The sequence below is a fragment of the Chelonia mydas genome, chromosome 7 (assembly GCF_015237465.2).
Source record: "Chelonia mydas isolate rCheMyd1 chromosome 7, rCheMyd1.pri.v2, whole genome shotgun sequence".
In the NCBI taxonomy this organism is placed as follows: domain Eukaryota; kingdom Metazoa; phylum Chordata; order Testudines; family Cheloniidae; genus Chelonia; species Chelonia mydas.
Window position 1 is genome coordinate 19,058,197 of NC_057853.1, and position 121,896 is coordinate 19,180,092.

A 121,896-nucleotide genomic window follows, 5' to 3' on the forward strand; every position below is an offset into this window, starting at 1 on the left:
ATTGTCCACAACATAAAAAACAAAACAAAACATAGGACACACCAAGTAACCACTTGACTAACTTATGAAGCTGATGTTGATTTGTGAGATTATTGCCAAAGCTACTGTAAGAAGGGAAGATGACGAAAGAGAAAGATCAAAGAGAAATGAAAGTTATAATCATACTTTTATGAAAGCTCTCAAAGTAGACACAGTCAAGGCAAAATGTAAGCACATCACTTGAACAAGCTCTTTGAATGAGGGGATTGTGCTGAAAGTGACAGCAATAATGGTCTGTGAGAAATATAAATTGATCACTGTCAAGCAGGTAGCTCCTTTTGTCTAGCAGTAAGTTGATAACCAAGGTGCAATCTGCATATTGTTTTTAGATATGTTGCTTTCAAGATTTGAGTTGGTCGCTGCGCTAATCGGTACGGAAAAGATGACAAGTAGGGCTAATGGAGACAGAGCTGAACCAAAAACCCAGGTCCCAAGACTCTCAAATGTAGGTTTGTTTGACATTTGAACAGGGGTCCGGTGCTGGAACTGAATTTTGTTCCTTTGTCTCCCCTCTAATTATTACTTTATATTTATCATTATATTTTATCTAGTCAAATGATAACATTTGTGGATTCTGAATCTTCCTCTGCTCCCCTTCTTCACATACATCTCAGCCTCTTTTAAAGTACCAACATTCCATGCAACATTGGTACATCAGTGAGGGCAGGGAGAGCCAGGGTACATCTACACTGCAATAAAACACCTGTGGCAGGCCCGGGTCAGCTGACTTGGGCTCACAGGCTTCGGAATGTAGGGCTATAAAAATTGCAGGGTCGATATTTGGGCTCAGGCTGAAGCATAAGCTCTGGGACCCTGTGAGTAGGGAGGGTCCCAGAGTCCAGGCTCTAGCCCGAGCCCAAACATCTACATTGCAATTTTATAGCCCTGAAGCCCAATCCCTGTGAGCCAGTCAGCAGACACAGGCCAGTGGCGGGTGTTTTACTGCAGCGTAGACATACTCCCCTCTCCCCCCAATTCTTCTAGCAGCACTGGAAGGGTCAGCTAGCACAAAGATGCAGGCCAGGTAAGTTATGTTAGACAGGAATGTTAGATAACACTGAAGCAGTTAATGGGCAAATGATTCGAACGATGTTTGACAAGTTTTTAGTTGCAGCTCCTACAAACCCATCATGCTGTCACTTTTGAGAGATGACTCTTCAAACAACAGAAGAATTATGGAGTCCTTCCCATACCGAGAGATCAAACACTTTTGCTTTTTATAAAAGTGTTTAGAACAAACAGCTCCAGTTTATTGAGCATGTGTTAAAAGGAACTTGCAAGCTAGACAGATGATCATCAAGGAGCATCTTCACTTTGTATCTTAACTCTTTTTTAATGGGATTAGATTCTGTGTAATTTGACATCCTAAATGCCTTAGAGAATATTAAAACAAGGCAAATAACATGACTCAACGTAGGTGGGATATATTTCTAGCATGTTTGTGTCACAATTACCAGACTAACTGCACCTCTGACCCCTCAGTCTCAATCCTCTCTAGCAGTCCCCTGTCTCTTGGTGGAATCACATGGTTCTCTGTCTCCCCTGGTGTATCAACTAGGATTACGGATTTATGTGCAGACACTGCTATTCTGTTCCCTCTGAAAGTAATGACAATGATAATTACTGACCAAACAGCCTCCTGGAAGCCCAGTGTTAGCTATTTAGAACAAAAGTATTCCAGAGAAAACAGATGATAAACAATAAAACAGCCTATTAGCACACCCGATTGCCAGGTATCTACCCATCTTCCACACGGGGACAGTGCAATGACTAATTCCCTTTCAGAAAGTTTCTTGTTGCTGACACCACCTTCGACAGCTCCTGGCAACTCACTCCCATCACAAGAATTTAGACAGCTTATAGCCCCCTGATTGCCAACTTCTCAGCCTGGCAAAACAAGCTTGCATCAGCCTTGGAGACAGGATGCAAGATCCTGGAGGCTGATACTTGAAAGACAATGGGTAAAACTGTGGGTGTGGGTGTTCTTATCTGGAAAGCCAATGTTTCACCTTCCTGCACCCACCCCATTGAACTTGACCATTATAAGTGTAAAATGAATATTGCACTACTCCCAGTATAAATTAGACTATTCAGTCAGACAGGAAATTCTAACAGCCCAGTACACAGTAACTTTCCTTCACTGATCTGATCACATACAGTGTTCATAATTTGTAGCCTGATGTCTTTAACTGAGCCTTTTCCTAAAAACTGTGTATGTTTCACCACAGTCTGCAATTAAGATTTTCAAAGACTACCTTTATAGCCAAGGGGAGCATTGCCTAGTGTTTAGAATGTTGCACTGGGAGTTAGAACTCCTGGGTTCTATTCCCTGCTGTGCCAACTGCTAGCATGTTTTTGGCAAAAGTTACTTAACTTCATTCCCGTGTTAATGTCTCCATTTGACATATGAGTTAATACTTTACCAGCCCCCCCCTCCCTGGGGTATTGGGGTGGTATGCTGATTTATGTTTGCAAAGTGCTTTGAGATCCTTGGGTGAAAGAGGTTAAAGTGGGAAATATTTGATACTATCTCTTCATGTGGCAGAGTAGATGGAGCTAGATCGGGATCTAAAAGAGCAGCGAAGGTGACTGTGGAATACCTGCACTCCAGTGGGGGAAGTAGGACACACCATAACACAGGGTTTTCCACATCTGTAAGCTTTTTAAAAATGTTTTGCTGTTGACCACAGAATATGACATTTCCAGGTGCTGTGTGTAATTTCACACACTTTTCTTTTAATAATGTATAAATTTAGTGCTCTTGGGAAGAAAAAAAAAGGGGCTTGCAGTCATGGTTGATTATGCTTAGAACAGGAAGAAGTTGGGCAAGATTTCGGCACTCTTGTCACACAACACTTCAGTTTTGACAAGCTGCAGCACCTTCTGCCATGGGCAGCAGGTATCATAGGCTTGGGGAAGCTGTACCTCCGAAAACAGCCAGGTGTGGCCCCACCTATGCTCTGCCCCCATTTGCCCCCACCTTCCAACTTGTCACAGCTCACTGTCTCCCTGTGGGGTCATCCCAGCTTGGGCCATGCCACCCGCCCTCCGATCACTCCGGGGATGGGAGTGGCGGGGGGAGAGGGCTGTGGCCACACCGCCCACCCATCGCTCCAGGGATGTGGGGGGCTGTGGAAACCATGACCAATGGGAGCTGTGGGCGCAGCACTTGCGGGCGTGGAGCCTCCCTGGCCACCAATGTGCCTGGGGCTGCAGGGACTTGGCAGCTACTTCCTGGGAGCTGCAGCAAGTGCCTCCGAGATCCCGAACCCCCTGCCACACCCCAAACCCCTCATCCCTGGCCCCACCCCAGAGCCTGCATCCCCAGCTGGAGCTCTCACCTCCCCACACACCCGCCCCAACCTCTGCCCAGTAAAAGTGATTGAGGGTGGGGGAGAGTGAGCAACAGAGGGAGCGGGGATGGAGCAAGTGGGGGCAGGGCCTCGGAGAAGGGGTGGGGCAGGGACAGGGGCAGGGGTGTTCAGTTTTGTGCCATTAGAAAGTTGGCATCCCGCCCTCATGTCACTCCAGGGCTGGGGGAGTTGGGGGCACTCCAGGGCTGTGGGCAGTAGCCAGGGCGGGTGCTGGTGGCTGTGATGGGAGGGGAGGGACTCTGGGCTCCGACAGGGCGGGGCCTCAGGTGGAAGGGGCAACGGGAGAGTGGGTGGCGTGGCCACAGGGCCCCCCAGCCCTGGAAGGGCGGATGACACAGCCCCCTGTAGTAGCCTCTGTTATTACAGTTCTGGGCCCTCAGTCTTGCTATTGAAGTTTTGCTCCCACCCAGTACTTGCTGTTAAAGTCCTGGGCTCACACAGTCCTGACAATGTAGGTTAGTCCTGACCAGCAGGATCCACTGCAATTCCAGAACTCAATTCTAATTCACAGTATTTCCTCGTGCTTTGATCCTGATCTGCAGCACTCCCTACCATTCCAGTTGTGATCATTGTAAAAGGATCCAGGCTGAAGGACTTGAAATCTGGGAAGCTTTCATATTAATGTCACTTGTGACTACTACTCAGATATATGCATTACTCTTACTGCAATACCTGCGGGTCATTCAGCTGCTGAGCTTCTTTGAGAACTGAAGTACAGTACTAGCTGCTGAAAACTGGATTTTTGTTCATTTGTTGTTTTTGGTCTTCAACCCAATGTATAGTGTTATTGATTTACATTCAGCCTTGAAATAGCTCCATTGATTTCAGTGGCATTATACCAGGGGTGAATTTGGTCCAAAATGTCTTCAAGGACAACATTTCCCATCAGTACCTGCTTGTACTGCAATGTGTGTAAGGTGGTATAACTTAGACTGGTTCAGATATTTGAGGGGGCAGGGGCAAATTTTTCAGATTGTGATTTAAATATACAATAAAAAGAACTTAACCAGGTTTTGACCCCACCCCACCCGCAGCACACATCCTCCCACCCTCTGGGAGATGGGAGGATATGGGGAGACTTCCAGAGACCCCCACCATAGCAGGGAGGCAAGGACTGCTGCAGACACCCTCACCATGAGGTCTCTTGGGTGGCTTTGGGAGAATGGGAAGAGTGAACCCACAGGAAGGGGGAACGCCTCATGCACCTGCCAAGCTCGGGGTGTGTGTGTGTTTTGAGGTTCCTGCCAACCCCCCGCTGTCGCTGCCTGGGACTGTTGGCACAAATCCATTAGCATGGGGACAGGGCTCCTTACACTACCATCTGCCTGAGGGTCAGGCACCTCTAAGGTTACCACCTGGCTGGTATTTGACAAGCCTGGCCAGTTTTTTTTTTTTTTTTTTTTAAAATGGATTTGCCAGTTGCTAGAAAAATAATGTAATCTGCCTTTTTTATTCCCCTGTGGGTCTTAAGCTTTGCAGGATCACCACAATACACTGGGATATCCAACGTTAACAGTTTGTGTCCAGCTAAAGATGCTGCAGCGTTCCCACCTCCATGGTTTGAGTGATAATAGAGCAAAACTTGAAAATAGAGCAGCTGTCTGCCCACCAATCGACATGAGTGTGAGAGAGGATTTGAGTCACAAAGTGAGGAGACCTGTGAGTTCTCTCTAGATACTGCAGTTGGCTATTTGGGGTGAGGGGGGTGGGTTGCAGAGTTGCCTTGTGTTTGGGGTTGCAGTGGGCTTGCCTTGGAGGGGCGGGGGGAGGGGCGGGTTGAGTGCCAGTTTTTTTTGCATTTCAAAGGTGGCAACCCTAGGCACCACTGTTGTCAGAGTTAGGACTACAGAGTGCCTTCTGCCACTGCCTTGGTGGGGAGGGGGAGAAAACACCGCAGTGGGGCAGAGTTGCTGGGTCACATAACCTGGACAAACCACAGAGCTGCTCCCATTCAAGGGCATCACACAGGCTCAGATTTGGGTGGGTGTTGGTGCTAATAGGGTGGGCTGTGGCCTACCCTGGCCCGAGTATAGCGATGCCCCGGCTTTGAGCATGTGCAAAAAACTTGAGTAGAATTGCCCCCCCCTTCAGCCCCATTTAATTGGTGCCCCCGACTTAGACTCCCTTATACGAACTCAGGACTTTTCTAAACTACAGAGCCTTTGCTGGTACAGCTGTATCTGCAAAGCCCTCTAGTGGAGATGCAGCATACAAACAACTATTACACTGGGGGTTTTGCCGACATAGCTATGTAGGCAAAGTGTATGTAATACACACCCCCCCCCCCATGTAGGTGAGGTGTATTTAATACACACACACATACACACACCCTATCTGACATACCTATGCCCAGTGATGAGCTGCCAGAAGCTGAAGAACCGGTTCCTTCAGTCGCTCCAGGTCTTTGGCGGCACTGAAGGGCCCGCCGCCAAAGTGCCGCCGAAGATCTGGAGTGAGTGAATGACGTGCCGGCAAACTGGCTCCAGCTCCAGCTCACCACTGCCTATGCCTACAAAACTTAGTCATAGGCATGGTCTGCCCTACACTCTTGGGTCTACCAAAACCCCTGAGTGTTAGGGAGTCTGAACAAGTGCAAGGCAGCTAAATTCTATTCTCATTTACACCAGTTTAAGACCAAACTATCTCCAATGACTGTAATAGTTTTACGCAAGTGTAAATAGAGCCAGAATTTACACGGGGGGGTAGGAGGGCGGTCTAACACTTTACATATCACAACTGAATTTGGCCTACCAATTTTATACTAGCTATTACATATACAATTCTCAGTATAACCTCTTTGTAGTTACAGGACCAGTATTAACAGACAGCCATGTAAAGCACTGGCTTTCAACCTTTCCAGACTAATGTACCCCTTTCAGAAGTTTCATCTCACTTAAAATCTACTTGCTTACAAAATCAGACATAAAAATACAAGTTTCACAGCACACTATTACTGAAAAATTGCTTACTTACTCATTTTTACCATATAATTATAAAATAAATAATTGGAATATAAATTATACTTTCATTTCAGTATATAGAATATAGAACAGTATGAACAAGTCATTGTCTGCATGACATTTTAGTTTCTACTGACTTCACTAGTGCTTTTTATGTAACCTGTTGTAAAACTAGGCAAATATGTAGATGGGTTGATGTACCCCCTGGAAGATCCCTGTGTATCCCCAGAAGTACAAATACCCCTGATTGAGAACCACTGATGTAAAGGAGTCTGGGTACTTGATGAAAGACTCCAAAATCAAGACAGAAGTTCAACAACATGCACACTAACAGACTTCCATTTTAAAACTACTAGGAAAAGAAAAATTTCTGTCTAGAATGACTGACACATTGTGGCTTTTTATCTCTAATTCAAACAGATTCATTTATTAAGAGGTTCTCTCATAATCTCAGTTATACTGGTGGAAAACTGAAAAACCTGGAGCTTTGCACAGTGATCCCTACATAGTAGAGACCAGTTCTTTGAAAATCTTTGATTTCAGACTGGGAGACATGACATGCTCCTTCCCAGAGGACGGGTTTGGTTTGAATGTTTGCAGTGAATTGGATGCCTGCAGAAGCGGGGAACCGATTACACAGGCTTAAGCTGGGGATAATGCAGACAGCGGTCATGCACAGCTACCTCTGGGTATGTACTGCAGTTCTGGTCAGCAACAGTCCAGATATTCCACTTCTGGGCTCCGTACACTGCTTTGTCAATGCATTCAGTTCCTGACCTGTACCATGCCCACCATAAGCCTGTGTAATTAATCCCCACCCCATTTATAGCAGATTTTAGACAATCCCATGAATAATCAATTACCTTTTTAATCTCTAACCATCCTGGCTACTTTTTACAACAAGCCTTTTAAAGTATTTAACAGTGCCAGCATTTGATTTACCTGTTGGTAAAGTACTGGAGAAGGACAGAGTTAAAGCAAACTATTTGCTGCTCTCTAACTGACTTTCACATCCTCTGGAAAATCTAATCGTAAAAGGACTAGACTGCAAGGATGATTTTGAGCCTGGTGCTCTAACTAGACAAGCCAAGTTATCTCATGTGCTCCATAAATGTGAGAAATAATGAAAGCTAACGTTAACAGTTAAGTAGAACAACATGCAGTGAAATAATCTCCATGTAGTTGTACACTAGGCATTAGGCTATTTTAGATGTGCCTATTCCGCCATCTGGTGGCATTTACAAATCATATCATCATAGGCAGCCTCTGCATTTTCATCACCTATTTCCATGCATACACCCACGTTAATTTAAAATTCTACTCCTGATAGGTTTCAGAGTAACAGCCGTGTTTGTCTGTATTCGTTAGTCTGTATACTACAAAAGGTTTTCTCTTCCCCCACCCCACTCTCCTGCTGGTAATAGCTTATCTAAAGTGATCACTCTCCTTACAATGTATATGATAATCAAGGTGGGCCATTTGTAGTGATAAACACCCATTTTTTCATGGTCTGTGTGTATAAAAACATCTTCTGTATTTTCCACAGTATGCATCCGATGAAGTGAGCTGTAGCTCACGAAAGCTTATGCCCAAATAAATTGGTTAGTCTCTAAGGTGCCACAAGTACTCCTTCTCTTTTTACTCCTGATAGGTTACTTTGACTTAATTCCATAGAAAACATCCCCAGTTCTGCCCTCCAACATTTTCTCTCTTCTCCCTTCTCTCCCACATTCCCAAGTTCTTTCACTCTTCTCTACTTTTCTCTTCACATCCAAACTTCACTCAAAGGTTGTTCAGATCACAGCTCTTGAGCCATCCAAGAGCTCTAAGCCCGTCCAGAAATTCTAGCCTCCCTTGGTCTATTTTGAGCCACCTCTTTGTATGAAAGATGAGTTTTTCCCTGGCTCAGCCAGACTTATAACACAGGCCTGGCCGAGCAAAACAGTGGGGGTAACAACAGGGTTATAAATGAGAATCAGCAGTTTGATTCCACCTGAGAGTTCCCAGTGCACCCCTCCACCAGCACAAAGCTGCCTGTCCTAAAGCTAGCTAACCCAGACAAAGGAGGATCCCCCATAGTCAGAACAGGGGGACACTTGGATGGTATAGAGCCACCATTCCCTCCCTGCATCCTGGTGATCCCAAGCTGCCACTACTACTTAGATCAGCCCCCGCATTGCTTTAATTTGTACCTGGGGCCTAGTCCAGGGTAGAGCAGCCCAGAATCAGAACATAAAGATGAGTTTAAAAAAAAAAAAAAAAAGTTATCAACTTTTCAGCCCCTCTTTGCCTCCAACTTGTATCAAGCACCCGAGTCAAGCTTCAGGATACAGTTCCTAGTGTTCTGGAATGTCTATGTTCATACCATAGAATAAATACAGCAAACAAATTAATTCATGGACACCTAGGACTTCAGGATTGCTGTCATGTTCTGCTCCATCGCTTCTGTGTTATACAGACAGAATTCAGATCCCCCTGTGCCAGAAATATAGGCCCCATACCATTTATACTAAAGCTATTACTATATACCATTAGATTAGCTGTTAGCAATATAGGGCCTATAACATACAGCTGAGCAGTTCTGCTGCCATCCAGTAGAGGATGGCCACACACATACACTACACAGTATTCCAATATGTTTAACACAGCAAATTGACCCTCAATATATTCATAAAAGACATAAGCCATTAAGGAATTTTTTTTTCCATACACTGTGAAAAGAGAAAACAGCTCCACAATTAATATGAAATACCCTGGGGATGGGAGATGAAAAGTCTAAATGATGCCACTGGCATCCGTGAGAATTCAAATTCACTTCAGCATAACTGAGCATCATCCCAGACATAGCTAGCCAGAGTGGAGCCAAAATGGACAGTGAGGGTCAGATTCCCAGCTGGTATAAATCAGTGCAGACCACAGTGGACTTATGCTGATTTGTGCCAACTGAGAATCTGGCCCATGACCTCCTGCTATTTAGTGCTCTGCAAGCAATATTCCCCCATGAAAGGCTACCAGCAAAGTACAGGAGAAGAGACAACTTTGAAGTCATTGTGAGTACAATCCAGTGATGGTATATTAGCCCCTTGACATTTGTATTAAGGATGTCCCTGCCCACAAAGAACTTGACAATGGCAAATCCAGTCTGAGCATTCAGTTATGAGAACCAATGCGCCAGATGCAAACCCCACCAAACAGCTAATTCCAAAATTGGATCCAAATCCTTGCATCTTGAGCCCATCTCTTGTTCACATTCTTGTTAGTGTATCATGATGACTTTAATGAGAGTGATGCCAACTTAAGTGAGGTCTGTCCCCTGTAGCCATGTTCTGTGGGAACAATTTCTAGTGTAACAATGAAAAAAAAAGGACTGCATTTACACAGACTGTCACTTTCCTCACCCAGTGACTCATACTGTCTGCATAAATGCCTAGTGTTGCCTAGTATAAATTTAGATAATACCAAGATCTCTCCCTGGGAGTGTGATAATCAAATCCACTTCATCTACATCACTGGAATATTTAATATGTAATTAGGAAGCTAGGATTTACCTGACTGAGATGCCACTTGTGAGGTTAAATTATCTCTGGCTCAGAGGCACAACACCATTGGCTTATTCCAGTGTGGCACTTGTCTGTGCGAAGGCCATCATTTGACCTCTTATTGGGTTTTCTATTACTATTTGAGTACCCCAAAGTGGGTAAGATGCCTGTCACTGGGTATTCACTCACCACCAGTGGCACCTCTTCCTGGCTGTTCTGGGAATTCTCTCTCTTTCAGGTCTGACACATCCACTTGCAGTCTCTTCCCTGTTATCTTCTCTCTCACTCTGAAGTCCCTCTCTCACTCCAGGAGCTGTGGCCAGGTCACTATGTGATTTCCCCTTCTGGAGTATAGAGTCTCACTATACCTGCTGTCCAGACAATACCACTCCACCAGTGGCTAGTAGGAGAACCCAGGCCTGCCCACCGCTCCAGATTCCAGCCCAGGGACCCTAAGACACAGTCAAAATCTGCTCAGTCCCCAGCCTTGCTGCTCTCCCTCTGGACTGCTTCCTACTTGCTTCCCCTAGGCTTTCTTCTCCACTCTTCTCTCTGTGGGTATGCCTTTCCCTCAGGGCCAGGCTCCCAGGGTCTTACTCTTTCCCTGGATTCCCTCTAATGCACAAAAGGCAGCTACAGACTTTCTTAATGCAATCACCTTTCTGCTCTCAATTTACTGACTTTACCAGTCCCTCCTGTTCCTCCCCAACTGTACTCCATCTTCAATCAGTCCTTCAGTCCCTGGCTCTTCCCCAGGGACAGCCTATCAGGTTAGTTACCCTAATTTACAAGCTCTGCCCTGTTTGTGGTAGACACCCTCATCACAGTGCTTTACAGAAACAAGTAAAGGCATGCTCCCTGCCCCAGAGAGGTTACAATCTAATGTCTGGACCTTGTAAATTGATCAGTACAGGCTGACCCCTACCAGGTAGATCAAGTCACGGGACTAAGGCCTTAGAGCTCAAATCTGCAAATGCTCAGGCTGATGCTAACTACAGATGTGAGACAACAAATGAGGTCAGTAAACAACTACCAGGGAAAGGGAGAGGTGTGGAAAAAGGTCAGTAATAAAATCAGATATTTACTCATCTAGGCCTGATCTTGAAACTTGATCAGCAGAGGTAGACTCCCATAGACTTCAATGAGATCGCACAGGTGTAGGGATCCACCAGCAAAAAAGCAATTGCAGAACTGGGGATGTAAGGCATGCACACATCTTGATGGCTCTATTAAATTTGTAATTAAAATGTATACATTTATTTACCACTAAGACTCAAAGAAGCTAGAGGGTATTTTGTATAATACAATAGTAGCATGACAAATAAGCTAGTTAAAGAGTTCTCCAGATTGATCCCATTTTCATTCTTGTTCTTTTAATTTTTTCCTTTTCCTTACATATGGCCCCTAGACACCTGGGTAAAGAGCAGCCTAACACTGTTTAGATAGATAAATAGATAAGCAGCTATACAGGATGAAAAACAGATAAGCAGTGAAGTTGGATGTCCTCCAAATTTGTTATGTTATACTTAATTCAATTGTCGTGTCTTGCTTTAGTGCAGCAATTTACTGTCCTATTTCCCTCTTTCCAGTCCATATGAGCTGAGGCTTTTTCTTAAGTTTTAAAATAAAACCAGTAAAATAGTTTTTTTTTTTAAACTGTTCAGGTTCTTAAGAATTTTTGATCAGTGTGGCCTCGTAGTATAAAAAAACCACACTTTTAAAAATCAGCTAACAGTTTATTATATATAATAAAATTTTCTAACATGGGGGAGCAGTATCTGACTGGGGGAATTCTTTCTTTTACAGCACCATAAAAATCTCTCCTCTGCTTTTCAGAGCAAATAGGTTTTGAGCCTGCACTTTCCATGCTAAACAGGAAAGTGATCATAACTGGGATTCTGCATTTATTTTCATAGCTGTTTGATTTGCTGTACGTAATTGAACCAAGATTGTATTGTTTTGAAGAGTGGGGAGTAATGGATACAAGAAAGTGGATGTTTAAAAATTCAATTAGTATGGTTATTCATAAACAAGCAGTTATTCCTACAGCTAAATCAGATCAGTTCTGTGCCTTTAATTTCCATTTAGGAATTTGTAAGATAGTTGTCCAACAGCAAAATGGGCTAAATTCAATGACATGGTAGATGCTGCTCTACCATTTGTACTGATTTTGGGGTCCCATGTGGACAACTGAAAATGCCCCTGCACACCACACATCTTTCTTTTTTAAGTTCCTGTGAAACATTCATTAGGGAAGGAGCCAAAGAGTGAGATAGTATTTGCCAGAAGGGCAACACATTCAGCCCCTAAACCTATAAATGGCTTGAAATTTGGTGTCACAAGGCATCTGTCACTACCACATGTATCCTACTGCCTGGCCAGTTCCCAGAGTCTCATGGTCACAAATACACATCAAATTATCCTTTCACTAAGATACATATTTATTCTTTTCTTACAAATTATCTCATTATGATGTAGACTTACAGCAAGGAGACGCAGCCATCCCATCTTCAGAACTTCACCATCTGAACCCACAGTTGCTTCCTGTTCCTCTGACTTATATCCTTTCATTACCCCACTGATTACCATCCAGGTGCTCACAATCCCCCAACAGAAAGTGTATAATAGACTCCAGTTGGGCCTGCAGCCTTTTTCAAGCTACAACACTGTCAGTGGTCTGGGTGCTGATGATAGTGCTCTGGCACACTAGGACACTGACAGAGGCCAGGTTTCTCCTGATCATCCCCACAGCAGGGCCCTCTTTGGAACCGTGCTGCTATGTAGTCCCTAAGGGCCACTACCACAATCCATCCTCAGTGAGGGATTCATGTGGCAGAGGGGGACACTATTCAGTGGCACAACTCCAGCGCTGTAGCTACATCACTGTACTATAGACGCTGACTACAGTAACAAAAGGAGCTTTTCCTTCGCTGTAGTAAATCTACCCTCGCAAGAGGCAGTAGTTAAGTTGATAGAATAATAATAATCATGTTTATTATTGTAGTGCCTAAAGACCAACCCAGAATGGGGCCCTAGTAGACATGGTACTGTACAAACAGAATAGCAGCCAGTCCCTGCCCTATAGAGTTTACAACTTAAACATACAAGACAGACACAGGTTTACATGATCATGCACTATTTTTCCACACCTGTATTAGCAATTAGAACCCAGGAAACTTCAGATCCACAGCACAGACCTCTTCCACTTGAGATAAGGTGGTAACTGGTATCAGAAAAGGGACATGACACACACTTTGCTGGTGGTTTACACAACTATTTGTGAGGCAGCAGTGAAAATTTGATACTGGGACTCCTGGGTTTTACTACTGGCTCTGGGAGTAGAGTGTGGTCCAGTGGACAGCACAGTCAAGCATTTCGCTTTGACATACTTTCTTTGAATGACAGGGTGGATCAGAGAATGAGACTTGGATCTGTAATGTTAGCAACCTGGGTTGTTTCCGGTATGCTCAATAATAAGACTGTGAATTGCAGAATTAACCACAGTCAGTGGAAGAGGTAAGCCTAGAATTTATGATCTCCTGCCAACTATACCTAGGCTATAGGATATTTCAGGTGGGAATCTCTGTCTCACACTCCCATCCTCACCACCATGGCCACCAAAGCTACTCCAAAGGGGGAAGCGGGCTGAGCAAGACACAGTACTGCCAACACTTGCAATTTTATCTCCACTCTTGTAATATGTCCTATTTTGCGTAGTACCCCAGCTCCGGGAGCTATGTTGCCAACTCTTGCAATTTTATCGTAAGCCTTGCAGCATACAATGTTCTGCTCACGCCCCCAACTTGTGAAGACAATTGATTACAAGAGAATCTCAGCTCTCATTTAAATGAGAACAGTAAGTCCCCAGCCCTCAGGGTTGCAGAGAAAAGCATGAAAACGTGACTGGAGTGTAGCCTAAAGGTCGGAAACCAGAAACCAGCCACCCCTGCCCTTCCCCACTGTTAAATCTCATGATTGTTCGGGCTGGCAAAGCTGGAGATGGGGTCTGACAATGCCACTTCCACAGGGATCTCAGCCCCTAGCCTGCCCATGCTCTAGCCCAGGGTACACCCTGCCCTAGGCCCCGCACTCCCCACCCGCTCCCTTCCAGCCCCGGCCCTGCTCTGCTGCAAGCCTCCCCGCTCTCCTAGCAGCCCCTCCTACTCGATCCATGACTCGACGCTCGGCAGCGGCGCCTCGGCCGGGCCCCGCCCCTCCCTGCTGTCCCGGATGAACCCGCCTCACTCCCTCATCGCTGGCTCGGCGCTCGTCCTGCCCGGATCCTGGGCCTGAGCCCCTAGCGCCGCCAGACGCGGCTGGGCCACGGCTTCTCACGCCCCGCGCACCAGGGAGCCGCCGGCTGCCGCTGCCCCACCTGGGAGCCGAGGTGAGACCCGCCCCGGGGTGGGCTCCGAGTCCCCCCCAGCTCCCGCCCGCTGGGCTGGGCTCCCTGTGAGGCGGGGCTGAGCCCCTGCCCGCACCCCGGCTGGGGCGCGCGCCTCTGCCTTGTGCCGCAGGGCGGGGGGATTCCCCGCTCGCTCACGGGAGTGGGCGGGGCCGAGTAACGGCTGCCGGGCCCCAGAGTATTGTACTCCCCCCCCCCCCGCCCGTTGCAGTGGGGTGAGCCGGCGGGTGGGGTGCTGACGTTGCTGCCTGCGCTCGGCTGGGAGCGCCCCGGTGCCGGGGAGTCAGGGCTGAACCCAGGGCGGGGGTTCTCGCAGGCGGGTCACCTGTTCCTGGCAGAGATTCCCCCGGCGCGTTTCACGACTGCCAGGCTGTCCCGGTTTGGGTCGCGGCCGGGTCACTTTACATGCCCATCACGCACCCAGTCGGGTGTGGCATTCCTCGCTTCCTTTCACAAACTGGGGCAGTGTTGCTCTGCGCTGTTGGCCGCGCCACCCTAGAGGTGGCTGCATGTCAAGCCTGGTGTGGAGTTCGGATGTGTACATTGTTCTGGGAATGAACAGTGTTACGTACAAGTGAGATGATAGTTTTTAAAGCAGCTTTCTCATGTATCGAGATGTGAATATCCGAGATAAGAGGTGATGAGAGCATTAGGAAGGAATTTCAACAGCTGGGAGCCAACTAATGGCATAACAATATCTGGGACAAAGCAATGTAATGTACAGGCAGGGACATAAACAGAAACTAAATTACAGAGTAGGAAGGAGTTAGAATCAGATAAAGAATAATAGATTAAGCCCTTTCTTGAATACAGTGGAGCAGGTCAAGAAGTTATACTACAAACACATATTGGACCAGATCTACCTCCTTCCTCGAAGCAGACCCTCAACCAGGCTCCCTCCCCTTTAGGTGTGCCTACCTTCCTGACCTACTCTTCTCCGCAATAAAGATCCTTCACTGTCCTATTCAACTGTTTAGTACATCAGCTTGGCATCAGTTCAGGGCAACAGCACCCATATTTCCCCTCAGTGATCCAGCAAAAGCACCCCACACTCAGGCTTCAAACCCCTGGCTGACACCTCTTTTGGGTGGAGACGCATGTCTCTGTCCCTTCTCAGGGAGTATTTCCATGCTGAACAGCCTCCCAGGTACCTCCTAGGAAACCCACTTCACCTCCATTGTCCCAAATGGTTCTTTGAAGTTCCTAATATTTCCCCAAGGTTTACATTAGTCAGTCTCCTAGAAAATTTACATACAATCATACAGTAACAACACACAAACAATTGCATTTTTATACAATGGATCCCAAAGATATTAAACTTAATTAAGGTTTAACTTAATTCATTACAATATATCCAGGAAATTGTCCTCTGTCACATTTGGTACTGCTAAAAATATTTACCAGAATGCTTCCAGCATTCCAAGCATTCTGCGTCAGACACACAATTTTATTTCCTTTAGCATTCCTTGTCATTCTTCATAGAAGTTTTCTTCCCAAGTGAAGGAGCTTATGAGAAACTTGTGTGTTACGCCAAAGTATTGCCTGAAGGAAGGGTCCACTTTTTCCACCCACAAAATATTTGAGGGTCCTGTGCACCATGTGATATGAAGAGGTGAAGTAGTGATTTAGTCCAGTGGTTCTCAACCAGAAGTATGTGTACCTCTGGGGGTACGCAGAGGTCTTCCAGGTGGTACACCAACTCATTTAGATATTTGCCTAGTTTTACAACAAGCTACATAAAAAGCATTAGTGAAGTCAGTACAAACTAAAATTTCATATAGACAATGACTTGTTCATACTGCTCTATATACTATACATTGAAATGTACGTACAATATTTATGTTCCAATTGATTTATTTTATAATTATATGGTAAACATGAGAAAGTCAGCAATTTTTCATTAATAGTGTGTTGTGACACTTTTGTATTTTTATGTCTGAGTTTGTAAGCAAGTAGTTTTTAAGCAAGGTGAAACTTGGGGTTATGCAGGACAAATCAGAGTCCTGAAAGGGGTACAGTAGTCTGGAAAGGTTGAGAGCCCTTCAGTCCTCTGTGGAGCAGTGTTCTAGGCTATAACTGGATTATTAAAAGTATCAGTATTAAAAGATCAGAGAGAGTTACTGAGTTAAAACTGTTCATCCTGTTTAAAACTGCTCTGTGGATCTCTTTCAGAGTGCTGTTTTGCACAAGCTACAAGGGACGATGGCACTTTCTTTTCATTAGCTCAGTTGCTTCATCAGACATAATGCTAATAAACAGCATATTGCTGTTCCACAGCTGCTAAGACTTGGGGGACAGCAGTATCCCACGAGTGAACAAAACACCATGGCATCAAGCTACCCTCCTCCATTTGATGACCCTGTGGAAGTGAGAGAGGGTTTTCTGTGTCCACTGTGCCTGAAGGATCTGCAGTCTTTCTATCAGCTTCAATCTCACTATGAAGAAGAACACTCAAGTGAGGACAGAGATGTCAAAGGACAGCTCAGAAGTAAGAGTCATGACAGCAGCTTTAACTTCTGCTCTGTAAAATTCCATACAGTGAAAAATGTTTAAGTTGTACTACAGATTCCTAAAAGCGTCTCACCTATAAATTTCACTTCACTAAAATATTGATTAAAATGAGTTAGGAGTGGGGTTGGTTTATGTGTAAATGGATTTAGGCCAAAGAATAATTACTGTACAATTTCCAACAGACAGCTTCAAAAATGTTTTCTACCTTGCTTGCCTAACGTTAGGCACCTAAATAAGTGGCTTGATTTTCAGATGCCTAATTTTATGCACCCAAGTTAGAAAATGCTGGCTTTTCACTCTTGTGAAAGTTGTCAGTACATGGATGATTTATAGTGTTAGAATTAATAGCAGTTTTCCTTGTAACTTCCCTGGGCATAATGTCAAAAATTGACTGGATTTGTCAGCTGACTACAATGTAGATGCCTTGAACTTGCAATTACACTCCTTAATTGTTGGGTGCCTTGAGTATATTTATACTGGATTTCTGTTCTGTTTAGATAATCATACTTTTCCATTTTTGTGATGATAAAAGATTGTTCTTAGCTTTTTGTTCATATACACTTTCATTTTATGTGTAGAGTAAAATGTGCAGAAACAGTCTTTTGAGTGTTTTTCTGGAAAGTTGCTTAATTGTTTTTCCTTAATTTTGAATTTTTATCATTTGTAACTATAATTGACACTGCCGCTTAAGAGGACACAGATTAAAAGCCATATATTCAAACAATCTTTTTTATTTAAAAACATTGCTTGTGTTACTCTTAGACCATGTTAGATTATTAAAATTCAGTTTTATAAATCTGATTTACTTTTCACCACTTCAGCGGCTCATTTGGTTTTAGCCATTCACTCAATTTGGACAATTAAAGCAGACTAGTCAATTTTGCTCTTGGGGTTCTTGTGCACTAGCACAATGCTGCAGTATTGGAATTGCAAGCACCACTCTGGAATATTTAAACCAAAACAACAATATTCTTTTCATTGGTTTAAGAAAAAGAGAACTTGTGTTAGGTTTTGTTAGCTCTCCTAACTGTTTTTTTTGCTTTTAAACAAAAAACACCTAAATTTTGGGTTCTGCTATCTCAGTAGTGTCCTTTTAATTGAAAATATAATAGTCACACTTTTTCAAATTTTTCTTTAATTTGCATTTTTAAGGATGTTGTTTTTATCTGCCTACTTTGTCATAGTTATTCATGTCAAGCCATATCCAGTAAAACTCACCCTAGCGTAGAAAACAACAAAATTGCTTTTATATTAAGTGGGGGAGTAGTATTCAAACTACACATCAGAAATATTTCTAAGTGATTTCTTGGTGAGTTCAAAGTGTCCTAAATATGGGTGGATAAGACTGTCATTTATATATGCTTTTTACATGGGCCTGTGTTAATGTACTATGTTTTTTTTAAATTTAAACTTTTATTTGTTTTTATTGTGGGGGGAGATGAAGTGGATGTGAAAGAACCTTTTGTCTCTGATAGTCATGAGGAACCCATACTTTTTCTTGTTTTTGTCCAACCTTCAAAGTCCCCAGGGTACTCCGCAGCTCCCAGCCGACGTGGGAGGCAGGGGGACCCTGCAGCTCCCAGCTGTCGCGGGCTGAAGTCATGGAGGTCTCAGGAAATCACAGGCCTCCATGACCTCTGTGAGAAAAATTTTGCCTTATCTATGAGATCAGGAATGAGATGGGAGATGGTTTGCACAGTAGGAAATGGATGGAGGAGATGGGTCTATGCCATTATGACTGAAAGGAGAAGTGGTCCACAAGAAAAAATCTCTAAACCAGATTATATCTTCACTCGCGTTGAGTAGTATCTTACTCCTCAGGTAGCCCTTTTGACTGTAAATTTTAACTGAGCTGTGCTGGGTAACTGATAACAATGAGGAAAAGTAGAGCAGGTTTCCAATTTGCATGTATCCCATGACACATTAATATACGTGTTAAACTTTTTATGACAAATGATAGTACCATGCAATCACATAACTTTTCTATCTTTAGTAGATACTGTATGACAACTATTGAAGTGCATTATAATGTTACTATTCACTTTTCACTTGTTATATATTATTTGTGTGACAGATTTGTGTCCTACAATATTCGTTAGAAACTGCCAGATATTAGCTTGATAGTAAATAGATATTTATAAATATGGACTTCACTGGAAATTCACAGCTCAAGAGACTGGAAAGCCTTTAACAAAGGCTTTGTTAAACAAGTGTAACAAAGTCTATTTATGTAAGTTGGTGTAAATCAAGGCTGTTTGTGTAGGGTGGTGTAAATCAGTTATGCCAGTGGTGAAGCCACTAAACCTATAACCTGAAGGTTAAATCTGGCCAAAGAGAAACTAAGTTTCCCTCCCTTCACAGACAAAGAAATAAATAGTGGCCATTGAGGAGCTGCTGGTGGTGCTAACTCAGGCCCCTGTCTACAATCATATTGAAACTGTTTAATATATATGCTAGCAAAAAGCATTCAGGAACCAACAGTGTTGAATTATCATATTCTAACCCTTTGACTCCAGTTCCTTGGACAAAATAATCTTCAGAGATTTCCCTCCTCACTGTTTGCGTATGCAGATTTGGGTTGTCTCTCTATGAAGATATCAGAGTAGCAAAGACTAAGATGCTAATGTGGTTGTACAGCACCTATCATGATGTTGTCCAAGTCCATGACTAGGGTTCCTAAGGCTTTGGTAATATAAATAATTTAATATCCACTTTAGTGGTACTGACCTGATAAAGAGTTGTGATTCACTAAGGCAGGGGTTCTCAAACTTCATTGCACTGTGACCCCCTTATTACAACAAAAATTACTACATGACCCCAGGTGGGCCTGAGCCCACCCAAGCACCATTGCTTGGGGTGCAGGGAGGCGGAAAGCTTGAGCCCCACCACCCCGGGCAGGGGGGTCAAAGCCCAAGAGCTTCAGGCCCAGGCAAGGGGCCTGTAACCTGAGTCTTGCCACCCAGGGCTGAAGCCCTCAGGCTTCAGCTTCTGCCCTGTGTGGTGGGACTCAGGCTTCAGCCCCAGGCCCCAGCAAGTCTAAGCCAGCCGTAGTTACCCCATTAACTTGGGACTTCTTATAGAGCCTTTCACCTGAGGGTTTCAAAGGTCTTTATAAACAGAATTAATAAACATTAATATTAGCCACATGTTGGCTCTGGCTGATGCTTAAATTATTCTGGATGACTTCATCAAGGGAAATAATTTTTATTTTGTATACTTTTTAAATTTCAAAAGTGCCTGTCTCTGAGATGTGGTTGTGCAGATGTATGGTGTGTAGTTTGGAGTGGCTGTGGTTGTGCAATTAGAATGAGCTACTCCCTGTGTCCTGCAAACAAAACAAAAACCAAAACTGCTAAAAACAAAACAAAAAAACCCTTGGGGCTAAAATTCAAAACGGTAATTTCTTAGTTTTCTCTTTAACTGTATAGTTATCAAGTATTCTATCCAGAAAATGTTCTAGAAAAGTTCGTTTTGTTTTTTGAACAGTAATTGTGATAAACTGGAGACTGTCTCATCATTAAAATGCGAAACAGGGATTTTAGTCCTAATTTTAAGTGAAAGTATCAACATAACCTTAATGCCCATCTGTAATATGCTAATAGTAATTGTTTTCTTATTTAATTGGTTGGACTAGTGACTGTAGCTCCTCCTACAGCATAGGCAGTGGTTGGAAAGTTAAGGTTGGCTCCTGTCTATCGAGAGTTGTCTTAAAAACAGTATAAACTCATAGCAGCCCCCCTGATCTGTGGCACACCCTCTTAGTTGTTGCCAAGAGCCAGGGGATAGATTTGGTGACACACTTCAGTAATATTAGAAATGTCTAGTATGTCCTCTAGTATGTCTAGAGGAAAGTCTTGGGTGTCAGGACTTCTTGGCTGTATTCCTAACTCTGCAACTGACTCTGAACCTATGTGAAACCAATCCTCTGTGCCTCAATTTAACCATCTGTCAAATGGGGCTAATCATACCTGTGACCTCAACCCATAGCTGTTATGAGTCTTAATATTTGTATAAAGTGCTTTGAGATCCTTGGAAGCAAGGTGCTTTAGAAGGACAAAATGTAATTATTGCTAGCTGGTGGATAAATGTGACACTTGTTCTGTTTAAAATACTATATGTGGGAGGGTCTGCAGGCAATTCACTGCAGTGAACAGTAACTTCCACATAATAGGCTACTTACCTACACTCTAATAGCTGCTAAATGAATCAGACTTGTGTGTTCTCATATCTAGTACTTTGTCCAGTGTTTTAATTTCACAGATTGCTTGAAAAATAAGTCTTTGTCAGGATACACTGTATTCCTGTGAGCTGCTGGTAATTGGGAAGATGGTTTAACTGGCACATTAATATTCACACCAGGTTGAGCCAAATAAGAGAATTTGACCAGTATTATTATAGTACTTACAGTGCTTTTCAACTTCAGAGCTCTTTGCATTCAGCTGATTAATTCTCATAACATCCCTATGTGTCAGTAGCTAAGTATTCCCATATCTCTACAGAGGGGGAAGCCGAAACAGAACACTAAAATGACTTGGCCAATATCTCAGGGGCAAGTGTGGCAATACAGATGAAGACTCAGGAATTTCAGACTCCCAGTCCTTTGCTTGGTCCACTGGACCAGGGGTGGGCAAACTTTTTGGCCTGAGGGCCACATTGGGGTTGCGCAACTGTATGGAGGGCTGGGTAGGGAAGGTTGTGCCTCCCCAGACAGCCTGGCCCTCGCTCCCTAACCACCCCCCTCAGAACCTCTGACCCATCCAACGCCCCCTGCTCCTTGACCCCTGACTGCCATGACCCCATCCACACCCCAACTCTAACCGCACCCCTGGGACCCCACCCCCTATCCAACTCCCCCTGCTCCCTGTCCCCTGACTGCCCTCCTGCAAACCTCCTCCCCATCCAACTGCTCCCTGTCCCCTGACTCCCATCATCCAACCTCCCTGCCCCCTTACCATGCTGGAGCTAGCTGCACTGCCTGACAGGAGCGGCGGGCCAGAGTGCTGGCGGCGCTGCGAGGTGAGGCTGCAGAGGAAGGGGGACAGCAGGGGAGGGGCGGGGGCTCAGAGGCTGGGCAGGGTAGGATGATCCCTCAGACTGGAGTTTGCCCACCTCTGCACTAGACCATGCCCCTCTCTCAGTAATATTCATCTCATGTGAAGTAGTCTGGTAGAATTCATTAATATTTAAAGTATGTTCACTATTACAATATTGCTAAATGTCATCTTTTTACTTGTGGGTGTTTTGTGTGAATTTACAAAGAATGTAACTAAGTACTGCAAAGCAATGCCATTTATAAGCAGAATATTCGAAAACAAAGGTACTGCACTAAAGATAGTTGTATGTTCAAGTAGCTGCCTTTATAATGTTTAATGAAGATAAGACATTTGCTGATCATTATTTTGTAGCTTTCCTTAGGGTTGGGTTAGTAAGTTGACTTTGGACAGGGTTCTCTCCCTTGAAGCTCAATCCTGTGAAGTGCTGAGTAACCTCATCTCCCAGAGAAATTACTGGGAATTGAGAGGTGCTCAACACTTGCAAGGTGTGCACCACTTGCAGGATTGGACCCCTGCAATGATGTTTTAGTCAACAGTTCACTATTTAGATTAATTTCTTTGCATAATTTTCTGTCATCAAGCACTGATGCTAGTGCTGAGCACCTGTAACTCCAGTTTATCAACAGGAGCTGTGAATGCTAAGCATCTCCTTATGTCTGGTCTCACCGCTGTCTGACATAAGTATGGGGATGCTTTCTGGTTCTGTACACCAGGCCAGCTTATTTTTATGAAGGAGGAAAACTATTATTGTTTTAAAGGAAATTGAATTATGCTAAATGAGCAGATGAAGTTTATAGTGGCTTCAAATGACAAATGTTCAGGGACTGATTGCTTAGTGTTCGATCTGTTTTTCAGATCTAGTCCAAAAGGCCAAAAAAGCAAAGAAGAAGCTATTGAAACGAGATGGAGATGACCGAACTGATACTGGGGCTCAGGAGCGATACGAGTCTTTCAGTTATGGTGGAGTAGATCCATACATGTGGGAGCCCCAAGAACTGGGTAAGAAAACAGGAAAGCCATGTGTAGTAGGACAGGTTTTCTGTTAATTTACACTCAGTACAATCCAATTGATTTCGTTGGAGTTGCACAGATTGTAAGTCTACATAGAATTTGGTCCACTGTGTAGAGAGCTGATGCCTTGTGTATTGTTTTATTAAACTATACTCAGGCTCTTGAGTAACATTTTAGAAAACAGATGTGTTACTTTGTCCCTGAGCCACTAAGTATGGATTCAGGTTCAGATTTTCTCAATATTTCTGTATTGCTTGGGTTTGAGTTTGTGAGGGAGGTCAGGGAGCCCGGCACTGTTAGAGACAGGCCTGCTTGGTAAAGCTCAGGTCCATATCAAAGACTTATTTAAAGTTCAAGGGTATCTTGTTTGGACCTCGAACTACTTCTAATATCATTATTGGAGACTGCCTCTTATGCTGTATCCTATTGTTATGATTACAGTTTTATGGGGCATTTTTGCTGTTGGGTCGTGGGATGAAATCCCACAGGACTGATGGCAGACCTACACCTCTGGAACTCAGTCCCTTTGGTCTGCCAGAGCCTAAGTTTGGTGAGCTTCATGGTGTATTGTACTGTTCAGTTAGGCTTTGAATGTTTTACTCTTTCAGCAGCAAGGCATAAGGAATTTTTGTCTTCAGAGAGACCCATATTTTGTATGTGATTATTGGCTTGCACTAGTATGAGGAGGTGAAGCGACAGATGCTGTTTTATATTTATAAACAAATATTTGTAGTGTAACCTCAGCATTGATTTCTTGCTCCATCAATAGTGTTACAGGAAAAAAGTAATTACTTCATTATTTGTCTGTATATCTGAGAATAAAATATGAACCAGAAGAAACATCTTGAGCAGTGTTGAATTGCACTTTTCTTGAGGTGATTATGCAGTTTTGATTTTTCTTACGTATTTGGCAGTCAGATTTTAAAATCCTTGAAGATTAAAAAAGGGAAGTTAGAAATCTGAAAGAGGAATTGCAGTTGCATACATTTTTAATATCTGTTTGACAGCTTTATTCCCAATTCCAGTGGTAGTCAGCAAATGAAAAGGAAGTAACTCTTACATTTAGTAAGCTATTGTTGACTGGTAATTGAGGGATCAAGAGAGTAATAGCAAGAGGTTTTTTTTGTTGCTTTTGCTGTCTTTAAAGTAATGCTTGTAATTTTAGTGGTAGAAATAGAGTGCTCCGTTTATCACTAAAGCCAGTTTGCAGATAAGAGGTGTAATCTACAATTATATTCAAAGCAGTGCTGTTAAAATACAGGATTCCAATCTGTCTTTAAAATTCCATTTGGACCTGAGTAGCAAACAGTGAAAAGAGATTAAAGTTTCTTTTAAACTGACATTTACAAGGTTATGTGACTGAATCTGGGGACTTTCTTAATCTTTCTTTTCTGACCAGGTGCCATGAGGAGTCATCTTTCTGATTTCAAGAAACACCGAGCGGCTAGAATTGATCATTATGTTGTTGAAGTCAATAAATTAATAATCAGGTTAGAGAAGGTAAATTTGTTACTTCTTGTTACTACTTCCTGTGAAAGTATAGAAGACCTGATGTAAAACCTTGTTTGAATCTGTAATGTGCACAATTTGTGAAATGCCCAAATTGTTTCAGAAATGTTGAAGGTTTAATCATAAATATTTTGTCTCCCATACATTCTCCTTTTTGGCTCTCATTTTCTTGTGTGTCCTGTGCTTGGCCTGGTCCTGTACTAAGAGCTCCATTTTCAATTTGAGTTAATGCCCCTATTCCTGTTGTCCATTATACTTCTTCTCAGTGGGCCAAGTGCCATCCCTTTACTATTTTCTTCTAGTTTTGCAGTGCTAAGCTCCTCTCTCATACTGTCTGCTTCATATTTTTGCACCAAATCTTTTATTATTCATATTCTGTTATGGACCCTGTCTCGTAGCTCTAGTTTACTTGTATCTTTTCATAGGTACAGTGATGATGGGTGCTGTAGGAAGAATATACAGGAGCAATCTGTTGTATTCATCGAAGTTAGTGTGAGTCCTCAGGTCAGGCACCTGGCTTACGTGTGTCATGTGCTGTTTACACCAGTGTTGCTGTAGAAATAGTGGGGAAAGTACAGGGAGGTTGCTGTAAAGGACGGATTACCTTTTTACTACATAAGAGAATGCTGTCAAGACTGAGCAGTCCAGGCTGTTAAAAATGCCATTCTTGAGGCGTGTAAATATTGTCTTATGAGAAGCATGCAGTTGACTTGATTAACTCCTCTGTGTGTCCTTTGCCAGCTTACGTCATTTGACAGAACAAATACAGAGTCAGCTAAAATAAGAGGTTGGTACATGCTTACATCAAACTAACTTTCCTGATGTTTCACACCAGCTGATAAATGGATTTTGTGGTGGTTCTAAGGTGGGGTGTTTTTGTGTCTGTTTTCCCATGAACAGCTATAGAGAAGTCTGTTGTGCCTTGGGTCAATGATCAGGATGTACCGTTCTGCCCAGACTGTGGCAATAAGTTCAGCATTCGGAACAGACGTCATCACTGCCGCCTTTGTGGGTCTATCATGTGCAAGAAGTGTATGGAGCTTGTCAGCCTTCCGTTGGCGAGTGAGTACAGTGGGCAGATGTGAGTTACTCCTGTCGTCCTGTCTTTGAGAACACCAACTAAAGGGGTTCAGCTTTTTCCATCTGAGCTGCTTATGTCTGTTTTCATCAAAGGTTCCTATCTATGATTTTCCATTTGGTATTCCCAGTTCCCAAGATTTCCCAGTGTGGTGCAGTTGAATTTCTTTAATATTGTAATTTTTCATTTCTGTAGCATCTTTCCAAGGAGCTCAAAGTGCTTTATAAACATTAATGAATTAAGCCTTACGGCAGGCTAGATAAGTATTAGACCCAGGTAAACAGAAGTAGAGTCCAGATCTCTTGGTTCCTAGTGATGTGCTCTGACAGCTACACCATGTCTTCTCCTAGCAGCTATAGCACCTGGTAGCTTTGACTAAACAAGACAAATTGTTGCTTCATCCCTTATATGCTGGTCTGCTAGCACTAATGACTATTTAAGAGAGCAGTGGGAAGAAGACAGATGGATAGTGCTCTGCGGTGGTCAGCTATCAAGTCTGTAATGAACCCACTAACGCTACTATGACAAAAATACTATCCTCCCTTTTATGAGTTAAATGTGGATTAGTTCACAAAATCACTTGATTAACATTGGTCTTGATCATACAGTCATTTTAATTTATTCTCCTCTGTGTCTTCAGGCCCGTCCTATAGTTCCAGAGAGGAGCTGTGATAACTCTGGCTAATTATTAATATATAAATAATCTTGGTAATTATTATTGGATATGAGAGTCTTACAACGTAAGGTCCTCATCTATCTGATTAGCGGCTTGCTAATCTGATAAACTGCTTACTTACAAAGGGATGTAGGATGTCCCAATAGCTAGTTCCTCCTCCCTAACAAGGTGGTTTCCTCTCCGACATGTGTAGAACATGTGTATCAATTTGGTTCCAGTGAGAAACTGGAAATATTCATTCCGTTCTGCAGTGGTTCTCAGACTTGTACTGGTGACCCCTTTCACACAGCAGGCCTCTGAGTGCGACCCCCCCCCCCATACATTAAAAACTTTTTTTTTATATTTAATGCTGTTATAAATGCTGGAGGTGAAGCATGGTTTGGGGTGGAGGCTGACAGCTTGTGACCCCCCACATAATAACCTCGTGACTCCCTGAGGGGTCATGACCCCCAGTTTGAGAACCCTTGACCTTCTGGGTATTACAGAATCATTTGTTTGTGTGTGTGGTTTTCAGGCAAACTCACCAGTGCCAGCAAAGAGGCCCTGGCCTCTCATACTAGTCCAAACTCCTCACCTAACAGTATCCATAGCTCCCGCCGTGGCAGCATTAGCAGTGTAAGCAGTGTGAGCTCAGTTCTGGATGAGAAGGATGATGACCGAATCCGCTGCTGTAGGCACTGTAAAGACACCCTACTCAAAAGAGAGCAACAGATTGATGAGAAAGAATACACACCGGATATTGTGAAACTCTATGAGGTAAAATAAAACCTATTACCTGCTCAGGGTGGGTGTGGAAGATGGCATAGAACTATAGGTGGTCCCTGCCTTATTCTCCCTCATCTGACTTCCCTTATCCGTGGACCATTCATTGTTCACCACTCTAGGAGAATGGAATACAGGATGGTGTTATCTGTCCACTCGCTGGGATCTAAATGTACGTAGGGCTGTGTAATAATTGGTTCCTTCTCCCTAGCCTGATGAAGAAGCATCTCACTTTGTGACCTGTTTTATTTCTAATCATCTAGAGACAGTAGTTTTGAGGTGACCCCCAAATTCTGGTCTTCCTCAGCTGGGTTGCTTATAAAATGCATTTTAAAAGAAATGTGTATGTGCATATTTGTGTGTCTGCACTACATTAATGGATTGTACAGAATCTATGCCTTTTGCTTTTAACTGTTTCTTGTATGGGAGCTGGAGGGCAGGTGGACAGGATGGCTCAGGAAATTAGTAATAGGCTATGACAGGAGCCTTTCGGTTCTAGGTTATGGGTTCAAATACAGTCCAAGCCATTAGTGACTAAAAGTCATAATCTGATGACTCTTTGGTGATGTCTGTGAAATGGATTGACGGGTTTTAGTTCCGTTCCTAGTGGCTAGATGTCAATATCACATATCAGAACATCATAGTTAGCGCTAATTGGTCCTCTTGTCAGCAATCTCAGCAGAGAGGCCAAGGACTGAAGAAGTCATGATGACAGATATACACCGTCAGCCCTAGAAATGGTCTCTGAACTTGGTTCAGTGGTGGGGCAGTGTAGGGAAGCTTGCTGTGCTACTGCACATGCTGCGTTTGTTGTGTGGATAAATAGAGGACCTCATTGTCCCAGGTAGTCAATTTGAGAGCATTCATCAGCACTAAACTCTCACATGCACATGCCCCAGATGAAAGGTTTATGCCATACAAATGTCTGTTTTTTTTTATGTGAGGAGAGTATGTGTATAGCTAATATTGGAGAACTGCATTTTAATCTCTTGATTTTATTGATTGATTAAACAAGAAACTCCGGCTTTGCATGGAGAAGGTTGACCAGAAGGCTCCGGAATACATAAAGATGGCAGAATCATTAAAGTAAGCCTGTGTGATTTTCTTGCATGTGTTTTTCCCCCTAAAAAGCTGTTTTTAATACAAAGTCTACAGTAATTAAAACTGGCAACCTGTTCTCTATTGAGATTTGAGGACAGCCAAATATTAGACACTGAGATTTCATTATAGCCAAATATTAGACACAGCTCAGTGGCTGAAGCTAAGCTAGTAAATGTGAATCACCTAAATTATTAAAGCATATCTTAGAGTTGACAGGTTTCATCTTTAGCTTAATTCTGGTGAGATTTCAGATGACAGTCTGAAATGTCTGAAGCTAAATATAAATATCTCATCTAGGTGGCCTGGAGAGATACTTTGTACATCGATGTGATGTACCAGTGATGTTACATGTTTGTGAAAATGAGGGGAGGGTGTTAGGTAGAGGGTTTGAATCGGTGAATGTTTATTATGCAGTATGAGTGAAATTCTGGCCCTATATAAGTCAGTGGTCAGAATTTCATCTGAGAAGTCTGCATAATACTTTACAGACAAGTACAATAGATGCTATCCCAAAGGGCTTTGACTTTAGGCTAGCTGTGGCAAAGGAAGAGGTTCTCTACTGTGTAAGAGGAGGTCTGCACAGTGTATGATCAGTATTAGGACATGAGTTATTTCATTGAGTAACAAAGGCTTCAGGGAATGACAGTGCATTTTTTATTTACAAAGCATTGGATCAGCACTGGAAATTGAGCTAAAAACAAACATTTTAAGTTGGGTTCTGAAGGAGGAGAAAGAAGCTGCATGGCAAATGGATTCAGGGAGGCCATTCCAGTGATGGGGCAAAGTGGGGTATTAAGTAGGGTTCCCCTTTCAATGATTTGAACTCACGTTATCTGGTGCAGTATGTTATCTTGAGCTGCTTTGAAGACTTTAGAGGATCATTAGTGCAGATAACTGGGTGAGCATGTCGGGGTTTTGCTCCCAGATACAGTGCTTCTAGATGGAAAGTCATCTTTTTGACTCTGTTGTTTTTATCTTTGTGAAGAGCATTGGTTATCCTCAGGAGGAAGGCTGTATAGAACTATAAAGTGTGATGATTATAATACCCTCTCCCTATTTACTACTATAAAATTCCAAAAGCCAAATGAATTAATTTATCATACTAATAGGCACTTCCAGGAGCTCCTCTTGGGACATATTCTCTCATTCAGATTGACTTATTTTGTGTGTCTGTTGTCATGCTTAGACTCCTCACAAGGCTATATTTGTATTCTCTGGTGGCACATATTAAATGTAAAGTATAGGGTAAGACCTCACTAACTTGTGCTAATGACTGGGAGACCCATTTTGGATCCTAGAATTTTTGCAAATTAGCAAATAAATTCACAAACTGTCTGACAAATCAAGGCTACCACATCCCTGTGTGTGCTCAGTTTGTTTATTTTGGCAAGTATAGTTATGCTTTATTATTAAAGTATATGGCCGTAGCACCCAAAATATTGTAGGCACTTTCTAAACAGAGTGATACAAATTTAATTATTTATACTAATAATACAAGCTAAACGTTTAAGTCTAATTTTAAAAAATGAGTTTCAGTAATGAGATCTCACTACCACACTTTGCTATTACATCTGTACAGAAAATTGGTGCGAGACTAAATTTTTTAGGGTTGTGGATTAGTGAAGTGAGATATGATACCACAGTACAGTCTGTAGTACTATGTCCATCACTAAATGAAGTGTCAAATGTGTTGCAACGCCAGTTATTTTGAGATTCAATTATTAAAAAAGGCATGTTAGCATTTGCATGCATCTTTCCAAAAAGCTATTTGCTTTTTTAATACAAGGTCTACAGGGAAGAAAATGGGTAGTATGTTGTTTGAGACTTCATTACACCAAAATGTTAAGTACGCAGCTCAGTCGCTGAAGCTAAATGTAAATGTCCTGAATTACTAAAGTATATCTCAGAATTGACAGGACTTATCCTTTCCTTGATTCTGGTGGGTTTTCAGATGCTTGTTTGAAATGTCTGAGATTTGTGTTATGTTGGATCATTTGATATAAAATTAATTCAGACTAGTATAGTCACTTTCTTTTTTTTTTTCTTTTTTTTTTGCATAATGTGTAAGATATGAAAATGGGTGGGGGGACCCTTCCTTCTTACAAATCCTTACTGGTTATATTTTGTTCAATAAATATAAAAAGCAAAATGCTAGGAAACTACTGTCTGTTGATGTTTATCATTTCTTCATGCTGATTGATAATTGTCCTGATTTCTGACCAACTCAAGGAGAGGATAGCTTTGGTATCACTGTTTTACTTCAGTTTAACAAAATAAACAAATATGCCATTAACTGTACATATGTATGTATGTACACACACACACACACACAATAAATTCACAAGACATTACACATAAAGATACAGCAGTTTTTCTTCTGCCTGTATTAAAATATAGGTACTATACATGAGTTCATAAAATCATACAGTAAACTCTTCTGTGAAACATTAGCATTCACAAATTAACCATTGTCTTCATTTTTGCAAATAAGAAATTTTTCACTTATGAGTTTAACATAGAACATTCACCCTGAAATCTTATTAGCTGCAGTAGTTCTTTTATCTGACAGAAGAGATAAGTAATATTAAAAGGCCTCCTGTTAATTCTTACTATTGCATAGATTGCTGGCAGGACATAACTTAGTGTAAATGAGGATGTGTTTTCTTTCTTTCTTTCCTAGTGCTGGGGAGATGACCTACAATCTTGAACATGCTAATGACCTGAGGATGGAGGTGCAGAAAGTGTATGAGTTAATAGATGCTTTAAGGTAAGGAACAAACTGTTGAGAGAGATTTCTATAACTATTTAGTGGATGGGTTAAACTAGAGACACAATGTTTGAAATTGAAATGTACTGTACTTAATTTAATCAAACATAGAAAAAGAAAAATCACCTCTTCTAATAGAGTTTGTGAGAATATGAAAAAACAAACCAAAAAACCAGTCATGCTAGGTCATGAATCTGCTATGCGCACAGCACCTCTGTCTACTTAACGGACACATTCAGCTTCATTTTCAGTTTTAAAAACAAGTTTAAATAGTATTCTTGTCCTCCCTATCCATATTTTGTAGTTTTACAGGCTCACTTGCTAATTTGTAAGAATATTTGTTTCCCCTCTTACTGTGTGAGCTCCACTCACATGGGAGATTAACTATAGTGAAAGTGACTAAACATAAAGTGCTGCCAAAGGCACGAATTAACCAATTGAACAATATTTTTCTGTAAACTTTTTCAGTAATCTTAGGTATTAGTTGAAGTAATTAGGGCTGTCGATTAATCGCAGTTAACTCACGCGACTAACTAAACTTTTTTTTTAATCATGATTCATTTTTTTATTGCAATTTTAATCACCCTGTTAAACATTAGAATACCAAATGAAATTTATTAAATATTTTTTTGTTTTTCTACATTTTCAAATATATTGATTTAAATTACAACACAGAATACAAAGTGTACAGTGCTCACTTAATATTATTTTTAGTACAAATATTTGCACTGTAAAAATGATAAACAAAAGAAATAGTACTTTTCCATTCAGATCATACAATACCGTAATGCAATCTCTTTACCGTGAAAGTGCAACTTACAAACGTAGATTTTTTTTTTTTTTTTTTTGTTACGTGACTGCACTCAAAAACAAAACAATGTAAAACTTTAGAGCCTACAAGTTTCACTCAGTCCTTCTTGTTCAGCCAATCACTAAGATGCACAAGTTTGTTTACATTTACGGGAGATAATACTGCTGGCTTCGTATATACGACGCCACCTGAAAGTGAGAACCGGTGATCGTATGGCACTTTTGTAGCCAGCATTGCAAGGTATTTACGTGCCAGATATGCTAAACATTCATATGCCCCTTCATGCTTTGGCCACCATTCCAGAGGACATGCTTCCATGCTGATGACACATGTTAAAAAAATAATTCGTGAATTAAATTTGTGACTGAACTCCTGGGGGGAGAATAGTATGTTTCCTGCTGTTTTACCTCCATTCTGCTGTATATTTCATGTTATAGCAGTCTCAGATGACCCAGCACATTTTGTTCGCTTTAAGAACACTTTCACTGCAGATTTGACAAAACGCAAAGAAGGTACCAATGTGAGATTTCTAAAGATAGCCACAGCACTCGACCCAAGGTTTACGAATCTGAAGTGCCTTCAAAAATCTGAGAGGGATGAGGTGTGGAGCATGCTTTCAGAAGTATTAAAAGAGAAATACTTTGATGGGGAAACTACAGAACCCAAACCACCAAAAAAGAAAATCAACCTTCTGCTGGTGGCATCTGACTCAGATGATGAAAGTGAACGTGTGTCGGTCTGCACTGCTTTGGATCGTTATCGAGCAGAACCCCTCATTAGCATGGATGCATGTCCTCTAGAATGGTGGTTGAAGCATGAAGGGACATATGAATCTTTAGCACATCTGGCCTGTAAATATCTTGTGACGCCAGCTACAACAGTGCCATGCGAACACCTGTTCTCACTTTCAGGTGACATTGTAAACAAGAAGCATGTAGCATTATTTCCTACAAATGTAGGCAAACTTGTTTGTCTGAGTGACTGAACAAGAAGTAGGACTGAGTGGACTTGTAGGCTCTAAAGTTTTACATTGTTTTATTTTTCAATGCAGTTTTTTTTGTACATAATTCTACATTTGTAAGTTCAACTTTCATGATAAAGAGATTGTACTACAGTTCTTATGAGGTGAATTTAAAAATACAATTTTTTTGTTTTTTATGGCACAAATATTTGTAATAAAAAATAAATATGAAGCGAGTACTGTGAAATTTGAAAATGTGGAAAACATCCTAAAATATTTAAATAAGTGCTATTCTATTATTGTTTAACAGTGCAATTAATTTTTTTAACTGCTTGACAGCCCTAGTAGTAATATATTAAGAAAAATCATGCTTCTGTCTGAATGTAGGTTGACAGTGTGTCTCTAACACCTGGATCTTATTTTGAATTTTTCTTACTCTTGGCCCTTATTTTTGTACTAATTCACTGTATGCGTATTCTGATTCAGTAAGAAGATTTTGAGTCTAGGCTTGAATGAAGAGCCTCAACCTCATCCCAAAACTCTACAACTTCAGAGAATGATTAGATACTCAGCTACCCTTTTTGTACAGGTAAACAAAGCATGAGTTGCACATATGTGACTCTTCTGCTGCGTTCTCTTCATAAGCAAAAATTGGAACCATGACTAGACTCAAATTACGTATTGGAGAAGAATAACTTTTCAGGCTATTTAAATGGTGAATATCCTGCAGTCTGACCTGATGAGCCTTTTAAGGCTTTCCCTTGGCATGAAGATAACTTGTGTTGGAAACCTAATACTGTACGCTTGTGCAACATGTTTAAATGCTCTTCTTGAAGTGACAGCATACTTTACACATCGAGTTTCACCAATTTTTGCTTATTAATATTTTAAGTACCAATATATAGAAAACTAATTTATTTTTTTTATTTTGTAAGCTAAACTTTTCAGACTTTCATTAATTCTGAGGAGATATTAGACTAAAATGTGTGCTCCAGAGACCGATTATTTCAGAATAGTGTATGTTCGTACCAAGATGTGCTTTCATTATTTTCCTGAGCATTAAGTTGCTGCAGGGAAACTTTTTTCTGTTGAGCATTGGTTTGTGGTATAGAAAAGTTGAGAAACACTGCACTAGATCACCTTACTCTTTAAATAGAGTTTCTGTTTTTAAGTAGGCTAAAAACCTGCAGTTTATCAGTAGTATTTTACTATTTATACTCTTCTCTAGGAAAAACTGTTGGGTCTGATGTCCCTGCCAACCAAAGACAAGTATGAAGAACTGAAAGAGAAAAGAAAACAGGAGATTGATAGAAAACTGCACATGGAAAAACAGGTGACGATGTGGATCTAGCTTTAGCTGCATTAGGACCTATTCCTGCAGTCACACACCTGTATTAGTTACTCATTTAGTACTCCATTGTGCCTCAGTGTACGTGAGTAACTGTTTGCAGCACTGGACTTTGTGTCTCATTTAGCCTTTCAGGAACTGGCCCATTTCTCTATGGATCCCTGTGGAATGAGGTTTTGGTATTCCCTGGAGGGAGAAAGGGCGTGTCTTGTGAGGAGAAAGGAGTCAATAGCAAAGAGCGGGCTGGGTATGTCTTGGGGTAGGAGTAGAGAGAGGAATGAGAATCCTTTTCTTCAATTCAGTGCATTTCCCTGAGGGAGAACACATTTGCCCTCTGGTCTAAGATTTAATGTATATGATTTCTGTAGGTTTCATTATATTTATGACTCCTTTAAATTAATACTGTGTGATATTCCATTACAAGAGCATCTGTTAGAGACAGGCTTGGTCAGTTTAATACCCAAATCAAATTAGGATTGCTCTTTGGAGTCTCATCAGGCACGTTTTTCAGTAAGTGCACACAACCTTCAGTGAAGAGGATGACAGTTATATACTTTATATATAAACACTACTACTAGTGTAGAGCAAGAGAGCGTTTATGTAGGCAGCTCTGGTGGGATTTGAGTTGATTTGTGAAACTCCTAATCAGCTCAAGGGAAAAACCATCTAGTTATTGTTAGGAACTCCGGCATCTTGTGAAGTGTGATGATTGCTTCTCTCTGGGATGTGCTCATGTTGTGAGTTTGGATGGGCACATCATTGTATGATCCAGAAGTATCTCCATGTAATTGGCCTTCTGAACTCATTGCAAATACTGGGAAAAGGTATTTTAACCCCCACTACTAACAGGCTGTTACTGTTTGAGGAACAGTATATTCTGCGTAATACAAATACTGCCCCGGACATAACTGCAGGTCAGAAGGTCTGTAGGAACCTGATCTTAGTTTTTGGGTGGAAATTACTGAGTGTAGATTTTAAATTGTGGCTCTGAGTTTTGTCTTGTTTGATCAACACAGAACACAAGAGTGACACCAAGACAAGCCTCTTAACATTAATATCTTATTTGAGCCCTGTATATTCCTCCAATTGTAGTAGAAATGGGTAAAAATCTGTTACGTTGCTCCTATAATCTAAATAATGAGTCAGAGAACAAAGTAGTGCAGTAATCCTCCCTTTTTGAGAGACTTGTGCATATTGCCCAGTTCTGAAATGGACACTGTCAACTTTTTAAAATTACTTTAAAAAATATTTCATGGAACAACCTTCAAATAGTGCACACTGAATTTTTTAAAATAGGGTTTTCTTGGTCCTTTGATGTTTAAGTTTTTTCAGCAAAGGGGAAACTGACTTGATACAAATGCTGTCAACTGCACAAAATAACCTAAAAAGTGACTAACACTTTTCAGTTACAATAATCTCAGGTGTTGGAACCATATAGGCACAGAAATTTCAGGCAAGTTTAAGGGAGTTTAAGTTCATGGGTCTCCTTTTAAATCTTGTCTCTGCTAGGCAACACTTGAAACACAGAGAAGACTGGAGGAAAAGCAGAAAGATTTAGCTTCCAGATCCACAGCTGCACCCAATGGTGAGGTACCTTATCCAAAAAGAGGCACAGTAAAGAAATCTGAAGGTTGGTTACCTACGTCTAGCTTACCTCGCCAAAGGGAAATAGCTGACCCACTTCTTCAGCAGATTGACAATATTACATCCTTTATTAAGCAAGCAAAGGCAGCTAATCGGTTAGATGAGGTCCGTATGTTGCAAGAGAATCTGCGACAGCTTCAAGATGAATATGATCAGCAGCAAACTCTGAAAGCTATTGAGCTTTCTAAAAGGCAGGCAGAGGAGGAAGAGATGCAGAGGGAGCAGCTTCAGGTCCTTCGTGAGAAGGAGTGGGAAAGGGAACAACACAAAGCAATGTCTCAACACTCAAGGACACGTTCTCTAGACTTCAGAGAAGTGAAGCAGCACCAGCATGAATCTGGAAAAGAAAACCTGAACCAGATAGCACATGCTTTGGACTTAGATACCACTCAGATCAAAAGCAGCCCAAGTTCTAAAACTCCGTCTCCAGATGCTGTCCAGGAACAGGTAACTGAAGAGAACTCAGTCTTCCCAACCAAACCCAGAGATGCCCCACAATACATCAGAGAGACCGACCAAAATCAGACAGTGTTCCTAAACCCTTTTGAAGATGAGGCAGATACTAGTCCAGTAGAAGAAGACCCTGCTAACACATTGGCTGGTGACAGTTCTCAGGTGGTTTCTTTGCCCACCAAAGCCCTGCACAGTGATAAAAAAGAATATAATCCATTTGAAGATGATGAGGAAGATCAGCAAACAAATGGGGCAACTGTTTGTGCTCCAAATCCCTTTGAAGATAATGGAAATCCATTTCAAAAGTCTGTGAATGCTCAGAGTTCTGGTAATCCATTTGAAGGGTTGTCTTCTACCAATCCCTTTGAAGTTGATGATAATGAAATATCAGGAGAGGACATTATAGAAGAAGAACTCCTTCTCCAACAGATTGATAATATCAAGGCTTATATTTTTGATGCCAAACACAGCGGACGGATGGATGAGGTGGAGGTACTGACAGAGAACTTAAAGGAACTGAAGCGCACATTAGCAAAGCAGAAAGAGAAATCCAATTGCTGAAGCAATAATATGTCCACATAAAAATAACTTTATAGTCCACTGTTAATGCTGGAGGATGGAGCAGACTGAATTTAAAAATAAGGAGCACAGGTTACAAGAGGGAAGGATGAGAAGAATCTTGATTTTTGTGCTATGCACTTTCATTTAGGTCTTTCCACTACTACTTGGATTGGGAGAATAAAACTGAATATTCTATTATATTATTCTCAAACATGTTTAATAATACAAACTTTAAATATGATGAACTTTGTCACAACAACATTTTTTTAAATTGTTGATTATCATCACATGCTTATTTCTGGGCAAAATGGGAAAGTGCTAATAGGGAAATAGATGATTCAAAAATATCTGACAATGCAGACATCAGTCTGCCATCTTTCCTTCTTCCTTTGGTTTTGTTGCAATATTATAGGTCAGCCTTTAAAACTGGACTTCCATTAATAAGTGACCAACGTTATTTTCTAAAATTTTTGTGCATCAGATGTTTCCCGTGAAAATGACACCGTGCAAGTTGTTACAGGCTAGTTCAACTGCCTTATTGTGCTACAAGAAAGTGCTGTTAAAAAGCAGGCTGCTATGATTCTTTGAGCTGCAGAATATAAAAGCTACAGATCAATTTGTGCAATGCAAATATGTAAAGGGATTTTTAGGGATTTAAAAACAAATTTGATAACTGATCTCATAGGTGGTGTGTTTGAGATTTTTTTTTTTTTTAAATATAAAAGCCTTGTATACTGCCATTTCATTTTCCCATATGTTTTTTTTTTAAGCTGCTGCCATTGCACTGGCCATAAATTGCAGAATAAAAGTAGAGGGGTCTGAGCTGTGTTCAGAGGTGAATAGTTTTTATAAAAATAAACATCTAACTCCCTCTTTCCAGGAAGAAAGCGGCAATACCACTGCAAAATAAAACATTAGGGAAAACCATCCAATTTCGAATTCCTTTTTTGGAACCTGCGCATTCCTTTGTAAACTCTGGGTGACAGAATGATCATGTGCGTGTTTTGTGAGACTGGAACTCTGTTTACATAGCACTTAGGGAACAGAAATCTTGTTTGCAATCGAAAAGCCGCTAAACTGGAATTTTGTGAAAAAGTTGAAGGACAAAGTTTGTGGCTGTATAATGCCCTTCAGTACTTCAGTTTACTACTTGATTCATTTCCTTTAAAAGAGTGTGAATCTACATCAGTGAATCAAACTTGATTGCCTTACGTAAAATAAGGTTGGATGTGTTTTAAGCGCCAGGTATGAGCCTTTGTTAGGATCCACACGAATGAAGGTCATCACTTTTGAAGTGTGGGTGCCCAAAGTTGGTCACCTAAATCTTGATTTGGGTACCAGAATTTGCTTCAATGGAAGATGCATGTGCCTGCATCTCTGAAAAATTAAGCCACTCGTTTTCTAAATCTAGGTTTAGGTGCTTAGCTTTAGGAACCTGTGTTTGAAAGTTTTGGCCTAACTGTGTGTGTATAATTTTAGATGAAATAGAGCAAATGGTTAAAACAGACCAGGCTAGCACTAGCATGCAAATTTTATTGATCACTGAGTATGAAAATGCAAACTCTTATGTGACAGAACAATGTCTGTAGTTTTGCCTAAATAAGTTATGTATGCCTTTTTAAAATCTCAACAGGCATAAGTAACGTTACTGCCTGAAAGTCAAAAGTAGGCTCTTCAAGCTTCGTTTCATTCTGAGTAAAAGCACAGGGAGTAATGCATACCTTCCCGTAAATATATAACATTTCCTTTAGTGACTTTAAATAGTAACTGATTGTGGGGAGGTGTTTCATGGCATGTCTTGGAAAATGCACAAGTGGTGCTAGCACCAGATTGATTAAAGCAGGTTAGATGCATGTCCCTGTAGCTTTGAGATTAGTCAAGGCATGGAATTGTTTACATTTTAAAAGCATAACAATTTAGCAGTTATTCATTTAAGGCAAAACTGTTTCCTGTACCAAACCAGAACCGGCTCCTCGGCTGCAATCCAAAATTTATTTTGCTCTCAATTTAAGAATAAAAAATGGTTCCGTGGCTTCAGTTTTTTACATTGGGAGGTGAGGGGAGAAAGCGTGTTCCTTTGTTGCAAATATCCTGCATTGTTTGTGTTTTACAGTCTAATACACTAAAGTATATGTATTGTACATGTAACAATGTATTTTTACAAGCAGGTAAGATGCTAGTGTACCTCATGAGCTCAATCAATGTTAAATGTGATAGACTAGAACTCTTAACAGTAAAGGTGATCTCCAAAGTGAAAACCTTATCTGTATGTGGACTGCTGTGGAGATCACACTATAAAGCAGAATGAAGACATCCTATTGTCAAATAACTAGCATTTGTTAATAAACTTGCATGCACTACTCTATACTGAAAATTTGTAAAGAAATAAAATAACATGTTTATTTTGGTGTGTGTGTGCAGTAGATGGAAAATGCTTTTAAATGTGGGTCTAGATCCCAATAGGATCTGATAGGGGCCAGCGTTAAGTGTGCAATAGCAGGGGAACTTTAATATTGTGCCATTACAGTAATTTTCTTTTGGCGGCATATCAAACTGCTTTAAATTAAGATGTGCAGCTACACAGTTATCCCCCCCCCTTTCCTCGCATGTCCTGAGTAGTCAAAACTTTAATTTTATGTGGAGTGATTCTTCCACTTCACAGCACATTCAAACCAAAATACATTACTGCTTGTGGCATATGCTGTCATCTAGCAACGTTCAGCAGGACCTGGGTGTTGATACAAGTTTGGTGAAAACGGATTGGTTGAGTCTACATATAGCTCAATCTTTTAGTTTGAAGTAGGAGACTGTTTAGGGAATAGGTTTAATCTTTTAAAAGTGTTCTGCGTTTCATTTCTTGTAACACTGTTGCTGACAATTCCAGAGCCCGGCTTTGACCCATTTTAAAAAAAAAATCAGACTTGTTTGTTAACATATAGGGTACTACCAAGAGCTAGTGAGTACCTCTTTCTTAAAGATGCCAGATCTTAGCTGTCAGTTGACATGGGAATTGTATCTGGTGGGATCAGGGTGAACAAGGTTAAGATACACCTCCCCCACCCACCCTGCTTGACTAAAGTTTGAAAATCCATCCTAAGGCTACTTACTTTAGTAAGTAAATATCATTAGTTTCACCCTGGGAGTAGGGAAAAGTAGATTGGGCAGTTAATCATGATAATTTTGCAAGGTTCCCTGTATTTAGTCACCTGCAGTGTAACTTGGTTTCTTTCAGGAGTCTCAAAGTTGTTTCTGCTACTCCTTGCCTTTCACATACTGGACCTCCTCTCTCACCAGCATCCTGTTGCTCCTTCTCTCACTACATTGAAGCTCTTCTCATGTCCTCAATTCACTCCTCCTCCCCCCTGAAAAGCAAATTACAGAAGCTGGCTTCTTTTGGTTCCCCTTTGTAGAACTCTCCCCTTACAAACATCTACTTGTCTCTGGTAATAGTCTCATTTTACAGGTGGGGAAATTGAGGGAGAACTATTGGGGCATGTCACCCTTAAGTTACAGTGTCTACTCACAGTATAGTTCTTTGATTAAAGGTAGATGAACTTGAGACCGAGCACTCCCTCTTACATATAAGCAACTCAGGGTACAAGGCTGAGAGGAAGCTTTGCTGGACAGGAGAACGTACAGAAATACAGAAGCAGCTAAAGTTTTAAAAAGATTTATTTAAAAATATTTTCTTCCACTTGTCTGAGTAACCAACATGAATGGGTCCAACCATATCTATGAAGAGACCTCTTGTGAATCAAGGACTTTCATCTAATAACATGGACCAGTTTTTTGGCTGTGAAGTCTGCCTCAGTTACTGAAGCACCTTGTATCCTATCTGCACCTTGAATGGCAGCAGAATTGCCCCCTCTGTTAAATCAGGATATGGCTTTTTCTTTCATGGCAGCTTTATATTTGCCCGTCATCTCTTTAGGCAGTGGTACTAGACCAGGGCAAGGAATCTGGCCTTCGATTTCACACATACATTCCCGCAGGTGATATTTTTTAGGTCCAAAGGTTGCAGGATGAGACAGCTTCTTTTTCTCTTGCTCCTCTTTCTGTAGCGTTTCCCTGGAAGAGGAAAAACAATTCGCTTTGAAGGCGGCCGTATTTCTTCTCCACCCTCTCCCCTGCTGCCTAAAAAGAATGGTGGTGGTGGTGCATTTTTTTCCATACACCAAAATTTCATAGGGCAGCATCTCCCACAGTAATGGCTGCTAGCAGCGAAACCACCTTTCCAGGATTGCCTTGTAGAAAAAATTCCCCTTCACTTAGCTTGGAGCAGCTTTACTTTGTCAATAGCACAGGCTACAGGAAAAGCACTAGCGAAGTCAGTACAAACAAATGTAATAGACACTGATTTGTTTGTGCTGCTGTAAGTACAATATTAACATCCCAACTGATTTATTTTATAACTATATGGTTAAAAGTTCGGAAGTCAGCAATGTTTCAGTAATTGTGTGCTGTGACACTTCTGTATTTTTATATGTGATTTTGTAAGTTTAAGTGAGGGGAAACTTAGGGCTACACAAGACAAACCAGACTTTTGAAAGGGGCACAGTAGTTGGGAAAGGTGGAGAACCATTGTTCTAAACCTCCAGGTTTAAGAGGCCTTGTCCACTTTCAACCCCTCAGTCAGTGCTGTGACATCTTACAGTTCTGTCAGAGAGGAGACAGTGACTCTTCAGGTTGTGAAGGATGTTTACTTACTCGCTTTTACCCAAGATTTTTTTAACGTGCTCCACTATCTCTTTGTTGCTTTTATCTTCCACATCAACCAAGACTTGCTCACCACTATCTGTAGAGGAAAGTGGTACAGAATAAGTATCGAGAGGTGACTACCCAGACGTGTCTACCATTTCGCATTAGATCGAGTACATATTTTAAGGTGTGAAGCACCAGCAAGACCGTCACAAACAGTACAAGGTGCTGCCTGTTCCTTGGTCAGTAACCTCACTTTTGTATGCAGTTCTCAAGGGTGCAAGCTAAACTTTTAAAGGGGTCTTGGGGTGGGTGTTAGCAGGAAAAACTCAGCTCCCTGTAAACATTATTCCTTTTTACAGATGGGGCAGAGCTAGGAACAGAACCCAGGTCTTCCCAGTCCCCCTCCAATGCACTGTCCACTAGGCCACACTGCCTCCTTATAAATGGATCTCAGGACCAGAAAGCCATATGGGAAGCCACTGCCTTAATCCATCAACCCCCCCATCTTCCTATGGGCTAGTAAGAGAGAGCCATGAGAAGGCTTTACAGATATACCTGCAGGTATGATGTGAGGTCCTTATTAAGATTACCCTTGTAGTAGACTGTAACTGTTCTGCGGGAATGGAACAAACCCCTACAGCTTCAAATAGTGACACGGAAGTGCTGTGAGCAGGCAACACTGCAGAGCTTCTTTTACAGATCAGCACCTGATCCAGCAAGTCTGTTAGGCCCCTTATACAACTGTTAGGTGCTCGGAGGTCTTTGCTCTCTAGGCCCTTTTAAAGGGGGAGGTTGCAGTTACCCTATCCAAAGAAGTCCTTGGCAGTGCCTAGATCAGGGGTGTGGAAACTCCAGCCCGTGGGACTGCCGCTCCCGGAAGCAGCCGGCACCACCTCCCTGCGGCCCCTGGGGGAGGCGGGGCAGAGGGCTCCCTGCGCGCTGCCTTCGCCTGCGGGTACCTCCCCTGAAACCCGACGTTCACGGCCCTGCATGCAATTTCCCCACCCAGATGCGGCCCTCAGAGCAAAAAGTTGGCCCACCCTGGGCCTGGATGTTCAGCATCCCCCAGGGAATCACAGACAGCATGTGGCAGCTGGGACAGCCAGCAGCTTGTGGGAGAGGAGAATCCGCTGTTACTCTGTGGGGCCGGGGTGCCCAGCACCCCAAGGATAAAGCACTTACCTAAATAGAACCTCAGAAACGGCGAAGGGGTCATGTTCTTAAACATCATGATCTGGACCCAGGGGTTTTTGTACTGAATCTGAGGGATGTTGAAAAACACAAATTTCCTAGGGGGAAAAGAAAGCCAGAGTCTCTTGCAGCGAGCAAGTCAGTGTAAACGCACACAGCCCTTCAGCAGCCGGCAGCAACATCTGCCCCCCGGGACAGCCAGGGCGCGGTGCCCCAGGGACTGGGGGGTGAGCTCTGAAGCCCCCCCGCCCCCCAGAGGCTGCACTCACCAGGTCCCCTCCCCCGGGCCGGCGGCGGGCTACCCACCACCTCCTCTCCCCGGAGCGTCCTAGAGCCGTGAGCGGGGTGGCCACCGCTGCACTCACCTGGCCCCCTCGCTCAGCTCCCCCCGGGTGTTGTAGTTCACGGTCATCACCTTCACCGCGCCCTTGAAGACGATCTCCCCCTGGGTCAGGTACTGCAGGGTCCTGCGGATGGGGAACCGGCCCTTCATCGGCATGGCTGCAGCCGGCTCAGCCCCCAGCCCGCAGCCCCCCGCGCACGGGGGAAATGAGGCGGCGCGGCCCGGCAGGCAGGCAGAGGAAACACGTGCTCTCCGCCCCGGCCGCGGAGGGCTACGGGAGGCGTAGTTTCGCTGCCCCGGGGTCGGGAAGCGGAGCTCGGGGATTTGCAGCTGCAACGGTGGGAAGAGGAAGAGGGTGTGAGAAGGGAAATAGTGCGTGGACCGGCCCCCCTGGGATCCAGGAAGAAGAAAAGAATTGGGGGGTGGGTAGAGAGGGGGCAGCCCTAGGAGAAGGCTGCAGTATGAGTCGCCTCCCTGGCTCGCCTTCGCATCTGTTTGCTTTTTGTAGCGACCGGACAGTGCTTCTCAGCTGTTCGTCGTGGGCTTGGGTCCGCTGCCCGCTCGCCTCAACATCACCTCTCATCAGGATTGCTCAGGTCACCAGGTGGGGCTCCACTGAAGGAACCCCAGGAGGAAACTGAGTTGGTGGCCTTACAACTACTGAAAAAGAAAGCATTATCCAGCCTGGTACGGGGGCGTTAGAGTTCTCCAGCTGCTGGAGAGAAGAGATTTTATGAGACTTCAGCTTTGTTTCTTTCTTTTGTCTTTCTCTCTTTTTTTAAAGTAAGCTTTTAGCCCTTTTGGGTGTGAATAAAAGCTTGAAAATGAAGTTTGCGCAGCTAAGTGCTCAGAAATCAGAAGGCAAAGAAAGAGCCTAAAATTTACTATTTAAAAAAAATCTTGTTACTTTTGCGCTACTGGCAGGACTATTTTGTGTGCGCGCGCGCGTGCTTGACTCATGGTTTTGGAAAAGCTGGACTTGGCAATACGGATTTACTGGTATAATTGTTAGGGTTCAGTAATTACTCCTAGCAGTGGGTTGAAGAAAGGTGACTACAGTCTGAAAACCACTGAAACATCGAGACCCTATTTTAGAAGCCAACAGCATAAATCAATGACAGCTTATGCATGTATGTAGTTAACGCTGAAATCAGGTTATGCATTTATGTAGTTAACACACTTGTTTATGGGGAGATAATCTGTGATTAGAGCAGGATAGTGGTAGTCAGGACTGCTGGGTTTAATTCCTCCCTTTGCTACTTATTAACTAGGTGTATGAACTGTTGAAACCACAGCTACTCTGTGCCCATTTCTCCACTTGCTTAGCTTGTGTGGTTGTGATCTACTTGTTCATAACACACTTTGCAGTTATGTAGCACTTTTTGTCCAACAATTTTGAAATATTACTAACACCTGGTAGTTTAACAGTCAAAATTGGTGTGGAAAGGGGTTTTATTCAATGTTATTTACACAATATGAACTTGAGGCTTGATAGCCTGATTCAGGAATATCCAATAGCTCCTACCTTTGCCTGCAGTGATTGCGTGACCAATATGATTACAAGCATTTACATGATATTACAGTATGTGTTCCCTTTGCATGGTTCAGAGTAACAGTAATTTTCTCAACTGAGGAGCATGTACTCCCTACGTCTACCCAGCATTGAGCAGTTAACCTTAGAAAAATGAGCTGGGAAAACCCTGTCATCAGACAAAGTGCCAGGAGATTCCAGAGCCTGCAATTAGGGGAAAGCTGAAATGAACAAGTTTATTATGTGTTAAATGTGGCCAACAGTCTATTTCTATTCAACTCCAACTGAATGGGCATGATAGTGAAAACACCCTAACCTCTGCTCCCATGAACTTGGGCCAGATAGCTGAAAAATTCCAGTTCAACATGGGAAATTATGAAAACGTAGACCCTCAACGGCTTTGGATAAAGAGATCAGCACCCTGAGTGTCCGCTGTGTGGATTGCTATGCAGTGAAGAGTTGAGCACAGAAGTTGTGAGTAGGACAAACTAGCAGGACCGTACATGAAGTGAGCAGCAGGAGTATTTTTCACAAGCTGAAGCGTCTGAGTTGCCCTCAGTCCAGCTTTGAATAACAAAGATACAGATGACTGTGGCTAGATCTGCCTTGGAAGAAAGGAAGCAATATCTTTGCCAGCATAAGACAGATGATGGGGTTTCTAGCTTTTGATGCTATTTGGGTTTGTACAAGCAGAGAAAAGTCTGCAAGAATCACCTGAGATTGAGAACTATTTTATAAATGACTGGGCAGATGCCTTCAACTAAGGAAGTGGTTATTGACTTCCCCAGGTCAATATAAGCAATTCACAAATTGAGCCTGAACTAAAAACCTGCCTTTTATCCTTGTCCCTATCTTTGCCAGATATTGAAAAAGAGCAAGGAAACAGCTCCATTGCCATATGAAAAAACAGAGACATGGAGCTGAGGGTCCTCTGCATGTCAATTAACCCACAGACCATAAGCACCTCATAACCTGCCCATGTCTGTCCTGTTATTTTTTAAAGTGTTTTGAGATGTTAGCATGAAAGATGCTATATAAAGTCAAATCCCTTTCTATATGTCAATAGCGGTTATGAGCAACTGAATTTGCTATTAAGCTAATCCATTATGGACAAGTTGGTTTAGGCTTAGAGGAAGAAAGCAGAGAACACTGATACATACACAATATTTTCCAAAGATTAGACTAATTCTCTGCTTAAAATGTAAATAAGGCAGATACAAGACTTGGAATCACAGCACAGGAGAGGGAGGATGTGGAATTATTTATGAGGAGATATAGCTTTAAGAGAGTTGGAAGAGAAATTTGAAGGAAAGAAAAGCCTGTTTGGAGATGAAGTCAAGTACAGTGTTCCAGGCATACCATGACAGAAGGCATGCAGTTGAATGGGAAAGGATGAGATGATAAAGACAGGAGTAAGGGAAAACTAGAGAGAATTAAAGATAAATGAAAGCTGAGAAACGTAGAATCAAGATTATGTAGGGCCTTGTAAATGAGGCTGAAGAGCTTGAATTTTATGGGAAGCCAAAGGAAAGATTAATGGAGGAGTTAACTTGGTTGGAGCAAGGGAATAGGGAAATTATTCTGGAAGCAGTGAGACCACTCAGTAAAAAGTAATAATCAAGGCAAGAGATGGATCAGGTTTCAGACAAGGATTTAAGCAATGGTTATAGTACAAAAGGGGAGAAATTTGAATATATTAAAGAATATGTTGACTCAGAGTTTTTAAGATGGACATAGATACCATAGTATGAAAGCCAACATAGAAGTGACAGGAGTTAAAAGAGATGGGAATTTGGGATCGGAGAGAACAGAGTCGAAGAGGGCACAGGGTGTATGGATCAAGAGGAAAGTGAGGTTGCTGTTAAGTCTGAAACAAATGACAGTTCTTGCTATTTTCTATCATTCGGTTGTGTGTCCCCCTCATAATAATGTCCTATTGATGCAAATTGGATTTTGAATAAATGCAAGAGTCCAAATTTTGCATTTCATTTCTCCTTTGCATTCATATGGCCACAAAAGGCTCAAAAGCAGCTTGTTGAATTTCTGTTCTTTTTTGAGATATCTGACATGAATACGTATTTTTGTTAGTGGCAAGACGTACACCTCTGTCAAATATGAAGAATGAATTTTGTGCTCATAAAAGTGAGGGACCAGTTATACTTGCAAGCCCAAGAAAAAGTTTGGAGTCTTTGTGGATAGTTCTCTGAAAACATCTGCTCAATGTGCAGCAGCAGTCAAAAAGCTAACGCAATATTAGGAACCATTAAAAAGGATAGGTAATAAGACAGAAAATATCATAATGCCACTATCTGAATCCATGGTACATCAACACCGTGAATACTGCAGGCATTTCTGCTCATCCCATCTCAAAAAAGATCCATTAGAATTGGAAAAAGTACAGAGAAGGGCAACAAAAACGATTAGGGGTATAGACCAGCTTCCATACAAGGAGAGATTAAAAAGACTGGAACTATTCATCTTAGAAAAAGAGACAACTAACAGGGGGATATGGTAGATGTCTATAAAATCATGAATGGTAGGGAGAAGGTGTCATTTACCCCTCCACATAACACAAGAACCAGCGCTCACCCAATGAAATTAATAGGCAGCAGGTTTAAAACAAACAAAAGGAAGTAATTCTTCATACAACTCATTATCAGGGGATGTTGTGACAGCCAAAAGTATAACAGGGTTCAAAAAAGAATTAGATAGAGCATGGGCTTGCATCCCTTACCATCTTGGCCAATAGCCATTGATGGACCTATCTTCCATGCATTTGAGTGTCTCTAAACCTTCAACTGCCAGAAGCTAGGAGTGTAGGACAGGGATCACTTGATAACTGCCCTGTTCCGTTCATTCCCTTTGCAGCATCTGGCATTGGCCACTGTGTGAAGACATGATACTGGGCTAGGTGGATCATTGGTCTGACCCGGAATGCCGATTCTTATGTTCTTAAGGGTAAATATAACTCTCAATAAATAATCTCATATGCTTTCAGATGGAAAATCTGAGAAGCCACAGAAAGATGAATATCTTTAGTGGCAAATCTTGCTCAACTTGTTCATAGGCACAAGTAAGGTGAAGAGGATTTGGGCCTTTTTATTAGAATAGTTTAAATGACCACTCCAAAAGGATACTTTTACCAAATGCGGAGAAACTATCAAATTGTTTCTTTCTGAAGACAGGCGCCAGCCGGGTCAAGGCCATAGGTGTTAGCTAAGTGCAGACAAACTCATAGCTAGAAACCAGACTAGCTCACCCATACATTAGTTTTGTTCAAAATAGATATTAGTCTTATAAGAATATATTTAGTGTTTAGACTCTATGAAATGTTTTTAAGTTGTCGCATCCATTAATCTTACTTGTAATGTCTGTATTGCATGCTACAAATAAAATATAAAAATTTGTTTTATAATTGTAAAAATGCCTGCTCTGAGTTTATGAATTCACGTGAGAAGAGTGCCTTCCCCCACCCATCCAGGAGGGCTATCAAAAAATAAGTGGGCCATTGTAGGACAAAAACTTTGTTGATTGCCCCATCCACCCATGGAGAAGTATGTGTAGAAGGCATCATCATCTCATCTGTGTGAATTCTGGAAGAGGAAAAGGAAAATAGCTAACATGGAGATTTTTCATCACTTTGCTATTTGGACTCTGACAAAGGCTGGAGCTCAGAAACAAAAAGGAGAGATTCCCAGGGTTGACCCGGATTAAGTCCTAAAAAGACATTCCATGCTGACAGATTACTACATCTCTGTCGGCTTTCAAATCACAAACAAATTCATTTGTGCATATATGCTGGTTTGCTTTAACCTGTAAATAATTCTCTGATTTCTTTCTACTAGTTAATAAACCTTTAGTTAGTTTATTGCAGGGTGTGGTTACAGGCATTGTCTTTGGTGGGAGATGTAAGGCACAAATTGAACTGAGATAAGTGACTGATCTCTTGGGACTGGAAGCAACTGGAATATTTTGTGATTTTTGGTGTAAGTGACCACTGAGTATTAAGATAGACTGGAGAGCCCAAGGGGACTGTTTGTGACTCTATGGTAAGACTGTTAGTGATCTAGGAGCTCACATTTGTTACTGGGTTGGTGAAATCTAATTATAAAACATACCACCAGTTTGGAGTGTCTGCCCTGCTTTTAACAGTCTGCCCTAAGGTTAGCACTCATGGTTGTGAGCCACTCCTGATAGTGTGACAAAAGGGAAGCAGGTAAAACTGAAATTTTGGCATGGATGTGAAATGATCACTTGTGATTCAAGAAAAAAATAAAGCATTTATAAATATCAAAGATACATTTAGGTTTGTAATTCACTTTAATAGTATAAACCTCATTTAGGTAGTAGTATTAAGCTACAACAATGTAATGCCACATTTAAACTGCATTTAATAAAATGCATAAGCTAATTCATGCACTGCAATACTCTATATACAAACACAACAATGCAAATTTCTCTTCATGACTGAAGACACTGATTAGATATAAAATTCAGATTAAAAAACTCATGCTATTATTTTTAAATGCCATCACATATACAAAGCTGATTTCACAAAGAAGCTGTGAGAAAGCAACAGCTTTAACAGGTTTTAAACCTGTAATTAATGTAATAGCATAAACAACAGTTTTCTAAACAATGAAGAAGAGAGGATTACAAAAAATATCCCAAGGAACTATAGCAGACAATTCCCTTTGTAACAAGTGGGGTATTTTTGTAAGAGCTCAGAGCTCATAGGTATGCCAAATACATACAATTATACAATGAAAAATGTGCAGTTTTTCAGTTATAAAAGTGTTTGAACACTGGCTTACAATATATTTTAAAGAACAGATGGATTATAGGAAAATATTCCAGAACCTGAACTTAATACCACAGATGATAAAAAAACAAATATGCTCTATAAATAACATACTTTTCTAAAGGATATCCCCATGTCTAACTTGAAATCTATTAATTCCCCTTTTTAAAATCTAAATGGTAAAACAAAACTCTTCAAATGGCTTTGTACTTCCTTTGCAGTAATAGATGTTTCTAGGAACAGATTTTTATGTGCAATGAGCCAATTACTGAGAGGTGCAGAGCACCTACAATGGGAACGGAAGCTGCTCAGCACTTCTCAGAATTTGGCGGTCTGTGATCACTACAGGAAGCTGATTTCACATCCTGTAGTTCCTGCAAGATAGTACATAACACATTTCATCCACATTTATATTTAACACATTTTGTCTTTCAAAAGAGAAAAAATTCAAACTTGTGAGTTCCATAACCCTTCAGTCTTAGAATATGGGTATTATTTTTTAAATTCGCAGTTTAACTATTATTCTTTGAAATGGCTGCAATTCTGATCAACATCCCAATCCATTTCTTAACCTTAAAAAATGTTCTTGAAATAAAAAAGCATTTAAAGACATTAAGGTTGCCATTCTATTTTCAACAGAAAAGCAAGAATATTCAAATGGTGTGATTGTCATGACACCAAAGGAAGGGCCATCTTGTGCAAGAAATGCTCCCATTGATTTAAATGGGCATTTTACATGCAGAAGGCCTCAGAAATTGGGCTTGAAATGTTAAAAAGATGGATGTTTCACAAAATCGATATTTGAAACAGTCTACATATGTTTATTAAACAGTATGGCAAAAAGGAACACATTCTTAGTATTCTTCACAGCAAAGACCTTACAACCAAGGCCCATATCCTGCAAAAGCTTACACATGTGAGGTGTTCCCCTTGACATCAGATGGCAATGGGAGTTGAGTACATGGAGTGTTCAAAGATTTGGGTCCAAGATATGTACAAAATTATTCTAAGGGAGAATATTTTAAAAACTTAAATTACTGAAAGGTCTGTAGATCTTGTTAATTTTCCTTTCTGCTAACTTGGATTTACATAAAAAGCCTTGTGCAAAAATAATTACATTAACCTCAGAAAAAAATGAATTTAAGAAATTCTTTGTGATAGAGGAGTTCTCAGTGCCTCTCATGTCTTTATCAGTAATAATGTAATTGTTCAGTTTTCTGAGCATTTAATATCCATAATCAGATGTTACTTGCACAGCTAACTGAAGTTGTTTTATTTTTTAAACTATTGAAGAAAACAACATTAAAAACTGAATTAAAAACTCATATGGACAATTCTGTACCCTTACATACTTCTGACTGATCATTTCCTTCAGTGTAGTTGCCACCGATCTCTATTTTTATAGAAACAGAGCATGTGAGGGGACTGTTTCAGCACACTCCTCTCAGCCCTTCTGCGATAGAAACAAGGAATATAGTATAGAGGAATGTAGTCTAAACCTGGAGCTTACTCTAATTTCAATTTCCATATAAACAGATAGTTTAGCATACTGATTATGAAAAAAACATGACATTTTACACCACAAAGGTGGGAGGCACTGTCAATGCAGGGGAGGATCGGAATATTGTACAGAAAGATCCGGATGACCTGGAAGACTGGAGTGAGAGAAATGGGATGAAATTCAATAGTACAAAATGCAATGTTATGCACTTATGGACTAATGATAAGAACTTCTGCAACAAGCTAAGAGCTCATCAGTTGTAAGCGACAGAGGAAGTGAGAGACATGAGTGTGTGGGCAGATCACAGGATGACTATGAGCCACCAATGTGATATGGCTGTGCAAAAGGCAAATGCAATCCTAGGACGTATCAGGCGAGGCATTTCCATTAGAAATAGAGAAGTATTAATGCTATTGTACAAGGCACTGGTAAGACCTCCTTTGGAATACTGTGTACTATTCCGACCCAGGCTCAAAAATGATTAATTCAAATTTCAAACTGGAACAGGTGCAGAGAAGAGCTACTAGGATGATCAGAGGAATAGAGGGTCTATCTTACAAGAGAAGACTGGAAAAGCTTGGCTTGCTTAATCTAGGAAAAATAAGGTTGAGAGGGGATATGATTACTTCCCATAAATACATTAGGGCAGTTAATACTGGGAAGGGAGCGGGCAGTGAAGACCTATTTAAGCTCATGAACAATGTTGGCACAAGAAAAAAATAAACTGGCCTTGAACAAATTAGTGGGGTGAGGCTCTAGAACATCCTTCCAATATGAGTTGTGGGGGCAAACAACTTAATTATTTTTAAGAGAGAGTTGGACAAATTGTTGAGTGTAGCTTCAGGGTTGCTTCTGATGGTAGGGGGCAGGACTCAGTAGCCCTGGGGCTCATTTCCGGTTTATTTCTCATGTTCCTAAAATCTCATGCTTTCAGGATTCCCTCCCCCAGTATATTCTGGGTGGTTTTTTTAATGTCTATTCTCTGAAGCATCAGGGATGGCCATGGCTGGAGATGGGACATTGGGCAGGGTGGGGCAGGGCTCTGAGGTGGCACTGAACATTCTCTGTCTCATGTGTTCAGCTGGCTGGTTGTTGATCACATGCTCGGAGTCTAATTGATTGCCATATGTGGGATCAGGAAGGAATTTCCCCCCAGGACAGACTGGCAGCGACCTTTGGGTTTCTTTGCCTCCCTCCGTGGCATGAGGATGCACATCACTTGCCAGGATTATCTGGGTATATCTCACTAAATCATTTCCCTGCCACTGCAGGGGCCTCAGGCACTTGTACACCGTAGTCCCTTTTATTCTTTGCCTATGATACACGATAGTTTAGTTTCCTGTGGGCTGTAATACTTTGGTCTAATTTCAGTTGTTGGATTTAGTGTGCAGGCACTGGGTGATGTTGGCCTGTAATATACAGGAGGTCAGACTAGATGCTCTGGTGGTCCCTTCTGGCTTTAAACTCTATGACATGACTGTTATGATCTTGTTGCTGAAGATTTTAGAAATGACATTTATTGCACCATGCATTGCATTCTGCCTTTTGCTTTATTCTGTGGGGTATAGTTCAAAGATACATGGCAACCTTTCTTCTAAGTAGCCACTAATGGAGACTTAAAGAAATCACTTAAAAAATTTACAAATAGACCTCTCTCAGAAGGCTAGAAAAAGCCCCTCTGTGTCTATCAAGAATATAGGGGAATATTTACCTTCTATTTTTATTTCATGTTTTCCCTTGGGAATTGTAGATTCTACAAACTCTCAGTTGGATGGCTCCTACCAGTCATGAGAAAAGGCTGAGAAAATAACTTGAAAATCTCAAATGACTTGGATTTTTTTAAAAAGCACTGAGGACAAAGTACCAAATTCAGCCTTGGTTTAGAAACAGGTAGAACTCTACTGAAGTTAATGGAGATGATCCTGCTTAAGGCAGGGCTGAGCCTGAGCCAAGAAATGAAGATTAGGAAGGCCCAGATTAGCAACTCAATCATAAACTTTCTTTAACATATAAAGATGTATGAATACATGGCTACATATATGTACATATACATACACACTTTATATACACTGTACATAATATATTACACGGAGATAGATATAAACACATTCATACACACAACTATGTACATATGCATTAGCTACACGAGTGAGCTCTATTACTAAACATGCAGAAATGTAAAATGACAGAAGGCACAAAGAAATATATAAAAAAACTATATTAAAAAAAAAAAGATGGGGGAGGAAAAGCATGAATTTAAAGATCTAGTAATCCATTTTCAAAGCCCTCACATAACCCAAATAATAAATTAGACATTGGGAAATATGGAACACTGTGATATACTGACATGGATATTTCCCATGATAAATACAGTACAGATTTCACAACAAACAGAGAGCCCTACAATAAGAAAATTATAGGCGATAGCGCTTTTCAATTCCAATATATTTGACTTAACTTTTACAAAATTTTGTATGTGTATTTAATTTTAACTTCCATCTTCATAAGACTAACATTTTAAATGTTTGCAAAATAATTTCACATTTAATACTGATAACCATTAAGGTAGGTTTATATCACACAGGCTAAAAAGAGGGATTAGGGCATCCTTAGTAAAACAATAAGCGTAGCCTTATTTCTAAGGGGGTTGACAGTCCTATAAAATACACTTTTCAATTGACACAGCAACTTCAGAATTAAATAGGGAATGTCAAACGCATTTTTAAAATAGTTTTTGATTTTTCACTCCTCGCTCTTTATAAGGCCTCTTGCAAATTTGAAAGTAACATTTCTATTATTACTCAGTTTATCTTTCTGTATATGGTAACTCTGACCTCCCCCATCCTCTGTTTTGTATAAAGTAGAAGCAAACATAGCTTCTTTTGCTGGCTCTACCTGTGTACAAAGATGTATTGTGACAGCAGATGTTCTCTGCTACTATCACAGTAAGTCTATCCTTACACAGGGGGCCAACCATGCTAGCTGCAGCGCGGCTGCTATCAGGTGGGTCTGTTGCACTCCTGGAACTAAATTCTGAGATGTACCTGAGGCTACTTGTTGCTTTTCTTCCCATCTCTCTGCTTTTTCAGGGGTAAGAGAGGAGGAAGGAAAAACACACCCACATAACCTTTTTTTATTTTCCAGATAAGGACTGAAAGAGAAAAGAGAAATGTCAAATCAAACTAAGGAAAAACAAAACAAAATTAAAAAGAAAATCCTTTGCCTACAGGGAGACTTGAACCTGCAAGTACTTGCTGATAACTCTGCATTTTAAGCCTTGGAGCCGTATTGTTATGGCATGTATTTAGCTGTCTCCCTGTGTATGTACAGACATCCCACAATACCAGCAGTGAGCATCTGATGTCATGAGTGGAATTATGATATCTGTTAATTTCTTGTTTATGTCAGTGGTGCCTTAAATGTAATTTAGAATGGCAGTGATGTCAGCACAGTTCTGATAGTCTAGTGTGTTAAAAAGTTTGCTTGAAGTGTGTGTGTGTATACATACCAATGCTAACTCCTGCATTGTCTGATATGGACTGGGTGCCCCATCCCTGTTGCTGTTGCAGAAGGGCTTTCCTGATCTCCACTTGCTATAGGTGAATCTTTAGCCGGGCTGAAATCTATTCACAACGGCATTGTCAGTCAGTTCTTTAAACTAGGTAGTGCTTTTAAAATTCTTCGCGGATTAAAAATGTCAGTCAGTCAGGGAAAGATCCTAATCACCACTCCTACCCATATGGAGGTTGAGGTGGGAGAATATTCTGAAAAAGTTCAGTGTTTCCCAGAAACATTTCAACAACCCCATTCCATACACATGGCAACAAAAAGGGTGCAGTTTTCAGCATTACACAACCTCTACCAAAGAAAAAAACACCTCATAATAAGGACATGCTAGAGATTGGTTAGTCCCTTGTGCAGCATAGGACCCTTATGGGTTTTGCAACATTGGGAAATCATCAGGGCAAAAGAGTGTGCTGGCCATGCCTCCTCCTACCCCAATATACTGCAGAACACACCCTGTGTTAAAGGCTTCTATGGGGGGGCAGGGCAAACCCAGCTCGATTCCTGGCATAGAAGCCCCCTCGAGCCAATGCTATTCATTAGTGGACTTTATTCCTGCCCTACAGCCCATTTGTGTCAGGAATTACAGTGCAAGGCGGCTGTAGGTCAATGATAAATCTTGCCATCTGTGACTACACAGCGAGCCAAAACTTCCATTGGCCAGCAGTCAGTTTTCTGCTGCATGGGGCCTTTATAATCTAAACATTGTCTACATTCTATCAATTTTAAGATGAGTCAAAATCTGGGTCTGTGTGACCCACCTAAAAATTTGGGATCTGATTCTCCTTTCCCTTCCACCAGTTTTACATAAGAGTAACACCATTGGCTTCCAAGGGTGATTTCTAATTTACAAATAGTGGAAGTGAAAGGAAAATAATTTAATCTTAATCCTGCTTGCTGTTTGACAAATCAATGTGACTAAGGAGAATTACTTTTATTTAGATTTTTTAAATATGGCTGTTTGTTTTAGGTGCATATACAGTAAAAACAATTACAAATCTTATAAAAATAGCCCAAATATTGCTTACCCAAATTAACCCTTCATAACTATCAATAAGCATTCCTTTATACCCACATACAAATTCCAAACTCACATCTTTCTCGAAAGAATGGGAAAACAGACAGGCCCCACAGCATACCCTGATGGTCAACAGACTTGGGAATTATTATCACTCACTGCATTCCAAACAATTTCAGCCAACACAGAATTCCAGTTTTTGTATGAACTAAATCTTACTGTTATATACGGATGGTCAAGCTCGATTCACCATGACACTTCTACTGAGTTAAAAACTCTTTACTTTTAAAAGTAGGACAATGAGACTTTATCAGGTTTTGAAGAAGCGTTAATTCTGAGGCAGTAGCAGGAACTTTACTTGGATGCAAGGTTTTCTAGAATCACTATCAGGCTATGGTACTTTGGCTCCTAGTTTTGTCAGGTCAAATCTGGCCACACAATTAGGTTTGTAAAGGTAAGTTTTTACCAAATTTAAGACCAACACAAATATTTCCAATAATTCTGTTGTTGATATTTCAAAAGAAAAACAAACACAAATATTCCCAATCTATATTTACAATACAAAAGTGCAGTCTTGTGCTTAGAGAGGAGAAATTTAAAGTGAAACTGACTAGAAACCAAAGGGAACCAGACTAGTCTATTCTCATTGCCCAATCCTTAAGAAATGGAAAGAGTACATAAACAAGCCAATAAATGGCAGAAAATAATTTACACTTGCAATACTCTTTCAGTTTTAATAATCAAATGCATTATTAGTAACATAGGCAAGGAAATTACTATTTGAACATATGGGATCAGGTCCCATGTGGCAGCCAAATTGTGAAGAGTGTTGGTCAATGGTGTGCAAAGATGACTGAAAGCGCACCTTTGCACTCCTATGATCTTGGTAGCTGCTGTGTGCAGGCCATTCCCCCCATGCTATGTTAAAACAGCATGTGAGTTTCAATGGCCACAAGGAACTGAAAATATGGCCAATGATTAGCATAATGCAGGAGCAACTTGGTCATCTCCCACTTTCCCCACCCATGCCTTTTTCCCTTGCTATCCCAGCCACAGGTGGCTGAAAAGGCACAAGAACCCCTAAATCACCCCACCCCTCTGGTAGATCAGCCTTATATTGGGATAGTCCCTCTGGATCCAGTTAAGATGGCTCCACAGCTAGATTACCTCAGTGGTTTGGTGCAAAAAAAGCCACACCACAATGGAGTTTGGCCCATCATTTTTAACAGGACAATAATATTTTAAGTGCCTCTTTTACAGCATCTCTCTCCCTGCAGCATACCAATTCCTTGGCTCAGTGTTAACGGTAGCTCTTGAGTAGCATGTGAAAAAGAAGCATGAAGCTTATTATCCACACCTATTCTATTATCTGTAACTTGTATTCAAATAGCTGATACCCTAAATATCTCCTAAGCTGTGGGATCCACCACCTGCTGTACAAATTTCTACCATCTAAACTGTTTGTGTTAGAATCAAAACAACATATGACCACAGAAAACATTCCTTTTTATTAATGACATGGGGACTATGTTAGCTCAGCTCTGACAAACCATGCCAATGATGCTACACAAACAGAGTCTTCATAGTTTAAAGGTAGTAATTTGAGGGTTTTAAAATAAAAGTGTAATTATGGAACTGCTTCACTCTTAAGTACATTTACACTTTTTAAAAATAAATCCTAAGTATGGGCTCGATTGCAATACCCATACTCACACTGAGTAGCATTTTACTCTACATAAAGTCTTCCTGAAGTCCACGAGACTACTTGCAGAATGAGGTACAAACAGTATAGTCTTATGTTTGTAGGATGCATTCTGTACATGTTAACAGTGCTGTGCAAAATTCATCTTTTTTTATTTATGAAATTTAATGCATAAATTTTAGCAGTTTCATGTGATTTTGCTCCACAGCTTAGTTTTTTGTGGGTTACCTTTTTCAAAATGGCTATTTTCACAATGAAAAAAATAAACTTTTTTTGCACGTTTTCAACAGAGAAGCCATTTTTACTCAAACATGGGCTCATCTTTATCAGCAAATGAGACCCTTTTTCTAGAGAAATGTACATGTCCAACATTTTTCATGGAAAATGGTCTCAAGTTTACAATAAAATTTGGAAAAACGTTGATTTCCAGTGGTTTAGTATACTTTTTGTTTATGAATATTTCACACTCCTCTAAAAATGCTTACTTGAATGTTTGAATGATTTTTACTACACATTACAAGTGATTAAATTATATCACCTGCTAATCTTTTGCCATAGCCCCCCACAAAAAACAGTTCAATGTGCACGCTATATTTTTAAACAATCAAAACAGTAAACCTCTAACATTCACTTTTGCACAAAAATGGCCACAACTTTTCTTTGAAATTCTGTTTCCAAGGCAAGTAACTTGTCTGTTAAAATTCAGGCTACTACTAATTTTTAAGGCCAAGAAGTAAACCCTTAAAACAGGGGTTTTATATCGGAAGTGCTGACACAACCCTACAAGTAGTGATACTATAATATAACGGCTAAGGCTTAGGTCTGCATTCCAGTTGCCTAAGGATGTTCAAAATATAGTCCTTTTGTCACTTTTAAAGAAATGACAAACTTCATTTACTATAATAAAAGCCTAGGAAGAAGATGGTGCAATATCTCAGATGTCTGCCTTTATATTGCACTCTGTCTATACAACTGTTCTTGAGAACCAAGATTTCTGAACTTTATAAAGATGGAGATTGTAATTGAGTTTAATGTACTTAGGAGCTAAAATTACATAGCCTTATTTGTCAGAATGAGTGTTACAAATGAGAGCCTTACTATAAGGATGAATTGTACCAAGACAGGACTTACTAATACAGTAGCAAGGAGTTGCTCAAAATCCTTTGGCTACAGCTCAGACCCCTAAGAGACAAAAACCAACCCTGTTGGAATGTTTCTAAATCAATGTCAATACCAGAAACAAAAAAGTGCTGAACTCATTATTTATATTTTTGTCACAAGTATGCAAGTAGAAAATGACACTGCCATGTAAATTCATTAAAGTAATTAATGAATGTATGTAATAAGCAAGAATCAGCTTAATGCAGCTATAACTCTTCTGACAAAATGCTTTTTTATGAATTTTGATTGTTTAAAATATTCAGTGTTAATATTAATAAATTATACTAAAATAAATGCAATATTAGCAGGAACAGGTGAATCCTAGAAAACGACTTGATAGGTTACTACCCAAGATAAAAACAAAGATAGTTAGTATTCTAACTCCAAACAATCGGTCATTAACTGTAACTGCACATGAATGAATATAAAAAACCCAGCTGACGCTACAATTTAGAACTGGATCAGAACAGGGTAGGTAGCACTGCAAAGACAGGATGCTCAGTCCCTGGGGAAGGAAGAGAACCTCATGTTCTGCACTTATCCTTTATCTGACAGCAGCGTTATGGGCTCTAATGTAGTCACAATCATCCCCTTCGGCTCCTAGGATGGTGAGGGTCATTTACGGCTGCAGACAGAAGGAATGAATTTGGAAGTATAAAAAGTATACACAGAGACTAGGAGTGCATTACTCTAGTTGGAAGGATTGCTTCCCTGCCAGTTAATGACTGATTTCCGCCACAACCAAAAGTCGTCCTGTTGGAATAACGTCTATCATGACTGTGTAAACCATCTATGCCAGGCTGGAATTGAAACTTTAAGGAATCTGAAAGTTTCATTATTACTATGGCAAAAAATTGGTATTCTGCCTTCCAATTTGGGCAATTTCTGTAGCATTTATTAATGTTGCTAATTATACTATAGTCATTATGCTTATGTCAAATAAAGCTCACTTTCACTAATTTAGCAGAGTTTAGTGCTAACAGTGTAGAAATTTGCTTTAAATTTCCACTTTACCATTAAATACATAACATTATTCATAGCAATATTTTGTAGTATAAATGATTGTCTCCTATAGCCTTCACAGAAATCACTAACAATTTGACCAAAAACATATGCAATTTTCCATTTGTCCTGCTCATAAGTAAAATGTTGATGACATTATCGCTTTGACAAGAAGTGCTTAGAAAGTGCTATCATCATTATATCCTGGTAATTATTAGATATTAATTCCAAGGAAAAATTTAAATATGTACATACTGTTCTTCTTTTAGCAATTTTTTATACTAATCTCTGACATTATAAAACTCTATTTTTGCCCATTGATAATTTCTAAATACAAAGCATGTTAAAAGTATGTTCAGTAATCTACAGCCTTTTGAATGAAAGGCATCAAAACACTCCTTATGGCAGAAAAGGGTCCTAGTCGGAGGTGTTTTAATAGCTTTTTATACTTTGTCACTGGAAATAAATAGACAAGGAGCAGTCTGTTAGGAAACTGGTAACATGTTGGAAATATTTGTACATACCAAAATGTCTTTTTTTTTTTAAACTTAACTCTCTTAATTGTGTAGTTACTTGTTTTACTAAAATTACTTTGATCCACCAAGGTGCATTGTTCCCACTATGCAGATGTGCCAGTTATTTGACCATTATATTCTGCTGTTTCCATTTTGAGGATGTATGGGATTATGCTGTCAATCGGAACATTTCCGATGAGACCAGTAAAAAAAAGTTCCTCTGTAATACTAGAGCTCATCAGTCTAAGTGCTGGCAGGCGAACTAGAATCCGGGCTAACCTAGAAAAGAAGTTCAGGAGATTATGAAAAGGTATAATGCAAATAAATCTAAACTACTGTGCTGCTGAAGAGCTGGGCCTGCTTTTATTATTAAAGTAACTCATGAGTGAGAAGAAAGGCAATTTATGTTAATTTAGCTACTCTGAAAAGAATGTCTATGCTTATTCTTCCACTTTGCAAATTAAATGAAAAATGCAGTTCTGTCTTTGAAATTCCCAGCTTTGCAAGTGTTTTATGGCTAAGGACAATGTCTCATACTGAGTAATGAGGACATTTGCACATTTTTAAGAGCAAAATGCTTAATTAGTTTAAATAATCTATATGGCATCACTCTCAGTTGCCTAGCAACTTGTTAATGAAAAACCAGATAGCAAGAGGGGCATGAGTATGTGTAAAAAAGGAAGCAGAATTATCTGAAAAGAAAGGGGAATTTTGAAGGGTCTGTTGCTCCCTCTTATGCTAGTCCCAAACCCCATGTTTTGTTAATGTGTACAGACAGTAACTAAAATATACAAATATACAGAAGCTAACCTTATACCACTGCTGACATTTAAAAGGAGTTTTACTTTACAGTAATTCTGTGGCATATCTACCATGTTTAAATAGCAGGATCACATGACAAAAAAAAATCAAAATAAGTGAGTTTCTTGAAGAAATTATTTTAAGCACATAACAGCAAAGCCCTCTAGCAATAAACGAGATACCTGTTGATGGTTCATGGCTAGCTGTGGAAAACATTATGTGTAGAACCAATTCTGCTAACACACCATCTCTTGTAAATGTGAGGGTAAAGGGACTGAAGTCTGGAATCTCTTTTTGTAGCCATAAATTTGAATACTTTATCTATCTGATTTATGCCTGCAGTCAATTATTTAGAAGTGCAAGTATTCTGAATTCACCCACAATTGAGCAAGAGGGTGCCAACTGCACTCACAAAAATGGAAGCCAATCTTTGGGAAATTTGGCCATTTATGAATTTCCATTCCCTCATTCTTTATTAAGAAGTATAACTGCATGGGAGAAGATTTTTATTTTTCAGTTTTATTTTTCACTTCTGAGGGATAAAGCCAGAGTAATTAAGAAACAAAGGAAATTCTGTGCAACCAACATTTCAGACAAATGTCCTTGGAAATTAAAAAATGGAGGCAAAAATTAAAAACACAGGTAGGTAGAATTTCTTCTAATTACAAGCTTAAGGGGCTTAGTTACTATATGCCATCTAAAACTTGGTTTTCAAAGGTTTATATGTTGGTAGTCTGAAGATGGATGAAACTTACCATACATAATCTGTTAAACTTTAAAAGGACAGGAATTGGTTCAGCCCTTTTATGGTCTCAGACTATTTGGCTCTTCTAACTTAAAAATAATAAGAGCCTCCTGCAACACTCCCTCCCACATACCTACACCAGTCTCTATAAAATTAAAAAAATTGCAGGCCGTCAATCCTGCTTCTTGCCCTGTTTAAACTAAACATGTCTGCTTTTATAAATGTGCAAATGACGGCCCCAATCTTTTATCTGAGTCCCCACAAAACTAAATTTAACAACAGTCTTATGTCTTTATGCTGCAACCATTGCTCACAGAATTTATCAAAAAAAAATACCTATAAGTATCTTCCGGATAGGTTTTTTGGACATAGTCTTGCAACTCCATCTGTGCCTTCTCTTGGAATTTTTCTATTTGGCTTGAACTCGTCAGACCAGGGTGATCTAAAGAAAGAAAACATTTCCAAATGTGTATGGTTTAATCATAAAATAAGTCATGAGTACTTACAAAGAATCTTCCACTTAATTTCATTCAACTCTTCCTCTTGGGTACCATGGTTGATATGATAGCTGCAGTAAGGAGTACCTCATTAAATCTCAATAAATCATTCTGAGATGATGTACATTATTTTAAAAGACATTCATATATATGTTATTAAATGAATTATTTGCCAACTAATGTATTGGACACAATACATAACGTTATCATTTATATACACATGCTTAATATAATTTTGTTATGAGTTGTAATATGAACAGATATTGCTCATTAATATATAGGCTGATGCTGTAATTGTACTTTCTGCTCACTGTTGGTTCTGTAATATGTGTATTTGGCTAAAATTTCATTCCTGGCTTTAGAATTAGTGCACTCACTTTTCCTTCTGCAGCTGGCTGTGCCCACAGAACTGGGAGCACAACAATTCTGAGTGCACACCTGCTATCAGTGGGTCCAATCAGGCTACAGGGTGGACAGCTTTTGAGGGCATAATCATCTGTTTCTGCTCCTCCTCATTTCAAATGGGTTTCCCTCTGTTGTTTGAACTCACTAGGTAGAGTAACCAATTTCTAGCTTTCAAGATTTTTTTTGACTTCCAAACTTCCACCAGTTTGTGTTGTCACAATTCCAGATGCTTTCAGCTCCTCACTGAGCAGTCAAATGATCAGAAGGGCAGAAAATGGCATATGTGTGGCTATGCCAAAACTTCTTCAGCGACAGGCTCATAGGGCCACAAGTGTCGTGTTCCTTCTTGTTCTCCCTCGAAAAGGACTAGAGCAGGCCTATGCTTGGAGTCTTTCTCCTCCCACATCAACTAGAAGCATCTCTTACAGTGTGGTCTAGTCTCTAGTGGAGAGAGACTGAACTAGGACTCAGGAGATCTGGGTTCTATTTCCGCTCTGCCAACAGCCTGATGGGTGACCTTGGGCAAGTCACTTCACTTGCCTGTGGTGCAATTTCCCCATCTGTAAAATGGGGATAATGAAACTTACCTCCTTGTAAAGAACTTTGAGATCTGCTCATAAAAAACTCATAGATAAGAGCTATGGATTATTATTACTATTACTAGAGAAAAACCCAAGGCACAGTCTGTGAGAAATTCCCCAAAGCAACAGTCCAAGACCCTAAATTAATCTAATTAAAACAAGATTTATTAAGAGTAGATAGAGAAAATATTAAAGCAAAAGAAAAGGCTTGCCTGACATCCCTAGTCTGAATACTTTGCAAAACTCAGTGAGGTAGATATGTTAGAATTAGTTACAGTGGAAATAAAAGTAAATACCCTACATTTCTAAGAGAGAGCTTCCCTCTCACTCAGCCTGTCAGCACTTTTTATCTACCCTTTCAATGTCCCGGGAACATGTTTAACTCCCCTTCCCCTGCCCGATTATCACTTTGTACTTTGATATGCCTATGGATAACCCTGACTAAGGTGTCCTCTCTGAGGAAATCCTCAGATCTCATATACAATGTCCATTGTATATTTTTTAGTTATCAGCTCTTATGCTCATTGTCCTTGTTAACAAATTGGTGGAGGGAGGGATATTGTGTTTATTGGAGGATGTATCTAAACCATAGTAGACTTTCAACTCACATTTGCATCTTCTACCCCCTCTTGGACATTCTTAATAAAAGAATGTAAACACTGAATCAAATTCCTTACAGTCACTTATAGCCAGAGGATATATTTCCCCACACCATTCTTACCATTAATTATATTCCATATTAAACAAAAACTGACAAATTCTGTCATCTGTCACACATGCCTACTCCCAATCCTGACATGACCCATGCACAGAGGAGGGGTTGGAAATGGATAGCACAGCTTTATGCCACTCAGGGATCCCCTTACACCAAGATAATCCCCAGCTGCACTATTAGAGCAGCTTTCAGGCTTCTTTGTGCTGTCAGAGTATCACAAAGCAGCTTGGGAAAGGGCTAGGGGACTGAGAATCTGGCCTTTAAATATATGTAAGTATGTATACAACATGTGGAATTTGTGGAATTTCTGGAGCCTTAAATCAATTACCCCAAAGGTACCCCAAAAGTTATTTTTTAAAAGGTGTTATTGATGATAAAGTCTTATGATGCTGTGAGATATTTTATGAACAACTCAGTAGAACAGTCTCTTCTTCATCACTGGATATTTGGTTCTCATTAAAATCTCCTGGTGCCAAAAGATTAATAGTTTGTAAGTTCAGCATCTGAACTGCAGTTAGAAACACAGGGGAAGGTCATTATAATGGTTGCCAAATGCCTTACCAGGGCTAAAGAGGACTATAGCTTTAAGGTATGCATATTCATATCCATCAATATCAAGCTTGGCCATGCTGTTACAGAACTCCTGAAGTTTCCAGATGTGTTCCATGACTTGCTTTATTCTGTCTCCGGAAAGCTTATCTACAAATAGACATTACACACTCTCTTAAGAGAGTTCAAATACATTTGAAAAATTAATGAAACCAACACCCATCCCCTTTATAGGAATAGATCAAATGAAATTTTAAACCTTCTGAATTGTACTATAATCTTTTTTTAACCATATAAAAATATATCGTGCATGAATTAATACTCATGGCAGTGAGGACTGAGGATCTAATAAACTGAGTCAGGCACAGTACTGGCAAACATAATGCAATGTTTTTCCACAAAGGTCTGCCAATATATCTAAATCCTAACCAGCAACACCCATGTTATTCTGGTAATGAGCCTCTCCTAAGCAGAATGTGCTGAATGGTGCTATAAATTAAACTGGGGTTCTGGGGAGGTGGACAAAAGTGAGAGATTAGGTGAAGACTACCATATTACCTTATTGTAACTTGTGACCCAATTGGGAGTCAGTCTGGCTGTCCAGAAGTGAAAGGCTAATGCAATATGACTGTGGCACCTTTTTCCATATCTGTTCCTTTAGAAATAAACTGTTTGTTCACTATAGTATGTACCCTTTTCCCCGCTTGTGGAGTAGAATTAACTCGGTTACACGCAGGTTGATCCCTCAGCCTTTCATATTACCATGTCCTTTGTGTTGGCTTCATCTCCTTTCTGTTTAAAAATGTTTATTTGAAAAGTGCTACACCAATTATGAATTTTCTAAAATTCCACAGTTTTAGTTGAGCCTTAAGAGGAGATATATGAGGGGCACTGTGTTTCAGGAAGCATTAGCTAAAAAGAGAAGAAAAGACTCCTACTTTGGTAAGAAAATGAGAAACAGTTTTCCTTTTCCCCTTCTCCCAACTGTATATTTATAGACCAGTCAAAGAAATATGACAGATAGAAACATGAGATTATATTAAGACAGATATCTGGACACATGATTTCCATTCACTAACTTCATCAAGATAAGTCAGATCAAGAAACCTACCATGTATGAAACTTTTCAGCTGAAAAAATACAAATTAAAAGAACTTTACTCCATGCATGACCTCTAATACTTATATTTCATATCATTATAACTTAAGTATTTTTGCCTTCATCTGTACTGCTAATGGCTGCATAGATTTGTTTAGCCCTGTGTCTCTTAAATTGGATTTTTGATGCAATTTAGGATAACTGTATATTTTTTCTGCAACCACAATAAAAAATTGAAAAGAAAAAAAACTAGACATTTTTACATAATGTCTTGAAAACAAGAATGAAAATATAATAAAATTTCTATGATAGATAAACGTTGATTCTGGTATTGTGATTATTCAGGGTGATACAGGTGCTACCACATTTTAATTTTTTTAATGTATGGGAAACAATAGTGCAAAAGTACACAGGGAAAACAGCTGGAATTCTAGTTTCCCAGAATGGTTACAACACTCAGAAATTTCTAGTGTTTTGTCTTCACCATTTTAAAATAATAATACAAAACTTAACTTGATACCCTTACTTTAGTACCTTGGAGTGACATAACATGACCTTATATAGAACCAAATCCTTTTCTCGGTGCAAATCCCAAGTAACAAGGCTAGGTACTGACTGAGGAGGTCTGGAAGGGTCAGGGCTGAAGATGGAATTCTTTTCACTCAGGCTATGGAATAGTAATGCCACCTTATGGCTCCTGCAACTGCTGTAACCTCCAACCCCTTACAGGGCATTACCCTAATCCTTCATCTTCAAGGCCCCCTCCACTCTCAGATGCAGAGAAACCTGAAGGGCATACTCTTCAGGGAATGCAGGGTATTCAAGCCCCCCCTCCATGGCCTCTTCACATCATGCCCCTCTCCCTGTGCAGTAGAGCAGGGGTTCTCAACCTTTTTCTTTCTGAGGCCCCCCACAACATGATATAAACACTCCATGGCCCACCTGTGCCACAACAACTGATTTTCTGCATATAAAAGCCAGGGCCGGCAGTAGCGGGGTAGCAAGCAGGGCAATTGCTTGGGGCTCCATGCCACAGGGCCCCCGCAGAGCTAAGTTGCTCAGGCTTTGGCTTCAGCCCCAGGTGGCAGGGCTCAGGGCCCTGGGCTTCAGCCCCATGCAGTAGGGCTTAGGCTTTCTGCCCTGGGCCCCAGTGAGTCTAATGCTGGCCCTACTTGGAGGACCCCCAGAAACCTGCTTGCGGCCCCCCAGGGGGCCCCGGACCCCTGGTTGAGAACCATTGCAGTAGAACACCACCAGTTATGTTGTGTTTTGAGGGGCTGGTTTGGGGGCTGGATTTGCCTACGATTATTAGGTTTGAACGGATTACATTTTAAATCAGTAAGTGCTGTAATTGCTGATTTTCCCCTTCCAGACATACCTTCCCCCCTCTCCCCAAACCAAGCAAAAAAACTCATGAAAAAAATGCACATTGTTGATAACTGAAATGTATTGTGGTGGAAATTAAAAATATATAACATATTGCACCTGTAGACCAGGGTGGGCAAACCTTTTGGCCTTAGGGCACATCTGGGTGGGGAAATTGTATGCAGGGCCATGAATCTAGGGCTGCGGCAAGGGGTTGGGGTGCAGGAGGGGTGTGGAGTGCAGGAGAGGGCTCAGGGCAGGGGGTTGGGGTGTGGCAGGGGTTCGGGGTGTGGACTCCGGCCCGGCGCCGCTTACCTCAAGCAGTACTGGGGTGGCAGTGGTGCGCAGTGGGGCTAAGGCAGGCTCCTTGCCTGTCCTGGCCCTGCACTGCTCCTGGAAGTGGCCAGCATGTCCGGCAGTGGCTCCTGGGGGTGGGGTGGGGCAGACGGCTCCACCGTGCACTACCCTTGCCTGTGGGTACCACCCCCATAGCTCCCATTGGCCGCGGTTCCCCGTTCCTGGCCAATAGGAGCTGCGGGGAGCAGTGCCTGCAGGTGAGGGCAGCGCATGGAGCTCTCTGCCCTCCCCCCACAGGGGCCGCAGGGACATGGTGCCGGCTGCTTCAGGGAGTGGCGTGGGGCCAGGGCAGGCAGGGAGCCTGCCTTAGCCCCGCTGCGCCCGGGGCTGGCAATCCCACGGGCTGGATTGAAAGACCTGATGGGCCGGGTCTGGCCCACGGGCCGTAGTTTGCCCTCCCCTGCTAAGACAGTTTGTACGCTATGGCTGTCATTTTATTATTAAGAAATTTTAGTGACAAAATTTAAAAATCATGTGACAGATTCTGTGCTCAGCTTTCAAGAAGCACCCATAGAAGGCACAGCCCAGGGAGAGGAGTGGCAAAGGTGGCTTTAATACAGTTTTTTACTGCCTAGATTCTGAACTGGCTGGTGGCAAGAGTGGCTCCTGGAATATATTAGAACAGCCTCAGGAGCTGCTCTAATTTACAGCAGCTACTTCAGAGCTGCAACTGCAGTTGACCTCTGCAGCTCCTGTATCCTCCTCATTGATGTGATGGAGGGAAGGGGAAAAAGAATGTTCAGTGAACATAGTCACAGATCCCTTGGTTTTGCTTCTCCATCATCCCCTCAAAACCCCATGGTGTGCTGGGATCTAATATAGAGCACACAGAATCCTGACCCCTTTGTGTGTTGCCCTCACATAAACAGTGGAATTACATCAGTTCCATTGTATCTAAAGGCTCTCCACACCATGGAAGAATCCTTCCAAGAAAAATTATGATTATTAATGAGGGTAAATCATTTGAGGTTTGCCTATCTTGAACTGTGACTATTTTCTGCAATCACCTTGAAACTTAAACTATGTTTTCATGGTTTATGTAGATTTTAAAAACGTATTTATCTTTGTACCTTCATCCTGGTACTAATCCTTGCTAGTTTCATGACATATGTAGTATTCTGTAATTTGCTGGCTACATATACATCTGGTTTCTTCTACTTCTGTAAGTAAAGATAAATTGTATTTGCACACTTTAGGCTGTCACTACTGATTTTTTTTTTCGGCAGACAAAATAATTTCCCCCATTTATAAAAAAAAGAAAAGTTACCCATATCAATCATATTAATTTGCATAACCCTCCCTGTAAAAAAGCCAGCTGTACCAGATCATCCTCCATTCTAGAGATAAAAATTAGCAGGTTAACACAGAATCAAAAAAGATACCTATCTTCTTAAGGACGCCAGAGGCAGTTTGTTTTGAGCTTTTTGATATAACTTTGTGACACAGCCATTAATTAATTATTAAACATTTATATTTTGGTAGTGTGATATACTTGCAGTAATAATTGTGCAGTGATGGTCAGCAACTATTTCAAAAGTGTAACTGTAACCAACTTGTGGTGGGCGTCTATGTTTCATCACCTCCAGCAAAGAAAAAATACCCACATGAAATTCTAGGATGGGAGGAAAACTCTATGGTGTGTACTCTACAGTGCTTCCTTTAAATTCTTCTGTTGGATGTGCAGGATTTCAGCCCATATCTTGAGAAATCTGCTGGACATGAAAGGGCATCTATGCTAAAACCCTGTATCAGCACACTACAGTGCCCTTCTAAGCTTCTTGAGCTCCCGTTCTGCCTCTGTGCTGCCAAAGACCCCTGCGTTGGGGCTTCCTTTGGAACTCTCCACAAACGCAGTTCACAGAAAAGTTAATGTAGCTTTGAGATGCATCAGCTTTTTTTGTAGACTCGCAGCTGGATAAAAGGGAGGAAGGAGAGATACTGTGTGTGTCTCCCCTCTAGCCTGGGCCCCACCCCATGCTTTGATCTCTAGAGTTCTGTCTACACTACCATGGTAAATTGATTGACGCTACGCAACTTCAGCTACGTGAATAAAGTAGCTGGAATCGACATACCTTACGTCGAGTTACCGCAGGGTCTACACTACAGGGGGTCGATGGGAGAAACTCTCCCGTTGACTTACCTTATTCTTCTCGGGTAGAGTACAGGGGTCAAGTGGAGAGCGATCTGCTGTCGATTTGGCGGGTCTTCACTAGACCCACTAAATCGACCGCTGGTGGATTGATCTCAGAGCCTCAATCCCGCTGTAGTGTAGATGTAGCCTAGAACTATGGAGAGCTCTTTGTGAAGTTGGTGAGATTGATTCCCACATCCCGTGCAGGAACAGTGGAGGGTTCCTTCTGTGTTTGGATCTCAGGGGGAACAATACCTGTTCCCCCTTGGAAAATACTTTGTGAAAAAAAATGTACAGACGCAGGTTTTTAACTCTTTACTGCTGAAAGTAGCATATGCCTGCTAACATGTACCTAATACCTAGCGTGACCTAACACATACCTTCCTGTATGCTGTTCTGCAGGTGGTTGACGATAGCTGCTAGGATAGTAGACAGACTCATCACCTGTGCACACTGTGCTAGGCCTAAGGTAAACAGCTCATTCCAGCAGGCACGAACTAGGCTTGTGTTACAGTCCTGTCTATAAAGACACAAATCAAACAAACAATTCTAGCAAGCATTAAACTCATGTTGGTATTATCCTGTAGATCTGACGTGTAAAATTATGGTTATAAATTATAATGATAGTATTCTGGGCACCTTAGTAATAGGCAGATATTGACAAATTACAGAAATTAAAAAAAAACAGCAACAAAAGTGCTTGGGGCTGGATGCATTGGCTATGAGAAATGATTATAGATTATCTGCAAAATGGAGATACTGCTACTTAGAGTTGCCAAGTTATATGTCCAAAAATTAGTTGCTTGCTTTTGACTCAATTTCACAATACAGCCTCATTACCCACTATGATGCCAAGTATCATCATCATCATCAGTCATCTTGTTTTTCATATTCTTCAAAACGTAGAAAAATGCTGTATAATCTCTATACATTTTAAACAATTTATTATAAATTAATTAACTTTATCTTTTAAAAATCCATGCAGTTGCAAAATGTTCAGCTTAATACTTAAATAATCACTCAATAGAAAAATATTCACTCACCCAAGTGCTTGAAAAGCAGGGATAGATCTAGCCCAGTGCATTGAGAGGAAAAGCAGTCGTGATGCTGACTCACAGATGTAATGTACATTAAGGTACTCTGGCATTGGACTAGGCATTGTTAGCTGCACGGAAATAAGAGTACAGTATGGTCTGTACAAGTCAGACATAAATCAATGTTTATTATGAATGAAATAAATTTGAATAAAAACATGCAATCTGCATTCAGAGTCTTTTGCTGAAAACTGTCATTTATCATGAAGTTAGATTAGTAAAACTTCAGCACATAACTTAGTAGTAGTGGTAAGTAGAACAGGCTGGGAATGGGGAGGTGTGAAAGGAATAATATGGGAAACCAAATGGGATGGTTACTTTAAAAGTATTTTAGTATTAATTCAATAACACTTATCCCTGAATTTTCATTGCAGCATGCAGCATTATTAGCTTCAGAATTACTATAAAATTGATGAGAATCAGGTTTTAAACTAAGTGCAATTCTTTAAAATTACAACTTATTTAAAATCTATACTGTTCTGGCAAAGCCATGCCATATGAATCTACACTTGCAAAAAACACAATTTTACTTGAAGTACACAGACTAGCTTTCCTATACATTGCTTATTTCACTATCTTGATGATTTTTATCTGCTTAAAGGAAATGCACTTTGGCAGAAAGAAGGAAAATCCTTACTGGTTTCTCCCATACAATATATCTAAAAGATGTTCTTGCTCAAATTCACTTGAAGATACAGCTGGTTCAAAGTGCAATCCTACAACTACAGTTCGTCAAATCACGACCATCAAGAACATAGTTGTAATCCTTAAAAAATGGCCCAAATTTTAACATACTTGATGTGAGAATGCCTCAAACAACCAAAGTCAAGAGTTCAAAATAATTTTTAGTAACAATGTATATGAATTACACATCTGATATTATTTGTTATATTTAACACTAAAAGTGATTCACAGTAGTACTATATATAAGATTTAAATCTACAACAAACATCATCCCACTGTCAACTGAAAGGTCCTAATGAGAGTGCATATGCAGTGCTCAAGGATACAGAGTGCAAGGGAAATGTGGAAATCTTTTATTATGTCCTTAACAACAATAGCTAGTGTCAAGGTTCCTTTCCCACTCTGAACTCTGGGGTACAGATGTGGGGACCCGCATGAAAGACCCCCTAAGCTTATTTCTACCAGCTCAGGTTAAAAACTTCCCCAAGGCACAAAATCTTTGCCTTTGGACTAGGGTATGCTGCCACCACCAAGCGCTTTAACAAAGAACCAGGGAACAGGACCACTCGGAGTTTCTCTTCCTCCACAATCCCCCCAAGCCCTTATATCCCCTTTCCTGGGGAGGCCTGAGAATAAACAAGTTGAACACAGACCAGCTTGGGTTTCTTAGGACCCTAAGAACCCAATCACATTCTTAAAAAACAGAACTTTATTAGAAGAACAAAACAAAGATAAAAGAAACACTCTGTAAGATTAGAATGGAAGATATTCTCACAGGCAGTCAGATTCAAAACAGAGAGAATCCCTCTAGGTAAAACCTTAAGTTACAAAAAGACACAAAACCAGGAATACACATTTCCTCCAGCACAGCGAATTTACAAGCCAAAACAAAGAAAATCTAATGAATTTTCTAGCTAGATTACTTACTAACCTTACAGGAGTTGGAGGGTTTGCATCCTTGATCTGTTCCCAGCAAAGGTACACACACACAGACAGACAAAAGCCTTTTTCCCGCACTCCAGATTTGAAAGTATCTTGTCCCCTCATTGGTCATTTTGGGTCAGGTGCCAGCAAGGTTACCTTAGCTTCTCAACCCTTTACAGGTGAAAGGATTTTGCCTCTGGCCAGGAGGGATTTTATAGCACTGTATACAGAAAGGTGGTTACCCTTCCCTTTATATTTATGACAACTAGTGTACTAGACAATACTGACTACAGCAAAATACAACAATAGAAGAAAAACACGATACTAAAATAATTCCAGATTACGTCTTTGCCAAAAGGATATTTCAGGAAGCACTCACCTTAAATGTGACATGTGTATCTGTAAGTAGGGGTCCTTCCACTTCAATGATTGGTGTTGACTGATCTCTGCTGATTACATGAATATTCCCTCCTCCTGTAGGATCCATCCCATCTGCCAAGTTCTGAGCTACTGTGCCATCTGTGGTATTAAGTGCTTTAGCCAAAGTATCAAATGCCCTGCAAATAAATGAAGAAACAATGCAAGTTTATTTCCTTATAACCATTACCACATTTGGAGTAGAGGGCAAATCAAACACTACATGTTTTTCCATCTAGAAGATAAGCCAGAAACTTTTTTGGTACAGATTCTGGGCCATATTCTCCAATACATTCTGGTCTTTTGCTCTGCTCAGGCAGTGTGAAGGGGCCAGGCAAGTTCTGGCCATATATGTCTGATGGAAAATTCCCTTGCAGAGGGGAATTCTCCCCTGGCATAATCCCTGCACCAGCTGTTCTTTCCTACTCTAGTAACGGTGGCTCTTGCACTGCTCACCCACCTTCCTCTTTCTCACCTTGAGGCTTCATTACAAGGATCCTCCACTGGCATAAGATCTCTTAGGGATGTTATGAGAATGGCATATATTTCAGCAGCCCCTAGGCTTCTTTGTAACTAAAATTGCAGCTAGGCCAGTGCAAAATCAGGAAAATGCAAACAGCTCCCTGAGGTTACCCCACAACTCTTCTCCCATAATGACTGGAGCTCAGACTTTGAGGAGAATTGAGCCCATTTCATACTCATATGCATGTTATGGTATTTCATAATGCTGTTATGCAACTATTTTCCAAGCAATCTGTTTATAAGTTAACTATTTATTCCTTGGGACCAAGATTTAAAAGTATATAGTTGGTACCAGCCTGATTGGCTGGTAGCCTGCAGGGGGCGGGCACTGGGGCTGTCTGTTTGTTTGTTTCAGGGAAGCCTGGTTGTTTAAAAATAACCAGAGCTTCGCAAACCAGCTGAGCGGCGGCGAACCAGCTGAGCAGAGGGGAACAGCAGAGCAGCACACAGCAGGAGTTTGCCTGGGAGTTCGCCTGGAGTGAGCCCAGTGAGGCTTACATCTTGCCAACTTCTCTGAGGAAGCTCATAGTAGGAAGGTGATATGGATCGGGAGGGTTCAGCTGTTGTGACCTGCACTGGATGTGCCATGTTTGTCTTTCTTCCACAGGACAGAAGCGACTTTGTCTGTACAAAGTGCAAGCTGGTCTCCATATTGGAAGAGAAGATTGAAGGTCTGGAGCAACAGATAACGACCCTGCATTGCATACGAGAAACTGAGGATTTTCTGGACAAAAGTCAGGATATGCTTCAACGGGCACAAAGCTCTAAAGATTTAGAGCAGGTTGCACAGCGGAGCCAAGAGGCCAGTGAAGAAGCTTGGCAACATGTGACCTCCAGAAGAAGAAGGGGGAATGTCCAGGTTCCAGCAACGCAGACACAGGTAACTAACCGCTTTCATGTTCTCTCCACAGGTACCTTTGCGGAGAGTGGACCAGATGATATGTCTGGGGGGAGAAAGCAGAAGGAGACTCCGCTGGTTGGAAGGCATGAGATGCACTGTCCTGAGATGGGGGGTCCCACGACCACCACTCCCAAGAGAAGGAGGCGGGTGGTGGTGGTCGGGGACTCTCTCCTCCGGGGGACTGAGTCATCTATCTGCCGCCCTGACCGGGAAAACCGAGAAGTCTGCTGCTTGCCAGGGGCTAAGATTCGCGATGTGACGGAGAGACTGCCGAGACTCATCAAGCCCTCGGATCGCTACCCCTTCCTGCTTCTCCACGTGGGCACCAATGATACTGCCAAGAATGACCTTGAGCGGATCACTGTGGACTACGTGGCTCTGGGAAGAAGGATAAAGGAGTTTGAGGCGCAAGTGGTCTTCTCGTCCATCCTCCCCGTGGAAGGAAAAGGCCGGGGCAGGGACCGTTGAATCGTGGAAGATGGTGTTCCATGAAGCAGGAGTGCTGGGCAGAGACGGGCTCCATCTTACGAAGAGAGGGAAGAGCATCTTTGCGAGCAGGCTGGCTAACCTAGTAAGGAGGGCTTTAAACTAGGTTCATCGGGGGAAGGAGACCAAAGCCCTGAGGTAAGCGGGAAAGCGGGATACCGGGAGGAAGCACAGGCAGGAACGTCTGTGAGGGGAGGGTTCCTGCCTCATACTGAGAATGAGGGGCGATCAGCAGGTTATCTCAAGTGCTTATATACGAATGCACAAAGCCTTGAAAACAAGCAGGGAGAACTGGAGGTCCTGGTGATGTCAAGGAATTATGACGTGATTGGAATAACAGAGACTTGGTGGGATAACTCACATGACTGGAGTACTGTCATGGATGGTTATAAACTGTTCAGGAAGGACAGGCAGGGCAGAAAAGGTGGGGGAGTAGCACTGTATGTAAGGGAGCAGTATGACTGCTCAGAGCTCCGGTACGAAACTGCAGAAAAACCTGAGTGTCTCTGGATTAAGTTTAGAAGTGTGAGCAACAAGAGTGATGTAGTGGTGGGAGTCTGCTATAGACCACCGGACCAGGGGGATGAGGTGGATGAGGCTTTCTTCTGGCAACTCGCAGAAGCTACTAGATCGCATGCCCTGGTTCTCATGGGTGACTTTAATTTTCCTGATATCTGCTGGGAGAGCAATACAGCGGTGCATAGACAATCCAGGAAGTTTTTGGAAAGCGTAGGGAACAATTTCCTGGTGCAAGTGCTAGAGGAGCCAACTAGGGGGGAGCTTTTCTTGACCTGCTGCTCACAAACAGGGAAGAATTAGTGGGGGAAGTAAAAGTGCATGGGAATCTGGGAGGCAGTGACCATGAGTTGGTTGAGTTCAGGATCCTGACACAGGGAAGAAAGGTAAGCAGCAGGATACGGACCCTGGACTTCAGGAAAGCAGACTTCGACTCCCTCAGGGAACGGATGGGTAGGATCCCCTGGGGTACTAACATGAAGGGGAAAGGAGTCCAGGAGAGCTGGCTGTATTTCAAGGAATCCCTGTTGAGGTTACAGGACAAACCATCCCGATGAGTCGAAAGAATAGTAAATATGGCAGGCGACCACCTTGGCTTAACGGTGAAATCCTAGCGGATCTTAAACATAAAAAAGAAGCTTACAAGAAGTGGAAGGTTGGACATATGACCAGGGAAGAGTATAAAAATATTGCTCGGGCATGTAGGAATGAAATCAGGAGGGCCAAATCGCACCTGGAGCTGCAGCTAGCAAGAGATGTCAAGAGTAACAAGAAGGGTTTCTTCTGGTATGTTGGCAACAAGAAGAAAGCCAAGGAAAGTGTGGGCCCCTTACTGAATGAGGGAGGCAACCTAGTGACAGAGGATGTGGAAAAAGCTAATGTGCTCAATGCTTTTTTTGCCTCTGTCTTCACTAACAAGGACAGCTCCCAGACTGCTGCGCTGGGCATCACAACATGGGGAGTAGATGGCCAGCCCTCTGTGGAGAAAGAGGTGGTTAGGGACTATTTAGAAAAGTTGGACGTGCACAAGTCCATGGGGCCGGACGAGTTGCATCCGAGAGTGCTAAAGGAATTGGCGGCTGTGATTGCAGAGCCATTGGCCATTATCTTTGAAAACTCGTGGCGAACGGGGGAAGTCCCAGATGACTGGAAAAAGGCTAATGTAGTGCCAATCTTTAAAAAAGGGAAGAAGGAGGATCCTGGGAACTACAGGCCAGTCAGCCTCACCTCAGTCCCCGGAAAAATCATGGAGCAGGTCCTCAAAGAATCAATCCTGAAGCACTTACACGAGAGGAAAGTGATCAGGAACAGTCAGCATGGATTCACCAAGGGTAGGTCATGCCTGACTAATCTAATCGCCTTCTATGATGAGATTACTGATTCTGTGGATGAAGGGAAAGCAGTGGATGTATTGTTTCTTGACTTTAGCAAAGCTTTTGACACGGTCTCCCACAGTATTCTTGTCAGCAAGTTAAAGTAGTATGGGCTGGATGAATGCACTATAAGGTAGGTAGAAAGTTGGCTAGATTGTCGGGCTCAACGGGTAGTGATCAATGGCTCCATGTCTAGTTGGCAGCCGGTGTCAAGTGGAGTGCCCCAGGGGTCCGTCCTGGAGCCGGTTTTGTTCAATATCTTCATAAATGATCTGGAGGATGGTGTGGATTGCACTCTCAGCAAATTTGCGGATGATACTAAACTGGGAGGAGTGGTAGATACGCTGGAGGGCAGGGATAGGATACAGAGGGACCTAGACAAATTGGAGGATTGGGCCAAAAGAAATCCGATGAGGTTCAATAAGGATAAGTGCAGGGTCCTGCACTTAGGACGGAAGAACCCAATGCACAGCTACAGACTAGGGACCGAATGGCTAGGCAGCAGTTCTGCGGAAAAGGACCTAGGGGTGACAGTGGACGAGAAGCTGGATATGAGTCAGCAGTGTGCCCTTGTTGCCAAAAAGGCCAATGGCATTTTGGGATGTATAAGTAGGGGCATAGTGAGCAGATCGAGGGACGTGATCGTTCCCCTCTATTCGACATTGGTGAGGCCTCATCTGGAGTACTGTGTCCAGTTTTGGGCCCCACACTATAAGAAGGATGTGGATAAATTGGAGAGAGTCCAGCGAAGGGCAACAAAAATGATTAGGGGTCTGGAACACATGACTTATGAGGAGAGGCTGAGGGAACTGGGATTGTTTAGTCTGCAGAAGAGAAGAATGAGGGGGGATTTGATAGCTGCATTCAACTGCCTGAGAGGTGGTTCCAGAGAGGATGGTTCTAGACTGTTCTCAGTGGTAGAAGAGGACAGGACAAGGAGTAATGGTCTCAAGTTGCAGTGGGGGAGGTTTAGGTTGGATATTAGGAAAAGCTTTTTCACTAGGAGGGTGGTGAAACACTGGAATGCGTTACCTAGGGAGGTGGTAGAATCTCCTTCCTTAGAAGTTTTTAAGGTCAGGCTTGACAAAGCCCTGGCTGGGATGATTTAATTGGGGATTGGTCCTGCTTTGAGCAGGGGGTTGGACTAGATGACCTCCTGAGGTCCCTTCCAACTCTGATATTCTATGATGATTCTATGTATCAGCAGAAGCAGCCGGGTGCTCTGCACTTTTAAAAATCAGTTAGCTTATTTAGGAGTCTAAATATAGCTTCTACTTTTAAAAATCTTATCCTAGGAACCTGTATGGAAAAGATGGGATAAAATCCAAATTTTTCCTGTTTTCATACATTAGCATTACATATTATTGTTTTTGAGGGAAAAAAAAAACAATTAAAAAAATGGAGCTGCAAGATTTTACTTCCCTGTTTCCTGATTTTGAAATAAACAAAAGAGATTGAGAGCACTTTGGAGAGCTGGGGTTCAAATTCTGCCTTGCATTGCCATAAAATACAAGGTTTGTTGATCTCAACCTAATCCCAATTTTTTCCACATTACAAACCACATTGTCAGCCTTGTCCTAGGGAAAATTTAAGAGTAAATCTGGAGACATTAAAGGCCAGGACTGAAGTTCATGACAATTGTCTGGGAGAAGCTTGCACACCATCTGCCTGTACTATACTTGACACAGCACTGTAGCTATTATTTCCTTACTTTCACAAACACTACACACACACATGCACACTCAAAGTAAAAAACTGAAATAACACAAAACTGTTACTGCTTTTCAGCATTTTTGAAGGAAATATATTTTTGTGTCACAAAACAGTTATCTTTTCCTGTAACTTATTAAATATGAAATACAACCCTGCTTTATTATACTGCATTTGTTACTAAATAGGGGAGAGCATCTATAACAGTAACATGAATGAAAGGAGTTCTTCAGAGTCGCAGAAGTTCAGGTCGATGGCAGCAGCCAAACCATTAATGAAATTATACAGTGAGTTAAAAAGGTCATTACTAGTGTGGCATGAACCTATAATGTATAGGTTCATCTTCCAAATAAGCTGCTAATATAAGTTCATACCGAGTGATCTCACTGGCAGATTGATCCTCTTGCTGGATTTCAGAAGTATCTCCATTATTAAGTGACTCACTAAGGCTGGCAAGGGACGTTACAACATTTGCCAGTGTTCCTAAAGCACCCTGACTTGTCTCAGCCTACAAAGAAAGAAACCATATTAATGGATCAAAATTATATATAGTTAGGTGAAATGCTGTATGTAATCTCTTGATAATTATTAAATCCTGTGTATCTCCTTCCTCTGTTCCCACATAGGTTTCACTTCCTCCTGAATATCCACAGTGAAGGACAGTGGCTGACATTTGGGTAAGGGTGATCATTAAATTCGCCAAAACTTTTCCTCCTGACTTCTGGTGTGTATTTTTGTGATGGATCAACTACAGGGTTATCAACCTAAATTCATGCATAATTATATCCGGGGGAAAAAAGTACATCCCACTGAATCAGATAAGCTGAAGATGGAAAAGATCTTCTAGATCATCCGTTCTCTCTCTCCTTAAATATAGGATTTGTTTCAGCGCACTGTGGTATTAACACCTCAGACTACATGTTACAGAAAGGCAACAACAACTTCAGGGCTGCCTGCAGCAGCCTCCCCCCACTCCATCTTCTTCCTCAGGGGACAATAATCAGTGAGTGAATCCCCACAGACAGAGCCAGTAGACCTGCCCTCCTTTCCACTTGTTGCACTGTGGTGGTCTCTCCAATTCCTAATGCCCTCTACCTCTTTGCAGTGGAACAGCAACTGTTCGGCTGAGGTAAGGACCTTTTGTGACTGTAAAGGGGTCAGAAGGATTTCTTTTTAAAAACATACCCAAAATAATTTAGTAAATAAAATGTAAGATTTGTAAAAAAATGAAAGGAATATTACCTTGGAGTCTGTAGCTAGCAGGACTGTACCATCATCCCGTATCAAAGGCTGCTGAATATTCACAAGCATTCCTGGATCAAGAAGACCTGTTGACCTGTTCAGAAATGTAAAGAATCTAAGAGGGAACCTATTTCAGTGCAGTATACTGAGGATTACTTTTATTGGGCTTTCCATTTTTGATGTTGAGAATTCATCCATCAGAATTTAGTCCTGCTGAAAACTATTTCCAAAAAATAGTTTGTATCCTGGAAGAAACTGCACTTTAACTAGAGGGTTGGTGATTTTGCCACAGCAAATGAATGCCTTTCTTTTTTTTGCTAAAGTGCTGGTGATTTCTCAACCTGATTTTCCTCTCATTAGCTTTTTGATTTGATTTCTTCTGTCATGCTGGCAGGTGTCGTCTTCTTCATTACAACCAGTAAGCCATTATTGCTATGTAAATTGCATGGCACTTCACAGAGGATCATGCCCCAAGTAAACGGCGTTCCAAATGAGACAGGGCAAAGACAAGGATCACATCAGATGAAGAAGTGTGGTAGGAAAGAACAATGTTTACATAAAACCACATATCCCAATTTTACTTAAATCTTTGTCCTTCTCTTACCATGCCCCTTGTCTAATGTTCTTTCTCCACACCTAACTTAGGGCCTGATCTATGAAGTGCTTTGTAGTCAAATAGTATAATTATGATGTATTTGTTATTTATATAGCATGATAGGTTTGCATAGCACAATATAGACAAATAATGCATGACAGATTCAGGCCTCAGGGAGTTTATCATCTCAGGGCCTGGCACTGAGATGGTAAACTCTCTGAGGCAGGAACCTGTCATGCATTTTTCAACTGTGTTATGTCATGCAAACGAATGGTTCTATATAAATAACAAATACATGATATTAATAATAATACTTACTGATTGCAATGTGGTTATTAGGGCTGTGAAGGAGAACACATCTTGCCTGTGCAACAGAAAAAAATATAAAAGAACAAAATGTCTTTGACCGCAGTATTTATCAGACACTTAGGGTATGTCTACACTATGAAATTAGGTTGAATTTATAGAAGTTGATTTTTTGAAAGCGATTTTATAGTCGATTTTGTGTGTCCCCACGCTAATGCACTAAGCGCATTAAGTCGGCGGAGTGCGCCCACAGTACCGAGACTAGCGTCAACTTTCGGAGCGTTGCACTGTGGGTAGCTATCCCACAGTTCCGGCAGTCTCCGCCGCCCATTGGAATACTGGGCTAAGCTCCCAATGCTTGATGGGGCAAAAACATTGTCGCGGGTGGTTTTGGGCACATGTCGTCAGTCGGCCCTCCCTCCGTGAAAGCAACGGCAGACAATTGTTTCGAGCCTTTTTTCCATGCGGGTGACATACTGTTTTCAGCAGATGGTGCAGCAGGACTGCTAACTGTCGTCGTCATCCACCGCTTCCGCTGCCACTCTGCTCTCCTGATGCTATGAATCCACCTCGCAGGTCCTCTATATGACTGTCATCATCCACCGCTTCCACTGGCACTCTGCTCTCCTGGTGGTCTCGCAGGGCCGCTTCTGCTGCAACTCTGCTCGGCTGCTCTTGTCTCGCCATACCACGGCAAGTATGCAGCCCGCTCAGCTGTTATGTCCTGGCAGCAGACGGTGCTGTAGGTCTGCAAAACTGGTCATCCAACCACCGCTTCCCCTGCAACTCTGCTCTCCTGCAGACACCATACCACGGCAAGCATGGAGCCCGCTCAGATCACGTCAGCAGTTATGAGCATTGTAAACACCTTGCGCATTATCATGCAGTATATGCAGAACCAGAACCTGCAAAAGCAGGTGAGGAGGCGATGGCAGCGTGGTGACGAGAGTGATGAGGACATGAACACAGACGTCTTTCTCTCAAAGCACGGGTCCTGGCAATTTGGCCATCCTGGTGGCAATGGGGTAGGCTCATGCCATGGAACGTCGATTCTGGGCCCAGGAAACAAGCACAGACTGGTGGGACCGCATAGTGTTGCAGGTCTGGAATGATTTCCAGTGGCTGTGAGGCAAGGACAAGGCCACACTGCATTTCAAAACTTATTGAATGCCAGCCTTCTGTTGCTTGGGCAGTCCTCTGGAATGGAGTGGTTGGGTGCCCGGAGGACCCCCACCCAGTGTTCTTGGGCATCTGGGTGAGGAGGCTATGGAACTTGGGGAGGAGGGCGGCTGCTTACACAGGGGCTGCAGTGGCGGTCTGTGCCTTTCTTGCACCTCAACCATAAGCCGGAGCATATCAGTTTGAGCCTCCGGCAGCCTCAGCATTGCATACTGCCTCCTCTCATCATGCTGCCGCCACCTTTCCTCTTGATCCCGCCACCTGTCCTCTCACGCGTCCCTCCTGTCCTTGCATTCATTTTGTGCTTTCCTGGACTTTGCCATTGTCTGCCTCCATGCACTCTGCTGGGCTCTTTCAGTTTGGGTGGACTGCATGAGCTCAGAGAACATTTCATTGCAAATGTGTTTTTTTCGCCTTCTTATCTGCGCTAGCCTCTGGAACAGAGATGCTAGTGGCAGCTTGAAACATTTGTAGCTGCGGGAGGGAAAAAAGGGAGAGTAAAACTGAAAAAGACATATCGGCCATTTAAAAGGAGAGGCTGATGTTTTCGGGTTAACGTACAGCACAAACCCAACTAACACCACCCCCCCGGACACCCAATTCTCTCTGGGATGATCGCTTCACCCCTCCCCCCACTGCATGGCAAACAGCGGGGATGATTTCTTTTCAGCCACAGGCAAACAGCCCAGCAGGAACAGCCACCTCTGAATGTCACCTTAATAAAATTCCCCTATTTCAACCAGGTGACGATGAATGATATCACTCTCCTGAGGATAACACAGAGAGATAAAGAATGGATGGAGCTTGAATGCCAGCTAACACCGGGACCACACGCTGCCATGCTTTCTTATGCAATGATTCCAGACTATGTGCTACTGGCCTGGGGTGGTAAAGTGTCCTACTATGGAGGATGCAACAAGGCTGCCCTCCCCAGAAACCTTCTGCAAAGGCTTTGGGAGTACCTCCTGGAGAGCTTCATTGAGATGTCCCTGGAGGATTTCGGCTCCATCCCCAGACACGTTAACAGACTTTTCCAGTAGCTGTACTGGCTGTGAATGCATCCTAAGTCTTCAGGGCAAATTAATCATTAAACACGCTTGCTTTTAAATTGTATATTATATTTACAAATGTACACTCACCAGAGGTGTCTTCTCCACCTTCAAGGTCCAGGAGCCCGCCTTGGAAGGGTTGGGAAGGTATTGGCTCCAGGGTGATAAACAGTTCCTGGCTGTCGGGGAAAAAGGTTTCTCCGCTTGCCTGGGGTGCACTATCTTCAACCTCCCCCTCCTCCTCATCTTCCTCGTCCCCAAATCCTCATCCCTGTTGCGTGAGACTCCCTTGCAGGAGTCCACGTACAGATGTGGGGTAGTTGTAGGGGCACCCCCTAGAATTGCATGCAGCTCATCATAGAAGTGGCATGTGTGGGGCTCTGACCCCGAGTGGGCGTTTGCCTCTTGGGTTTTTTGGTAGGCTTGCCTGAGCTCCTTAAGTTTCAAATGGCACTGCTGTGGGTCCCTGTGATAGCCTCTGTCCTTCATGCCATTGGAGATTTTTTCAAATATTTTGGCATTTCGTCTTTTGGAACGGAGTTCTGTTAGCACGGATTCATCTCCTCATACAGCGATCAGATCCAGTACCTCCCGTTCGGTCCATGCCGGAGCTCTTTTGCAATTCTGGGACTCCCTGGTCACCTCTGCTGATGAGATCTGCACGGTCACCTGTGCTGATCAGCTTGCCACGCTGGCCAAACAGGAAATTGAAATTCAAAAGTTCGCGGGGCTTTTCCTGTCTACCTGGCCAGTGCATCCGAATTGAGAGTGCTGTCCAGAGCGGTCACAATGGAGCACTCTGGGATAGTTCCCGGAGGCCAATACTGTCGAATTGCATCCACAGTAACCCAAATTTGACCCGGCGATGTCGATTTCAGCGCTAATCCCCTCGTCGGGGAGGAGTAAAGAAATCGATTTTAAGAGCCCATTAAGTCGACAAAAATGGCTTTGTTATGTGGACGGGTGAAGGGTTAAATCAATCTAACGCTGCTAAATTCAACCTAAACTCATAGTGTAGACCAGGGCTTAGTTTCACACATAACACAAATGCAAATATTTAGCAGCAAATTTTCAAAGGAGCCTCCAGTCCAGCCTTCCAAACTGCTATGGCATTTTTATTTGAAGTCATTGCATATGTGAATCAGATAGTCAGATTCCTAAATGACTAAATTCTTATTGCAAATACTATCTGCTCTTATTCACTTGCTCTTGAAGACAAAACTTGTACCAGAAAAAATTGTGCATACAATTGTGTCTACTTTTGAAAATGTGGCCTTTAAGCTAGGCTGCTATTTTCTATCTATGTTAGGATATTATACAGTATTCATTACTGTTGTATCCAAATGTATTTCCATGCCCATTTGTTTGGAAATATCTGAACCCTCAAAGAATAACCACCATCATGTAAGAAGGAAACTTTCATTCTAGAATTGAAAAAGAGGCCATACTTTTGGGGCCTGATCCTACATCCCCCTGGAGTCCATTGTTTATAAAACTGACTCCACAAGAGCTCTAGCCTGAAGGCATTTTAAACAGACCCATTTTACACCTAAAAACTTACCGGGCCCCATCTTTATCTGCTACAAATGTTGGAGTTGCTATGAGAGGGCTTCGTAGGTCTTTCCTGATATAGATTTTTTCAGTTGAAGCTGCACAGTTGGTTGGTTTCTCCCGTTGCACATCAAAAGGCTTTCTTTCACTCTGAACCGCTGCATCAGAATAGAAAAATACAGATTTGAAAGGAAATAATTTATCCAAAAACTAAAATAAAGGAAAATCTTAAAGCAGGATTTCAGTTTGCATGAAATGTGTTGGCTCATTTCAGTTCAATGCAATCTTGGAAATTCAGTATGATAACTGAAGAGACATAGGCCCCAGTGTTGCAATGCACTTAATCACATTTTTATTAAATAAGAAATCAATGGGACTAATCATATTCTTGAGTGTTTTGCGGGACTGGGGTTAGAGATTGTTACTGCATTGCATTTAACCAAGTTAAGCATTCGGGACGACACATTTTCACACTATGATTTTGAGGAAAGGAATATGTAGCTGTTAGGACCAATGATATTTCTTGAACATTTTATTTAAAAAATCAATGCTAAAATTCATAGCAGGGCAGGCAGGCTGAGAGGAAATGTTTGCACTGCTATATGGCAGAAGAGCATTTAATGCCTAGGCACAGTGGATCTGTAAATGATTTAAAGGTAATGCACACATTCTGGCCAGTTAAGAAGGTCTAGTGGGCTCCTAAAAAAATCTCTCCAAGATTAAAAATACCTCCAGTTTTAAAGTGTAGGAAAAAACACTTATTGTTCAAGGTTCTAAAAGGGATATGGATGAATCTCAAGCAAAAGAATCAGAAAACAATGTTGTGATTTTAAAGAAAATTAAATGTATCCCCTGTAACATTGGGTCATCATAGTTGAGTGGACTAAGCATGGGACTGGCAGCCAGGAGCTCCTGCCACTAATTTGCAGCGTGGCTTTGGGCAAGTCATTTAACTACACAGTGCTCCCTTGAAAAATTTTCTCAAAAATTGGGATATTAAAACTGATATTCTTCACAAGCGTGTTGTGAGAATTAGTTAATGTTTGTACAACACTATATATACATATAGTGCACTACATAAAATATAAAGCACTATATAAGTACAGAGCATTACTCTACAATTATTGTACCATTCATACAGCAATCAACTATAAAGCAGTTCTTCATGGCCTCATGAAACTAACTTTCTTCCAATCAAAATATAAAACCCATTGCTTTGACCTAGCCTTCCCACCTTAACAAAAATAAAATTTAGAAATAAAAAAAAAAATTCCCCACTGACTGGGGATGGAGAGCAAATTATCCTAATGTTTGTTAGAAATCATAAGGCCCAGAAACTAGGTTATGAACATGATATAAATACCTTGGATAGGAAGGATTTGCTGTATTGTTTATTAACATTGGATTAAGTAAAATGATTGCCAGTGCAAATAATTTACACTTATTAACCAGAAGTCTGATCCAGTGTCCACTGAAATCATTGGGCATCTTTTCCACTGGTTGCAATGGACCCTGGATCAACCTCTAGAAATGCAGCAGCATCTGCAGTTTGCCACTAAAAGTGGCATTAGGACATTTTAAACTGCCAGCTCAAAAGAGCCCTACAGGTGGCATAGCTGGCCATGTGAGGCCCATCCCAAAGTAGAAGGATCCTGTTATGGTGTATAGCTACCATAATAGCTTCTCTGCCACCTGTGTCTGGCACAGAGGCCATTGCCAGTGATAAGGCAGTGGCTGGTGCTTCCCTGTGCCCCAGAGATCCCAGAAGGTGTAACAGCCCCTTAGGATCATGGGCAGGCAGAGAAATTCAGAGCAGTTTTCAGACTTTTCTAATTTACACGAAGGGGGGACTGGCACACAGCTAGCCCAGGACCAAGAGAACACAAAGATGTCTTAAAGATATCTTTGCACTTCCCTCTTAAGCTGCATTGACTCCAGGTACTTTAGAGTTAAATAATATTCACAATAAAATAATCCCAGACTTGTAAAGAAGGTATTGGAATAATATTTGCAATGAATATAAAACTTAGCTTTATGTCTTTTCTTTTAATAAAACAAATTTGGGGTAAGTACATTGTTATGCAATAGTATGCCACAAAGGTAGAGAACATTGCACCTCATCTCACAGAACATAACATGCCTTATTTAATGGGAAATCTGTGTTGGATCATATTAAAGAAGTTCTGTATTAAAATCACAAATGAGTTTGATTCCCCATAGTTTAAATTCCAGGGTATTACTAACTAAGAGGTCTCTTGGTTTTTGGTACTGTTTCTCTCCCTCTATGTGTGAAACTTGCAAGCTGCTAATTGTGTTAGTACATTCTAAGACAGAGTCTGTTCTCAAAGCAATTCACAGAGAGAGAGACTCAAAGCAATACTCTAACAACAGAAAGAGCACCCAGAGACTCCCCGCCCTTTGTTGTATTAACAATTGTGATTAAAATAGAGCTAGAGGATGTATGTGGATGGATGCTTGGTGTGGATAATAACTGAATGATCAGGGAAGTGCCAGCCTAAGAATCCAGTGTCCATCGGCTGAAGAAGGCGTCAAGTGGAAAAAACCAGAGGACCCCCCGGAGGGCAGACTGGAATCCACCCAACAGCCTCAAGAATGGGAGAACCAAAGAACAAGATAACATCTAGCAGCACGGAGCCATCAGGAATGTGCTATCTGCTGATTGATTCAGCAACAGCATGATGAAGCAATTCCCATAGACTGGCATAGGAAGAAATTCCTATAAAAATAGACTCTAAAAAGTGAGAACTTTGGGGTCTAATTCTGCAAACCAACTTCCAGGAGCATCAGATGAGCATCTGACAAAGCCCTGCTCCCTCCTCATGTCCAGGCCACCTGGCCAGTGGCTTGGCATGAGTAACTCTAAGGCTGGTAACTATGATAACAACCTTGCAGAACCTGTGTGTGTGTGTGTTTGTATGAATGAATATGTGAATAAATATGAGATTGAATGGAATGTTATAGCTATAACTAACTGCTTACTATGATTCTTTCTGTATTCACAATAAATGTGGTATTTTGCCTTTTTCCCTTTAATAAGATCCTGCTGGTTTTTATTTTATTGGTATAACATTTGCACCAAGTGGGATTTATGGTACATTATTCTATAACAGGAGAAATAAATCCCAAATCTGACAGCAAAAAAAAAAAAAAAAAAATCTACCCATACACAAGAAGTTATTCCAAAATGAGGCCACAGAGTTTCAGAAGGGACTACTAGATCATCTAGTCTGACCTTCTGTGTATCACACGCCACCAGCACCACCCAACATCCACACACTAAACCCAACAACCAAAACTAGACCAAAGCATTACAACCCACAGGAAACCACACAAACACATGCCACAGGCAGAAAATAGGAGTGACATTCTCCATTACAAACAATGTACTTGTAAAATGCACTAAAAGTGAGGCGCTATCTACCCCTTCTTAGGGGATGTGATATAATATCACACATAAGAGATTGATTTCAAAGTTATTCATCACTGTAGCTTGAACTTCCTCTACAAAAGTGAACTAAATAAAAGGTTTAGAGAAGAAAATGTGAGGCAGATATTTGGGATGACAAAAATTCTGTAACAAAGATACTTCTTGATTTGTATTCAGGAAAGTATTGCGGATGTCTTAGAACTTGGTGTTTCACATGGACAGAGATAGAAAACTGAAAATATATTTAACAGTACTGGTCGTCTACATATTTATTACTTGGTAGACAGAGTATCGGTTTGGGTAATGAACACTCACATTCCATTTTCATGCCCATCTCTAAGCATTTCTTAAGCCTACAGAACTGGCAACGATTCCGATGGTGTTTATTGATGATACAGTCCTGGTTGCTACGACAACTGTAGGTCAAATTCTTCCTTACACTCCTCTTAAAAAAACCTTTGCATCCCTCGCAACTGACAGCACCATAGTGACGACCTAAAGGAAAAGGAAATGCATGTGCAGCTCGGTTACCACAAGGAAATTATTTATATTTTTAATACCAACATTTTATTTATAGCAGGCAGAGCCTATTGACAAATCACACCTTAGATTTGTTTTATATTCTTGGTTATTCCTCATATCTGCAGGCACTGATGGTGAAAGCACTATTCTAGTCTGATGTCACAGTTTTGTTTTGCATTTCTTTCAGGAGATCCTCCAGGATCAGCCCATTTCCCACCATCCTCGAAGAGTATGCATAATGGCAACACCCACTTCTGCCCAGGACTAATGGTTCCTCTTGGAGTCCAACAGTGTAGCTACATAACTGCTAATGAAGTCACATGCATGGATACAAAATATATAAAGGATATTACATGCAAAAACGACATTAAAAGAACATTAAAGTTGCAAGTCAATCACTCAAAGCATAGGAAATTCCAGAATAAAGGTTATCCAGGAGACATTAATTCAGATCCCTTTGTGTATGCATTGTGATACTGCCTTTAATTACATGATCACGTACTACTTTTTTCACAGGACCTCATTTAGTGCGTTAAATGGATGGAAAGTGTTCACTAACCAGTTGAGCAAACTCCTTGCACTATACTCTCAGCCCAAGCTAGGGACAGGAGTGGGATGTGTGTGGTCAGGCCTAATGGTTGGAGCCATGGAGGTAGCCAGGCCTGGAGTTAAGGATCAGGACTACAGGATACACTGGGAGCACAGTTAAGAGCAGAGCTGATGGTTAGTGACAGGGATCAAAAGCCGAATGCTAGAGCCAATGGGTGAACTAGAGATGTGGTCAGGAAGCCAGGGGTGCCAACGATGGAGAAGGGCAGGGGCTGAAGCAATCACAAGAGCAGGCTGGGTAAGAAGCAGGAACATGCGCAGCTGTGTACATGGAACACGTCGAGGACCCACTGAGCTCTGTTGCTGTGCTAAATAATAGGTAGGTCCTCTCCTCCACCAATCAAGAAGTGCAATCAATCATGCAGCTTCCCCCCCCCCCCCCCCGCCCCACTAGGATCAGCTGTGTCCAGTATGTTGCTAGGATACTGACCATGCTGCAGCTGGCTCCCTGGCACTTACACCCCTCACACTGTGTTGTTGCTAGCTGGTCAAAAGTGAAAGTTTTCTTGCCAATATTGGAGTTCAGACTAGTTCTGGTTCAAGGAGGGTTTAACTAGTGTGATACCAAGCACAGCTTGCCATAATTATGATCAAGTATCATGTCCTTTAACTTATTTGTTCACAATTGTGTTCAAACCACAAGTATACCAGCCACAGGTGGTGATAGCTAACACATTTCTGTACTGTAAATTCATCCTCTTTTGACCAAGTCTCAATTGCTATTCTCATTATACATAAACACATCGTCACTCCATCTTTACTAGTAACACATCTGTTACAAGAGTATATTTGCTTACCTGATGCTTTATCTCCACAAACAACACAATATTCTACTACTTGTGGCCGCTGGACATCAGCTTTACCCAACAAACGTTCCACTGAAGCAGAGTCTGTCACAATCTAAAACAAAATGCCAGAACAGTTAAGGTGTTGCTTTGATATATCACATCAAATCAAGCTCTAAAGAGATTTCATATTCAGATCAACTGATTGGCTTAGCGTTGCTAACTCTTGCAGGTTAGTACTTGCAATAGAAGTTGGCATCTAACCTGCTTAGGCACTTTTGTAAATCCCATTAGGCACCTAAATACCTTTATAAATCTGCCCCTAAATTTAGTCTGGAAGCCTGGTTTAGGCAGAGGCCTGTTGCAGTTTGGAAAGACAGAGTCCAGTCTGGGAGTTTAGCTTAGGCAGAGGCCTGATCCAGAACTGAAAGATTTATTCCGGATTGGGGCTCTTCTTAAGCAGAGACCTGCATTAGTCTTCAAAGATTCGGGGCTTGTCTACATAGAGAAGTTATTGCAGAATAAAGAAATTTAAGTGTAATAGCTATACTGGAATAACTTCCCCATATAGGTAATTTTATTTTGGAATAAGAGTGCCTTTTTCCAGTTTAGCTTAATCAACTTCCAAAGTGGATTAATATTATAAAATAACATCTGAGTTTTTTTCTGCTCCTCCCCTTTCACTGCATTTGAGCCTCTGACACCATTCACATAGGTAGATCACTGTGTGACAGTGCACTTCACCACAGGAGCAAATATTATCATTTGGATAGCTAACTGGTCACTTGGAGTTGTAAATCAGATAGCTAAACATCTAACTGCTAATACTCATACCTGCAATAAAGTGTAAGTACAAAAAAAAGAAGGTACAAATGTTGTGGACACAAATTTTGCTCACAAAAGGGAATACAGCCTTCTGAAAATATAGGCCTGTCCAGTTTTGTTTTAAAGTTATTACTCCTCTTTTTAGACACCATAAACAAAGTATATCCACTAGTTTTGTAGTTCCTATGAAAATAGAGGGCCAGATCCTCAGTTGGCATAAATCAGCATTGCTTTATTGACTTCAACGGAGCTATGCTGGTTTACAGCAGCTGAAGACTTAGCCCACAACGTTTTATGCACCTCACATTAGCTCTATTTCATTCCCACTCCTTTTACAGCAGTGGTGGGCAACCTGCGGCCTGCACGCAGCCCGTCAGGGTAATCCGCTGGCAGGAGGTAAGACAGTTTGTTTACACTGACTGTCTGCGCCTATTGGAAAACCTGGGAGGTGGGCAGGTGCAAGCCCACCACTGTTTTAGAACTTTGGGGATATCATTCAATGATGCGAACATACAAACAAGAATGCTTGGCAAGACAAAGTGCTATATTAAAGGAAGTTAAATAATGCAATAATATAAAATTCTGTTCAGTTCAAAATACAGGATGAAAAAAGAAAAGGAGTACTTGTGGCACCTTAGAGACTAACCAATTTATTTGAGCATAAGCTTTCGTGAGCTACAGCTCACTTCATCCGATGAAGTGAGCTGTAGCTCACGAAAGCTTATGCTCAAAGTACTCCTTTTCTTTTTGCGAATACAGACTAACACGGCTGTTACTCTGAAACCTGTCAGGATGAAAATAGTCCGTCCTTAACCCTTTGCAAACCAATAAATCAGAGGCAGGATTAAATCCTAAAAGAGAAGAAAAGGGAAGAGAGGGGAAAGGAAGAGAGAGTGGACGGAGGGAAGTGGGGGAGTATAATCCAATAAACTCACACTTTTTTCATGGTATCAGCAAGGAAGTTAATCCTGACAAAATTAATCTCACTGACAAAGTTTTTAAAAAACTTTTAAAAAAAAGCTTTAAATTAATTATGTTTATTAATTTAAAAAATTAAACTTCCAACCATATACAGTATTCAGCTTATATTAGCACTGTGCTTGGTTTTATTGGCTTTTATTAACTGGGGCATAGAATCAGTGTATTATAATATGTTACAGACCATTGTAGTACTGGAAAGAAACAAGGTCTCATCTTTAAATATTCACTTACAGTTCATGTTAACTCCTAGGAGTTGTTGTTTATTTTGGTACGTTTCCACTGTCTTTGTGCTGAATATAACATGATTATTTTTGTTTCTTTTATGGGTCTGTCTGTATTTTAATGCCCAAATCATCCCATTAAACACAGACATTAAATAAAAATATGATTCAAAACAGAAGGTTTTCTGCTTTGAGGCATTTAAATGTAATTTACAATAAACTGTTATTTTAAAAATCTCTTAAAAACAATTGTTGTTATTTAGATGTTTATTCACAGATGGAAATTTTCTCTCCTGTAAATCACTCTTTTAATTTTACTGTCAAATAAAATGATAGTTCTATCATATTGACAGCAACAGGGAGTAGATATCTATTTTAAAGAGGTGGATGTGGATGTGGGGAAAAAAGCTCCTACTTTAGTAGAAAAAGTTTGATCTATGTTTATTAATGTGTATTATTTGTATTATGATAGATCCCAGACATCTGAATCATGACCAGGACCCCATTCAAACATATTGTAAAGACAGCCCCTGTCCCAAAGAGCTTACGTTCCAAGGTCTTGAGCCCTGCAAAGATTAAAATAACTTTGCCCATTGCCTTCAGCGGAACTACTCACAGCCATCAAATTACGCATCTGCTTAAATCTTTGCTGAATTAGGACCTTAATAAGGAGAACATGCAACAATGGGTGTTGGAACACAGTAGAAAGAGTGAGGGGAGAAGAGGGAGACAGATAATAGTAAAAGGACACAAATTTGCATAGATGAAGTGTTATAATTTGCAGTTTTATGAACCTATAACAGCCCTCTCTTGCAGTTTACTGTGGCATTTTAGGAAGTAAATTGGAAAGTTAGCCATGGAACTGAACAAAATGATTATATAACATTTTCAAAAACCTGTACATAGGAAGTTTAGCTTTTAGAAAACTATCAAAACTTTTAGGGGTTTAGGGCTATTATACAATTAAATCTATTTAAATCAATAATTGAAGCAGTATAGCCTGCTTCAATTATTGTATTTACCTGAATTCTGCCTGGTACAATGTTGTCAGTGGTGGTAAAGATAAGTTGCTTGGCATTAGAGGTTTCAGGTGCTGCCAATATCACCTTTCCTGTTCCAGTTCCATCTGGACTGGCCAAGATAAACTGTTGCTTCGGAGACACTGATGAGTCCACTGCTGTCACTATCTGGATTTTCTGTCCTGTTTGCTGATCTGTCACAATCTGCAAGAAATGTTGAAGGATTTTATAAGGCATAATATAAGATTTAACATTCTAAAATCTTTGGTTCTATCTCAGAATTATATCTTATTACCTGATAATGGCTCTTCACTGCCTTGCAACTTACATAGTCATTTATACTTGTGCAAAATAGGTGTAAATGATGACACAAAGTGCAAGGCAGTGGAATCAGGCCTTTATGTATATATAGTGCTTCTGCAGAGAAGGGTGCTTGTGGAATGGGAAGCATTGGTGATATGAAAGGTGAGGAAGTAGCTGGACTATAGTAAATCACACTAAACAGGTCAAGAAAGAATCTCTCTAATGTGTAAACAGTGAGGTGGCAAAATTTGCAGATGATACAAAATTACTAAAGATAGTTAAGACCCAGGCAGACTGCGAAGAGCTACAAAAGGATTTCTCAAAAGTGGGTGACTGGGCAACAAAATGGCAGATGAAATTTAATGTTGATAAATGCAAAGTAATGCACATTGGAAAGCATAATCCCATCTATACATATAAAATGATGGGGTCTAAATGAGCTGTTACCACTCAAGAAAGAGATCTTGGAGTCATTGTGAATAGTTCTCTGAAAACATCCACTCAATGTGCAGCAGCAGTCAAAAAAGGAAACAGAATGCTCGGAATAATTAAGAAAGGGATAGATAATAGGACAGAAAATATCACGTTGTCTCTATATAAATCCATGGTACGCCACATCTTGAATACTGTGTGCAGATGTGGTCACCCCATTTCAAAAAAGATATATTGGAATTGGAAAAGTTTCAGAAAAGGGCAACAAAAACTATTAGGGGTATGGAACGGCTTCCGTCTGAGGAGAGATTAATAAGACTGGGACTTTTCAGCTTGGAAAAGAGATGGCTAAGGGGAGATACGAGTGAGGTCTATAAAATCATGACTGTTGTAGAGAAAGTAGATAAGGAAGTGTTGTTTACTCCTTCTAATAATACAAGAACTAGGGTTCACCAAATGAAATTAATAGGCAGCAGGTTTAAAACAAATAAAAGGAAGTATTTCTTCACACAACGCACAGTCAACCTGTGGAACTTCTTGCCAGAGGATGTTGTTCAGGCCAAGACCATAACAGGGTTCAAAAAAGAACTAGATAAATTCATGGAGGATAGGTCCATCAATGGCTTTTAGCCAGGATGGGCAGGAATGGTGTCCCTAGCCTCTGTTTGCCAGAAGCAGGAAATGAGCGACAGGGGATGGATCACTTGATGATTACCTGTTCCGTTCATTCTCTCTGGGGCACATGGCAGTGGCCACTGTTGCAAGACAGGATACTGGGCTAGATGGACCTTTGGTCTGACTCAGTAGGGACATTCTTATGTTCTTATGTGATCCAAATAGTATAAAAAGAATACCAATGAAGTATAATGACCAAGGTTCTTATGTTCACCTAAGTGAAAAATGTGTAACATATTGTACATGGCTATGTATGACCAAGCACATATCCAGTACACATACACAGAAAATCTAATCTGATATAATCACAAAGTTTCCTCACTTAAAGAATTAAAAGTGAAAGTAAAAATACTTTGGAAAACTCTATGAGGTCAAACTCATTCATTCTGAAAAAGGGAAACATATTAGTAAACTGTGAAACTAGCCTCTTCTGGTCAATATGAGAGGCAGAGATGCAAGGTGGGTCAGGTAATATCTTTTTATTGAACCAACTTTTGCTGGTGAGACAGACAAGTTTCTGAGCAAACACAACTCTTCTTTGGGTCTGGGAAAGTACTCTTGACTGTCACAGCTAAATGCAAGGTGGAACAGTTTGTTTAGCATAAGTAGTTAGCACATTTTCTAAGGGACCATTAGAGGTTGAGTGGCCCATTAACGCCTCTGAGTCATAGGACAAAAAGAGGAGGTTAGTGCGCTACAGATTGTTGTAATAAGCCATAAATCCAGTATCTCTGTTCAGTCCATCATTTTTAGTGTCTAGCAGAATTATGAATTTAAGCTCCCAGGTTTGTCTTTTGGTGTTGTGCACACAATACTAGAGACAGAAAATTAAAAGCATTCCACCTCATGACTATAGTTGAGATTTCTTCTGTTTTGGTTAAAAATAAATACACAATTTCAAAACATTTTTTGTGTGTGTAGTTAATTTACAGTTAAGGTTTATATGCTAATCTGATCACTTGTGTGAATAAAGTTTCGTAGCATAGAACACATAATCCTTAACAAATAAACATATTATCATCACCATTTAAAAAAAATCTAAGCATATGGAACAGCCAATTATGATAATTAAGGATCTCACTAGGCAAAAGATCTCTGGGCTATCTTGCTGCTCCACAGAGCTCTTACTGGCCATCACAGTGTATTATATTGAAAATCTTAGCTGGTAGCATGAAGTCACAGTGAAATTTTGTCTGTGGGATCAAGACTGATACCTCTATGATGCTGCCTGTAAATTTTTTACAGAGATGGGAATTGTTCTTTTCCCTTTCCAGTATTCACCCTCAGCATGGACTGTTAGTTCCTTTACAAGCAGTAGAGGTATGAGGAACAAGATTAATTGTTCTGCCCAAGTGGGCCAAAACTAAAGTTATGCTGGGAAGATCTGCTCTAAGAACTTCAGAATGTCCTAGTATTCTTCAGTCATACACGTTGAGGAAATATAAATCCTTTGATGGGGTGGTGAGATATATGCTGATATTGTAGATCCAGTAGATAAAAAAGTTTTTTTGCTATTGTTACTTAACCAGAAATATGTCTGCAAAGGAGAATCCTCCCATAGTGATAGACTCTAGAGAGTAAGACAGTGAAGAGGCATAAATTGTCTGATTTTTCTTTTTCTAGATTTAGAGGGAATATATAGGCAAAAACTGCAGGTAATATATATACACTAGAGGACAACTCTCAATGCCTGTCTACAACTGACAATCATAGAATCACAGATTCATAGAAATGTAGGCTGGAAGGGACTTTAAGAAGCCATCAAGTACTACCCTCTGCACTGGGGCAGGACCAAGTAAACCTAGACCATCCCTGACCTAGGCTAGGTGTTTGTTCCACCTGTTTTGAAAAACTCCCAAAGATGGGGATTCCACAACGTCTCTTGGAAGCCTATTTCAAACCTTAACTACCCTTATATTCGGAAAGTTTTTCCTAATATCTAACCTACATATCCTTTGCTGCTGATAAAACCCATTATTTCTTGTCTTCCATCAGTGGACATGGAGAGCAATTGAGCACAGTGCTCTTTATAACAGCCTTTAACATATTTGAAGTCTGTTATCAGGTGCCCCCTTAGTCTTCTTTTCTCAAGACTAAATAATTGCCAGTTTTTTTAATGTTTCCGAACCGGTCAGGTTTTGTAAACTTTTTATCAGTTTTGTCGCTCTACCTAGACTGTCCCCAGTTTCTCCACATCTTTCCTAAAATGTGGTACCTAGAATTGGACATGTTACTCCAGCTAAGGCCTCACCAGTGCTGAGTAGAACAGGACAATTACCTCCCATGTCTTACACGCAACATTCCTGTTAATACTTCCCAGAACATTAGCCCTTTTCTCAAGTGCATCACATTGTTTACTTATATTTAATTTGTGATCCACTATAACCTCCAGATCCTTTTCAGCAGTATTATCACATACCTAGTTGTTCCCCATTTTGTATTTGTGCATTTGACTTTTCCTTCCTAAGTGAAGTAATCTGCACTTGATCTTTATTGAATTTCATCTTGTTGAATGCATACCAATTCTCCAATTTGTACAGGTCATTTTGAATTCTAATCACTGAAAGGACCTCTGTGATATCTGGTACATTAAAAACAAGAGCTAACTATATTTTTCAAACAAAGAAATAAAATTGGACAATAACTGGATGATATTTGCTTTCATAATAAGGGCCCATTGACTGAGTTATTTAAATTAAAGATTTTACCTGAATGCGCTGTGGTGAAGCTACAGAAGAGTCTGTAGAAATAATTTGGATGCGTTGAGAGGGGCTGGTCATCACTGGAGATTCAGATAATGAAGTCTGAACAGTCTGTACCTGTAAATAACAAGACAGAAATTTCACTTCATGTACTATTATAACATAGTGGATATTTTTTATCTTAAACATTATACAACTCCATTGTGGATTCTAGACCTATCAGAAAAAGTTTCAGTAGCTAAAACACACTAGTATCTGCTTTCACTGAATTGTCAGAGTATGTTTTTGTTGGCAAGAATGAATCTATTATGCTCCAGAATAATCACTACATAATTAGACTTGGCAGAATTCAATTTTTATTTTTTATTTTGATGGATAATATCAATGTTTATTTTTAAGTATTTTTCTATTTTTATCTACTTTAATTTTTACAGTTGTGCAAAATTATGGATATTAAGCATTTTTTTCAATTTTTATCTGTTAAAATTTTCACAGTTGCAGGCAATTATGGGCAGGTCAGACAATTATTTAAATGACAATAGATGTTGAGAGTCAAAAAGTTAAAGCTGCATAACCACTAAAAGACAAATTGTCAACTTCATATGTCAACATATACAATGTAAAATACACTTAAATCAAACTATTAAGTTGTCAAGCAGCATTTTTCTTACTTTGTCTATCAGTAAGTTTCTATTAATATCAATTGAAATATTTTTTCATCTGTTTGTATGTGTATGGTGTGAAATCGATGTTTACCGACAGTTACCAGTAAAAATCTAATCTTTCCAAGTCTAGGTATAATATTACTTGATCATGCTTCTCAGAAGAGGCATACAATCTAAACAGTGTGGTCACTATTACTGAAATGAAAAAAACATACCTTTTTTCAACTTCCAGTTATTTACTTGATAAATCTTTTTTTGCTTCTTTTTAAAATAAAGCTGTTCGACATATTAGTAATAATATTTTGTACTAATATATCACCTTTCATCTGAGGATCTTAAAATGTTTTATGAACAATGAAGTCCAAAATTTTCAGACCTGTTTGCCAAAAATTAGACACCTTAATCAATACTCAGGACCCTAACTAAAAGTGGCCTACTTTCCAGAGACCAGAGTGCCTGACTCTCCCATTAATTTCAAAGGGAATGGGTGAGTGCTCAGCATCTAATAAATTTACGGCTTTTGGTTAGGTGCCTGAATATGGATTTAGATGCTTAATTTTAAGGAACCAAGTCGAAAAGTATTTGCTATGATCCTACAACAATCCTTTGGAAACAGACAAGTAATGTTACCTTTATTTTACAGATGGCGAAAGTTGGGCATACAGAGGTTAGTGACCTGCAGAGTGCAGAGTTTTGAGACCACAGCTCTATCCCCTAGACCATGCTTTTAAAGCCACCCTCTCCAATGTTGGAGATGGAAGAGAAAGACTTTTCTGTCTCAGATTCCATTCCTCCATCCTACCTTTTGTTATATAGCTCCAAAATATCCTTGAGAGCCAGGAGATGTCTTGATGCTTAGCCTGGACCTAAATAAAAAGGTATTTGGGGATAGAGGAGGAGGAGAACGTTCCGGGCAGTCCACATGCCTCCAATCTGCCCAAATTGGCATTTACCCCTTTTATTTCCCTGATTTTATGTGGTCAATCTGAAGTCTCTCATAATATCTAGTTAAACTATGTAGCCTGCCTGGAATAAGTGGCAGCCTCATTTTCGAAGCTGTTGTGAGAGCAATTTTCAACTGCAGTGAGTGTTATTTAGACATTTATTTAGAGTACAGTAGTGTTTGGATAAGCAACTCTATAAAAATGGCTTGGCTAAGTTTGAATTTTATTGTTTGCTCAGTATGCAAGTGTAAAAAAGTTGGTTTTATAATAGCTATCAGTGCTGCAGACTTGGATCTACCTTCCCACATACCATCACCAGAAATTAATATTAGGAAACCAATTTCTCTCCTTAGTTACACGTTTAATTACTATTATCCTTAGTGAGGGTTTCACAGATGTAACTGAGGGTAAAAACTGACCCTCTAATTGGAATTCAGTTAACAATTCTGTTGGTGTGCGAAAACAAACAGATATCATCTCCCTCTACAACACCTGTCTGCATTGGCCCTGCTGCAGGACTAACAGGTGTAAAATGCAGCATAAATCTATTTTTGTCATGTTAGTAAGCATATCTGACTCTGGATACATGCAGGAAGCAGATAAATTTCATAACAAGTGCTATTTTTACAGTTAATTTTCAGAGCAGAAATTGATTTTAAATACAGTTGTTTGAGGTTGAAGGATGCCCCATGGATGCTTAGGAAATGCAGCTATCTCAAACCCTGGAAGATCCTGGATAAACTGGAATCAGACTCTAGGAATTTTGTGACCCTAGAAGGATATGTACGATTTGGATGTTGGTGGCAGAATGCCCCATAGAAGATTTTTTGAGGGTGAGGGCTTTAACTGAAGTAAGAGTGAATGAAAGATGTTGGCTTGACAATCTTGAAGACTTCTATTAATCCGCAGAACTGATACAGCACAAGCAATGCAAATTTGCACATGTACAACTCGGTCAATTGTGATTAAACCCCAACCCGGAGGAACCATCACAACCGGAAAGTTCAGTCTCCATGTCCTATTCAATCTTCACCCTTGTTGATGCAACTAGCAACAAGAGGAAACAATTAGTACTGATTTTGATTGTTGGTTATTTGAGGTAGACACCTTCCCACGAGGAAACAGACTAAGACCTCCAAATGGATTTCACAAAGGCCAGTTAAGAGACTATCTGATGGTAATAACTTTCAGTCACAATCAACTTACAGATAAAAGGTGCCTATATGCCATTACTAATCCCCAGAGCCCTCCAACACTCTGTTTTTGTTAAGATTTCCTTCAGTTCTAGGGCCCACTAGGGCCTTTTAAAAACCAGCTTACTTAATCTTACTTGGCTCGTTCATATCTAAATATGAACTGGGCCTAGTATACAATTCCTCACTATTTGGAAGATGCTGTAGAAACATTTTCAAGCCTATTTGTGTTTAAGCCCAAATAAAATTCACAGCCATTGTGTATATATTATATATATAATTCAGGACCTTGCCCTACAAACCTTCCACACAAAAGATGCCATCTGAAATCAATGGGAATTCTACACTTGGATGGCTTGCAAGATTGAATCCCCTGGTTTACAGTTAGTGTAAAATATTTCAGGTTAAAATACTTTAAGTAAAAAATTTCAAAAATCCCTTCAGCTAGTTCCAAATTATAGAAAATTTTTGTACAAACATTACATATACTTATTTGTGCTGAATTCACGAAAAATGGCTCTATTTTACTTTTAAATTTTGCAGGTCAATAATCCATGATGTGGACAAATGCCTTTGCCTATTCTCAAAAAATTTAAAACAATGGTGATAATTTGATTAGAAAATCACATATCATGAATGTGCAACAATATTTTCCACAAAAAAATCTTAAAATATCTTTAACATATAGATTTTATATAGATGTGAGGCCACTGCTTTCATATGAAAGATTGTAACAGCTTCTCAGAAGAAGTTAATATAATTTTAATTAGTTAATAAATATTTACACAACAGACTTTAGAAGCTCCAGAGGTGTCATTACAATCTGTCAAATCAATAGTCTACAACATGTTTACTTTTTTCAGTCACATGCTTTATTGAGAGTAATTAATATTGTTATTGATTCATTTTGTTTTATCTTGTTGTAGAAAAACTGACAATAGATTTTATATACATGGCATAATTTGAATAACTAATACTGTAGATTATTATTACAGGTGATACAAAATGACAATTTATTTTAAAATATCCCTTTTAATCTACAAATTAAACAGTCAGTTAGGGAACTCAGGGAACTCAGATAGTAAGGTGATATGGACCATAGAAATAGACAAGATATACAACCACAGTGCCTCATACTTAACTTAAATAATAAGGGTTACAGAAGATTCCAGTTTCTGCCATATCTATTTATTTGAAACCAATGAGGCACAAATTGGTCACAATTCTGCCCTTCTGATAGCTGTTCTTTCATTTTAATTAATTAAAAGCTTGGGATTCTTAGTTAAGTCTATCCCGATATTAAATGACACCTGTCACAAACATTATCACATAGATTTTGAATTGTTGATTAACTCAGAATCATATGTAAGCCAGTCCCCTCTTCTAATAAAATTATATAAATTATGGGGTTTCTTAAACAGTCTTTAAACACACATTTATATTGTCCTGATGTAAGAGTCTGTAATCCTGTATTTACAGTGCATAACTGACCCTAACAGCTTCATATTAGCATTGTTGAGTGGAAATGTCTTTTCTGGAAATCCTCAAGAGAATAATTAAACACTATTTTTGTAGTTTTGGGACTTGTTCTTGGATTCACTATCTTCCTGAATGGTCTTACTTGGAGATAAAACCATTGATTTTCCAAACTGAAGTATATGAATCTATTCAATTTAAGTGATGACGACAATCCCAGAAGTACCTGTTGATCAACGTTTGCATTGCTGGAGAACAGTTAACGCTGTACCTAGTCATAAACTAAGTTTGTATAGGAAGTCCTAATCTTCTGTGACCTTTTGTGGTTAACATAAAGAATTAGCTTAGCTACTCTATGATTTAAACAAAAGAAAAGAACTTAAGGCACAAGTCAGACATTACTGTATAATATCTCAGAGACAAACCTGTTAAAATAAACACTACATTAATTGAATCAGGCAGTTTCACTCTTTTGTGCTTTTAAGTCCTAGGTAATACTGTGTAGTGTGGAAGTCAAATCCAATAAACTAAATCATGAAAGAGCAAGACAATACCTCATATAATTATCTTTCATACATACATAGATTTCAATGGCACAAAATTGTAGGGAGGGGAATACAATTAGTAGGATCTCTAAATCACTGGCAGATATAGTATATCCTATAGCTGAAAACAAGATGTCTGACCAACAAAAATTTAACTGATAGTATCAGAAGGCTACTGGAAGATCTAATTTAACAGTAATTTCCTTATCCTGTGTGCCAAGTCATTAACTGAGATCCACACATTTTAAAAGATGTACATTTTAGCTGTTAGGATCTTTTAGATGTTTCATCCTCACCTGTGGAAGGCTAATCCTTTTTGAAGTATTTTAATTACCTTTTAGACTACAAAAGCACCTGGAGTCTACTCTTGCCCTAATGTATGGGGATTTGCACAGGCATGCATGAAATAATGTCAGTATGTAAACAGGAACTAGCGTATAACTCCTCTGTAAACTCTTTGGGGCAGGGGCAGCCTTTGTGTTCTGTATTGTATAGTGCCTAACAAACCATCTCACCTATTCACCATCATCACATAATTTCCCTGTGGGATTGTTTATACGAAAAAGCAACATTAGTAAGTATTTATGGGAATTATTTTTAACTATTTTAAAGAAAATTCAACAGATGGCAACAAGGAGAAAGCTAGTACAATATGATCAGCCAGGTGTCCACCAATAAGGGCTTTGTAGACCACTGGTGGACCACATTTTGAGAACCATTGCGTAAGTGATGTATCATTTTCATTTTTCTTCAGAAACTGAAAAATATTTATGCACCTCAATTTATTAACCTGAAAAACAAAACACTTTCTTCCCAAAAACTTATGTTGAAAAAACATATGCTGTATCAATAAAGGATATATTGCATATTTTGTTTATTTAATTGCTGTCTGAATGCATATCTTATATTTTAGGATTCTCTTTATGTCCTTATTAATGTACAGCTTCTTTAGACTCATCTACATGATGCCATATGAAATAACAATCATTTTATATGCCTCACAACTGCTGAACATTTCAGGTGCATCTACAGAACACACTTGCTGTGCTACGGAATATACCAGATACCTCTTACTATTCCACTGATTTCAATGAAATGTTAATTGTTGACAGCAGAACAGCCTGTGTATTAGAGAATCAGAAGCACAAAAGGTTAGTTTTTCTGAAATAATCAAATTATAGGATTGAGAAAAGATCCAGCAGCTTCCTATATTAAAGCTTAGTTTCTCGCCAACCATTACCACACACATACAAAGGATTACAGTGTATAACACTAAAATGCTATATTACCACCCTAACCAATTAGCTACAACTACACAAGTTTTAAATATTTAAATGAAAAATAATACAACTCTAAAAATATATAACTTTTTTGAATGGATTTAAGTAATGTTACTATCCGAAACTGTCCAGCTTCTCTTCATATGGCTATTACACAAGAATGTTTTTTCTACCATATTTGGCTGTAAGTAGAATTCAGCTTATATGAGAAAAATATTCTCAACAAAAAGGGTCTGTGAATATTTATTTGAGACAAATAACAGTTTTGCTTCACATTAAGTTTATTTTTAAGATTTGAGATCATAACTAGCATTCACTATTCAAATTTATAGTGCAAAAGACATCACACACTGTGGAACTTGTACCACATGTTTAAAGCAGCCACAATGGAAGCTGTATAAACTGTAAGCAAATATCTAACCCACCAATTTTAAGTAAGGTAGGTATAATCTATTATGCAAAGAATGAAAATGAGTTAAAAAAATCAATGACGTCTATTTTTTGTCATTTTTAAAGAAAAATTATCAACTAATTAGAAGTCTATCAGTAGATGATAAAATAAATAAAACAGGCCTTAAGTTGTAAGAAACTTCAACATACTAAATTTTAAACATGTTTAATCAATAAGTATTTAAAAATAATCACTAAATATTTTAATGAACATTTGCTCTGAAATTAATCCATTTGCTACATAAAAGGCCTTTAAAACAGATTTCTTTAAGCAAAATTATTGAATATACATAGTTTAAAAGAAGATAGAAAAACTGCTTCAATAACCTTTGTACTGTTTGCTTCCTGGTGCTGCCTACCTATATTTTGTACAGACTCTAGTACTTACAGTGTCAAATCCTTCCTGCAGCTTTATTTACATTTTTCCTCAGCAAACCTCTCAGGCCAAAACAATCCAACAAGAATACAGAGGTCAGTTACAATCTATTCACAGACATTTGCATCCAGGTTCCATTAGTGAAGATTCCAATCACTGAAACCAGACAGAATTGTTTAAAAATGCCCTCTCTGTGACCCTGCTCCTCTGAAGGTCAAGTGTACTATCACTCCCTGTAACCAAGGAAGCAGAATCGACGTGTTCCTGCTGTTTTGCCAGCTGCTGAAGCAGTTTGTCTAATAATACGATTAATTTCATCTGGAGAAGATGTACCCAGGTTACAAAGCTTTCTCCCCTGTTTCTCTTCCTCAGTCCCCAAACCTGCTACCTCTCCATAAGGCAGAAAAAGAGAATTCTATGAGAAAAGAGTTTGCCCAGCTCTTGAATTATTTGCAAAACAGTAAGTGGAAAAGGAAAACCACCATGTTCCCTGTGGAGCATCTTTATCTTTATAGTTCATTAAGCTAATGTATTTAAAGGAACATGGGCCTCTCTAAATTCCTATGTGCCCCTCACATATGTAGTAATGTAATCAGTCTTATTACATATAAGACTTAACATATTAAATACATGATGCATGTGAGAAAGTTATGATTCATTATTTTAATTCCCTGACAAAACATTTGGATCAGACTACAGTGAAATCTGGCAAATTAAGGCAACACCACACTATTAATAATAGAACATTTTGAAATATCTGCAAGGAGGAATTTTTTTTGCCCTCATAATATCGACTACACTTTGAGGGGGAAAGGGAGAGCTGAACTCTTTGAAAAGTTTTATGACAATGAATTTCATTACAGTGAATTTCCATTACACAAGCTTATGTAACAACTACATGACTTAGCTGATTTTAAGTAACACAAATATTTTATTTCAACTTCCAGGACTCCTAACCTGAGTATTGAAATGAGCTCACTGTTAAAATTAGGCCCTTTTCACAACAGTGAGGAAATACTGAAGATACAATTTATGTACTGTGTAACATTACTAATTTGGAAAGGTTAAAAATTATAGGCAACATATATAGAATAATTTCTCCTAACTCATTATAGGTGCATATTTGCAGCACAGACCCAACAGCAATATTTAGTCAAAAAACCTATGTCTAGATTCAGAAAGGTATTTAAATACATGCCTAAATTTATGCATGCAAGTAGTCCTATTGAAGTCAATTGTACTACTCATGTGCTTAAAGTTTGATGCATACTTAAATACCATGTTGAACTGGGCCTTAACGTGTCTACCTTGCTAAGGAAAGTGTTGTTTAGATAGGTTTATGATGTTTGACTGGCAGATGCCTTTCAACTGTAGGTCACCAGTTGGAATCCAACCCAGCTCCACAGGGAAAAAAAATACTTATCTCACTGAGGAATAGCTTTAGATTACTGTCTTTAAAATACCATTCTGGATCTTTGTAAAAAAAGTCAGAAATGTCAAATGCATGGGTACCACTCTTCAGCACCAGGGACAAAGTGCCCTCATAGCAGGATGCCAGGTGTGCAACCAAGTCTAATTGTGTTCAGATCACAACTGTAGTCCCATCTTTAGGATAAACCTGCCTTCCCCTCTCAACAACTTCCTTCATAAACTTAACACAGAAAAAACTTGAAACTTCTTGGAAACTGTGAATTCTTTACATAACTATGTTTGTCTTTTGCATTCCTAGCTGACAGGTGCCTAAAAAATACAATAGAAAGGTTATAGTAACAAAAGTATGTAATTTACTGCATTAAAGGCTTATTGAGCACAACTTAGAAATATTTTTCTAAGCAGAATTAACAAGTATATTGGTTTTCTTTTTGATATACAGCTACAATAGCAAGCCATGTGTGATTTTTATATGACATGATAATATGTCAGCTCTAGCCTCTGTAGAGAGAACTTAGATAAACAGCAGACTCAGCCTCAAACTAGCAAACATGCCTGGATATGGCAATTATTCTTCCTTTCCTGACAAATGAAAGGAGGATGAGATTTAAAGTGTCATGGTTTGGGAATATGAGAAATACTCCTACAATCTATTGTCCACAACAAACGTATATATATTATACAGGACTTATTTGAATACAGACAAGCAGTAAATGTGTTCAAAACATAAATAATGTTTCGAATACCTCAAACATTTACCTTACTTTTTCATACATAATACACAAGATTACTGTTTCACATTCAGTATTATTTAAATTTACCAAGTCACCTTTGTCATTTAAATCTAGACTGCACAATGCACTATTAAAACCTACAAATAATGAATAATCCTACACTGGTATGATGATGGACTAAATTATGTAACTCCCCCTCCCCCATTTCAACGTTTGAGTCCATCAACTGAATTCATTGGGTACATAGGAATGGCCATTCTGGGTCAGACTAATGGTCCATCTAGCCCAGTATATTGTCTTCCGACAGTGGCCGACGCCAGGTGCTTCAGAGGAAATGAATAGAACCGGCAACCATCGAATGACCTATCCTCCTGTCCTCCACTCCCAGCTTCTGGCAAACGGAGTCTAGGGACAATCAGAGCATGGTGTTCCATTCCTGACCATTCTAGCTAATAGCCATTGATAAACCTACCCTCCATGAACTTATCTAGTTCTTTTTTCAACCCTGTTATTGTTTTGGCCTTCACAACATCCCCTGGCAACAATTTCCACAGGTAGACTGTGTGTTGTGTGAAGAAGTATTTTCTTTTGTTTGTTTTAAACCTGCTGCCTATTAATTTCATTGGGTGACCCCTAATTCTTGTGTTATGTGAAGAACTTAGATAAACAGCAGACTCAGCCTCAAACTAGCAAACATGCCTGGATATGGCAATTATTCTTCCTTTCCTGACAAATGAAAGGAGGATGAGATTTAAAGTGTCATGGTTTGGGAATATGAGAAATACTCCTACAATCTATTGTCCACAACAAACGTATATATATTATACAGGACTTATTTGAATACAGACAAGCAGTAAATGTGTTCAAAACATAAATAATGTTTCGAATACCTCAAACATTTACCTTACTTTTTCATACGTAATACACAAGATTACTGTTTCACATTCAGTATTATTTAAATTTACCAAGTCACCTTTGTCATTTAAATCTAGACTGCACAATGCACTATTAAAACCTACAAATAATGAATAATCCTACACTGGTATGATGATGGACTAAATTATGTAACCCCCCCTCCCCCATTTCAACGTTTGAGTCCATCAACTGAATTCATTGGGTACATAAGAATGGCCATTCTGGGTCAGACTAATGGTCCATCTAGCCCAGTATATTGTCTTCCGACAGTGGCCGACGCCAGGTGCTTCAGTGGAAATGAATAGAACCGGCAACCATCGAATGACCTATCCTCCTGTCCTCCACTCCCAGCTTCTGGCAAACGGAGTCTAGGGACAATCAGAGCATGGTGTTCCATTCCTGACCATTCTAGCTAATAGCCATTGATAAACCTATCCTCCATGAACTTATCTCGTTCTTTTTTAAACCCTGTTATTGTTTTGGCCTTCACAACATCCCCTGGCAACAATTTCCACAGGTAGACTGTGTGTTGTGTGAAGAAGTATTTTCTTTTGTTTGTTTTAAACCTGCTGCCTATTAATTTCATTGGGTGACCCCTAATTCTTGTGTTATGTGAAGAAGTAAATAATATTTCCTTATTCACTTTCTCCATAGCAGTCGAGATTTTATAGATCTCTATCGTATCCTCTCTTAGTCATCTCTTTTCCAAGTTGAAAAGTCCCAGTCTTTGTAATCTCTCCTCATATGGATGCTGTTCCATACCCCTAATCATTTTTGTTGCCCTTCTCTGTAACTTTTCCATTCTAATGTATCCTTTTGGAGATGGGGCGAACAAATCTGCATGCAGTATACACACTGTAAAATACTAAAGAAAGGATTTTTTTCTTTCTCCCCGTGTCCCCTCCCCACTTTACATACTAGGAACGTCCATATAAGGTAATCATGACTAGAATGTGGAACTAAAACTGACCGCTTTAAATATTTGAAACTGCTAGAAAAACCAGTCAGCCACAAAAGGACTAGTTACTTGTATTCAAATTGGCATAAACAGAAACCTAGATTGTCCAAACTCATTTCATGACTGTTACATCCTTTGAAACTAACAAGATTTCTTCATAGCTGCAGTTGCATACCTAGTTCATATGCTAATTCACCAATGTGACTTTCCCATGATTTTATGTACATGTACCTATATAGAGATATATTTAGATATATATTTATCTCAGTTTGCAATTGTGAATGAAGGTTCATTTTCCAAAGTTATAACTCTAAACATTTATATACTGAACCTTCAATCCTTTTTTTCAATAGTTTATTACCAGTCAGGTCATTGCAAAGGCAAACAACTACATTGATTATGAGAACATTATTTGAGAAATATGTTGACAGAATAAATCAATAGTCAATACAGTTAATTGATTTTTGAGTTCATACTTTTTCATAGAAATCTCTACAGATATTTTTACTGATGCCACTTAGCGTTTCTGATTTAAGGAGGAGAGCATTTGCTTTATAAGCATCACTAAAGATCAAAAGTATTTGTATTTCTTAAATACAGTGATCAATCTCTCTTAATTTGTCATAATCTGGGTATAAGCAATGTTAGTGCAAAAGAGATTCTTATAAAAGTTAAAGTAGGAAATAATTACAGCAAACCCAGACTATATTGTACCCAACTGTTCCACAGGAATTTAAAATATTTTACAAACTTACTCTCAGAAAATTTACAGCTTACAGTAAATATTTAATTGGAACAGTTATAAAGTTCTGTATTCAAAAACATTACTTCTTAAATTAGATCTTAGATTTTACAGTTTGGCAGGTAAGCAGGCAACGGAGGAGCTAATGCTATCCTGACCTCCCTCTACTTTGATGCAGAAGGACAGCTAGTGAGCAGCTGGAACAGGATAAGGGACAATATCAGCAACTGTTCATAGTGCTCCTTTCTCACATCAGAGCTGGTCCTGAGGCTTCAGGGAAAGAGGTGGGAGGCAGTGCCCTCTGCCTCCAGTCCAGAGTGACAGGCCTGATTCAAACACTTCAATTTAAAAATTGCAGGACACAGTTCAGAAAACACACTTCCACACAAATTTTCTTCCTAACAGACTTGCTCTCAAGAGCTGAAGTTGAAGCCTGAAGTGGCCCCTCAGCTACAAATTGGACACTACTAGTGTATAGCATACTCAGAGTACAAGATAAAACCTTGAGAAAAATAGTGTTAGTAGTTTATACACGAAGGATAAAATATGAATGACATTTTGCAAAAGCTGCTCAAAATGTGAAACAACTGCTGACATTTCCTTTCTTGGGCATAGCTGTTCTCTGTACTCCAAGCTGATGAATTCTGAGTAAAACCAACTGAATAACAGCTCAAGGTGTAAGTAATGACATAAAGTGTCATCCCATCTCATCCAGCTGGAAGTAGAAAGTTGGAGAAATGGAACAAGCAATAATAAGCTCTAAAGAAAGAAAAGAAAAAAGATAAGCAGTGAACTCTGAACTACTCAGTAGATGAAACCATCATAGGAGTTGCTTTAGAAAATCATTCTTAAAACAAGAACTGATTCCATGTTTTTCACTTATTCTGAGTATACAAAATACAAGCGGTATTGGGGTGTCGTGTCATTAATGGCCATGTTGGAGCAATAATTCAGAGAGACAATAAAACCTGAAAAATTACTGCACAAGATTGGAAAACACAGCACTGCTGACTCTCTACTTACAGGACAATCTAATGTTTGCTGCTTGACATCTTGGTCCCCAGTAAACCCACGTGCAACATAGGCAGCAATCAGTTTGAAGAATTACTGTATATATAACTAAACATGCCAGTATTTGCATTAAATTATCTTGTTCATAACTGACCACTTAAAATTCATGTTTTAGGATTCAGTATATGATTAATGGCTATATTTCCCTTCCCCCAATTCAATTTTCCTTGATGAAATATCTGGCTTATGAAGAAACCTCTCATTTTTTAAGGCCAATGCCAAATTTTTACACTACCCCAAACCAATTAATCATTTCCCTTCTTGCCAAGAAACTACTATGAATACAAATACACAGATCTAATATATTTCAAAAAGATTAGTCATTTATTAAACTGGACTAAAAATGTATCTGACTGAGAAGGACACATAGCAGTAAGCCAATCATTTATAACAAAGATGGCTCAAGATTTAAAAGCAACATTGTCTATTTAAGAATTAACAGATGTTGTGACCATGCTGTTTTTTTATAAATATTTTTCCATGAACAAAAATATCATGGTGTTATGCATTAGACAAGCATATAATTTAAGGAGGGATTGAATAGTGTAAAGAGAGGAAGCCCTAGTTACCCACCGGCCAGGAAGAAATCACAGAGCTTCACATGCTCTTGGGAAGGACCGAGCTCTCCAGTGGCAAGATACAACCATCACATTATGTTACCACGGTGCATTTCCTGCACGAGGAATTACAAATGTCACATATTTTATGTGCCTTAGATGTGATTATAGCATCACCATTCATATCAAAATAGTTAAGTGTTTGCCTGTCTTTCCATTACAAATTCTTTTTTGGGGGCTCTTCTAGGACTAGTTTGTAAAAATTAATTCTGGGCTGAAACTTGCTATACAAACACCTGAAAGAGCAAAATAAAACAAAAAAAAATTCTATTTGTCAGTTTCTAAGGTGAAATTTTAGTTTGTTCTTTAAACAGTCCTTAAAAGTGATTCGACTGTACTTTGTAGCCCTTAGTCCAGATTTTGACTTAATCACTGTTGCCATAAAATATATTTTTAAAAGAACAAATTAATATTTCTTTGTAGAACAAAGTTATTGGATATAAAAATGCATTTGCAAATCCTTTTCTGAAAGTATTTTTGCCAGTGGATTTACCTCAGATATGCAGCTCTCACATTAGCCCACCAAACTGAGTATCTTCAAGGTGTAATTACAGTTCACTGGGTCAGAGATCTATAAACTAAAATCTCTAACATGGCCTTGACTATGGAGATGTCACGGACTACTGAGTACAGATAATCTACAATCCCTTAATTATGTAATTATATGATAGGCTGTAGTAACTCTCAAGAATATTACGCCAAGCAAAAAACCCACAAACCCTATACAGTTAAGGACCTGATTAAAATTAGCAAACTAAAATAAATATGTAGGTTATCTTCTATTTCCATGATAAAGTGCATTTTCAGTGCTGAGAAGCTGATTTAGACATTTTAGCCTTCAGCTGTCCAAGTTATGGCAAACATAAGTAAGGCCATTAATTAATGTTATCTTAAAACTGTTTTTGTGCTTTTATACATGTATACTTGGGACAAAAATCCAAACTATGATTCACAAGATTCTCTCTACTGCATGTTCACCATATTCACTATAGTAGTATACATGGTACTTGAAACATTGTTCAAGATTTAAATGGCATATCAACTAAAGAGTAGAAACCCTTATTTATTAAACTATGTCACTTAAACACATTGGTTTTCTCATATCTTTTATTTCAAATTATGAGAATTATAAATAGGCAAAAGAACCAAATTTCCATGTAGGTCACGGGTGAATTTTCTTGTTTTACACATCTAATATGGAATCCACTAGAATGAAGTAAGGTGACTGAAACAAATATTGGCTACATTTCTTACATGTTCTCATGTAAAATAATTGCTGTTCTATAATTACCTTCTGCTTCATTTCTGATCAGTTGTAAACAACGGAAAACACTGATATATTTTTCCTTTCAAAATCAAGTATGCCAGCTACTGTAGTATCATCTGCCACTCACCTCAGCCACCTGCTGTGTCTCCACTATCTGCTGAGCCAGCACCTCCATATTGGTTGCCATGGTGAAGCAAGATCATTAGAGAACCTGTTTGGAAAGATGCCAGCAACTTCCATCAGGCAAAGAAAATGAGACTTTTTGTCACTGTTATTAATTAAAATTAAATCTGTGGTGCAGCTTTATATGAATTTACACCACTGCCAAATACATCTGACAAATAAGAAAGCAGTGCACATATTCACTGCAAATATGGGAATACTGTTTTCAAGACACAGATATTCTAAAATTATAAGCAAAAAATATAATTTTACTTTTATAATTTTAATTTTATAAAATATTTGTACTCCACCATTTAAAAACTGGAAATTAAGAGATCTCTATTTTGAAAATGAGATAGGGCAAATTTGAACTTCAACTATTGGTCCAATTTGTGGAATTCACAGTTCTTAAAAAAGCTTTAATTAATTCCTAGTTTGTGAGGTGAAGAAAAAAATACACTTAAATGAAAAGCCTCTATGTCTTGCTGTGCTGGGCAAGGAGGTGGCTACCAGAGGAAGGTATTTGAGCACATTCTTATTGAACTCTTTTGCCAGACTACCATTATCACCTGTGTTTTTGTCATAATCCTGCATTGGCAGGGAAATGGCCTAGAATATCTAATGTATCTTTTCAATCTTTAACTTCTATGTTATATTTTACAATGATACTATGATACCATTATAACTGTGAGAAGGAAACTCTGGTGAATGTAACTGCAAGTTAATTCTGTGACAAACTCACAAATAAAAACAAGATGTAAAACAAAAAGGGATTAATCACCAGAAGACAAGCACGTCCAGAAAAATTTAAAACTATGGTCCTTAATATGGTTTCGTTTCTCCATTCCTATTTTCAATTAAGAAGTCTTTTGTGCCCTCTCTGAAAACTTAACAGCTGAAATAATCTATTTTAAAATGATTATACTAAAAACTTTGCATGATCAGCCCTAGAAAGTTAAGTATCAGCAAAAGCCAATGATGGCCATTGGCCAATGTTCTGGCAAAATGTAGTGCTTGATAATGCTAAGATAATCAACTCCTCTCTTTCTTGCAATAGCCATATTAAACAGACTCTCTACTTGTCTGTAATCATTTTTAGTCCCAATTTGCTACTAAAATGGTTGCGAACCCTAACCTAAATAACCATTCAAAAGGTCAAAATATTCACCTTGAGCTTTAAAGCTTTGCACATCGATTCTGAAGAAATTGGAGGAATGGCAAATGAATATTTAAGGAGGAAGAAAAATGTTCCAGTTTTCCAGTAATATTTTGTACCATGTCTTCACAGACAATCACTGCACATCTTAGTCAAGCATGAAATTGATTAGGAGTAGTAAAAATCCCTGGTAGAGCATGGAAGCTAGGAATGTGAAAGTAAACATTTCTGATTTTTCATCTTAAGTCATTTTTAGAGAAAGTCATGACCTTAATTTCAGTGGACTCTTCCTGGTTATTATATCAGTTTAATTCCTCAAACTAGATGCCAGACTCTACGTGGAAAAGTGGTAACAAGTCAATTACTATCCCAACAGAAGATACCACTAGAACTTATTGTAACTGCATGTCTGTATTTACATTATGAATTATAAATTGTTGCTGCATCATTTTATTGTAGCATTATTATGAGTTAGGTTGTTAAATAAAATGCTGAATTATATACCAGTGGAGCTTGCTAATATGATAGGCATACAATGTTATGATGTAAATAGATGGCGGGATTGGGGCAGGGATTTAAATAACTTTCTGATGAAAAGAGAAACAGACCTCTTAAACATACCAAATTATAACTGGTTATTTTAATACTGTATTTACAGTGTATGAAAAAGTCTAGTAGCCAAAGGAAAATGTGTTGATTGCATGAGGGCACTGGGACCTGCTGATACTATGAAATAGATGACAGTTGTTTGCAACAGTAGCAGCTGAATATTGTGCAGCAGTAAGCTTAGAAAACAACAAATTATGTTCAGCACCGTTTTGGCTAGCCATTGTTAAACGCTGGTGAGCAGTGTCTATCAATGATTAGCTGAAACAGCTGAATAAAGTTTGTCCTTTTCAACACATTCCAAGTGAAACTGTGGACTCATTAAAGTCTATGGGAGCTTTGCAACTGACTTCAGTGGGGCCATGATTTCACAGTTCATCTTTAAATGGTCTCCTCCTCTTTACCAGTGATTTGTAGGAGTATAGTCATTTCAGTGTTCAGAGCTTTATCTGTGCATCTCCTGTTAAGCATTAAATGAAACTGCACAGCTGAAGTCCTGCTCATCAAGAATTAACTCTTTACATTTTAGGATTTGGGGTCCACCTTCTCCTGTTCCTGTGAATTTTTGAATTCACCCCCACAGTGTTGTATATTATTTATATTGCAGTAGTGCTAAAAAGCCTAACACAGGTTGGGCCCCATTATGCTATGCACTGTACAATAAATATCATAAAGCCACTATATAAATCCATGGTACACCCATAACATGAATACTGCATGCAGTTCTGGTCATCCCAGCTCAAAAAAAATATATCAGAATTCACTTATTCCTTACTCACATTCTCCACACTATTTGTGATTTAATAGACCTCTATTATATCCCGCTTTAGTCATCTCTTTTCTAAGCTGAACAGTTCCAGTCTTTTTAATCTCTCCTCATATGGAACCTGTTCCATACTCCCTAATCATTTTTGTTGTCCTTCTCTGTACTCTTTCCAATTTTAATATACTTTTTTTGAGAGGGGGTGACCAGAACTGCATGCAGTATTCAAGATATAACCATATCCATAACCATGGATTTATATAATGGCATTATGATATTTTCTTTCTTATTATCTATCCCAGAGGTTCTCAAACTGTGGTCTGTGGACCACCAGTGTTCTGTAAGCTCCATTCAGGTGATCTGCAGATAGTTCCCTCTAAGATGTGTGCAGACATGGCTCCACAAATTAGGTGCCTGTACCCTGGAGAAGACACACATGTAAGGTGGGGTAGTGGCCTTGGGAAGAATAGTGAGTAGGTGGGAGGGGGAAGTGGGGTGAGACGAGGGGGTGGGGGGAATTTGAGATGTGCAGGGCTGCGGAGGCCAGAGAAAGTGGTGACTTTCCTCAGCTCCAGGGCTGCGGCTGCTGGGGAGAGACAGCCCTCCTTCCCAGCCTCAGCTCTGTGGCTGCTGTGGTGGGGGAGAGACCCCCTGCCTTCCCAGCCCCAGCTCGGGGGCTCCTGAGGTGGGGAAGAGAGAGAGAGACCCCCCTCCTTCCCAGCCCCAGTTTGGGGGCTGCCACAGCAGGGGAGAGAGGACATATCCATTGCATTAGAAAGATAAGACTACTGATACTAATATATGAGTTGTGTGCTTTTATTTGTAGAACAAAAACGTTTATTATTAAGTTTTTTTTATGTAGTGCTTTTATCCAAAGCGCTTTACAATAGTTAGCTAACGGTACAAACAACATTTGGAAAGATCATTAAGTGGTCCGCCGAGACCCTCAGCAATTTTCAAGTGGTCTGCGAAAAAAGAAGTTTTTTCTGGATATCCCTTTCTAATACCGTTTCTGCTTTTTTTGCCTGTTGCTTCACATTGAGCAGATGTTTTCAGAGAACTATGACGACTCCAAGACCTCTTTCTTCAGTGGTAATAGCTAATTTAGGCCCCCTCATTTTGTATGTATAGTTGGGATTATGTTTTCCAGTGTGCATTACTTTGCATTTAACATTGAATTTCATCTGCAATTTTCTTGTCCAGTCATGCAGTTTTGTGAGATCCCTTTGTAACTCTTCACACTCAAGTTGGACTCAACTATCTTGAGTAATTTTGTATCATGTGCAAATTTCATCACCTCACTGTTCACCCATTTTTCCAGATCATCTATCAATATGTTGAACAACACTGATCCCAGTACAGCTCCTTGGGGAACCCTGCTATTTACCTCTCTCCACTGTGAAAACTAACCATTTATTCCTACCTTTTGTTTCCCATCCTTTAACCAATTATGGATCCATGAGAAGACCTTCCCTCTTACCCCATGACTGCCTACTTTGAGCAAGAGTCTTTGATGAGGGACCTTGTCAAAAGAGCTTTCTGAAAGTCCAAATATACTATATCCATGGGATAACCCTTGTCCACATGTTTGTTGACCCCTTCAAATAATTCTAATAGATTGGTGATGCATGATATCCTTTTACAAAAGCTGTGCTGACTCTTCCCCAATAAATTATGTTCATCTATGTATCTGATAACTCTGTTCTTTGTTAGAGTTTCAACCAATTTGCCTAGCACTGAAATTGGGCTTACTGGCCTGTAATTACTGGAGCCCTTTTAAAAAATTGGGCCCTGTTCCCAGTTTCAGCCCAAGCAGGGGAATTTTGGGGGAGGGAGGAAGGGATGTAATTTCCAAGGCCGATGGCAGTAGTAGGCCTTGCAGCAAGGAATATCAGAAAGGAGTGTTATGAGGTATAAGCAATCCTTTCCTCAGAACAGGGAGCAAATAGGGAGAGAATGTGAATCTCCCTTCTGAGAGAGGGAGATAGAGACTAGAGTCTCCAGTTGAAGGACCTGGGAAAGCGTGGGATGGATTTTTGAAAAAGGAGGTGACACTGAAGGAGGGCTCAGACTCAGAGAAAGATTGGGTGAAGTGTTGTTATTCTTTGAGAGGGGAGAAGACTGATAGATTCATGGAAGATTGTGATCCAAGGAAGAGTCTAGATGAAGGTTTTGGACTTTTATTATCCTGAAGGGGTGAAGTATTTTTGGCTTAGCCAGGGGGCTAAACTATTTTTCTAACAAGGGAGAGAAAATGGGGCCGCAACTGAAGCAATGAGATGATAAGCAAACTATTACACTAGGGAAGATGAATACTGATAAGAGAAAGTGCTTACTCCAAGAAATATAAGTGGCTAGCTAGTCAAATTAGATTCCTCTGATTAAAACCATTGCTGATTGACAGACATAATGTTAGCACACATTCTCCAAAAAGAAGAAAGAAGGAAAATCTGTCTTGATGGCAACCACAGCTTTTGAATGCAAATAATCTTAAAAAAAAAAAAAAAAAGCAAACATATTTTCTCCTTCGTACCATCCTTCTTCACTTCCTTGGAATATCATACTTTCTCAGGTGTTTATATTGTTATTGTTTCATTAGCAATGCCTGCATGCATTGGCAGGCATGCATGTAGAGTTACAGAAAAGAGAACTTTAGTCAGTATGATGAGCGGCCAGTGTTATGTAATGAAGCTCTGGAGTTCTATGTGCAATCAGCCTGGGCCTGACTTGGATCCATGAACACCTGGTGTCATGCCAGACTAAGGCCTCCTGAAGCCTGACCCTCTTTTTCCTGTTCCACTTATCATACCGTCATCAGTAGAAAGATGGGACAGGCATCAAAATATTATCTCATTACAATAGATACAGAACATCTTAAAACATGTTTGGAATCACTGAATGTAGTGTGGATTACACTGATTTATTAGTTTTCAATACTGAGCAACTTAACTTCTCAATTTGAATGTTGAGTAGAAGCGAACTACACCACTGGTTATGGTTTCTTTTGAATTAGAAAAGACAGCACAATCCATTGGATAGTATATAAAATTGTTGGACTGTGACAACTGTCTTAGATAATACTAAATGAGATCAAATTTAAAAATTCTGCTTGCTGATACTGACTTCTATAAATAAATGGAAAAATTCAAGCAATTGTTAATACATAATAATATTAAATACAGTCAATCTCTATGCAGGCTTTTGTTTATTATCCTATAATCTTTATTTTGACCACCCTGGATCTATATGTTAGTTGAAGATTGCAGTTTTGTTCATCTTTATCTTAACTTGCAAGGACATGATATGATTTTTCTAAGAACATTTAAAATCCATGTTTATATGTACTCCTTCCATATCAAATATTAAGTAGAGAGAGGCTTAACCCCAAGCCCTGTATCTAAACACCAGATTTGGCTAAGAGTTTCCAGCTCAAATCCTTCTCTAAAATGGACAGAATCCGAACACTAGATTTACACATTCCAAAACTAGGGGAAAATTTAAATTCAGATTTCAAATCCAAAAATTCAGATTTACATCTGGGATTGAGATTGCATCTCAGAATTATGGAGATAGAGTTTAGATCCAAGGTTTTGTTTAGGCTGATCTGTACAATTAAGTACATCTGGAAACATGTTCCACTAGGTTGGTACGACACACATGCTACCGCTTGATATTCCATTGAAAATCTGCTGCTGACATATGCACAGTGTCTAGCAGCATTTGATACAGTTAACTCAAACAAAAGTATTAAAAAGGTATTAGTTCTGATATTTGTTTTCAAAACATTAATTTAGGGAAATCTTCTGACTTGAACAGAACATTTATTAATGTTTCACTGTATTAGGTTGACCACAGCTTACAATCCTTTTAAATCAATCTGAACAACTATCTATCATACACTCTTTTATAAAGAGAAACTTTAAAGGTTTGTCAGAAAAAAAGAAGTTAAGAAAATAAATATATGGGTCAGGGTCTTCCATCAAAGAAAATGTCACACCAAAAGAGGATTTAAGATCCACCTGATTTGCCAGCACACTGAAGATGTTGTCATTTTCTGGCAGGCACTGAGTTTCGGTAATAGTAATAAATAAATAATATCTAGTTTTTATATAGAGCTTCTCATCAGTGAGCTCAAAACAAAGATGGTATCATTAACCCCATTTTACAGATGGGGAAACAGAGGCACAGGGCAAGAGGTGAAGTGACTTGCCCAAGGTCACCCTGCAGGCCAATGGCAGAGCTAAGAATAGAAACCAGATCTGCTGAGATCAAGTTCAGAGACCTACCACTAGACTATAGGTATGTGATCATTTGCATATACATAAATGGGAGTCTAGCAAGTACATGAGTACAAATCCCGGACTCATGTATGTGCATGGCTCGGTGAATATTTACATAACAATTTGTATGCATGCATATGGCTGTCTATCAAATGCATGAGTACCAATGCCTGACTTGTGAACACACATAGCTAGCTAAGTATTTACACAGTCATACGCATGGTACTTGCATCTAGTCATGAATACGTGAATGTGTGGTTACCTAGTTACTGAAAAGTTGCAGATTTTCAGAAATAATTGATTTTTGAATGTCAATTTTGCTGTAGCTTTCCTTTAAAAAACATCTGTAGATTATGTGCAGTTGGAAAACGGTATTTTTAAACTAGGCAGCATTATCTAGTAAACTGAACATGCATGTGAACACCAGGGACTCCTGAGTCATAATCCTGGCTCTGGCACTGTGTGACTTTGGATAAATTATTTAACATCATTAAGTCCACTTCTGGAACCCACACTTAGGACCCGTCTACACGAAGACATGTGCTTGCAAGCACGGGTGTAAATCTACAGTACACTAACCTGCCACACCCTAAATTGTCATGTGGATTCTGCTACCATACACTAAAATTTCCACAATATATTTGGAGGCACTGTATCAGCAGCACTTGTTAAATGGGATAATAATTCCTCATCTCCCTACATTGTGCTGTATTATTTTACTGGGAACCAGCTAGTCATATTTAAAATAATTTGCACATTTACACCAAAAATGTGACCACCTGTATCAAAACTCTACCAGAAAAATGCATTTATTCAACACAAAGAAAAAAGTCCTTATGGCATAAATGCTACCAAATTAATAAATGTCATTGTTGAAAGACGTAAATGTCAAAATACATTAGCTTTGGAAAATAAGAACCATAATGTGGTCAGTTGCACATGCAAATAATGACTTTGCATATGTTAATATGACAGAATACTTGACATAACACAAAACAAAGCCAAAAATAAGACCGGTTTTCTGTTAAAACCGTACAGTATTTGTATTTCTCAGAATTGTCTTCTAGTTCTCCATTTTTTTCCCAGGATGCTCAACTTGTACATATAAGCTTACAAACCATTTCCACCAGGACATTTAATATCTTTAGCTCAGGAGAAAAAGATATTAATATGTGCTCATCACATTTTTTCAGTTCTGTAACAAAGATGAAAGAAGACCTGAATACCAGATACCCTATTCAGCAACAAATTCTCTTCAAGGCCCCCTGGGCTTGTGTTTCATGGGATGCAATCTCACCCACTAGTTTTTTTAAAATCATATAGTGTAGATTCCTGGTGCCTTTTGTATTTTATAAAAATTCTAACAGCTAAATAAAACAAGTAATCAAGAAGCGTGTATACTGAACGAATAGGAGCTCATTCCCTACCCCTTCTATCTTCATAGTCAACCAACAGTTGTATGACACACTTCATTGTGACAGATCCACATGTGCTTTGCAAAATACTTAAGTACAACATCACTCTAATGCAGTCTCAACAGAGGTGGAAGAAGCAGCCAACTCGTCATGCAGCAAAGGACACAGGGTTGGCCAAGAACCTAGGGTAAAATTTGTTCTACCAAAAATCCACAAATCTTCAATCTCAGAAGAAAGCAGTCACAAACTCAAACTCCAAGCGCTGAGGCGAAATACGCCATGTATTCCACTGGGTGGAAGCGAAGCTGTGTCATTTCAGGGAGGAAGGACACTTAGTCCAACAGTGCTGGGATCTACACCTGGAGGTCCCAAGAAACCTGAGTGCTTCAAACCAGACACTCAGGACACAAAGTAGCCAGGAGGACAGACCATCACGGTTCTCCGCAGTTAGGCCACGGAGTGGAGGCTGACAGCCTGTAGTGGAACACAGTTACTCCAGCAGCCCGGTACTTCGCTACTTAGGACAGGAAGGAAAGACCGGGCAGTGCAGGACCCAGGGAAGGGGCATACTCGTAAGGGAGGACCAGACCGCTGCTCTCTTCCCGTTGGTCGCGACACTCGCGCGCCCCCTAGGCCAACGCTGGGCGCCGCGCTCCCAGCCCTTCCCACGCCGCCTCCCTTGACTCGCCCCGAGCGCGCCTTCGCCCTGCGCGCAAGGAAACCACGCCTCCCTTTCCCGCGTCCTGTGCCAACCAATCGGCTCATTTTAGAGGCAAAAATGCCCAGCCCCAAAGAGCGGATTGGCGAACGGGTGTGCCAATTAGACCACTTGGCCCGCCTCCCACCTCAGAGGAAAAACACTCGAGGGACGCGGAAAAACACAAGATGGCGGTGCTGGCTGACGGCCAAGTCCCAGGCAGAGCCGCCGCCATTAGACCCCCCCTCCCCTCCGGTGTGCGCTCTGTCGATCTCTGAAGGGCCCGGCCGCGGCTGTGGGGGAGCGGCCGGTAAGATGGCGGCGGTCCCGGCCCCGTATGCAAAGTACCCACCGCCCCCTCCCCTCCGCCCTCCCGGTGGCAAAGGTAAAAGGGTCGGGTTCAAGCCGCCGCCTCCGCCCGCTCAGACTCCATCTTCCTTGTGTGTGGCCAGGGTTTCTCTACAGGGTGGCCGGACCCCTTCACCCGCAGCCACCCAGCCCGCCCGGACAGCAAGTTGCGCGCACGAACGCCAGACCGGCTCGGAACCTAGGCGGGCCCGACTCCGCTGAGCGGCTCCGGAGCGGACTCCGGCTCGATCGGCCCGGCGGCTCCCCGAGACCCTTTCAGGGAGCCACCTGTGAGCCCACCCCGACCTAGGCAGGGCCGGCTCCCAGCTACCACCGACACCCGGAATCGGAACAAGGGTGCTCGCAGAGCCGGGCCCCCGCCGCTTAAACCGAGCGTGCTCTTTTCCCCAGGGGCCGCCTGGCCTGGCCACGATCCCGCCGCCCGGCCCCGTTAACATCAGCCGGCGCGGGGTATTTTAATTTAGGAAAAAACCATTTACCTCCGGTTTTGGCGCCAAACGTGCCCCGACGGTGACCCGGGTCCAACCGGGCCTGTTAGGCAGCGATGCTGGGCGACGGCCCCGAGAGGGCGGAGGGAAGGGTGGAGGGGGGGCGCGCGCTCGGGTTAGTATTATTTGTTACTGGGGGGGGTTTGTTTGGGTTTTGTGCCGTGCCCCTGTGAAAGGTCAGAGTTCGTGACCCCGCCCGCCGCTGCTGCCGCCTGGGAGCGTTTCCCCGCTTCCTCTTCCCAGCCCCACGCCGGCCACAGCCCCCTCCTCCAGCCTCCTTGCGGGGCGGGGCCGGGGGACGGCAGCGGCGGGGAGGGGCTACCTGAGCGCCTGGATGGAACGCTCACACACCAACGTTCCAGCCGGCCCCGGGGGCCGAACAGGCGCTTTCCCGCCCCCCTTCCCCGGCCTTGCTGGAGACGGGGAGGGAGGTGTGCGGTATGCGGTGCTTCCCCCGCACACGTGCCGCTGGAGAGGCGGCTCAGACTGTGGAAAGCTGTGTGTCCCTCCATTTGTTGTTTGGTTGGGGGGTGAGCAGATGCGTTCACTCACCCCAGTTACTGTTGTGACAGGGAGAGCATCCGAGGAGGTTTCCTAGACGTGAAGATCACCCTCTCTCAACCCTTATCGCCTTGCTGTGAGGAGAAACCCTTTATCCCAAACTGGTACTGTGGCGGTCATGGTTTACCTCCTGGCCCATAAGGTTTGCGTGTACTCTTCTACTTGGAGATAATTGATGGCCTGTTAACTGAGGGTGAACTATGTGTTTGTAAAGGCCAGTGTGGCTGCTTCCCAAAGCTTTTCTGTGGTGTCAACACAGCAATCAGAGGTGTGACTGCAGCATGAGTAGGCGTACTCAAGATATCTTTAGTTTAGGGGCCTGGTCTACACTAGGAAATTAGGTCAGTATAACTGCATGTCACTCCAGAGTGTGAAAAATGCACACCTGGGAGTGACACAGTTAAACTGACCGAACCACCAGTGTAGACAGTGCTAGGTTGATGGAAAATTCTTTCATCGGCCTAGCTACCGCCTCTGGGAGGAGGTGGATTACCTATGCCAACGGGAGAACCCCTCCCGTCTATGAAGGTAGTGTCTTCACTGATGCACTGCAGTGTTTTATGCGTAGACCAGCCCTAACAGGCATCCCGATAGCAGTGAAGCTGCAGCAGCACAGTCTTCAGTGCAGACAGTGTAAGCCTACCAGGGATGCCTGGCACTAGTTACTGAGACAGCTAGCCTGCACTGAAGCCTGTGCTGTCCTGGCTTCACTGCTATTGATGCTCCTTCTGGCAACATTAACTAGTTAGCATATGTCTAAATGAGTATGAGTTAACTGTGTAGACATACTCTCATGCTGTGTCTTCACCAGTAAAAAGGTGTTCCT

At 40.6% G+C, this 121,896-nt stretch overlaps 3 protein-coding genes across 9 annotated transcripts; 1 reads left to right on the forward strand and 2 right to left on the reverse strand.

Moving 5' to 3' along the window:
* The first annotated feature begins 13,901 nt into the window (after positions 1-13,901).
* On the forward strand, positions 13,902-38,966 carry RBSN (rabenosyn, RAB effector). Of its 2 annotated transcripts, XM_007059950.4 has the most exons (12): positions 13,902-14,299; positions 16,490-16,805; positions 22,738-22,881; positions 24,293-24,393; positions 25,144-25,189; positions 25,303-25,464; positions 26,671-26,912; positions 27,934-28,004; positions 30,700-30,786; positions 33,045-33,147; positions 33,787-33,891; positions 35,416-38,966. In XM_007059950.4, the coding sequence occupies exons 2-12, from the start codon at positions 16,643-16,645 to the stop codon at positions 36,562-36,564; spliced, it is 2,373 nt and encodes a 790-aa protein (XP_007060012.1). In that variant the 5' UTR covers positions 13,902-14,299; positions 16,490-16,642; the 3' UTR covers positions 36,565-38,966. The 2 variants fall into 2 exon arrangements, with proteins under 2 accessions (XP_007060012.1, XP_037759575.1); XM_037903647.1 differs by lacking the exons at positions 13,902-14,299; positions 16,490-16,805; positions 22,738-22,881 and having other exon boundaries at positions 24,293-24,383; positions 25,303-25,483.
* Positions 38,967-40,218: 1,252 nt separating this feature from the next.
* MRPS25 (mitochondrial ribosomal protein S25) lies at positions 40,219-48,617 on the reverse strand. Its single transcript, XM_007060009.4, has 4 exons — positions 42,822-48,617; positions 42,448-42,554; positions 41,272-41,359; positions 40,219-40,632 (listed from the first exon to the last, which is right to left on the reverse strand). Exons 1-4 carry the CDS (start codon positions 42,953-42,955, stop codon positions 40,440-40,442), a joined length of 522 nt encoding a protein of 173 aa, XP_007060071.2. The 5' UTR covers positions 42,956-48,617; the 3' UTR covers positions 40,219-40,439.
* A 14-nt stretch (positions 48,618-48,631) lies between these two features.
* NR2C2 (nuclear receptor subfamily 2 group C member 2) lies at positions 48,632-120,800 on the reverse strand. Of its 6 annotated transcripts, XM_037903650.2 has the most exons (16): positions 120,501-120,800; positions 110,701-110,784; positions 109,263-109,362; positions 95,916-96,026; positions 91,801-92,001; positions 88,764-88,866; positions 87,151-87,330; positions 83,398-83,545; positions 78,708-78,801; positions 77,840-77,973; positions 71,920-72,097; positions 69,882-70,003; positions 69,219-69,358; positions 63,900-64,037; positions 61,477-61,582; positions 48,632-59,873 (listed from the first exon to the last, which is right to left on the reverse strand). In XM_037903650.2, the coding sequence occupies exons 4-16, from the start codon at positions 95,985-95,987 to the stop codon at positions 59,699-59,701; spliced, it is 1,791 nt and encodes a 596-aa protein (XP_037759578.1). In that variant the 5' UTR covers positions 95,988-96,026; positions 109,263-109,362; positions 110,701-110,784; positions 120,501-120,800; the 3' UTR covers positions 48,632-59,698. The 6 variants fall into 6 exon arrangements, with proteins under 6 accessions (XP_037759578.1, XP_037759576.1, XP_037759579.1 ...); XM_037903648.2 differs by lacking the exon at positions 109,263-109,362; XM_037903651.2 differs by lacking the exons at positions 109,263-109,362; positions 110,701-110,784.
* Between the last annotated feature and the right edge of the window lie 1,096 nt (positions 120,801-121,896).

Excerpts from the sequence above, each read along its gene's own strand:
- RBSN (XM_007059950.4), top strand. The coding sequence starts at position 16,643 with ATGGCATCAAGCTACCCTCCTCCATTTGATGACCCTGTGGAAGTGAGA. Across the intron at positions 30,787-33,044 it reads GAGTTAATAGATGCTTTAAG|TAAGAAGATTTTGAGTCTAG; the intron begins GTAAGGAACAAA and ends ATTCTGATTCAG. Across the intron at positions 33,148-33,786 it reads CAGCTACCCTTTTTGTACAG|GAAAAACTGTTGGGTCTGAT; the intron begins GTAAACAAAGCA and ends ACTCTTCTCTAG.
- MRPS25 (XM_007060009.4), bottom strand. The coding sequence starts at position 42,955 with ATGCCGATGAAGGGCCGGTTCCCCATCCGCAGGACCCTGCAGTACCTG. Across the intron at positions 41,360-42,447 it reads GTTTCTGAGGTTCTATTTAG|ATAGTGGTGAGCAAGTCTTG; the intron begins GTAAGTGCTTTA and ends TTTCCTCTACAG. Across the intron at positions 40,633-41,271 it reads AAAATCTTGGGTAAAAGCGA|GGAAACGCTACAGAAAGAGG; the intron begins GTAAGTAAACAT and ends TTCCTCTTCCAG.
- NR2C2 (XM_037903648.2), bottom strand. The coding sequence starts at position 110,760 with ATGGCAACCAATATGGAGGTGCTGGCTCAGCAGATAGTGGAGACACAG. Across the intron at positions 78,802-83,397 it reads GCAGATAAAGATGGGGCCCG|GTCAACAGGTCTTCTTGATC; the intron begins GTAAGTTTTTAG and ends ATTTCTGAACAG. Across the intron at positions 77,974-78,707 it reads TGCTAGCTACAGACTCCAAG|GCTGAGACAAGTCAGGGTGC; the intron begins GTAATATTCCTT and ends CTTTCTTTGTAG.